This window comes from Natrix helvetica (genome assembly GCF_964273705.1).
Source record: "Natrix helvetica genome assembly, chromosome: 5".
Lineage (NCBI taxonomy): Eukaryota > Metazoa > Chordata > Lepidosauria > Squamata > Natricidae > Natrix > Natrix helvetica.
The window spans coordinates 4,035,215-4,179,393 of NC_138551.1; the positions used below are offsets into that span (position 1 = coordinate 4,035,215).

General features: G+C 46.0%; 1 protein-coding gene across 8 annotated transcripts; it reads right to left on the minus strand.

Annotated features, from left to right (window-relative positions):
* Positions 1-7,596: 7,596 nt before the first annotated feature.
* Positions 7,597-78,586, minus strand: NMUR1 (neuromedin U receptor 1). 8 transcript variants are annotated; one of them, XM_081956117.1, is made up of 6 exons: positions 78,501-78,586; positions 77,061-77,155; positions 73,823-73,871; positions 47,554-47,633; positions 16,181-17,159; positions 7,597-9,173 (listed from the first exon to the last, which is right to left on the minus strand). In XM_081956117.1, the coding sequence occupies exons 5-6, from the start codon at positions 17,037-17,039 to the stop codon at positions 8,716-8,718; spliced, it is 1,317 nt and encodes a 438-aa protein (XP_081812243.1). In that variant the 5' UTR covers positions 17,040-17,159; positions 47,554-47,633; positions 73,823-73,871; positions 77,061-77,155; positions 78,501-78,586; the 3' UTR covers positions 7,597-8,715. The 8 variants fall into 8 exon arrangements, 7 of the variants coding, with proteins under 7 accessions (XP_081812243.1, XP_081812245.1, XP_081812242.1 ...); XM_081956119.1 differs by lacking the exon at positions 47,554-47,633 and having other exon boundaries at positions 77,098-77,155; XM_081956116.1 differs by lacking the exon at positions 47,554-47,633.
* Positions 78,587-144,179: the final 65,593 nt, after the last annotated feature.

A 144,179-nucleotide genomic window follows, 5' to 3' on the forward strand; every position in this document is an offset into this window, starting at 1 on the left:
GCCATGTGATCCTGTCCACCATTAAACCATCTTTCTAAGCAGCCTCCATGTTTCCAGGTTCTGTCTGTCTGTCTTTCTTTCTTTCTTTCTTTCTTTCTTTCTTTTTTTTCTTTCTCCCTCTCCCCTTCTCTTTCTTTCTCCCCCCCCCCTCTCTATCTGCCTGCCTGCCTGCCATGTGGCCCTGTCCACCATTAAACCATCTTTCTAAACAGCCTCCATGTTTCCAGGGTCTTTTTTCCCCACTTGGAACTGAACTCAGAAGGACATTTCTTTCCCCCCCACCCCTTTCTTTCTCCCTCTATTTCTTTCTCCCTTTCTTTCTCCTCTCCCCTTCTCTCTCTCTCTTTCTCTGCCTGCCATGTGGCCCTGTCCACCATTAAACCATCTTTCCAAGCCGCCTCCATGTTTCCAGGGTCTTTTTTCTCCACTTGGAACTGAACCCAGAAGGACATTCTTTCTTCCTTCCTTCCTCCCTTCCTCCCTCTCTCTCTCTCTCTTTCTCCCTCTCTCTTTTTCTTTCTCCCTCTCCCCTTCTCTCTCTCTCTTTCTCTGCCTGCCATGTGGCCCTGTCCACCATTAAACCATCTTTCTAAGCAGCCTCCATGTTTCCAGGGTCTTTTTTCTCCACTTGGAACTGAACTCAGAAGAACCTTTCTTCCAACACCATTATTGTTGCTGTTGTTGTTGCTGTTGTTGTTGTTAGGATTGCAATCTCTTGAAGTGAGGAAATGAAAACACAGTGGTGGGATCATTCACAAAGCCGTTAGTTTTCTTTTGTTTTCTGGTGTGTGTGTGTGTGGTCAGATCACTGATTAGCTGCCTTGTGACGGCAAGCATCTTGTTATCTTAAAAAAAGAAATAGCTGGTGGGAATTCTCTTTGGTCCTTCTGGCAGCCCTCAAGATTGAAAACACCTGTTTAATCTTTTCGCAATTGTGCGCCTTTAGAAACAAGGAAGGAAGAATGCCCGGGCTTTTGCTACGAGGCTGCTTAAAACATTTGTGAAAAATCACCTTTTAAAAACGTTAGGACATGAGTGGATGGGAAATTGGATCATGCGGAAGCCTGTAGCTAGGCCATGCAAACCCCCCTCCCCTTTTCGGAGACAGATCAATCTCACAAGGTGTTGTAGGAAGTTCAAACCCACCCCAAAAATGAAATATTCTGAGAAATGTTGAAAAGGCAGAATATTATATTTTCCCTGGATCAGAAATTGAGAAATATGTTTTCAGGCAGACTCACTCTTCATAGCCCCCACCTTTGTCAGTGGGCCATTAAAAGGCCTGCGTCAGTCTATTCAACATAACAAAGATCTCCACCTTCAGCTCCAGGGTGATGGGATTAAGGCATGATAGCATTAGCCCTTTACCCATCTCACCACAGGGCACCTGGGAAGAAGCAATGTTCAATCAAACTTGGACTCAAAACAGCCTAGAGAGTTGCCCCTGCATGCCCCCATGGGTGTCTGACCCCCATGGGCATAAAACCAGGGGCTTTCAGCATCTTGGTCTCTTTTTTCTTCTTCACCCAACATCTGGAAGCAGGGGATCCCCCCTTTCTGTTCAGGAGCTCAAGCCATGTGGTCCTGTCCACCATTAAACCATCTTTCCAAGCAGCCTCCGTGTTTCCAGGGTCTTTCCCCCCCACTTGGAGCTGAACCCAGGAAGACGTTTCAAATTGGGAGGGGGATAGCTATCCATTTCACACACAGCCCCTTTTAGCCTGGTTGAAGATCAATCAATCAGAATAGCGCTGGAAGGGACCTTGGAGGTCTTCTAGTCCAACCCCCTGCTCAAGCAGGAAAACCTATGCCGTTTGAGACCAGTGGCTCTCCAGTCTCCAGGGATGGCACACCCACAACCTCTGAAGGCAAACTGTGGGTTAATTTAAACGACTAGGAAGTTTCTCCTTCATTCCAAGTTTCTTCTAGATCTTTTTTTTCCCCAGATTCCAGATCCACCATCACATCCTGGCTCTTGCGAAGGGGAGAAATTAAACAGGGGTCTCGTTTGGCGGCCTGCAAGCGTGGCTGCTATCCATCAGGACGGCAGAGAGGCAGCCTTGTGACTTCAACTGGAAAAACTTTGGTCAACATATTTATATGGGAAGCCATGAATGATGGTTTCTTAATCCCAAGCTCGGGGCCAAAGCGTGAATCACTTTGAGTGGTCAAGTTCCTGTCCAGCCAGGGAGGAGTTGACTCTATGGCCCCTGAAGGCAGAAAAAAGAAGCAATGGATGGATGGAGAGAAGCAACCTAGAACTAAGGAGGAAATTCCTGACAGTGAGAAGAATTAATCAGTGGGATGATTTACCACCAGAAGTTGTGAATGCCCCAACACTGGAAGTCTTTAAGAAGATGTTGGATAGCCATTTGTCTGTAATGGTACAGGGTTTCCTGCCTAGGCAGGGGGTTGGACTAGAAGACCTCGGAGGTCCCTTCCAACTCTGCCATTCTATTGTATTGTATGTCTAGTTTAATAGAAAGAAGGGCTAGGGGAGACATGATAGCACTTCCAATATCTCAGGGGTTGCCACAAAGAAGAGGGAGTTATTTTGTCTGTTTGTATACGAAAATCCCACAGGATCTTGACCAATATTATTAGTAGTATTATTATTGTTATTATTGTTATTATTAATCAGTGGAACAGCTTGCCACAAGAAGTTGTGAATGCTCCAACACTGGAAGTTTTTAAAAAGATGTTGGATAACCATTTGTCTGAAATGGTATGGAGTCTCCTGCCAGAGCAAGGGGTTGGACTAGAGGACTTTCAAGGTCCCTTCCAATCGTGTGATTCTGTGGTTCTGATAAGTAAGATATATGACAGACAGATGGATGGATTAATAATAATAATAATAATAATAATTTTATTTGATTAGCCGCAACCCTCTCCCGAAGGACTCGGGGCGGCGTACAATCAAGCAGATAAAAAATACACATAAGACAAACATATATACAAAAACAGAGACATATACATATGTGCATGGAGGAGGATGGACTTAAGTGAAAGACAGTTAAAAAACACAATTTAAAATCCCCTAATAAAATTACCAAATTAAAAAACCCATCAGGAGCGTTACTAAGTTATGGTCGAGCCAGGCCAGCTATTTGGAAAAGGTGGGTCTTGAGCTTGACACGGAAGGAGCGGATAGATGGATGGATGATAGATGGAAGGAAATGCTTGACTTCAGAAGTTGTAGGCAACCATTTGTCTGGTAGGGACTCCTACCTGAGCAGGGGGTTGGACTAGAAGACCTCCAAGGTCCCTTCCAACTCTGTTACTCTGCATCATGACTTATCCAGAGGGTCTCCCTTTGGAGTCATACATTTTGTAACGTAAAGGGATTGGAGGTGGGAAGGTGGACAAACAAGCAAGGAAGTGGAAAATGGTGATCAATCATCATCTCTCCTGCCAGAGACAAGCAAGTGTCAGGGAGTTGTAACAACATTTCTTAAGAATGGACAGGTTTAAGATGGGTGGACTACAACTCCCAGAACCCCCCAGGTGGCATACTGGCTGGGGAATTCTGGGAGTTGAAGTCCACCCATCTTAAAAGCTGCTTGGGGAAGTCTGGGAATTGATGCACACACACACACACACACACACACACACACACACACACACACATTGTAAACCTGGCTAAGGAATTTGTGGGAGTTGAAGTCCAAAACATGTAAAAATGGCTAACGTGGAAATAAATTCTACTGGAGGCTGGAAATACACAATGTTTTATTTATGAATCTTTCCCGGCAAGGAACCAAAAAATTATGGGACTCATTTCATCACCAAAATCCAGGAATGGCCGTTCTTCTCTTTTTGTGTATTCAAATGACATTGAAAAATGAAATAAAAGATGGCGGCTCATCCTTTAAAACAGATGAAGGCCGCAGTCCAAACTTTTAGATGTGGCTACAAAGTTAAATGCTAAATTGGTATACAGGTAGTCCTCAACTTGCAGCAGTTCATTTAGTGACCGTTCAAAGTTACAGCGTCACTGAAAAAAATTCAACTTACGGCCGATTTTCACCGTTATGACCTTTGCACCTCGCCCATGATCTCGAGGTGCTTAGCAACTGACTCATACTTATGACTGTCACAGTGTCCATGGGGGGGGTCACATGATCCCCCCCTTTTGTGACCTTCTGACAAGCCGAGTCAATGGGGAAGACAGATTCGCTTAAGAACCGTGTTACTAATAGTGGCAATGATTCAATTAGCAGCTGTCGTAAGGTCGTAAAATGGGGCAAAGCTCACCTAGTCAATGTCTCACTTTATGACAGAAATTTTGGGCTCAATTGTGGGCGTAAGTCGAGGACTACGTAACCTTAACTAAGTACCAGCAGGGTGTGGAGAGAGAAATGAGGTTTAATTTGAATAATGCGTTTAATCCTGCAATTACTTTGAGCCCCCCCAGATTTATTCCAAAAATAGAACAAAACACAGGTATTCCTCAATTATAATTCCTCAAATTATAACCATTCATTTAGTGGCCATTCGAACCGCACTGGAAAAAGGGACTTATGACCAGGATGACATGATTCACTTAGCGACGGCAGTGATACGCTTAAGAAACGTGTCCCAAAAAGGTCGTGAAATAAGGCATGCCCCAAACTGAACGGCTGCTTTGCTCCGCAACAGAGATTTCGGGCTCAGTCGCGGTCGTAAATCGAGGACTTCTTGGATGAAAGGTCCAGGCAAGGTGATGAAAAGCAAAATGGAGGAAAAAATGGGTTGTCTGTGTGTCTGGCTGTGTGAAATCTCAGGTGCCACTAAATAAAAACTTCTTTTTTAATGAAGATAAATTTTGCTTGAACCCGATTGCATTGAAATCACCTTGAGGCCATCTCAAAACACACCGGAGGCGCTAGATAATAAAATGTGCTTTATTACTTTTATTTATTGCCCGGCGAGCTGTGAATCAACCAGGCCAAGGTGAAGGAAGGCAAGAGGAAGATTTGCATTTTCTCTTGCTGGTTGGGAATGGCAAGGAGAACACCTGAGGAATACAGGGGGTCCTCGACTTACGACCACAGTTGAGCCCAAAATATTGAGACAGACGTTAAGTAAGTTTTACCCCATTTTACAACCTTTCTTGCCACCGTTGTTAAGCGAATCACTGCAGTTGTTTAGCAAAGGTAGTCCTCAAGTTAGGACCACAATTGAACCCAATTTTTTTTTGTTCCTAAGTGAGACATTTGTTAAGTGAATTTGCCCCATTTTACGAGCTTTCTTGCCACTGTTGTTAAGTGAATCACTGCAGTTGTTTAGTAGATAGTCCTCAACTTAGGATCACAATTGAGCACAAATTTTTTGTTGTTACTAAGTGAGACATTTGTTAAGGGAATTTGCCCCATTTTATGAGCTTTCTCGCCACCGTTGTTAAGCGAATCACTGCAGTTGTTTAGCAAAGGTAGTCCTCAAATTAGTACCACAATTGAACCCAATTATTTTTTGTTCCTAAGTGAGACATTTGTTAAGCGAATTTGCCCCATTTTACAAACTTTCTCACCACCATTGTTAAGCGAATCACTGCAGTTGTTTAGTAGATACTCCTCAACTTAGGATCACAATTGAGCCCAAATTTTTTGTTGTTGCTAAGTGAGACATTTGTTAAGGGAATTTGCCCCATTTAAATTAAATTAGTAACATGGTTGTTAAATGAATCTGGCTTCCCCATTGACTTTGCTTGCCTGAAGGCCACTGCAGTGGTCATAAATGTGAGTCAGTTGCCAAACATGTGAATTCTGATCACGTGACCGTGGGGGGAGGAGGGGTGCTATAGCGGTCGTGAGTGTGAAAAACTTTTTCCAGTGCCGTTGTACTTCAAACGGTCACTAAATGAACTGTTGTAAGTCAAGGACTACCTGTAATACGGTTGTTCAGTAAATCTGGCTTCCCCATTGATTTTGCTTGGCCGAAGGTCGCATAAGGGGATCACGTGACCCCCGTGGACACTGCAACCGTCATAAATATGAGTCCGTTGCCAAGCTACTGAATTTTGATCATGTGACCATGGGGAATGCTGCAATGGTCATAAGTGTGAAAAACGGTCATAAGTCGCTTTTTTCAGGGCTGTTGTAACTTTGAACAATCTGTTGTTAAAGCGAGGACCCCCGTAAAAGAAGAGCCACACAATTTTCACAAGAACGGTAATTTATTCTCGATGCCATGGCCGCCATCTTCTCTCACCTTGGAATCGTGAGCCAAAATATCAGGACTCATTGTCTTCAAAATGTTTACATTCCCTTCATCGTGTTCACGCATCACCTTTAATCCAGGCAAGGGTCTGTCAGTTGCATTCACACAATCCGCAGGGCGCGGATAAGTTAAAGCTAGATCGGCGTTGTTCCTAGCTACTGCATGATCTTGGTTTGTCGTTGGGGCGATTCCAGAAAATGACTTTTCCCTCCAGAAATTATGAGCGCTCCAGGGGTGGGTTTCAACCGGTACGGACTGGTACCGACTGGTACTGACCAATACGGCCGTACGGATGGTGAAATTTAGGGTGCCTTCCCGTACCCGTTGGTCAGGAGGCCCCGTACCGGAACACTCCCTCCCCTCGTTCGCTCTTTCACTCGCCCTGCCCATCTGCACCATGCTGTAAAAAGTTCTCAGAAGAAGAACGAGAAGAAGAAAGAACTGGTGAGTGGATGGGGTTGGGGGGGAGGATGTTGGGAAAGAGGGAAGAGGCAGAGGGGCTGCTAGAAGAGTGCGTGCTGTGCACAGGCTGTGAGTTTTTAAAACTGAGTGAATCCAGGAAGAGGGGCGAGGCAGAGGGGCTGGAAGTGTGTGCGTAAGGTGGTCAGTAATGTTGAAGACCAGCAAGGACAGCCAAATTTCCTCTGTAAGAAGCTGTTTTATTGTTTTGTGTACTTATTTTATTCTTACTTAAGTAGTAAGTGCACAAAAATAATAAATTTCCTTTTTTATAGCTTCTTTTTGTTGGTCATTCTTTGGGGCAAAGAATTCAGTGTCATCGACTTGGCCACTCCCACTCAGTCACATGACTGCCAAGCTACTCCCACCTGGTGAATGGCCCCTCCCAGAGGGAATAAAAGAGGAGCGACAGGGGAGTGGAGTTTGCAGGAGGCCATGAGTCCATTCCTGCATTCTTGCCAAGCATTGCGGCGTCTGAAAGATCTCGGCCTGGCCGCTCTCCAAGCCTGATAAAGGTTGGGAATTGGGAACTACCTGGAAAGACGGTGGGAGAGGAAAGACTTTGCTGGAGAGGAATTCACTGTCAATTAAATAAAAGGGGTTAATCGGGATGAGGACTCGGCTTCGTGCTGCTGGGGAAGCCTCGGTCAGAACAACCGGGGGGAGGGGAAGGGGGGGTGTTGGACTAGAAGACCTCTAAGCTCCCTTCTAGCTCTGTTAACCTCTACAGGTAGTCCTCGATTTATGACATTTTAAATTTTTATTACATTATAAGGTAATTATAAAATACAAAAGCAAGTAAGAGGACAGGGTGGGGGAAGGGAAAAAGGGGAAAGAAAAATGAGGAAGGATAGGGAAAGAAAAAGAAACATTTACTTCCGATTCCCTCTGTTACAATAGAATAAGGCAGGGGTGTCCAAACTTGAGAACTTTAAGACTTGTGGACTTCAACTCCCAGAATTCCCCAGCCAGCCATGCTGGCTGGGGAATTCTGGGAATTGAAGTCCACAAATCTTAAAGTTCCCAAGTTTGGACACCCCTGGAATAAGGCATTGACAACAAATCACAACTTTTTGTTTTAACATAATAGTGTGAACCAGTCATTTCTATAAAGATCTGCACTCTACAAGCCTCCTAAAGGCTATTCATGCCTCTTTTTTGGGGGGGGAAACGGGCCCATTTTCACGAAAAAATGGGCTGTTTTTGGGAGGTTTGCAGAGTGCAAAAAACTTTTATTTTTAAATTTGCCTCTTCAAAACCTTGGTGTGTCTTATACTCCGAAAAATACAGTCTATTCTTTTCTTTAAGCAAAGTGCTCAATTTTGCCATTTCAACCATCAGTTTCTGCAACCGTTCTTCCACAGTAGGGATGGAAGGTAGTCCTCGACTTATGACTACAATCAAGTCCAAAATGCCCGTTGCTCTCCTCTAAGCAAGACAGCTGTGAAGTGAGTTTTGCTCCATTTTACGACTTTTCTTGTCACGGTTGTTCAGTGAATCGCTGCAGTTGTTAAATTAGCAACCCGGTTGTTAAGTGAATCCGGCTTCTCCGTTGAATTCGTCTGTCAGCAGGTCACAATGATGGGGATGCCTTGACCCCAGAACGCTGCATCACATGTGAGCCAATTTGCAGGCATCTGAATTTTGCAAGCATCCGGTCGTAAGTATGGAAAACGGCCACGAGTCCCTTTTGTTCAGTGCTGTTGTAACTTTGAACGGTCACTAAATGAACTATTGTAAGTTGAGGGCTATCTCCAACACAGTAACAGAGTTGGAAGGGACCTTGGAGGTCTTCTAGTCCAACCCCTTACTCAAGCCAGAGACCCTCTACTTTTTCAGACACGTGGCTGTCCGAAAAGTTGCGAAAGATTGCTCACGGAACCCCACTGTCATAAATACGAGTCAGTTGCGAAGGGCCTGGATTTTGATCACGTGACCACAGGGGTGCGACCACAGTCGTAAGTGTGGAAAGCAGCCACGAGTCACTTTTTTCATTGCCGTTGTAACTTTGAACCAAGTGTTACAAGTTGAGGACTTGCTGTATTGCAGTCACAAGGTTCAGCTCCTTGCATGGAGGCTCTCAACGAGAACTGACCGGTTGGGAAAGCCCTCGAGAGAGAGAGACGGGTCCTCTCCTTCACCCACGTTCTCTCCCGCGGGGCCCCCCTCGTTGTCCTCCATGTCCGAGAGGGGAAGCCCGTGGCTTCCTGGGACATGCCCCAAAACGGTACTGCGCAAGGTGGTGCACATGCTGCTGGCCGAGCGTTTGCGGGACCTCCATCTCTGGGACCGCCTGTGGCACATCACATCCTTGAACATCTCGCGGAAGCGGCTGGACATCAGGTTGTAGAGGATGGGGTTGGCGGCTGAGCTCAGGTAGAAGAAGACGCCAGAGAGGATGTGGATGTACTGGAACATGCTCAGCATCTGGTCCGTCCAGTGAGTGACGAAGCTCCAGACCAGCCGGTCGGTGTGAAAGGGGGCCCAACAGATGCCAAACACGACCACCAGCATGACTGCGGGGGGGGGGGGGGAGGGGGAGAGAGAGAAGGATGGGAAAGTTAGGCATTGAGGATCCTGTGGATCGATTGGCTGATTGGAAAGAAGATCCTTAATTCTCGCCAATCAACAGAGCTTGGCTGCTGTCTTGCAGACATTTCATTACCCAACTAGATAACATCATCAGTGCCAGAAGGGAAGAGGGTTGATAACATTCTAGAGAGACTGAGTCTGAGCGAAATAGTCAAAGTGCTTAGTTACGGTCAAGGAGATAACAGGTCCTAATCCTCCCTCAGCCGCGGAAAAAGGTATTTTGGACTTTGTACCACTCCTCACTCGTTCTTAGTCCAACTTTCTTCACAGGGCTATCGTTAAGGGGAAAGTAGAAGGGAGCACAATCTACGCCCGTGATGGCGAACCTATGGCACGCCTTCCACAAGTGGCATGCCGGAGCCATTTGTCAGGGCACACGAGGCACTGCCCTGTCAGCTGGCCGGTGCGCATGGACTGGAGGTTTTTAAGAAGAGACTGGGCAGCCGTTTGTCTGAAATATCCTAGGACAGGAGTCCCAAATCCTTGTTCCTGTTGTGGCCCGCCAGTGGCCAACAGAGCTGGCGGCAGATTCAGACTGAGGAGGTTGGGGAGGAAGATGGGCCAGTCCTGGAGTCTGGGGAAGGCTCTGAGGAGGGATTTGTGTCGGAGGCAGAGAGGGGGCCAGGGCCGTATGCCAGTTATCAGCTGCCTTCAGAGTCGGACATCAGTGAGGCAGAAGAACAGCTGGAGCCTGTTCCCAGTGTGCGCATGTGCAGAGTGGCCAGATGAAGGGAAGAGCTACAGAACAGGGGTCAACTTGGGAGTAAGGCCACAGGGGGATGATGAATGTTCCCCCCCAGAGGAAATAAAAGGGGAGCGAAAGGGGAGTGGAGTTTGCAGGAGGCCATGAGTCCATTCCTGCATCCTTGCCAAGTATTGCGGTGTCTGAAAGATCTCGGCCTGGCCACTCTCCAAGCCTGATAAAGGTCGGGAATTGTGAACTATCTTGAGAGACTGTGGGAGAGGAAAGACTTGGCTGGAGAGGAATTCACTGTCAATTAAATAAAAGGGGTTTATCGGGACGAGGACTCGGCTTCGTGCTGCTGGAGAAGCCTCGGTCAGAACATTGGCTGGGAAAGTTGCAAATGGTTACTACAATTGCAAATCGGGTGACCCCAGGACGCTGCAACTGTAGTAAATGCATACAGGAGGATATTTGTAGCTTGGAGTTGAAATGGGGAGGGGGGATCCTTGGTACTCTCTGAGCTTGATTGTTTCCTTGCAGACGTTTCATTATCCAACTAGGCAACATCATCATTGCTCAAAGGAATGGAGTGTGTGGAGAGGAGGAGGAGGAGGAGGAGGAGGAGGAGGAGGAGGAGGAGGAGGAGGAGGAGGAGGAGGAGGAGGAGGAGGAGGAAGAAGAGGAGAAGGACTAGATGCTCTCTGAGCTTGGTAGCTTTCTTGCAGACATTTCTGCACGAACATCTAACACAGGGGTGTCCAAACTTGGGAACTTTAAGACTTGTGGACTTCAACTCCCAGAAGTTGAAGTCCACAAGTCTTAAAGTTCCCAAGTTTGGACACCCCTGATCTAACAGCAAAACAGAGTTGGAAGGGACCTTGGAGGTCTTCTAGTCCAACCCCCTGCCTAGGCAGGAAACCCTACACCATTTCAGACAAATGGTTATCCAATCTCTTCTTTAAAACCTCCAGTGTTGGAACCTTCACAACCTCAAAGACAAATTATCTGCACATCTGCATTTAAACATCCCCTTACTTTGGTTCATATTAACCTTGGGCTATTTTCCTCAGGTTGCTTATCTCTGTGTGTTGTGCAATATCTCAGGGGTTGCCCCAAAGAAGAGGGAGTCAAGCTATTCTCCAAGGCACCTGAGGGCAGGACAAGAAGCAATGGGTGGAAACTAATCAAGGAGAGAAGCAACTTAGAACTGAGGAGAAACTTCCTGACAGTTAGAACAATGAATCAGTGGAACAGAAGTTGCCTCCAGAAGTTGTGATTGCCCCAACACTGGAAGTCTTTAAGAAGATGTTGGATAGCCATTTGTCTGAAACGGTATAGGGTTTCCTGCCTAGGCAGGGGGTTGGACTAGAAGACCTCCAAGGCCCCTTCCAATTCTGTTATACTATTCTATTCTAATTCTATTCCTGATTTCTATTCTATTCTATTCTATTATTCTATTATTCTATTATTCTATTATTCTATTATTCTATTATTCTACTCTACTCTACTCTACTCTACTCTACTCTACTCTAAAGCCAATCTGTTGAAATTGCATTGGGCAATTTCAGAAAATAGGTCGATTGATGTCTTTTTTATATTTATTCATCCAATTTCAAAACCGCCTATCCATCTCATGGAGGGACACCAAAGGTTATTATACCTGGTAATTCAATTACAAAGTTCAGCTTGTTGTTTCATGCTCAGCCAGGATGTAGGCTGTGAAAATGTCAAGACGATTCGCAGCGTTGCATTTTCACATTTGCTAAGAGCCTCTGATTTTTCTTGCCTGATTGCAATATTTCCTTTTGTCGCCGTTCCTTTCCTCCTGTGGAGGGGAAAATCAATTGTAAGGGGCGAAAAATAATTCAAGGAGTGAGCAGTTCTGGACATGTACTTGAAGGGCTCTTCAAATCAGCCGCTTTGCTCTCCTGCGGAAATGTACGCTTCGCAGAATCACAGAGTGGGAAGGGACCTTGGAGGTCTTCTAGTCCAACCCCTGCTCAAACAGGAAACCCTAGACCGGAGGCCCCCAATCTTTGGGGTATCAGGGACCCATTCAGTAGAGAGAGGTTTTTCCACAGTCCTGCATTCCCACGGAAGGGGCTTCGCTTGTTAGCATGGCCCAGTTTTTGGCATATTGTGATCCAGTGCCACTCAATGCAACTGTTCTGACCGAGACTTCCCAAGAGCCCAAAGAAAACTCCTGGTCCCAACAAAAACCCCTTTTATTAATTGGCTGTGAATTCTGCTCATTCACACCCAGCAAAGTCTTTCAAGGGAGGATTTACAGTCACAGACCTTATCTGGCTTGGAGAGCTGCCAGGCTGAGATCTGCAGAACTTGGCAAGGAGCCTCAGAGTCAGGAACCAATGAAGCGAACGAATTGTCTCCTGCAAACTCCACTCCCCTTTCGCTCCTCTTTTATTTCCTCTGGGAGGGGCCATTCATCGTCCACCTGTGGCCTCACTCCCAAGTCAACCCCTGTTCTTTAGCTGTTTCCTTCGTCTGGCGACTCTGCGCATGGGAACAGGCTCCAGCTGCTTGTCTGCCCCACTGATGTCTGACTCCGAAGGCAGCTGATAACTGCCAGACGGCCCTGGCCCCCTCTCTGCCTCCGACCCAGAGCCCTCATCCGAGCCTTCCCCAGACTCCAGGACTGGCCCATCTTCCTCCCCAACCTCCTCACTGTCCGAATCTGCTGCCAGCTCTGTTGGCCACTGGCGGGCCACAACAGGAACAAGGATTTGGGACTCCTCTCCTAGGATATTTCAGACAAACGGCTGCCCAGTCTCTTCTTAAAAACCTCCAGTGTTGGAGCATCCATAATTTCTTGTGGCAAGTGGTTCCACTGGTAAATTATTCTTACTGTCAGGAAAGTTCTTATTTCTAGGTTGCTTTTCTCCTTGATCAGTTTCCATCCATTATTTCTTGTCCGGCCTTCAAGTACTTTAGGGAATAGGGTTTCCTGCCTGAGCAGGGGGTAGACTAGCAGACCTCCAAGGTCCCTTCCAACTCTATTATTCTATTCCTATTTCTTTGTAGCAACTCCTCCAATGCTGGAAGACTGCTATCTTGTCACCCCTAGTCCTTCTTTTCATTAAACTAGACGTACCCAATTTCTGCAACCGTTCTTCCTATGGTTTACCTTCCAGACCACTGCAGGTAGTCCTCGACTTACAACAGTTCATTTAGTGACCGTTCAAACTTACAACGGCGCTGAAAAAAAGTGACCATTTTTCACAGTCGCAACCTTTGCCGTATCCCCATGATCGTGTGATCAAAATTCAGATGCTTGGCAACTGATTCATACTTATGACCGCGTCCAGGGGGTCATGTGATCCCCTTTTGCGACCTTCTGACAAGCAGACTCAATGAGGAAGCAAGATTCACTTAACAACCGGGTTACTAACTTAACAACTGCAGTGATTCACTGAACCACTGTGGCAAGAAATGGAGCCCAACTCACTTAACAAATGTCTCACTCAGCAACATGAATTTGGGGCTCCATTGTGGTCGTAAATCGAGGACAACCTGCAATCCCCTTTGTTGCACTTCTCTGCACTTTGTCTAGCATTTCAACATCTTTTTTTACATCACAGCGACCGAATTTGGGTGCAGAATTGGATGCATTTAATTAATGGACATGTTTGCATGCCTCCGCAATCAGATTGATTCTTAGTGGCTTCACTTTGGAAATACAACACGAACGGACGCCGTATAAATGTTAAAATGGCGCTATAAAAATAGAAAGGGGATAAGTGTTTTGCGTGCATTTGCATGCATTTGCATTCACTAATACTTAGAGCAGTGAATATGGGCATTGAGGCATTGCATCAAATTGCTAATTAGTTCCGCCCTCTGATATTGTACACACAATTTCCTTCCTCCCTCCCTTTTTGTGGCTTGCTGAGGTTTTATTCTGCTCAGAATCCAGTTTTTGGCATGCTTTGGAACCGAATGAGCAGTAATATAAATAAACGGACATAAAATGTTTTATAGGTGGCCTCCCCCATCCGCGAGAATAGAAAAAATGTTTAGAAATGTTGCGCCAAATTGTTGGAAATGTGATTACGAATCAGGCACATACTACCCTATGTGGTGGCCGTGCCAAAGAGCAAAGAAATATTGGCTGATAGAGATAACCGAAGAGGGAATAGAATTCAAACCAGAACTATTTCTTTTGGGAATCATAAACATAACTAGGGGATAATCTACTTAATAATACATATTATTACGGCAGCAAGAATGATCTCTGCCCAAAACTGGAAACGCAGGGAAATTCCACAATAAGAGGAAGTAATTAAGAAAATTCTGACTTGTGCTGAAATGGATACATTGATGTTGGAATTGAAGAATAAAGACGAATCAGAATATTATAACATCTGGGAAAAATTTTATCAAAGGTTGGAACAAAAAAGGAAAGACCCCAAATAAGCAACGACTAATAGATGAAATACTGGGGGGAATTTTACTGGAGGGAAGTAGTCCTTCGCTTAAGTGACCATTCAAAGTTACAACGGCACTGAAAAAAGTGTTTTTTCACCCTTATGATCGTAGCAGCAACCCCCTGGTCATGGGATTTACATTCGGATCCTTGACAACTGATTCACATTTACGACGGTCGCAAACACACACACACCCGAGGGTCACACGAGCGAAGTCAAAGGGGAAGCCAGATTCGCTTAACGACCGTTTTACTAATTTTAACAACTGCACTGTTCCATGTAACAAATGTGGCAAGGAAAGTTGCAACAGGGGACTAACTCACTTAACGAATGTTTCGCTTAGCAACGTACATTTGGGGCTCAACTGTGGTCGTAACCCGAGAACGACCTCGATTTATGACCATGTTTGGGAGCAGAATTTCTATTGCTAAGGAATTCTTGGGTGAATGGCTAAGGGAATTGCGCTCAATTTTATAACTTTGTTCGGCACAGTTGTTGCAGTGAATCGCACGGTCGTTAAGCAAATCCAGCTTCCTCCATTGACTTGCCTGGCCAGAAGCCGGCTGGGAAGTTTGCAAACCGTGATCCTGTGTCGGGAAGACACAGCAACCGTCAGACATGTATGTGAGTTGCCAAGTGCCTGAATTTGGATCCCATGACTGTCAGGGTATCGCAACTATCATGAATGGCTGTAAGTCGAGGACTACCTGTAACCATGGGAAATCAGTCCCAATGGTGAGTTTGGGGATCTTGTTCCAGGGAAGTTTGGGGAAAAATCTCACCTAGAGCCCCAGAATTGGAAGAGATTACACAGATCATCTAATCCGGGGATGTCCCATTTTGGTAGAAGAGAATCTTTGTAGCTCGCGGTTGAACTGTGTTGCTCTTACCTTGGTTGACGTTTCACGACCCAGCTAGGTAATATCATCAGTGCTAGAAGGGAGTGAGGTTTCTACTGATGATGTCACCTAGTTGGGTCATGAAAGGCCTGCAAAACAACCCCCAAGCTCAGCTCAGAGAGCACCGTGCGCCCCAAGGTCATCGTTGTCATTGTCATCATCCTCCTCCTCTTCCCTTCTAGCAACTGATGAGGTTGCCTAGCAGGGCAATGAAATGTCTGCAAGAAGACCACCAAGCTCAGAGAGCACCAAGGAACCCACAGACCTCCTCCTTCTCCTTCTCACAAACCCTACTCCCTTCCAGCATTGAAGATGTTTGTTACCTAAAGGTCAAGGTTCCCCTTGCACACATGTGCTATTCGTTCCTGACTCTAGGGGGCTCTGCTCATCTCCGTTTCAAAGCCAAAGAGCCAGCACTGTCCGAAGACGTCTCCGTGGTCCTGTGACTCAACGCCGAAGGCGCACGGAACGCTGTTCCCTTCCCACCAAAGGTGGCTCCTATTTTTCTACCTGCATTTTTTACCTGCTTTTGAGCTGCTAGGTTGGCAGAAGCTGGGACAAGTCACGGGAGCTCACTCTTACGTGACGCTCGGGATTCGAACCACTGAACTGCCGAACCTTTTTGATCGACAAGCTCAGCGTCTTAGCTAGGTAACAAAACACCTGCAAGAATACTACCAAGTTCAAAGATCACCAAGCAACCCACAGTCCTCCTATTTGCAAATCCTACTCCCTTCTAGAACTGATGATGTTACCTAGCCAGGCCATGAAACGTCTGCAAGGAAACCACCAAGCCCCAAGTACATCTGTTTTACTTCTCTACGCCAACCCAAATTGGGAGCCCTCTCAGACGCCTAACTCTTTGAGTTGTAGATACTCGGGGCCTTTCCCCTTCAACTTACACAGCATATGAGTCACCTGTCTCCTCCGAGCTTTCTTCAGCCGGAGACGGACGCTGTGGTAGTCGGAGCGGCTTCCCGATTTGGCCTCCAGGGCCTCCAGCAGCTTCTCCTTCCTCAGCTGCAGGCCGATGAGCAGATAGAGGACGCTGATGACGGCCATGGGGACGAAGAAGAAGACGACGGTGGTCACCTGGATGAGGAGGTTGTAGACCAAGGGGGACTTCACCAGGGTGCAGGTATCCGAGTCGGGAACCACGCCCCATCCTGGCACGTAGAGGGTCTGTATCCCGTGGAGGCTGGTGTTGGGGATGGAACAGATAAGGGAGGTGACCCAAACCATCAAGATGACTTTCTGGGCATGGTTCTTGGTCACGACGTACTTGGCCTTGAGCGGGTGGACCACGGCGATATAACGCTCCACGCTGAGGGCCGTCACGTTGAGGATGGACGCGAAGCAGACGGCTTCAAAGAGCAGCGTCTTGAAGCAGCAGCCACCAGCTCCTAAGAGGAAGGGGTAGTTGCTCCACATCTCGTAGATCTCCAACGGCATGCCCAGGAGGAGCACCAGGAGGTCCGAGACGGCCAAGCTGAAGAGGTAATAGTTGGTGGGCGTCCGCATGAAGCGATGCCGGACGATGACCAGGCAGGTGATCATATTCCCCACGGCCCCCACCGCGAAAATCAGCAGGTAGGTGGTGCAGACGGGAACAAAGAAACCGGACCGGCGGGGACCCAGGTATCGGAGGCGCAGTTCCTCAGCCGTCATGTTCAGCAGCTCGCGGTTGAAGGCACTCGGTTTCCCCTCCAGCCTGCTGCTGTTGCACGCGTCTCCAGAAGCCACCGGGCCCAGCAGCTCCATGGGGGTGGGCTGTGTGTGTGTGTGGAGAATTGGAAGTCCAGTTGGAAGAGGATGGCGGTTGTTAAGGGAACCGTGCAGTCATTAAGCGAATTTGGGTGTCCCCCTCCACCTTGAGTCAGGCTGGAGAAAGAGAAGAGCAGTTAGAAAGCATCAGGGGTGGGGCGGGGGGGCAAGTCTGAAGGCCACGTTTTCAGAACATACGTAGGCAGGCAGTCCTTGAATTACAACTGGAATTGAGGGCAACATTTCTCTTAGCAATGGCAATAGATTTATATACTGCTTTGTAGTGCTTTTACAGCCCTCTCTAAGCGGTTTACAGAGTCAGCCTCTTGCCCCCCCAACAATCTGGGTCCTCATTTTATCGAGCTCAGAAGGACGGAAGGCGGAGTCAATTGTGAGCCGGGGGGGGGGGAATCGAACTTCCTAGCTGTGGGCAGAGTTAGCCTGCAACACTGCTTTCTAAACACTGTTCCACTACGGAGAGAAGGAAGGAAGGAAGGGAGGGAGGGAGGGAGGGAGGGAGGAGGGAAGGAAGGAAGGAAGGGCCATAGCCTTTAGACTTATATATCACTTCACAGTGCTTTTAGAGCCCTCTTTAAGCAGTTTACAGAGTCAGCCTCTTGCCCTCAACAATCTGAGTCCTCATTTTATCGAGCTCAGAAGGACGGAAGGCTGAGTCAATTGTGAGCCTGGTGAGAGTCGAACTTCCTAGCTGTGGGCAGAGTTATCCTGCAACACTGCATTCTAACCACTGTTCCACCATGGAGAGAAGGAAGGAAGGAAGGAAGGAAGGAAGGAAGGAAGGAAGGAAGGAAGGAAGGAAGGAAGGAAGATAGCACAGACTTATATACCACTTCAGTGCTTTTACAGCCCTCTCCAAGCTGTTTACAGAGTCAGCCTCTTGTCCCCCAACAATCCGGGTCCTCATTTTATCGACCTTGGAAAGACGCAAGGCTGGGTCAACCTTGAGCCTGGTGAGATTCGAACGGCCAAATTGCAGTCAGCCGGCAGTCAGCAGAAGTATCCTGCAGGGCTGCATTCTAAGCCTTCTCTTGCTTAAGGAAATATTTCTTAAGTGCCTCATTTTACGACTTTTCTGGCCACAGTTGTTAAGTGAATCACTGCAGTTGTCAAGTTAGTAACACGGTTGTTAAGTGAATCTGTCTTCCCCCTTGAGTTTGCTCGTCAGAAGGTCGCAAAAGGGGATCACACGACCCCGGGACACTGCCACTGTCATAAGTATGAGTTCAGTTGCCAAGTGTCCTAATTTTGATCACGGGGCTGCTGCAATAGTCGTAAGTGTGAAAGGTGGCCATAGGTCATTTTTTTCAGTGCCGTTGTAACTTTGAACAGTCACTAAATGAATTGTTGTAAGTCATTTTTTTTGCTTAGCAATGGAAATTTGGGGGGGGGTCAGTTGTGGTTGTTAGTCGAGGACTGTCTACGGCCAATTTCCTGTAACACTCGCAACGGTCCCCATTTTGCAAAGTAAAAAAGAATAAACATTCTTCTTTTTCTTCTGGCGTCATCGGATGTTGGCGATCCTATTTTTTATCAACAGTCAGGGGAAAAATTTCAGCCCCGCACGTTCCTTGCTTTTTCAAATTAAACAGAGCAATATCGAAGCGCTTGAGATGATCGGGGTATAATTTCTTTCGGGCATAAAATTTCCCTGCAGAAAAAAATGCCATCGCTTGCCATTGTTTCCTTGGCATTAAAAAGTGGACATGGGGTGCAGCCATTTTGACTAAAATATTAATTCATCCAATGAAAGGGGGAGAGGCGGAATTGCAAGCAGCTGCTTGTTAAAAGGAATACACCAGAAGTGAAATCCAACCGGTTCTGACAGGTTCTGGAGAAACGGTAGCGGAAATTTTGAGTAGTTCGCACACTTGGCAAATACCACCTCTGGCTGGCCCCAGAGTAGTGTGAGAATGGGGATTTTGCAGTATCCTTCCCCCTGGAGTGGGAAGGGAATGAGGATTTTGCAGTATGCTTCCCCTGGAGTGGGAAGGGAATGGGGATTTTGCAGTATCCTTCCCCCTGGAGTAGGGTGGGAATGGGGATTTTGCAGTATCCTTCCCCTGGAGTAGGGTGGGAATGGGGATTTTGCAGAATCCTTCCCCTGGAGTGGGAAGGGAATGGGGATTTTGCAGTATGCTTCCCCTGGAGTGGGGAGGGAATGGAGATTTTGCAGTATGCTTCCCCCTGGAGTGGGGAGGGAATGGAGATTTTGCAGTATCCTTCCCCCTGGAGTAGGGTGGGAATGGGGATTTTGCAGTATCCTTCCCCTGGAGTAGTGTGAGAATGGGGATTTTGCAGTATGCTTCCCCTGGAGTGGGGAGGGAATGGAGATTTTGCAGTATCCTTCCCCCTGGAGTGGGGAGGGAATGGAGATTTTGCAGTATCCTTCCCCCTGGAGTGGGGAGGGAATGGAGATTTTGCAGTATCCTTCCCCCTGGAGTGGGGAGGGAATGGGGATTTTGCAGTATCCTTCCCCTGGAGTAGGGTGGGAATGGGGATTTTGCAGTATCCTTCCCCTGGAGTGGGGAGGGAATGGAGATTTTGCAGTATCCTTCCCCTGGAGTGGGGAGGGAATGGAGATTTTGCAGTATCCTTCCCCCTGGAGTGGGGAGGGAATGGAGATTTTGCAGTATCCTTCCCCTGGAGTGGGGAGGGAATGGAGATTTTGCAGTATCCTTCCCCCTGGAGTGGGGAGGGAATGGGGATTTTGCAGTATTCTTCCCCTGGAGTGGGGAGGGAATGGAGATTTTGCAGTATCCTTCCCCTGGAGTGGGGAGGGAATGGAGATTTTGCAGTATCCTTCCCCTGGAGTGGGGAGGGAATGGAGATTTTGCAGTATCCTTCCCCCTGGAGTGGGGAGGGAAAGGGGATTTTGCAATATCCTTCCCCTGGAGTGGGGAGGGAAAGGGGATTTTGCAGTATTCTTCCCCTGGAGTGGGGAGGGAATGGAGATTTTGCAGTATCCTTCCCCCTGGAGTGGGGAGGGAAAGGGGATTTTGCAATATCCTTCCCCTGGAGTGGGGAGGGAAAGGGGATTTTGCAATATCCTTCCCCTGGAGTGGGGAGGGAAAGGGGATTTTGCAATATCCTTCCCCTGGAGTGGGGAGGGAACGGGGATTTTGCAGTATCCTTCCCCTGGAGTGGGGAGGGAAAGGGGATTTTGCAGTATCCTTCCCCTGGAGTAGGGTGGGAATGGGGATTTTGCAGTATCCTTCCCCCGGAGTAGGGTGGGAATGGGGATTTTGCAGTATCCTTCCCCTGGAGTGGGGAGGGAATGGGGATTTTGCAGTATCCTTCCCCCTGGAGTGGGGAGGGAAAGGGGATTTTGCAATATCCTTCCCCTGGAGTGGGGAGGGAAAGCGGATTTTGCAATATCCTTCCCCTGGAGTGGGGAGGGAATGGGGATTTTGCAGTATCCCTCCCCTGGAGTGGGGAGGGAAAGGGGATTTTGCAGTATCCTTCCCCTGGAATGGGGAGGGAATGGGGATTTTGCAGTATCCTTCCCCTGGAGTGGGGAGGGAAAGGGGATTTTGCAGTATCCTTCCCCTGGAGGGGGGAGGGAATGGAGATTTTGCAGTATCCTTCCCCTGGAGTAGGGTGGGAATGGGGATTTTGCAGTATCCTTCCCCTGGAGTGGGGAGGGAATGGAGATTTTGCAGTATCCTTCCCCTGGAGTGGGGAGGGAATGGAGATTTTGCAGTATCCTTCCCCCTGGAGTGGGGAGGGAATGGAGATTTTGCAGTATCCTTCCCCTGGAGTGGGGAGGGAATGGAGATTTTGCAGTATCCTTCCCCCTGGAGTGGGGAGGGAATGGGGATTTTGCAGTATCCTTCCCCCTGGAGTGGGGAGGGAATTGAGATTTTGCAGTATCCTTCCCCTGGAGGGGGGAGGGAATGGAGATTTTGCAGTATCCTTCCCTTGGAGTAGGGTGGGAATGGGGATTTTGCAGAATCCTTCCCCTGGAGTGGGAAGGGAATGGGGATTTTGCAGTATGCTTCCCCCTGGAGTGGGGAGGGAATGAGGATTTTGCAGTATCCTTCCCCTGCCACACCCACCAAGCCACACCCACAGAAACGGTAGTAAATTTGTTTGAATTTCACCACTGGAATACACATGAGCTTTAGATTTTAGCCAATTGGGAAATTGGGGAAAGAAGAGAAAATAAAAATTTAAAGTCGAGTAAGCACAGTTTTATTACCTGGGTGGTAATTATTTTGAAAAAGGTTGAAATTTACGATTTTTGGAGAAAAAGCACAGAAATGAATGAGATCCCTAAATAAACATAACATTATGCAATTTAATGAACGGTTATCATTTGCAATGAAACTTAACTCGGCGCCCTTAATTGCCACAGCAGGACACAACTAGGATTGTCGTGATTGAACAGCTGGTCAAAATTAGCAATTGTCCATCACTTTCCATTTCTTTGAAACTCTCATTTCTCCCAAATTAAGAACATGTTGTTGTCGGCCAGTGGTCAGTGGAGCTGGTAGCAGTATTGGGACAGTGAAACTGTCATAAATATGAGACAGTTGCCAAGAATATAAATTTTGATCACCTAGAGGATTCTGCAATGGGAATAGAATATAATGGTATAGAATAAATATTGGAATATAGAATAGGATAGGACAGGATAGGATAGAACAGAATAGAATAAATATTGGAATATAGGATAGGATGGGACAGGACAGAACAGAATAGAATAAATAAATCTGAAGGAACTAGCAGACGAGATCTCAGAACCACTGAATTATATCTTTCAGAGATCCTGGAACACCGGGGAACTACCAGAGGACTGGAAAAGAGCTGATGTGGTTCCCATCTTCAAAAAAGGGAAAAAAATAGATCCAGGAAACTACAGACCTATCAGCCTGACCTCAACACCAAGAAAGATTCTGGAAAAAATAATCAAGCAACGAATTAGCGAACACCTAGAAGCAAACAAAGTAATAGCCAAAAACCAACATGGATTTGTCAAAAACAGATCATGCTAGACTAATCTTATTGCATTCTTTGATAATGTGACAAAATTAGTGGACCAGAGGAATGCCGTCAATATAGTTTACTTGGACTTCAGTAAGGCTTTTGATAAGGTAGTAGACCATAACCTACTACTAGATAAAGTAGAAGAATGTGGGTTAGACAGCATCACCACCAGATGGATTCGTAACGGGCTGACCAACCGCACTCAACGTGTAGTCCTCAATGGAACTGCATCTACATGGAGGGAGGTATGTAGTGGAGTACCCCAAGGCTCTGTTTTGGGCCCAGTACTCTTCAACATCTTCATCAATGATTTGGATGAGGGAATAAATGGGGAACTCATCAAATTTGCAGATGACACCAAGCTGGCAGGAATAGCCAACACTCCAGAAGATAAGCTTAAGATACAGAAGGATCTTGACAAACTTGAACATTGGGCACTATCTAATAGAATGAAATTCAATGGTGAAAAGAGTAAGGTTCTACATTTAGGCAACAAAAACGGAATGCACAGGTACAGTATAGGTGATACCTTGCTCAGCAGTAGTAACTGTGAAAGGGATCTTGGAGTCCTAGTGGACAACCATTTAAATATGAGCCAGCCGTGGGCAGCAGCTGCCAAAAAACCCAACACAGTTCTAGGCTGCATCAACAGAGAGATAGAATCAAGATCACATGAAGTGTTAATACCACTTTATAAGGCCTTGGTAAGGCCACACTTGGAATACTGCATTCAGTTTTGGTCACCACGATGTATAAAAGATGTGGAGACTCTAGAAAGAGTGCAGAGAAGAGCAACAAAGATGATTAGGGGACTGGAGACTAAAACATAGGAAGAACGGTTGCAGGAACTGGGGATGTCTAGTTTAATAGAAAGAAGGACTAGGGGAGACATGATAGCAGTGTTCCAATATCTCAGGGGTTGTGACAAAGAAGAGGGAGTCAAATTATTTTCCAAGGCACCTGAGGGTAGAACAAGAAGCAATGGGTAGAAACTAATCAAGGAGAGAAGCAACTTACAACTAAGGAGAAATTTCCTGACAGTTAGAACAATGAATCAGTGGAACAGAAGTTGCCTCCAGAAATTGTGAATACCCCAACACTGGAAGTCTTTAAGAAGATGTTGGATAGCCATTTGTCTGAAACAGTATAGAGTTTCCTGCCTAGGCAGGGGGTTGGACTAGAAGACCTCCAAGGTCCCTTGCGACTCTGCTATTGTATTGTATTGTATTGTATTGTATTAAATATTGGAATATAGAATAAGATAGGATAGGATAGGATAGGATAGAACAGAATTGTATAAATATTGGATAGCATAGACTAGAATAGAACAGAATAGAATAGAATAAATATTAGAATATAGGATAGGATAGGATAGGATAGGATATGGAACAGAACAGAGTAGACTAGAGAATAGAATAGAAAATAGAAAGAAAACAGTATAGAATAGAACAGAATAGAACAGAATAGAGACTAGACTAGACTTCTTTATTGGCCAAGTGTGATTGAACATACAAGGAATTTGGTGCAGAAGCTCACAGTGTACATACAAGCAATAAGTGTGAAAAAAGGGTCAAAAGGAATCTTTTCAGTGGTGTTGTAATTTTGAATGGTCTCTAAATGAATGGTTGCAAGTTGAGCACTACCTATAAGACCGATGCTCTGAATCTCCATTTAGCACATTTTGGAGGCAAGGGGGAAAAAAACATTTATCTTTCTGATTTCATTTCCAAACCACCAGAGCTCATCTCCAGAGGGACCCAAACATGATTTACGCGATGTCATTTGTGCTCATTTATAATACGGCTGTTAATTTTCCAGCTGATATTTTTCATAACGGCTGAAATTGTCATTTGCATCCTTGTTTTCCTAGGTGGAGGATGCACATTTAAGCAAAAGCGTTAATTGCATCTTTGCACAATTGACGTCAATTGCACCCGTAACGTAAATCTGGATTGAACAGACTCTGGGATCAACAGATATTTCTCCTCTCCAACAACCTATTAAAATGATTTTAGTGCAACTGAACTGTCAGCTAACCATAGACGTGTACCATGAGGAGGGTCAAGGAGGTCAAGATGGCGCCCGTGCAATTAAAGCCCCATTTTTAAAAATATCCCCGAGTTTACCAGCAGAGCAAATCACAAAAAAGTTGAAATTAGATTAAGTTCAACCAGTTTGGGATGTTATGCATATCCAGTGAGTGTGCTGAACAGAATAAATAGAACAGAATGAGGAATAGAACAGAACAGAATGAGGAATATAATATAATATAATATAATATAATATAATATAATATAATATAATATAATATAATATAATATAATATAATATAATATATATAATATGATATGGAGTAGAATAGAATAGAATAGAATAAGGAATAGAATAAAATAAGGAATAGAATAGAATAGAATAGGAAAAGTGAGGAATAGAATAGAATAAGGAATAGAATGGAACAGAACAGAATGAGGAATATAATGTAATGTAATGTAATGTAATGTAATATAATATAATATAATATAATATAATATAATATAATAAATATAATATAATATAATATAATATAATATAATATAATGGAATAGAATAGAATGGAATGAGGAATAGAATAGAATAAAGAATAGAATAGAATAAGGAATAGAATAAAATAAGGAATAGAATAAAATAGGAGAATAGAATAGAACAGAACAGAATGAGGAATATAATGAATATAATATAATATACCGTAATATAATATAATATAATATAATATAATAAATATAATATAATATAATATGGAATAGAATAGAATAGAATGAGGAATAGAATGAGGAACAGAGTTGGAAGGGACCTTGGAGGTCTTCTAGTCCAACCCCTTATTCAGGCAGGCAGACCTTATGCCATTTCAGACAAATGGTTGTCCAATCTCTTCTTAAAAACTTCCAGTGTTGGAGAATCCACAGCTTCTGGAGGGAAGTTATTATCTGACATTAAAAAAAAAGTCCAGTGGCAATGCTTAAGCCAGCTCCTGTTCCAAAAAGGCAAATGGCTCTTCGTTAGTCTTCGTCTCGCCATTCTTTTTCTCAAAGTAACTTTTGAGGGAGAAAGCTTTGGCCAAGCACAGCTGATGCTTTTGAGGCTCCAGAGGTCCTTCAAGAGCAAGAAGGGCCTTTCTCCAGCCCCCTGGCTGCCCCAAAGGCCCCCGTTTTGGATGGAAAGAGTGCAGAGAAGAGCAACAAAGACGATGAGGGGACTGGAGGCTAAAACACAGGAAGGACGGTTGCAGGGCAGCTGGGCTTTGGACATTGTGGGCGCTTCATCATCACTGGAGGTTTTTAAGAAAAGACTGGACGCTTGTCTGAAATGGTATCAGATCTCCTGCTTGAGCAGGTCCGTGGACTAGAAGATCCCCAAGGTCCCTTCCAGCTCTATTCTGATTGCTTGATCGAACTGAGTAGGTCTAGCTCAGTGGTGTCCAAACTTGGGAACTTTAAGACTTGTGGACTTCAACTCCCAGAATTCCCCAGCCAGCCATGCTGGTTGGGGAATTCTGGGAGTTGAAGTCCACAAGTCTTAAAGTTCCCAAGTTTGGACACCACTGGTCTAGCTTAATGAAAAGAAGAGCTAGGGGGGACATGATAGCAGTCTTCCAATGTTGGAGGGGCTGCCACAAAGAGGAGGGAGGTCAACCTATTTTCCAAAGGGGGTTGGACTAGAAGACCTCTAGGGTCCCTTCCAACTTATTCTGTTTTCTTTTATCTTTTTCTTTTGTTCTTGTCAACCCCTGATCCTCCATTTTTTCCCCCTTCTCCTCCAGAGCATTTTGAGACCAGAAGAGGCCGCTTGGTGGAATGGCTCCATGCATCATTAAATACAAATAAAAACGAGGAATTGTTTTAAATACAAAGATCACGAAATGTCAGATGCAGGACGGAGCAAGGCAGCCCACAACCTGCCAGGATTAGTTTAAAGAAAGAAAAAAAGAGAGACAGAGAGAGAGACAGAGGAGGAGAGATACAAATCAGAAAGAGATTAAAAATGTGGGATTATCTGAAACTACTTTCTATTTCACAGCTGCTGCGCACTGAAGTGGGAACCAGAGATCGGTTTTAGCACTTTTTTTTTTAAAAAAAAGAGCAATTATGTTCCACATTTCACCACGGACTGCCAAAAAAGCCACCATCAATTAAGCATTTAAGAGGTTTTAAAAAGACCAAAAATTGTAAATCTACGATAACATGCAAAGAAGAAAGTTGGGGAATCTCCCAAGAGGCTACAGGCGAATTGTGTCGGAAACATGAAACTGCATTATATAGGATGTCCGTCAAATGCCCGCCGCTGGCCACAAATATTTACCAATATTCACAAGCAGCTTTGTTATCTCTATTTTTATCTATTTTATATTTATCTATGTTATATTTATCTATTTATATTTATCTATCTATCTTATCTTACCTCTGGGGTCAGCTAAGGAGATCGGCGTTCGTGGGCGAGAATATTTTTGGCTTTTCTGGATGGGAGTTTGCAGATAATTCCCTTAAAAAGGCTCCTTAGAATTAAATGCTTCAAGTGTGCACCCTGTTGCTCTCAGCAGGAAAACACATCTGGAACATCTTCAGAGATGCTGGCGATGTTTTGGACAAAATGGCCGTTGATGTTTCGAAACCCAACAACAGTTTGGTGAGGTCCCCCCTTTTTTTCCCCCAACTTAACCCTCTTCGATTGATGCTTTCTGTTGTGGAGCGCAGCCAGTAGGACTGCAATGAAATGTTGCAGAAAACCGGTGTCTGACTTTCTCTCGGTGTGTGTTGACTTTGACTCTGTCAAGTCAAATGTCCTTCCTGACTGGATTTACCACGTCACTGCAATTTTCTGTTCTGCTCCCCAAAATCAATACAATACAATACAATAGTAGAGTTGGAAGGGACCTTGGAGGTCTTCTAGTCCAACCCCCTGCCTAGGCAGGAAACCCTATACCGTTTCAGACAAATAGCTATCCAACATCTTCTTAAAGACTTCCAGTGTTTAATGAATTAATTCTACTGCTCCGTCATCCTTAGAATTTGGAAAAGGGAACAAGTGGGGGTTTTTTTTCCTTCCAAAATTTTGGGTGCAGGGAGAAAACCCCCTGCAAATCTGCATTATTATTATTTTTTTTTGCAGCCAGCTGGCTGATTTGAAGACTTGCTGCTTTTCCCTGCGCTGATTTGATTATTGGCATTTTGGATCGATGGGAGCCACTCCGAGGGTGGCAGGGAGAGAAAAATGGGAAATCATTTCAGACGGACAACCAACTAGCCAATTACTGTATATTGCATGCATTGATACAAGTAAATAAATGGGGCGAATTAAATACATTTCTGGAACCGTGTTCCCCACTCCTGCCTTCGCTCTTTCCTTTTTTCTTGTTTGCTTTTTAAGGAATCCCATACAGTAGTCCTCAACTTGCAGTATTGCAAATTTGATTGGTTTGTCGAAATACAAAATAGAAAGAAAAATTAAAACAAGGGGAAGAAGGTAGGGGAGGAAAAAGGAAAGAGGAAAAAGTGGAAGGTAAAAAGGGAAAGAAAGAAAGAAAGAAAGAAAGAAAGAAAGAAAGAAAGAAAGAAAGAAAGAAAGAGAAAAGCATTGACTTCTGACTCTTTTTAGCGCAATAGAATAAGCTAACAACATACAAGTTCAATTTTTTAGTTTTGCATAGGAATACTAGCCATTTCTAGGCAGTCCTCAACTTACGACCACAATTGAACTCCCAAATCTCTCTCGTTCAAGGAGACATCTGTTAAGTGTGTTTCGCCCCACTTTAAGACTTTTCTTGCTTCAGTTGTTAAATGAATCACTGCAGCCGATTCAGTGAGTGACCCGGTTGTTAAGTGAATCTGGCTCCCCCCTTGACTTTGCTGGTTAGAAGGTCGCAAAAGGGGATCACATGACCCCGGGACGCAGCCATAGTCATTAAGTATGAACCGAGTGGCCGAGCCTCCGAATTTTGATCCCCTGGCAGTGAGGCTACGGCAACGGTCGCAACTGTGAAAAACAGTCACAAGTCACTTTTTTCACTGGCGTTGTAACTTGGAATGGCTGGTAAACGAACAGTTGTTAAGTCGAGGAGCACCTGTGCCACAGCAGGCTGCAGGATTCAGTTTTCGCTTTTTTCTTTTCTTTCTCTCTTTTCTTTCCAACCATTTAAATGTGTCACATTCCACATTTTGAGTGCCCATTTGCAAATTTCCAGGAAGAAGAGAGAAAGAGAGAGAGATTGCGCCAAAGGCATAAATCCAGAGCCGCGAAGGAAGAGCAGAAAACGCCCTTCCGACCTACCGATTATTCCTGCAATTTTATAGCTGCTCTCTCGATCTAGCCTGCACCAAAGGAAATGAACTCTAGACATGCACGAAGGACTGCGGTCTGATCGTCTCACCTTTGCTCTGGGTAATCCTCTATTTGCAGCCTGCGCGAGGAGCAGTTTCTAAGCTCCCCATCCGTGCTACCTGGAAACACCCAGGAAATACAGCCAGGGAATTGACATCTTCAAACACCGCTGGACTACAGTTCCCATCCTCCCTGATTAAATATGATGGGCGCCTCATTTTTCCAAAGGCAGAATTGAGTCAGGAGAGAGGTTCCTTATGGTGGAGAAGTTTTTTCTGGGGGAGGGGGGGGGGTTTACAACTGAGGAACTGGGTGTTTTGCAAGAGGTCAAGAGTGCCACCTTATCCCACTAGCCTACCTCACAGGCTTGTCGTTAGAGGATTCGGTTCCCTCTTTAAAGAGACAAGAGAATGAATTGCAGCTGCTATTGGGGGGGGGGAATACCCCTTCCCTTCAGAAATTCAAATGTTAAGTCGTGCATTCTGGATTAGGGGGTGTGGACCCTCAGAAGCTCACAAAACAGAAGAGTAAGGGAACAACAGAGTAATAGAATAACGGAGTTGGAAGGACCTTGGAGGTCTTCTAGTCCAACCCCCTGCTAAAGCAGGAAACCCTATACCCTTCCAGACAAGTGGTTTGTCCAATCGTTTCTTCCACAGCTTCTGGTGGGGGACGAGGGGTCCTTAATGCTTTGCTGCAGATGTTTCATCAGCCAAACTAGGTAACATCACTAGCAATAATGATATTATATAGTTTGGGTCATGAAACGTCTGCAAGAAAATCACCGAGCTCAGGACTCCATAGTATTTCTCCCCTCCCCTCCTCCTTTCCACAAACTCCTCTCCCTTCTAGCACTGATGATGTTCCCTAGTTGGGTCATGAAACGTCTGCCAGAAAAAACACCAACCTCAGAGAGCACCCAGGACTCCACAGTCCTCCTCCTCTTCCTTGCAAACCCTCCTCCCTTTTAGCTCTGATGATGTTACCTAGTTGGGTCATGAAGCATCTCCAAAAAAACCAACAAGCTCAGAGACTACCAAGTCTTCCTCCTCCTCTCCCCCCTTCCTCCTCCTCCTCTCCACACACCCCACTCCGTTCTAGCACTGATAATGTTGTCTAGCTGGGTAATGAAACATCTGCAAGAAAAACATCAAGCTCAAAGAGCACCAAGTTCTCCTCTTCCTCCTCCTTCTCTCCACACACCCACTCCCTTCTAGCACTCATGATGTTACCTAGTTAGGTAATGAAACGTCTGCAAGAAAACCACCAATTTCAAAGAGCACCAAGGACCCAACAGTCCTCTTCCTCCTCCTCTATAAAACCCACTCCCTTCTAACACTGATGGTGTTCCCTAGTTGGGTCAAGAAACGTCTCCAAAAAACCCTCCAAGCTCAGACAGCCCCCCAGGACTCCCTCCCTCCGAGCTACTATTCTCCTTGATTGGTACCACTGGGGGAGGGGGGGAATCTCAGAAAGCGCCCAGCTGCCCAGCCCAGCGAGCGATCCAAACGTCCGGGCTGCAGCCCTTTGACGCAGGAGCCCCCCTGCAGCCACCCGACTGCGCATCGACGGGGCTTCTTTGGTCTCCCCGTCGCCCCACTCCGTCCCAGCCCCAAGATCTCTGCGGGATTCCCCACGATCCCGGATCTTGCGCGGACGCCTCCGCCTTGCAACCTTCTTGCGCCTCCTTTGCTGCAAGGCAAGCGCCGGATTGAGTCCATCCATTCTTTGCAGCCGTCCAAGGATGCGCCCTCCCCCCCCCCACGAAAGAGAGCTCCTTGCCTCTGTGCATGTGCAGAGTGCCGGATAGCTGGAGCCGCAGGGATCTCTCCAGGACGGCTGGCAGTCCCGGGACTCACCTGTCCGGATCCAGGTCAGGAAAGAGGAACCCCCGGCGCGATGCTTCGGCTTTGGACGGCTGCTGGACAGTCGGAGCCCCTGCAAAAGGGGGCTCCCTCGTTCCCTCGGCCGTCCTTGCCCGGCCGCGCGTCCGCCCGTCGAAAGCAGCGCTCGGACAGCCTGCGAGAGCCGGCTCGGGTCGCTCTTTTAAAGCGCCACCCTGCCGCGCCCCCTGCCGGCCGTTTCTCCCCCGCAGACCTGTCTCCCTTGGACCCTGCGGAGTCTGGGAGCTGGGGAACGCTCTGCACACGCTCAGAGGCACGCTTCCTCCTGGCCTTGGCTTGCCTCGCTCCTCGGAAGCTCCTAGCGGGACGCAGTTTCCCCGACCTGGCGCCCTCCAGTGGCACTTGGGGGTTTGCAGCCTCCGTCCGGATCGCGGGCAACCTACGCGTTGGAGCGCAGGTAACACCCCCCCCCCCTCCGGCAGGCTTGTGAGCGCCAGGTTGGGGAACTTTCGGGGGTACAGCAAGAGAAAATCTGAAGAGCGGGGAGCAGAGTTTCCTTCACTGGGGGGGGGGGAGTGTGTGTGTGTATACACACTATATCTAGCTATCTAATTCTATCTATCTATCTATCCATCCATCTATATCTAATTCATTCATTCTATCTATCAACCTATGTTTCTAATTCTATCTATCTATCTAATTCTATCTCTAATTCTATCTAATTCTATCTATCTAATTCTATCTATCCATCCATCTATCTATATCTAATTCTATATATCATCTATCTATCTATCATCTATCTATCTATCTATCTATCTATCTATCTATCTAATTCTATCCATCCATCCATCCATCCATCTCTAATTCTATCTATCTATCTATCTATCTATCTATATATCATCTATCTATCTATCTATCTATCTATCTATCTATCTATATCTAATTCTATCCATCCATCCATCCATCCATCCATCCATCCAGCTGTCTATCTCTAAATCAATCAATCAATCAATCAATCTATCTATCTATCTATCTATCTATCTATCTATCTATCTATCATCTAATTCTATCTATCTACCTATCTAATTCTATCTATCTATCTATCTATCTATCTATCTATCTATCTATCTATCATCTATCTATCCATCCATCTATCTCTATCTAATTCTATCTATCTATCTATCTATCTATCATCTATCTATCTATCTATCTATCTATCATCTATCTATCTATCTATCATCTATCTATCTATCTATCTATCTATCTATCTATCTAATTCTATCTATCTATCTATCAGGGGTGAAATTCAGCAGGTTCTGGAGGGGAACCTTTAATATAGATGTATAGATATATATACATGCTAGGGGGCGGTGCTCACCTCCGTTTCAAAGCCGAAGAGCCAGGGCTGTCCGAAGACGTCTCCGTGATCATGTGGCCGGCATGACTCAACACCGAAAGCGCACGGAACACTGTTACCCTCCCACCAAAGGTGGTTCCTATTTTTCTATTTGCATTTTTAACCTGCTTTAGAACTGCTAGGTTGTGTGTGTGTGTGTGTGTGTGTGTGTGTGTGTGTGTGTGTGTGTGTGTGTGTGTTGGAAGAAATGCCCATCTGGGTTCAGTTCCAAGTGGGGAAAAAGACCCTGGATTCATGGAAGTTGATTGGAAAGATGGTTTTAATGGTGGACAGGACCACGTCCCTTGAAGATGTTGGGTGAAGAAAAAATGGGGAGAGACGCTGAGATGGGTTTTATGCCTTTTCTGGGCTTTTGAGTTTGAGCTTGTATTCTGATTGGTTGTCAGACTCCCATGGGGCCATGCAGAGGCAACTCTGCAGGTTGTCCTGAGTCCCAAGCTTGGTTGACTCTTACTGGGTGATGATGTAAACTTCCCAGGGGCCATGTGGTGAGTTCTGTTGCTAGATGGGTAGAGGCTAATCCTACCTTTGTGGGATCTTGGGTGAGGGCGTTTGCTTATGAATAGAGCTATCTATGTCTTCATCTCTTAAGTGCGGGCATCTGGCATGGGCTACTGAGGAGGGTGGGGCCTATTAAGAGTAAGTCTGCTTCCTGCCTCTAAAAAAACAGGTTTCTCCATTTATCATCCAGGGAAGTATAATATTCTGCCTTTTTAATATTTCCTAGAATATGTCATTTTCCTAGAAGGATGGGTGCTAACTTCATACCTCTGTGTGTGTGTGTGTGTGTGTGTGTGTGTGTGTGTGTGTGTGTGTCTGTCTGTCTGTGTCAGGGGTGGGTTCCTGCTATTTCTAACCTCTTCTATAGAAGAGGTTCCACAAATCTACAGTGCCGTTTAGAACTGGTTCCAGCTCCCTCCCCCCCCTGCCCTTCCCCACATCAAGATGAAGAGCGAGAGGAGGAATTCTGGGAGTTGAAGTCCACAAGTCTTAAAGCTGTCAAGTTTGAACACCCCTGGGGTTTTTTTTCCTAAAGGGTTAGGGGTGCGAGGGTCTTGTAACTTGACAGCTTTAAGACTTGCACACTTCAATGCCAGAGTTCCTGAGCCAACATGACTGGAGGAGGAATTCTGAGAGCTGAAGTCCACAAGTCTTAAAGCTGTCAAGTTTGAACACCCCTGGGGGGTTTTTTCTAAAGGGTTAGGGGTGCGAGGGTCTTGTAACTTGACAGCTTTAAGACCTGCGTGCTTCAAATGCCAGAGTTTCTGAGCCAACATTTTGGTTGCTAAGCAAGAGCGTTGGTAAGTGAGTTTCACCACATTTTACAAGTTGGCCACGCCCACCCAGTCACATGACTGCCAAGCCACTCCCCACCCAGTCACATGGCTGGCAAGCTACTCCCACAAAGCAGGCCACACCTACAGAAGAGGTTCTAAAAAAATTTGAAACCCACCACTGGTGTGTTTATAAATAAAGCTGCCTTGTTTTACTAAGCCGTTGACACAATGCCAGCTTCCCCAACCAGGTGCCACAAGGGTGCAGTGTGTGTATGTGTGTTTGTGTATGTTTGTGTGTGTGTGTGTGTCATTCACATCCCTCCTGGCAATCCTGCGGAGGTTGCAAAACTCAGCATGTCTAGAGGGCACCAGGTTGGAGTAACTGCCCCCTTGTCCCGCATGGGATCCCAGGGGAACAATTCAAATCCAGGGAGAAGCGTGCCTCTGAGCGTGTGCTGAGCGCTTCTGAACTTGGGGGACTCAGCAGAAAGGGGGCAAAGGAACCAGACCCCCCCCCCAACCCATTGCACAGAAACGGAATCTGACATTGAGAGCAGTTCTCTAAAAAGGAGCCACTTGGACTGACACTTTGCCTCACTTATATTCACCGGTCTTAGGTAAAGTTTCCCCTCGCACATCTGTGCTAGCCGCTCCTGACTCTAGGGGGCGGTGCTCCTCTCTGTTTCAAAGCCGAAGAGCCAGCGCTGTCCGAAGACGTCTCCGTGGTCATGGAGCCAACATGACTCAATGCCGAAGGCGTGTGGAGCGCTGTTTCCTTCCCACCAAAGGTGGTCCCTATTTTTCTACCTGCATTTTTTACGTGCTTTTGAACTGCTGGGTTGGCAGAAGCTGGGACAAGTCACGGGAGCTCACTCTGTTACGCGGCGCTAGGGATTCGAACCATCAAACTGCCGACCTTTCTGATTGACAAGCTCAACGTCTGAGCCTCTGAGCCATCAATTATATATTTTCTTTCTCTCTTTCCAGTCCCACTTTGGGGAGAGGGTTCCATTCAGAGAGGCTTCAACCCCTCTTAACTCTCATTTATCAGCAGTTAAAGAAGCAATCGCCACAACAGGACTGTATTGACTCTTTATACAGGTAGTCCTCGACTTACAACTATTTGTTTAGTGACTGTTCAAAGTTACGACAGCACTGAAAAAAAGTGACTTACAACCATTTTTTTTCAACTTCAACTCCCAGAATCCCCCAGCAAGCAATGTTTCAGGTAGTTCTTGACTTACGACCACAATTGAGCCCAAAATTGTTACGTGAGACATTTGTTAATGGAGTTGTGCCTCGTTTTACGACTTTTCTTGTCACCATGATTAAGTGAATCATTGCAGCTGATAATATAGTAAGACTTTAATTGACTTTGTTAAAAATATTGAAATGGGTGATAGCATGACCTTGAGAAACAGCAACGGTCATAAGTATGAACCAGTTGGCAAGCGCCTGAATTTTGATCACAAGACCATGGGGAATGCAAAAAAGGTCGTAAGTGTGAAAAACGACCATAAGTCACTGTTTTCAGTGCCTTTGTAACTTTGAACGGTCACTAAATGAACTGTTGTAAGTCGAGGACTACCTTTATTTACAACCGTTACGGCCTCCCTTGGTCACATGATCAAAACTCAAACACTTGGCAACTGGTTCATATTTATGACGGTTTCAGTGTCCCAGGGTCACCTGATTTCCTTTTGCTGACCTTCCAACAAAGAAAGTCAATGGGGAAACCAGAGTCCCTTTATAACCATGTGACTAACTGAACACCTGCAGTGATTCACTTAACAACTGGGGCAAGAAAGGTTGTAAAATGGGGCAAAGCTCAGTGAACGATTGTATTGCTTAGCAATGGAAATTTTGAGCTCAATTGTGGTCGTAAGTCGAGGACTACCTGAAGCATCGCTGGCTGGGGAATTCTGCACACCAGAACTACTAGGCACAAAGACAGTTTTTCCCCGAATGCCATCACTCTGCTAAACAACTAATTCCCACATCACTGTCAAACTATTTACTAACACTGTATTACTATTATTATTCTCATCTTCCTATTACCTATCTCCTTTTACTTATGACTATAACCTTGTTGCTTGTATCTTTATAATGATTTATATTGTTTTATTTAGTTTCCTAGTATGATTTGATTGCTTATTTAGTATCCTATGACTATCACTAAGTGTTGTATCTTATCATTCTTGATGAATGTATTCAATTTTATTTTTCTTTACGTACACTGAGAGCATCTGCACCAAAGACAAATTCCTTGTGTGTTCAATCACACTTGGCCAATAAAGAATTCTATCCTATCCTATCCTATCCTATCCTATCCTATCCTATCCTATCCTATCCTATCCTATCCTATCCTATCCTATCCTATTCAAAGTTGTTGAAGTTGTGAAACACTGCTTTTGTGGTGATTAGCCTTTCTCGTGATTTGGATAATGGTTGGGTGTTGTTTTTTTTCTCGTTTGGGTATAAGAATAGATTGCTGTTACGGGAAAAAAAAATACCGTTTCCACTCCACTTAGCTCTCATTTATTTTACAGTTAACGCAGTAAAAAGTATTGCTGTAATATGATTATTCTGTTTTTTCATTCTCTTAAAATGGTCTCTTAAGTGAAACATGCACTAACAAAAATGTAACCATAAAAGTATATTTTAACTTCTGGGAAAAAAAATAATCTTTTATTTAGATCTTCATTGGATTCTGATTTGAATGAATGGTGCGTGGATTTAAGGACAGAACAGAAATAGATTCACTTAAAGACAGTACGATTCATTTAACAATGCAGTGATTCACTCAATGACTCTGTCAAAAAAATCATGAAATCAAGGGCACCTCACTTAACAACCACTGGGGTCGTAAGGTGAGGACTGCCTGTAGGCTAAATCACCCAGAGAAAAGAAACCAGAGATAAAGCAAAGTCAGCCTATGGAATGCATACAAATGATAGTTTGCAACTTCTCTGGAGTTTGTAGGAAGTTCTAAGAATTCGGTCTTTTTATGTCTTTTTAGTTGCCCACTTTTTGAAACATTTTTCCTTTAATTATATGTGGCTCTTCCTTTCCTAACTCCAAGCAGTCCTTGCTTTATGACCCCAACTGAGCCCAAAATTTACATCGCTAAGTGAGACATTTATGGAGTTTTGCCCCATTTTACAACCTTTCTCGCCACATTTGTTAAGTGAATCTGCAGTTCTTAAATGTGTAACCTGGTTATTAAGCGGATCTGGTTTTCCCCATTAACTTTGCTTCTTAGATGGACGCAAAAGGGGGAATCACGTGACCCCGGGACACCGCGACCGTCATAAATGTGAACCAGTTGCCATGCGTCTGAATTTTGATCACGTGACTATGGGGAACGTCGCAACGGCCGGTAAGTGTGAAAAACGGTGATAAGTCAGTGCTGTTGAAACTTCAAACGGCTACTAAACAAATTGTTGTAAGTCGAGCTACTCAAATCTTTGTCGAAATTTATTGATCCCTTCCTGATATTCTGATAATTTTCATGAATTGTGCTTAGCATGCTTTTCCTGGGACTAAATTTATTCATTTATAAATATTATAATATTTATAAATATAATATTTATCCTCAATTGCTGCTCCTGACCAAAGTAGCATTGGGTATTTTATCTGCTTCCTATTAGAACGACTTAGATACGGATCGTTATTGATTTCTTTTAAGGATTTGAGTGTGTGCATTTAGTATTTTTAATTAAGTTTAATCTGCTTTGGGGAGGGTTTTGTTCCGAACAGCAAGATAAAAAGATATTAAATGCTGATTACATATCAGGATTTTGCGAGTTAAGGAAGTTTGGGGCTGCAAAGTCTTTCTTCTACAGATTATATCATTCAGCTATTGTTTAAAACTCAATTAATTTTTTTTTAAAGACCAAAGTCTTCTTAGAACCGAGCCGGTAGTAAAACGCACATATCTGTAGAGCTTTTTTTTTAGCAGAAATCTGGAAATAGTTTGCCCCCGACCTCTCCAGGGGTGGATTTTTAATTTAGCAGTCAGTGTATGAGGGTTCATGACTTGGCAAAGACATGGTAACAAGGTCAGCCAATGAATAGGCACAGCAACTAAGTTAGCCAATGAGGGCTGTTGGGAAACTGAAAGAGTTGGAACCTGGGCGTGGCTTAGCTCTGTAGCTCTGAGTCTGTGCTGAGCTCTAAACTAGTCTGCTGCTCTGAACTGAAACTGAAACTGTTCTCTCCTCTGCCTGTGTTTTGCTTGTATTTGCTACCACGTAGGATGTGGTATTGTATATTTACTTCATGTGTTATATTATACATAAAGACAAATTAATGAATCCTGCTGAATCAGTTACCTGTGTGTGCTTTCTGAATTTGATTACTGCAACAAACTCTGATAAAGAGGCTATCCTAACCGTGTCAAAAAAAGGTCATAAAATCGGGGCAACTCATTTAACGACCGCCTTGAGCACGTAGGGTTCGCATCAAGTTGTCACATGGATGAATTTCTTCCTCCATCTATAACTGGAGAAGCGGTTTGTCAGGCGTGCGATTACACAAGTCCAGACAGGGAAGGACACACGTTTCTCCTGCAGGTGCGGTGATGGAAGAGGGAGGTTTAGTTTTTTTTTTTCAGGGATGGCTTGTGGAACCATGGATGTACTTTGTTAAATTATCCATGCCATGCCCAAAATAATCCCTGGGTGGCAAGAGAATTATTGACTTGGCCCGGCACGGCATGAGAATCAAAAGGAAGCTTGGAAAATGGAAACCACCAATTTTAGGCTCAGCACAGAGAAAAGTTGCCTTCGTCAGCTTATTAAAGGTCAGGTAGTGTGTTTAATGTAGCGAGAAGTCATTTAGTGCCCAAAGTGTGGTTAATTACCCAGGAATTTATGACAGACCCTCCCCAAGGGGAGAGAATCAATACAAAGAGGTTACTCGGGGCAGAAGAGTCTGGAGTTGGCAGAATACAGCGTAACAGTTGAAAGGGACCTTGGAGGTCTTCTAGTCTAACCCGGTGCTCTAGTAGGAGACCCATAACATTTCAGATAGATGGTTGTCCAATTTCTTCTTAAAAACCTCTGGTGTTCGAGCACCCACAATTTCTGAAGGCAAGCTGTTCCACTGGTTAATTATTCTCACTGTCAGGAAATTTCTCCTTAATTCCAGGTTGCTTCTCTCCTTGATTAGTTTCCATCCGTTTCTTCTTCTCCTGCCTTCAGGTGCTTTGGAGAATAGCTTGACTCCCTCTTTGTGACAACCCCTTAAATATTGGAAGATTGCTATCATGTCACTTCTAGTCCTTCTTTTCCTTAAATTACACATATCCAATTCCATCAACAATCCTCTTTGTTGCTCTCCTCTGCACCTTTTTAAAAAGAGTTTCAACTTCTTTTTTATATCATGGTGATCAAAACTGGATGCAGAATTGGATACATTTAATTGGTAGACATTATTTGTATGCTTCTGCAATCAAATTGATTCTTAGTGGTTTCGCTTTGAAAATACAAAAATACAAATGCAGAATACAAAATAACAGAGTTGGAAGGGACCTCGGAGGTCTTCTAGTCCAGCCCCCTGCTCAGGCAGGAAGCCCTACCATTTCAGACAAATGGTTGTCCAATCTCTTCTTAAAACCCTCCAGTGATGGAGCACCCATAATCCCTGGAGGTTCCACTGATTGATTGTTCTTGCCATTAGGAAAATTCTCCTTAATTCTAGGCTGGATCTGTCCTTGATATGAACGGCTGTTGTGTGTGTGGGTTCTAGCATAACTCTGGAATCCCTCGAGCAATTTCAACCAAACTTGGTACACAGATGACTTACCCTTTGGAAACAAATACTGTGGGGGTAAGACATCCCTAGCAGCCCTCGGGGTGTGTGTTCTGTTAAGATACAGACTGTTGTGCCTTCAAATGGCTTCTACTGTGCAGCGCAGTAGAGTTGCCATGGTAACAGCTTCACAGCGCTCCACAAGGAGGCTCCCTCTGGTAAGGGGGAAAATCCAACATTCGAAATTATGTTTGGTTCAGACATTTCACCCCTATAAATAAATACCTGGACAATGCCAGGTTATCAGCTAGTTTGTTATATAAATATTCCTTGAAACTCACTCACATTTATGACGGTTGCAGTGTCCCGGGTTCACATAATCCCCTTTTGCCACATTCTGGAAAGCAAAGTCAATGGGGAAGCCAGATTCACTTCACAACTACATAACTCACTTAGCAACTGCAGCAACTCACTTAACAACAGTGGCAAGAAAGGAGGTAAAATGAAGAAAAATTCACTTAACAAATATTTCCACTTAGCAACAAAAATCTTCGGCTCCATTTTGGTTGTCGGTCAAGGACCTACTAGCAGTAGTTGGTTGTCTTTGTTGGACACCTAGAAGCTAAATAGCATTCAGTCAGTTTAGTCCTTGGAGAGGAGACCACTGGGCAATCCCAAAACAGACTAGGTTGGGAATTTTAGCTATCCAGGAAGAAGACAATGCGAAACCATTTCTGTATTCTTGCTAAAAAAAAACTTCACATAGAAGGATCTGAGGTTACCTGAGATTCCCCTGAGCAAGGCTCAAAAAAGTCTTTTACTATGTGTCATTAGAGTAGTGTTTTTCAACCTTGGCAACTTTAAGATGTTGTTGTGGCCTGCCAGTGGTCAGTGGATCTGGCAGCAAATTCAGACAGTGAGAAGGTTGGGGAGGAAGATGGGCCAGTCCTGGAGTCTGGGGAAGGCTCGGATGAGGGCTCTGTGTCGGAGACAGAGAGGGGGCCAGGGCCATCTGGCAGTTATCAGCTGCCTTCAGAGTCAGACATCAGTGGGGCAGAAGAACAGCTGGAGCCTGTTCCCAGTGTGTGCATGCGCAGCTGCCAGGAAAAGAGAACAGCTAAGAAAAGGGGTCGACTTGGGAGTAAGGCCACAGGTGAAGGATAAATGGCCCCTCCCAGAGGAAATAAAAGAGGAGCGAAAGGGGAGTGGAGTTTGCAGGAGACAATTAGTTCACTTAATTGGTTCGTGACTCTCCAAGGCTCCTTGCCAAGTTTTGCAGATATCGGCCTGGCAGCTCTCCAAGCCAGAGAAGGTCTGTGACTGTAAATCCTCCCTCGAAAGACTTTGCTGGATGTAAATGAGCAGAATTCACAGGAAATTAATAAAAGGGTGGGGTTTATTTTTGTTGGGATCAGGAGTTTGCTTCCTGCTCTTCGGAAGCCTCGGTCAGAACAGATGTGGACTACAACTCTCAGAATTCCCCAGCTATCATGAGTCAAAAGCTAAATGTTAAAGTTGCCGAGGTGTGAAAATATTAATCTAAAGCAGGGGTCTCCAAACCTGGCAGCATAAAGACTTGTGGACATCAATTCCCAAAATCCCCCAGCTAGACATGATAAATGAAGAATTTACATCTTGTGCGTCCATTTTTTCCCATATTTCTCTGGAGAAAATCCACAATCTCAACTGATTTATTCCAGAAATTATTACATCCTTTCTCCTTTTCTCATTCTGAATTCACAACTGTTGATCCTTAGAGAAAACTGACATAGGCTGCAATGCTGCAAATGGCCAATAGATGACAAGAAAGGGTTTTCCTGTTTCTCTTTGCTGCCATCTAGTGGCTTTCAGCAATATTGCCGAGTATAGAACAGGAGATTGGACTAGAAAACCTCCAAAGTCCCTTCCAACTCTGTTATTCTGTTCTTCTTCTTCTTCTTCTTCTTCTTATTATTATTATTATAAAGCGGTCCTTATCTCATAGGACAAAAGGATAAAAATAAATTGGACGTATGGTTTAAACTTGGCAATTTAAAGACTTGTGGACTTCAACTCCCAGAATCCCACAGCCAGCCAATAGATAAATATTCTTAGTTAGATAGCATTATCTAACAATGGCTTGGTTGTGTCTCTTCCTACCATGTTGTGGTTAACTACCCCGTGTTTCCCCGAAAATAAGGCAGGGTCTTATTTTCTTTTGACCCCCACGAAATAACCTTATTTTCGGGGAGGTCTTATTATTTTTGAGGTGCAGGAGGCGGCGAGCGTAGTCAACTCACGGCTGCTGTTGTGTTGCAATATTTTCAGGAAGGGTTTATTTTAGGGGGAGGGCTTATTTTAGTGCTTGTGCACAAAAGCCCGATTGGGCTTATTATCCGGGGAGGTCTTATTTTCAGGGAAACAGGGTAGGTTTTTGCAACCCAAAACCCACAGCTCTTTGTGGGAGTTGAAGTCCCTACTGCTAGCAATGAAAATGTGGGTCTCTTTCAGCCCCCCCCCCCAAGGTGCTAAGATTTTGACACACAAGCACAAACACATACACACACACCTGTCCTCAACCAATCCACTTGTAGACTTTCAACAACTGCATTTACCCAGTAGGAAGCTAGAGTGAGGATTAAGTCAATAATCAATTTAAACCTCTTTGGGTGAATGGAGTAATACGACACATGCTGAATCTTACAACGGACTTCTGAAGCTTTGACTTAATGCTACAGGTTTACGGTTGCGCCAAGCCGCTTATGAAATACGACATTTCCCACTGTTATCTTGTTATTTGGTGACAGGTCTATATTTTCTCTTAATGGAGCCATTCTGATGTATCTTTCTGCTCTTTTTTCCACCTTGATGGCCTTTAATCTCACCCGATTTTTATCCAGATCTCTATTTACAGGTTATGTTCTTTCTTTTTTTCCATTTCAGACTACTGGACTCCAGCCAATAGTACACTATATACATCCCTGAGTCTTGCTTTCAAAATTGAATCCTCCCCCGCCACGACTTTTTTTAAAATTAGCTATTAACAGGCTGTGTTAGGCTTTAGTTGTCCCCAGTGCTCCATTGATACAAAAAAATTAGGAAATAATAAGGAAAGTTTGATGTGAGCAATATCCTTACGGCTGAAATGATATAGGGCCGGGATGGCAAACCTGTGGCACGCATGCCCTCGCCAGCGGCTCTTACCGTTTTCTGAGCGCATATGTGCGCCAGTCGCTGGTTTTAACGAGCGCTGGAGCACCGGAAAACGGCCTGAAAAATGCCCAGAAACCACACTGGTTTGAGGGGCATTTTCCAGATTGTTTTTGGACCAAAACTGGCCCTCTCTGTGGTCATGTGCGCCATCGCCAGCTGCTCTTCTGGCTTCCGGCGCATACATGTGCCCTGGCCAGTTGGGCTTCGAGCTTCTGGGGTTGCGGCGTGCAGCACATGTACATTCCAGTTGGGGACTTGGTGCTAAAAAGCTTCACCATCACTGGTACAAGGTTTCCTGCCTTAGGAGGGGGTTGAACTAGAAGATGTCCAAGGTCCCTTCCAACTCTGTTATTCTGCTATTCTAATATTTCTAAGCGCTCCATGAGATTGTTTTGCACTGATCTTTTCTTTCAAATATGTTTTTAAAGGTAGTCCTCAACTTACAACCATTTGTTTACTGATCGTTTGAAGTTACAACAGCAGGAAAAAAATGACTTATGACCGTTTTTGGCACTGATGATCGTTACAGCATGGTCATACGATCAAAATTCAGATGCTCGGAAATTGACTCATATTTATGACGCTTGCAGGGTCCCCGGCAGGGGTGGGTTCCTGCCAGTTCTAAGCTTTTCTATAGAAGAGGTTCCACATATCTACTGTGCCGTTTAGAACCGGTTCCAGCTCCCTCCCCCCGCCCGTCCGCACCACGCTTGCCCCGCCCACCGTTCACTGATTGGCTCGCTCACCAATCGCCCCGCCCGCCTCAAAGAGTCCTATCTAAACCTTAAAGTCTTAAAGCTGTCAAGTTTGAATACACCTGGGTTTTTTTCCCTAAAGGGTTAGGGGTGCGAGGGTCTTGTAACTTGCACACTTCAATGCCAGAGTTCCTGAGCCAACATGACTGGAGGAGGAATTCTGGGAGTTGAAGTCCACAGGCCTTAAAGCTGTCAGGTTTGAACACCCCTGAGAGTTTTGTTTCTAAAGGGTTAGGGGTGCGAGGGTCTTGTAACTTGACAGCTTTAAGACTTGCATGCTTCAAATGCCAGAGTTTCTGAGCCAATATTTTGGTTGCTAAGCAAGAGCGTTGTTAAGTGAGTTTCACCACATTTTACAAGTTGGTCATGCCCACCCAGTCACATGACTGCCAAGCCACTCCCACCCGGTCACCTGGCTGGCAAGCCACTTCCACAAAGCAGGCCACACCTATAGAAGAGGTTCTAAAATATTTTGAAACGCACCACTGGTCCCCGGGGTCACGTATTTCCCCCCCCCCTTTGCAACCTTCTGACAAATAAAGCTAACAGGGAAGCTAGATTCACTTAAGAACCATGTTACCTATCAACTGCAGTGATTCACTTAACAACCATGGCAAGAAAGGTGGTAAAATGGGGCGAAATTCAGTTAACAACCATCTCGCTTAGCAACATAAATTTGAGGCTCACTTGTGGTCGAGGACTACCTGTATCATTGGTTCGTTTAACGAACAGTGGAGTTTATTTAACAACCACTGCAAAAAAGGGTCGCAAAATTCAGGGCGGTTTTGTGGCGACTTGCTTAATGACCGCTGTGACACACAACTTACAGGGCTAAATTATGGTCATAAATTGAAGTCTATTTGTACTGACTGGGAAATGTGGATTAATTTTGTTCACTTCAATGATGTGGGATGTCTGCAGAGCGTGATCAAATAAAATCAGGATAATGGCTTCAACCAGACGATTGGAGATCGGCCTGTTTTTATTTCATCGCACCCGTATCCGGGGTAAATTCCATCCACCCCCCACCCCACCCGTAAAAGACAAACCGAAATATACTTGATCTAAAACTCAAGAGCTGCCTTGAACCATGAGATGGGCAGGAAATAAACATGATAACACCCCAGACTAAACAAAAGTGAACAAAAAGTCCAGAGTGTGGGTGTTGCAGTGCCTGGAGACTGCAGAATGGAAGAGAGAGAATTGGAGTGGAAAAAAATCACATAATGCAAAAACCTGCAAATAGAAGTAGAATAACTGTGTCAAAGGTGCTTTTTCAAAAGACAACTGGTTTTTGTTTTTGTTTTTTTTGCCCTTGGAAACGTTTCATTTCTCGTTCAAAAAGCTTCTTCGATTCTGAACTGAAGAAGCTTCTTGGAGAAGCGAAATGAATAGCTTTATTGGATATAGCTGGATACCCGTGCTTCGCAATGAAACTATGTGATCAGGCAATGCAGGAGAAATCCGGTTCACTCCGGTTCAATCCGTTGGCTGAGTGGTGGTCGGTGATGGAAACTCATAAGGGAATATCGCTCCTGCTGCCTTGAGTCCGGAAGCATTTCCATAGGTGGAAGGCGTAGACATTTTGGTGAGGTACCGATGTTTAGAACTGTAAGGAGCCCCAGACTGCTCCTGAGTGAAGGGAACATCTGCCAGTTTGAACTGAGGTAACGGAATGTGAGGCAAGTGGTAGCTGGAACAGTTCTTTTCAGGTGGGGAGGGGAAGTAGAATGTCTAACTCCTTAACATCAGAGTGTGTTAATATAAGGCAACTGGCAGTTGGAACAGAGTTCTTTTCAGGTGGGGAGGGGGAGTAGAACTCCTTAGCATCAGAACATGTTAATTACTGTATAAGACATGCTAATGATCTAATGGTCATTTCGAAAAATCCTTTCCTAGTGAGCACCTAGAAGCCAAGAGGAACATAACTCAAGTTTGTAGGCTTTATAGTTCTGGAGATTTTGTGATGATTGACTGGTATTTGGCTCTTATATATATAGATATCATATTGGCACAGATCTGGTGAAAACCGACTCAGAAGTTTCCCACGTTTTTCACCTAATTAAAAGTAAGTTTGTCATTTTCTCAGAACAGTCATATGGTCCAATCACAGCGCTGTCTGGTTGCCTGGTGACATTGCTCCTCCTTCCTCTGACCAGGTGTGAGAATGTCCTTGGTTCCCAAGGGAAAATCCCAGCTATCTAAATCCACCCCCTCCCTACCCCTTAGCTCCACTGAACATGCAACAATGAAGCCTCCAAAATGGCTTCGGTCAGGTCAGCTTCAGGGTTGACCCAGAGCACATGATGCAAAAGTGCATTGAGGCGTACGTGAAACCTACTTTTGGAAGGACTATTGATGGGATGCTGGATAGAAACACCTTATCTGCTCCAGCCTCGATTTTTCTCAGCTCATTATAAGAATCTCGCCAGAATTTAATGTCACCCGCCAGAGCCGTTGCCGTCATCCATCACAAACTAAGCGGCACACCTCAATTGTGCAGGGAAGGAATCAAGGTCATCTCATAATTCAGGTTAGAGTAGAACTAGACAAAATTGTCAGTATTTGTTATCCACTGCATTGGAGACTTCTTTTTTTAAAAAAAGGACTAAAACAAGACACAGGTAGTCCTTGACTTACAACAGTTCATTTAGTGACCAGTCGAAATTACAACGGCACTGAAAAAAGTGATTTATGGCCGTTTTTCACATTTACAACCGTTGTGGCATCCCTGTGGTCACGGGATCAAAACTCAGACCCTGGGGCAACTGGCTCGTATTTATGACGGTTGCACTGTCTTGGGGTCATCCCGTTTTGCGACCTTCTGACGAGCAAAGCCAATGGGGAAGCCAGATTCACTTAACAACCGGGTTACTAACTTAACAACTGCGGTGATTCACTAAATCACTGTGGCAAGAAAGGTCCTAAAATGGGGCAAAGTTCACTGAACCAATATCTCAGTTAGCAACAGAAGTGCTGGGCTCAACTGCGGTCATAAGTCGAGGACTACCTGCATTCATCCCATTTTGATGGACTGAAGGAGGTAGGGAGTCAGGATCAAGATGCATCAGAGCCATGAAAAACAAATCAACAGATAGGCATGTTCCAGATACAGGAAGTCCTCAACTTACAACAGTTCACTTAGTGACTGTTCAAAGTTACAACGGCAAAAGTGGAAAAAGTGACTTACAACAGTCTTTCACTGTTACGGCTTTCCCAGAATCCCCCTGGTCACGTGACCAAATTTCAGACACTTGGCAGCTACTTCATATTTATGATTGTTGCAGTGTCCTGGGGTTACGATATGATTCCCTTTTGCGACCTTCTGACAAGCAAAGCCAATGGGGAAGCTGGATTCATTTAACGACCGTGTGACAAACTTACTAACTGCAGTGATTCGCTTAACAACTGAGGCAAGAAAGGTCGTAAAATAGGGCAAAGTTCACTTAACAAATGTCTCACTTAACAACAGGAATGTTGGGCTCAACTGCAGTCGTAGGCCGAGGACTGCTTGTACATACAGTTCCTTCCCCACCGACACCACCCATAGAAATACAGGCAGTCCTCAACTTACAATCATGCGCTTATCGACTGTTAGAAGTTATAATGGCACTGAAAAAAGCGACTTACAACTGGTTCTCGCAGTTACGACTGTTGCAGCCTTCCCACCGTCACGTGATCAAAATTCAGGCGCTTGGCAACTGGGAGGTATTCGTGACAACCGCAGCACCCCGGGGTCACATGACTATCATTTGTGACCTTCCTAGCTGGCTTCTGACAAAACAAAGTCAGTGGGGGAGAGGGGAACAGGATTCACTTAACAGCCACATGATTCACTTAACGACTGCACTGTTTTGCTTAACAACAGATGGCAAGGAAGGTCATAAAACTGGGGTCGACTCACTCTGCTTAGCAAGGGAAATTGTGGCCCTGAGTGAGGATGTAAATTGAGGACTAGTTTGTATCAACTCCCTTTTGCTCGTTTTTCTTTTTGTCCCCAGTCTTGACGGAGATGTCCTGAACAGCCCCGGTCTTAAAAGCAACTCCCCCCGCCCCCCTTTTTTTAATCATCCAGAAAAGCTTCAGGTTTGTCATGCTTAAGTTTGGAGAGACCTCTGGTGACCGGGAGTGAGGCAACACAAAAGTTTATGTGCAAGAGAAAAATGGTCCTGACACCCATAAACACGAGAGGAGTCGGGGAGTCACAAGTGGCAGCAAAGAACACCCAATTGCCTTTTGCACAGAAGGACAGGTAATCCTCAGCTTACAACCATGATAGCATTTAGCAAAAGCACTAAGATTTATATTATATTGTATTATATTGTATTGTATTATATTGTATTATATTGTATTATATTGTAATATTATATTTATTATTAGATTAGATTTATATTAGATTAGGGGACTGGAGGCTAAAATATACGAAGAACAGTTACAGGAACTGGGTATGTCTAGTTTAATGAAAAGAAGGACTAGGGGAGACATGATAGCAGTGTTCCAATATCTCAGGGGTTGCCCCCCCAAAGAAGAGTGAGTCAAACTATTCTACAAAGCACCTGAGGGTAGAACAAGAAGCAATGGGTGGAAACTAATCAAGGAGAGAAGCAACTTAGAACTGAGGAGAAACTTCCTGACAGTTAGAACAATTAATCAGTGGAACAGAAGTTGCCTCCTGAAGTTGTGAATGCCCCAACACTGGAAGTCTTTAAGAAGATGCTGGATAGCCATTTGTCTGGAACGGTATAGGGTTTCCTGCCTAGGCAGGGGGTTGGACTAGAAGGCCTCCAAGGTCTCTTCCAACCTTTATTCTGTTCTGTTCTATATACTGCTTCACAGTGCTTTTATAGCCCTCTCTGAGTGGTTTGCAGAGTCAGCCTCTTGCCCCCCAACAATCTGGGTCCTCATTTTACTGACCTGCGATGGATGGAAAGCTGAGTCAACCTTGAGCCGGTCAGGATCGAACTCCTGGCTGTGGGCAGAGTCTGCTTGCAATGCTTCATAGGAAGGTAGGAAGGTAGGAAGGAAGGAAGGAAGGAAGGAAGGAAGGAAGGAAGGAAGGAAGGAAGGAAGGAAGGAAGGAATAGCATTTAGACTTACCGTATAGACCGCTTCACAGTGCTTTTACAGTCCTCTCTGAGCGGTTTACAGAGACAAGCCTCTTGTCCCACAACAATCTGGGTTCTCATTTTACTGACCTTGGAAGGATAGAAGGCTGAGTCAACCTTGAGCCTGGTGAGCCAATTCGAATTGCCAAATTGCAGGCAGCCGGCAGTCAGCAGAAGTAGCCTGCAGTACTGCACTCTAACCACTGTGCCACCGCGGCTCTTAACATGGTTGTAAGGCGTGATGGTCATAAAAACGGATTAGTGACATGTCTGATCTGATTTTAAGACATTTTTTGTGGTGGTTGTTAAGCAAGTGGCAGAGTTATAAACTGGCCACTCTAGTTGTTCCAGTTTTTGTCAACAAACTTTCAGATTTTGGCAGAACTGGTCCCATAAATAAACCACTGGTTCACTTAACTTAAAATTGAAGTAAGCATTAGTAAAATAGTAATGATCAGCATTCTAAAAAAAAAAAACCAACAATACAGGTAAGTCCTCAACTTATAACTGTGGTTGTAAGTTGAGGATTATCTATGTATTAAGGTGGAAAATCTCTTTCAAAGCTTTTTTCTGCAGAACATTTATGACTTCGATCCCATAAATAAGCAGAAGGATTTGTTTTAAGGTGGTGGAATTTAAAGGGTTACAATTGGAAAATCACAGCATCGTACAATTGCATTGGCAAACACAGTTAAAACACACCTCAAAGGTGAATATTATTAGGCAAAAGGTAGCACAATTGTTGTTAAGGGAATTATGAGCCGGTTGGTAGGTAGCTTATCTCCTTGCTAGCACAGCTGACTCCCACTCCAGCGAAAAAAATATTAGATATTTTCCCTAGGAGGAAATAAAATATCACTGCTTGTAACTTGCTGATAAAACAGACTGTTTTACAGGAGAAAAGAATTGGGCGACAGGATTATTTCTGCCTTCCCAGCCACCCGTTGAAGGTCAATCCGGGACCATACATCGTCTTTGTTTTAATTTTACGCCCCTTCCTCATTCATCTCTACTAGACATTGAAAGTCCGGATGTTTGGCATGGACCCCAGGCAGAAACTTTGCAACTCGCAGCCCATCCTCAATTTCAGAACTACCGCTAGCAGTTTAATTTAAACATTGCCAGTTGCTCAAGACACTGAACCAGGCTTGGCAGCTGCGTTCCCACAATCCACTGAATGTGTTGTGTGAATGCAGCAGGGGGCTCCGTCAAAGGTGCACTCACAAAAAGCCTGATGCATTTAATGTTGACTGCAGTGTTTCTCTTGGTGATTTTAAGATGGGTGGACTTCAACTCCCAGAAGTCCACACATCTTAAAACCAGAAAGGTGGAGAAACACCTGTATCAGGGTTCCAAGTAACACCCCCAAACAAAAGACGACTCCGAGGCTTGAAGTGCCTCAAAGTTCTGTTTTATTAGAGATGTCACGTTGGCACATCTGGGAAAATCTGAAAGCTTCCAGGTTTTCCCTACCCAAACGAATGTTCAAGTCCCTGCCCAGCATCCACATGTCAATCCCATGGCCTAATCAGGTACTGTCCCAACTAGAGATGGCTCCCAGTCACGCTGCTTCAGGTACAGGGCAAGCTGTCCTTGACTCTCTGAGAAAGGAATGTTATTATGAGTAAATATATATCTCCCATGCTCCATATAATCCCCCCTCCAATTTCCCCACAGCATTAAATGTGGCAGGCTGGAAGGCCCAAGGCAAAAGATGGCTTCCAGGCCTGACAATTGGCTTACTGCAAGGGTGTCCAAACTTGGGAACTTTAAGACTTGTGGACTTCAACTCCCAGAATTCCCCAGCCAGCCATGATGGCTGGGGAATTCTGGGAGTTGAAGTCCACAAGTCTTAAAGTTCCCAAGTTTGGACACCCCTGGCTTACTGGGTGCAAGGGAGCTCATAACTCCAAACATGCCCTTTTTTGTCTCACATTCATCGTGTAGATTCTTGCACAAGTTTTCGTTGGCACCTGACAGTCACATAGATAGCAAATACTACCAAAGGAGGCTTTAGTCAAATGCAGGCAGTCAAAGTACGACCGTAACTAAGCCCAACATTTCCATTGTGAAGTGAGACATTTGTTCAGTGGGTTTTGCGACCCGTTTTACCCCCTTTCTTGCCTCAGTTGTTAAGTGAATCACTGCAGTCGATGAATTAAGCCACCCGGTGGCTAAGCAAACCCGGCTTCCCCGTGGACATCGGAAGGTCACAAAAGAGGATCGGGTGACTTCAGGACGCAGCAACGTTCATAAATACGAACCGGTTGCCAAGCATTTGAATGTTGATCAGATGATCTTGGGGGAGGCTGCCTTACTAATGAGTTTTATTCGAACGTGACATCCATGCAGTTGGGTCCAACTTTTGGTGATTCTATGAGCCAGGTCTCCCCACATCTCCACCTCCACAGCAACCAAACCAGACAGACAGAGACTCCAGAGGATAAGTTAGGACTGCAGAAAAAAACAACTACAACCAGCCTGCTTTCCATTGAGGACCTGCATAGAGTGGGTCAAAAGGAGGGCAGAGAAATTATCTACAGACCCCTCACATCCTGGACAGAAATCGTTCCAACTTCTCCCCTCTGGAACAACCAGACACAAAGAAAGTTCTTTCCCCCATGCTATCACTTTGCTAAACAACTAATTCCCATAAATCACTGGCTATGCCCTGGGATGTCAAACTACCTACCGGTAGTAAGGCTGTATTAGTATTGTCCTTCTTATCTTTCCTATTATCTATTTCCTTAGCTTCTTATAACTATAAATTTGTTGTTCGTATCTCATGATTTATGTTGATTGCTTATTTAGTATCCTATGACTATCACTGAGTGTTGTATGTTATGATTTATGAAGATTGTATTTTATGGTTTATGATTTTATGATTACCGTTTGTTGCTTATCTGGGCTTATGCACTGGAGCCAAATTCTGTGCGTGTCCAATCACACTTGGCCAATAAAAGATTTCATTCTAATACAGAAGTTTTTTCTCCTGATCTTGTACTGCTTCTTCAAATTGTTTTCTGTTCTGGCTTGTGTCTGCTTTGATGGTGTCCAGCCACCCTGTTCTTCGGCTGCTCGGTTTGCTTTTACTACCAACTCTTCCCGAAATAATTGCGTTCTCCAGTGAATTTGCCAGCATGACATGGCCAAAATAAGTGAGACGCAGTTTTGATTTTCACTTCCAATGATGCGTCTGGCGTTATGTGCTCCAGGAATTGCTTGTTAGTCACTTTTGCTATCCAAGGAATACGCAGGGGCCTTCTCTAGCACCACAGCTCAAATGTGTCAATTTTTTTTCCTGTTTTGCTTTTTTAAGGTCCAACTTTCCCATCTACAGGTAGACCTCGACTTACAATTCATTTAGTGACCGTGTGAAATTAAAACAGAAAAAGTGACTGATGACCATTTCTCAGAGTTATGGCTGTTGCAGTGTCCCGGAGTCATGGGATCCCTCTTTGTGACCTTCTCAAGAGCCAAGTCAATGGGAAAGCCAGATTCACTTAACAATGGTATTACTAATTTAACAACTGCAGTGAGTCACTTAGCAAATGTGGCAAGAAAAGTTGTAAAATGGGGCAAAACTCAACCAATTTCTCACTTAACAACATATATTTTGGGCTCCATTGGGATCGTAAGTCTACTTACGTACCAGTATAGATACCTACAGGGAATACAATAGAGTGAACTGACTTACATTTGGTTGCCATTATTCCAAGAAGAGCAATGCAACAGGGACGTACATTGTCAGGGCTCCAAGTAACACCACCAGCAAAAGAAGACCCCGAGGCTTGAAGTTCCTCAAAGTTCCATTTTATTAGAGATGTCATATTGGCACATCTGGGAAAACCCGAATCAGAAAGCTTCCAGGTTTTCCCCACCCAAAATAAAGTTGAAGTCCCTGCCCAGCACTCACAAGTCCATCCCATGGCCCAGTCAGTCATTGCCACGAAGGAAGACTCCTCCCATCTGCATCCGTCCAGGTGCAGGGCAAGGTGTCCTTGACTCTCTGAGAAAGGCATGTTATTTAGACTATATATCTCTCATTCTCCATGTAATCCCCCACCCTCCCATTTTCCCACAGTAGAAAATGTGGCAGGCCTGAAATCCAAAAGGTAAAAGGTGGCTTCCATGTCTGACATGCATTTATTTCATTTTGCAAAGGGGGTTGAGAAATGCTTGAAAAAGTAGTAGTTTTGGACAGAATTCATGCATTTAAAAAAAACAGATCGAAGTTCTTTTTTTAATAAAAGAGATTGAAGTTCTTCTTAAGTTTTCTTTTTTTTTAAGGGAAGCTGGCTTGCCACAAAAAATAAGGAACTCCAGTATCATCTTTATTTACAATGGTGTTTCTCAATGCTAGGGACTTGGAGACATGGGGATTTCAACTCCCAGAATTCCCATGGATGGAGTCTTAAAAGTCCCCAGGGTTTAGAAATACTGATTTACACAAAAATGTTCTTAGCTGGAAAACATACAAATGACTTTTTAGTCAAGCATAATAGGATCTCTCATGTCAGTGTAATCAAATGATTTTAATAATAATAATTAATAATTTATTAAATTTCTAGACCGCCCCCTCTCCCTGGAGGGACTCGGGGCGGTGTACAGGAATAAATTTAAAAACATACAAACAATCATATACATAGCTAAAAATCAAATTAAACAACCCCTGTACGAATTTATAAAAATTAAAAACATTAAAAACAGACCCTAAAACCAATCCTAAAAATTTAGAAATAAAACTGAGGTGGGAAAGGTGGAATGAGGCCAAGCCGACTAGCTGGAATAGGTGGGTTTTAAGTTTCTGACGGAAGGAGCGAAGATCCGTAGTCATTCTAATGTCGGGGGAAGGTCATTCCAGAGGGTCGGGCCCATCACAGAGAAGGCCCTTCCCCTAGGCGTCACCCGCTGGCACAGCCTAGTGGACGGCACCCGGAGAAGTCCCTCTCTGTGTGAGCGAATCAGCCGAAGGGATGTATGGGGCAGGATACGATCCCGCAAATAACTAGGTCCTGTGCCATGGAGCGCATTAAAGATCATAATCAAAACCTTGAAACGCACCCGAAAAGCCACAGGCAGCCAGTGTAGCCCGTGCAGGAGAGGTGTTACGTGGGAGTAGCCAAAGACTCCCGAGACTGCCCGCGCGGCCGCATTCTGAACCAGCTGCAGCCTTCGGGTGCATCTCAAGGGGAGCCCCATGTAGAGAGCGTTACAGTAGTCTAGCCGGGACGTCACAAGCGCATGAGTGACTGTGCAAAGGGCGCTCCGGTCCAATAGGGGACGCAATTGGCGCACCAGGCGAACCTGGTGGAACGCCCCCCTGGCCACGGCTGTCACATGGTCATCCATGGACAGCCGGGTATCCAGAAGGACGCCCAAATTGCGTACCCGATCCACGGGGGCCAGACGTTCGCCCCCAATGGCCAGTGATGGAGTAAGCTGGTTGAACCGGGGCACCGGTAGCCACAGCCACTCAGTCTTGGACGGATTGAGCTTGAGTCTGTTACTTCCCATCCAGATCCGTACGGCTTCCAGACACCGGGACATCACTTCGATAGCATCGTTGGGGTGGTTTGGGGTAGAGATGTACAGCTGGGTATCATCCGCGTACAGATGGTAATCTACCCCAAACCCATGAATGATCTCGCCCAGCGGCTTCATATATGTATTGAACAGGAGAGGCGAGAGGACTGACCCTTGTGGCACCCCACAAGAGAGCGGCCTCGAGGTCGGCCTCTGCCCCCCTGCCAATACAAATTGCACTCGGCCAGAGAGGTAGGAGAACCACCGCAAAACAGTGCCCCTCACCCCCAACCCCTCCAATCGATGCAATAGGATACCACGGTCGATGGTATCGAAAGCCGCCAAGAGGTCTAATAGGACCAGGATGGAGGAGCAACCCCCATCTCTGGCCCTCCAGAGATCATCCACCAACGCGACCAATGCCGTCTCCGTGCTGTGGCCGGGCCGGAAACCGGACTGGAGCGGGTCCAGATAATCATTTTCCTCCAAGTGGCGCGGAAACTGTTGTGCCACCACACTCTCTACAACCTTCGCCAGAAAGCAAAGGTTGGAGACGGGACGGTAGTTGGCTAACAGAGCTGGGTCCAGGGAAGGCTTCTTGAGGAGGGACCTCACCACCGCCTCTTTCAGGGCGGCCGGCAGAAACCCTTCACTCAAGGAAGCGTTGACTAACTCCTGGAGCCAGCTTCGTGTGACCTCCCAGGATGCCAGTACAAGCCAGGAGGGACACGGGTCCAATAAACATGTGGTGGCTCGCAGTCGCCTACACAACCTGTCCATATCTTCGGAAGTAACAGAGTCAAACTCCTCCCAGAGTGGGACCTCATGACCCGCCCCCGACGTCCCTTCCAGACCACTAGTAGGGACCAACTTGCTTCGAATCTGAGCGATTTTGTCCTGCAGATACTCCCCAAATTCCTCTGCTCTGCCCTGCAGAGGAGCTTCCCGCGGCCTCTGTTGGAGGAGGGAGCGGGTCACCCCAAACAGGGCGGCAGGGCGGTTATCTGTGGACGCAATAAGAGTGGCACAATACTGACGCTTGGCCACTCTTAACGCCACAAGGTAAGTCCGTAAATGGGCTCTCACCTGAGTTCGGTCAGATTCGGAGCGTGATGATCTCCATCTGCTCTCTAGGCGTCTCTTGTGGCACTTCATCACCCTCAGCTCCTCGGTGAACCAAGGGGCCTGGGTGGTTCGCTGCCACAAGAGAGGCCGCAAAGGCGCCACCTGGTCCAAGGCCCCAGCGGCCGCACTATTCCATGCAGCCACTAGGTCCTCCGATCGGGTGTGGGTCAGGGCTACAGGAAATTTTAATTTAATAAGGGCCACATCATCTTGACTGGGGCCAGTGGTTTTCTTGATCCTCATGAGAAGGAATTGTCTTGTGGGAATCTCTCTGCAGCTAGCCAAGGTTCCTGGCTTATTTTCACAGGAAGAGGGCTGGGTTTTTTTGACTGATGAGCAATCAAAAAGCCAAGTTCAACTTCCTTTTTTCACATATGACCAAGTCTCGGCCTGCCCATTTGAAGGACTGTATTCCTCTTTTGATCTGAGTGCCCCAATGCAACAATGTGAACATCTAATACTGTATTTCTTGTAGGCATCATTGCATTCTTCTGTAATTATTGAGAAGCAGAGCCAGATCAGTCTGCGTTAGCCACAAATCACGAAGACGTCTGCTTTTGAACAGATTTGCTTGCCTAAAAAGCTGCTTCCAGACGCCTTCTGATTGTACGCTTCTGTAATTTAATTCCTTTCCTCTCTTCCAATTAACGGCTTCCTCTTCTCTTCTTATAGCCATTCTGTTAGGAGATGAATTTATCAATCAATCAGAATAGAGCTGGAAGGGACCTTGGAGCAGTGGTGAGATTCATTTTTTTAATGGCCGGAATTATTATTATTATTCAATTGTATCACAGCAGCCAGTTGTTTTGCTGGATTTGGCATTGATTACTAGTCGGGCCCCACCCAGGGGCCTAGGACGTCGTAACGTATTTTCGTAATATACGTGCGGATTCACGTATTATTATTATTATTTGCACTTTCCAGGACGATTTGTTTTGCATTTTTTGGCATCTTAAGAGCACCTTTGAGATCTCAACTCCATTTGAAGTGAAAAGGCACTTTTACTAAGTGATGCTGGTTGCAGGAGACTTATGATTCCGAAAATTGAATCTTAAAAAAGCAAAACAGGAAGAAAATTGACTCATTTGAGATGTGGTGCTGGAGAAGGCTCCTGCATATCCCTTGGATGGCAAAGGTGACTAACAAGCAAGTCCTGGGGCGTATAACACTCAACACGTTGCTGGAAGATAAAAACCATAAAACTTGAGTGTCACTTTCTTTGGCCATGTCATGTGGGGATGTTCACTGCAGAAATCTACGCCGATGGCAGCCACGGCATAGAAAAATTTCAAAAACTACTGCAAGATTAGAAGATGTGGGGAGACCTGGCTCAGAGAATCGCCAAGAGTCAGGCACGACTGAATGGATAACATCAACATCCTATAAATCAAGGACTATCCTGTATTGTTTCCCCTGCAGTTCTTCATTTTCACTTTTTTCGCCCCCACTTCTTTCCTTTTCCTCCAGGCATGTTTTTATATAATTCGTTTGTTTTATTCTGCTTGTAAGCTGGTTCAGTTGTATCTCTCAGCAGCGTGCATCCTCTCAATCTATAAATCAGTGTGTGATGCATTGGGCACGAACATCTACAGGATTATATCATATTGAAGCCGACGGAGATTTATGCTTAATCGTGCATTCAAAATTCATGTTTTTCTAAGCAGATGTTCACTGGATACTTCCTCTTCTGAATCTTTTTTTTTTCAGTATCCCCTCTTGGTTCCACTTGCCTGCTCATGTCACCTGACACAATAAATAAACTCATATACACACACACACATACACACTGTATATATATTCCCCTGAATCTTATTCATTTCCCCACATCTGCTCACATCACCAAACAGAATAGATATTTTATCTATTCCCCTGAATCTTTTTCGGTACCCCCACAATTCATCACCAGTTCTTCCGTTATCCCCTTCCCTGGAGTGGAACAAAAACAATTGGCTGACTTTGGGCCAGTCATTTTCTCTCAGCCTCAGGAAAGGCAAACTAACTTTGGAAATCTTGCCAAGAAAATGGCAGATACCAGGAACCAAGTGTGATTTGAAGGTGAAAAATAAACTCCAAATCCTGGGCAAGTTAGATAGTGTCTGTGGGCAGGGATGTTTTTCTGCACACCTGGTAGTTTCCACCAGCATCAATAGCACTCTTCAGATTGCTTGTGATCGCAGTCAAAAGAACCCACAGAGAAATAGAAGGCGCACAAGGGGATAGTAAATCATCTACGTTGTGTAATCAGAAGCAGAATTCCATAACTGGTGGCAAATGAGACTAGAAAAAAAAATCTAGAGATTTCTCACCCTGGGCAACTTTGAGAGAGGTGGACTGTGCTGGCTGGGGAATTCTGGGAGTTGAAATCCTCTCCTTTTAAAGTTCCTCATGTTGAGAAACACTTGAGTCTGTAGTTTTAATCCTCATAGCATCAAAGGTGGACTGTTACCTTAGAGCAGTGTTTCTCAAACTTTTTTTAACCATCGCCCCCTTAAGACACAATTTGATTTGCCACCGCCCCCTAAAGATTATTTAATTATATAATATACAAAATGTATTAAATTGCAAAATGTATTACATGTAAATAAATTTTTCACCGGTAGATCTATGAACATGATGTCATAGAAGTATTAGGAAATTCCATTGATAACTCTATGGCTTTTTCTTCATTCTCATCGATGAATCATAGAAAGGTGACTTTGCAAGCGCCTCCAGCTGCATGCAAATTTGCGAACGGCTTTGCAAGCGGATTGGAGGTTTATGTTACATTGCCAAAAGCAAGTGGTTGCATTTTTTACGTTTGCGTGTGGCTATGCAAGCAGTTGCAAGAAAAGACGTTTTATGTTACAGGAATGTTTGCAAGTGCTTGCTATATCCTAGTTTGCAAGCAGCTTAGCTTTTATGTTACGAGCCCCAGAAACAATAGGCCAGCTTTATGACTGAACTCTATTAATTTATAACAAGATATTGAAGCACGGATGTTGTAATCTTGTACATCGACTTATATGAAATATTTATTTAAATTCTATATCAATAACAATAGTTCTAACGGTTAGAACGACCATAGAGGTGGTCAAACACTCACCTTATCTTAGGATGGCTGATAGTACAATTAATTTGAAAATCCGTCGATTAACATCATCATCCCGGTGGAAAAAGCCATAGAGTTATCAATAGAATTTTACAATATTTCTATGGAAATCTATTCATAACTCTATGACTTTTTTCCACCGGGTATATGACTCAAATTTCTGAAAAATCCCAGTAAAAAAATATTCATAGAAATATCAATAGAATACCACAGAAATTTGATGAAATTCTATTCATAACTCTATAGTAGTAATTACTGGGCATCTCCAACGTCTGACACACAAATGACGATCTGTAACGTGATTGGCTGTTCAGACAGAAGGGAAGGACGTATCTGAAACTGGCATTTTCGCTCGTCGGATGTGCCAAGGATGCCTAAACTCTAAGGAAGAAGACCCAGCAACCCCAACAGCACAGCCATAGAAATTTAAATAGAATACCGTAGAAATTTGATCACCTTTCTATGAGATTCTATTGAAATTTCTATTCCTTGTGCTACTGGGGAAGCCTCCATTCCTGGCGCAGTGAAAGGAGGCTGACTCACACTGCGCGCGGCAAACACTAGACCCCCAGTAGCACAGCCATAGAAATTTGAATAGGATATCATAGAAATTTGATCAGCATTCTATGGGATTTTATTGAATTTTCTATTCCTTGCGCTACTGGGGACGCAATGTTAGACCCAAGACTGACTAAGGAAGTGCACATTCGCTCGTATGAAAGCCATGTTTCCAACAGCAACGATCGGTGTTGCAGGTTTGCCCACGTGCCGCGCGCAATGACTGCTGTGTGAGTCCGGCAGAACAAGTAATAAATAGAATTTGTTCAACGCCCCCTTCTGTACGTTCAACGCCCCCCATGTAAGGCGGAACTTCCTACCGCCCCCTTGCACTTCTTTAACGCCCCCCAAGGGGGCGGTACGGACCACTTTGAGAAACACTGCCTTAGAGGTTGTCTAGGCCAACTTCTATTCAGGGCAGGATCCCCAAATGCTCACCAACCCTCTTGAAGCCTTCCAGAAAAGAATAATTCACCACTTCAGGTTGCAGCCTGTTCCACTGGCTAGCCACGTCTGTACAGTGAGGAAGTTCTTCATAGTCTTGTAATTTTAATCCTTTGGTTCCTACCCATCAGGACAACAGATAGTAAGTCCTGTTCTTCTTTGAGTCAGATCTATCTATCTATCTATCTATCTATCTATCTATCTATCTATCTATCATCTATCTATCTATCTATCTATCTATCTATCTATCTATCTATCTATCTATCTAATTATCTATTTATCATCTATCTATCTATCATCTAATTATCTGTCTAATTCTATCTATCTATCATCTATCTATCTATCTATCTATCTAATTATCTATCTATCATCTATCCATCCATCCATCATCCATCCATCTATCCATCCATCCATCTATCTAGAATGGGAATAGCATAGGATAGGATAGAAATAGGTTTATTTGGCCGAATGTCTGGTGCAGAAGTTCTCAATGTACTGTACATACAAAGAACAGAGTAATACTATCAATAAAGGTGGTAGAGAAGATGAGAAGGATAATGATCATCTTAGATCTGTCTATCTATTTTAAAATGGTTATCTCATCTCTTTTTTGTGGAAGTGCAAAGTGGAAAACCTTCCATCAGGAATATGACATATGAATTTGGTTTGGGCTGTCCTGTCAAATGCACAGAATTGTCCGGGGACACCCCAAGAATTGTCTAAAAGTTTAATCAAAGTCAGAAAAAGTGCTACCTATCAGACTCCTGATTTTGGTGGGATATTAATTCACTTCTAACTTTCACTCCAGGCATCCCACATTAATTTGCAATGGCAACCAGAAAACATCACGTTGTGTGATGTTACAGGCAAGACACTGTATCTAATGAACAGTACAACAGATATGTTACTCCTGTTGGGGAAGCTGTGTTTTAAACAACGTAGGCCCAAAAATGAAGAGGTAACAGTCTATTAACAAGCCAGCTAGTGGTGAAGGCATCAGGCTAGAAACTGGGACAGAGTTGTAGTCCCACTTTAGGCATGAAATGTGGGGTGACTTTGAACCTTTCTCTCAGCCCAACCCACCTCACACGGTTATTGTGGAGAAAATAGGAGTAGATGCACACCACCTTGAATTATTTATTTTAAAAAATACAAGTAGGATTAAAAAAATTCTGAAACAATAAAAGAAAAAGACTGAATTATTTAGTGCATCGGCTCTCAAAAGGGAAGCAGCCTTCATCCCCTCTTGTGAAAGAGCACGATGTAATCAAAATATCTCATTCAGTCATTTGTCTTGAAAATAGTTAGCAGAGATCGTGGTGCATCTGCCAGAAATATTCATTTTTAGAGGACTGAAGGTGAGGGGGTCTTTATCTGTATTTCTTTATGTGCTTTGATGTTTCATCGGTATTTTCAAAGGATGCATTTGTTAATACTTTCTGGTCCAACCATAATTTTCAAAGACTCTTGAAAACTTGAAAACACTTCATGTTTCTTCCAGACTCTCTGTCTTACATCTGTTGTGAAATGAAAATTGCTGCAAATTTTATTCTGGGCTGAATTTTATTCCCAGGCTTCCAATGATGGTATAAAGATGATTTGAGAAGCTTCAGCCCAGGCAAATTTGCATCCCAGAGAACAGATCCAGAAGTCCTTTAAATAAAGATGAATATGAGATAATTCAATCTCTATTTGATGGACGGCGCCTTGCCAAGACTACTCGCCTTGGATTGGTTCACATCCCTGGGCATGGGGTGACCGGCATCCACCCGTCAAAGATGACAGCACTGACAAGGTGGTCAAGGAGTTCGCAGACGTGTTCAACGGGAGTTTGGGCAAGTATGCGGGGATGCCCATCTCTTTTAGCCTAGACCCCCGAATTGTCCCTATCCAGATGAAACCACAAAGGGTCCCTTTTACTCTCCGGCCCAAAATTGACAGTGGATTAGACAAGCTAATTAGCCAGGGGGTCTTGAAGCCAGTAGACCATGCAATGTGGGAGACTCCTATTAGTCACGCCAATAAAACCTGATGGCTCAGTCCGTATCTGCACTGACTACAAAAGTATGATCAACAAGGCGCTTCAGCAGAACACCTAGCCCCGTGGTTGCGAACCTGATATCCATGTCACAGGTAGTACACAGAGCTACGTCGCCTGACACACCACACGTCACCGATTCATCTTCCGGGTTAGTGCACACGCATCAGCCAGAAACCCAAACAATGGCTAGCTGATTGGCGTGTGCATGCGCGCAGAAACCAAAAGTTCATTCAGCTCTTATTACTGGTACCTCGTGTGCGAAGTGGAACTGTTGGCTGCTCTCTGAATCCTCGCTGTCTCAGCTTGCTGCTCCTGCCTCACCCGCTTGATTGTAAGTTGCCCAAATGAGATGGGCTAGCATGGGGGGGGAGGGAAGGGAAGCCTGGCTGGCTCTCACAGCCGCCATTGCTGTTTCTATGCCTGGGAGGGTGTTACTCCATGTGCTTGGATGAAAGCACTGATTTAAATTATCATGCAAGGCTAGCAGTAACTTTGCATTATACTGTTGGTAACATCATGAGAGAAGAGCTGGTGAAACTGGTGTCTTTGCTTGAAAGAACACAAGGGATAGATATGTACAATGCGTGATAGGAGGCTTTTTTGTCACAAGACGTAAGACCAGAAAAAGTGGTTTCAATTACTAGTGATGGAGCACCTTCTATGGTGGGGGCAACATCTGGTTTAATACAGTTGTTTGTTAAAGAAATAAAGCATAGTCATTCAGTTCCATTGTATTATACATCAAGAAGTTCTTTGTGCCAGGGAAAGCAGCAAAAAATTTAAAGATGTCCTCAAAGATGTCACAAAAATGATGAATTTCATCGTGGCTCGTGCTCTGAATTATCGACAGTTTAAAGCACTTCTTGAGGAGCTTCAGGCACAGTATAATTGTTTACCTACATACAATGATGTCTGGTGGCTGAGCAGAGGACGAGTCCTGGACAGATTTGTAGCCTGCTTGGATGAAATTAGGCTGTTTATGGATGAAAAAGGGCAGGAATATCCACAGCTCACTGATATGGCCTGGGTTATCAACCTTACGTTTTTTACAGATTTTACAGTACGCGTCAATGTACTGAACAAACAACAACAAGGTCTTGGGAAAACAGCAGAAAGGATGTTTTGTGATATCAAAACATTTGAGAGAAAACTGCAGGTTTTTGAAGGAGACCTTGAAAGTGGACAGCTGAAATATTTTCCAAATCTAAACATGCATTTAGAAAATTGTACAACATTTGCAGACAATCCTACAAGCCATCAGGAAATCTATAAGGAATTTTCTAGCATTGTAGCATCTGCAAAGGTAAATTTTGGTAACAGATTTTTTTACAGTTCCGTAAGATGGAGACAACCCTGTTTTCTTACTTACTTCTCCAGATAAAGCCAAATTTAAAGAACTTGATCTTTCCTGCTTACACTGGTTAGATTTAGGAAATCTGAAAATGGGGCTATTGGAATTTCAAAATGGTTCATGTGGAAAAATAAATTCTATGGTCTGCATGAAATACTTGAGAAGATAGAAAGGATGACAAAGGAAGGCAGAGTTAGTTCTGACAGTTACTGGTACTTCTGAAATTGAAATTCTTAAAGCGTGGAATTCTCTGCCAAATAATTTCAATTCAATGAAAGCACTTGGGATTACTTTCCTTACTTTGTTTGGATCATCTTATGCTTGTGAGCAGCCGTTTTCAGCTTTGAATTACATCCAGTCTGACACCAGAAACAGACTTACAGATGATCTGAGTGTGTCTTGTGTTGCTCTCAAGCTTACAAAGTATGAGCCAAGGTTAGAAAAAGGTTGAAGGAGTGGAGAGTCAGCCTGCCAGTGCTCAGACTGTACACCGCGCGCTGCATCGAATTGGTCTGCAGGGCTGTCGTCCCAGAAGGAAGTCTCTTCTAAAGATGATGCACAAGGAAGCCCGCAAATGGTTTTGCTGCAGACAAGCAGACTAAGAACATGGATTTCTGGAACCATGTCCTGTGGTCCAATGAGACCAAGATAAACTTATTTGGTTCAGATGGCGTCAAGCGTGTGTGGCAGCAACCAGGTGAAGAGTACAAAGACAAGTGTGTCTTGCCTACAGTCAAGCATGGAGGCGGGAATGTCATGGGATAAAATCACTGATAGCTGTGTTGCCAATGCACTACGAACAGGTTACATGGGCCCAACGTCCCATCAAAGAAAAGATAAGACTCCAACTAAAACTTCAGTGCTCCATGAAGCTAGATACTGGATTAGCCCTATCCATTATCTCCTCCAGGACTTTCGACCACATTTGCAAACGTAGCCGATGGATTGCGCAGCCTGAGCACCAGCCAAGGGGCCAGCAGGCTGCAACTGTTGCTGGACACCATCAGCCCCCATGTGCTTGCTGCCTCTTGTGTGCATGACACAGCGACACCCGGCTGGGCTAAGCTGGTCCCTCACCATTTCTAGGGCGGCTCCACAGGTGAGATATGGGCCTATTCAGCCCCTGGGCCTTATGTTTGATATGTCTGTTGTACATGAAAAAAATAAGACATTACTTGAAAAATAAGCCCTAATGCATCTTTTGGAGCAAAAATTAATGTAAGACGCAGTCTTATTTTGGGGGAAATATGGTAGAAAAGTCCACATGCGAATTTTGCTGGCCTTTAAGCAGTCTATAGTCCCTGGCATGCTTCTTAAAATGAAGCCTTTTCTGAGCTCAATCTTCCCAGTACATGTCTTCTGCTCAGAAACAGTCATTTCACTTCTGGATTGTTTTTCCCAAGAGGATACTAATCAGTTTAAAACCGAAGCCTAGCACTTCAAACCTAAATAATTCTGGGGATGTTTTTTCAGCAATGTCCTTGAGAAAGAAGAGAGCTGATCAACAAACTGTGAGGGAGCCTGCTAAGGCAAAAAACCTGATTGACTCGTTGGTTGCATTTCTGAATTTACAGCAAGCAAGGAGACATTATATAGACCAGAATCTGGTAGTGGTGAACCGATGGCACATGTGCCAGAGCGGGTACTCAGAGCACTCTCTGTGGGTATGCACACTGTCACCCCAGCACAGAGTTCGCCAGAATTAGTTACTAGAAAGCCGATGTCAGCGTCTATATAGCTTTGCTTGCTATCGGCTACCATAGTAATGGGGAGGGAGGGGGTTTCGGTATTTGGGAGGGGAATCGATCTCGGAACGAAGAGGGAGTTTTGGTCTCACCATCATTCAGCACATGCTAATGATCCTGTTTAGGTCTGGTCAAGGTCAACTGTCCCTGCATACCAGATGGATGAGGCCTCCTGAAGATGCACCCAACATGACAACCTTGGGGGCTGGAGATTGGACATTTAGCCTGGGGTTGTTGGGGGAGAGGGATTTGTGTAAACTTTCGATGTGTACAATTTTACACCTTTTAGCCTCAGATCTTGCTTTACTTGCGATGCTATCACTTCACTAAAAGTCTCTAAAACAATGGAGTTGGGGGTTTCCTTTCTTAAATTTGAAGGAGGCAGATCTGACAACCAGAAGGATGTGAAGCTGGGCTGCTCTCTCCCCCCTCTCCACGCGCGCCTGAGGACATTTCTCATATCACCAGCCCCTCTACCCAGCAACCCAATGAGAGTGCTTCCTCCTTCCCATCTGGGGTAAGGTGGGCAGCTCACATGAAGGTGCAGCACAAACAGCAGCCTGTTGAGTCTGTGGTAAAGGCCCTTGGAAGGTTCAGGCGGAGTTGAAGAGGAGCTAGGATGGAGGAGAGCATAGCTCACAGTGTGGCACAGCTGAAGGGGAGCAGAGCGCTCGTGCCACAGCGCGGGCTTTACAGCACCAGCCCTGCCTGTGCCGCCTGCCCTGCCTTGTTGCTTACACCTCCACTTCATCTTATTTATGCAAATTCCCCAAGAAGTAGGTCCAACGCATGGCTGAGCAGAGGCGAGACCTGGAGAGATTGGTACCCTGCTTGGATGAAATTAGGCTGTTTATGAATGAAAAAGGGCAGGAATATCCACAGCTCAGTAATGGCCTGGCTTACCAACCTCATGGTTTTTTTTTTACAGATTTTACAGTACACTTCAATGTACTGAACAAACAACAACAAGGTGTAGGGAAAACAGCAGAAAGGATGTTTTGAGATATCAAAACACTTGAGAGAAAACTGCAGGTTTTTGAATACCTTGAAAGTAGACAGCTGAAATATTTTCCAAATCTAAAAATGCATTTAGAAAATTGTACAACATTTGCAGACAATCCTACAAGGCATCAGGAAATCTATAAGGAATTTTCTAGCATTGTAGCAGCTGCAAAGGTGAATTTTAGTAACAGGTTTTTACAATTCTGTAAGATGGAGACAACTCTGTTTTCTAACTTCTCCAGATAAAGCCAAATTTAAAGAACTTGATCTTTCCTGCTTACACTGGTTAGATTTAGGAAATCTGAAAATGGGGCTATTGGAATTTCAAAATGGTTCATGTGGAAAAATAAATTCTATGGTCTGCATGAAATACTTGAGAAGATAGAAAGGATGACAAAGGAAGGCAGAGTTAGTTCTGACAGTTACTGGTACTTCTGAAAATATAATCCTTAAAGTGTGGAATTGTCTGCCAAATAATTTTAAGTCAATGAAAGCATTTAGGATTGCTTTCCTTACTTTGTTTGGATCATCTTATGCTTGTGAGCAGCTGTTTTCAGCTTTGAATTACATCTAATCTGACACTAGAAACAGACTAACAGATGACCTGAGTCCCTCTTGTATTGCTCTCAAATTTACAAAGTATGAGCCAAGTTTAGAAAAATGATCGGCGTGCATACAACAGCAAGTGTCACATTAATCAAAAGTATGCCAAAGGAAAACTTTTACCTTTCAATAAGAAGTTGTTTGTATAATTGAAAGCGCTATTGTTGTGGGTGGGGTGGGGGTGAGTGTTCAGAGAAAATACATTAATCACGTATGAATTGTTTGTTCTAAATGAAAATCTCATTATTCAGGTTAAATTGCCGTGTTGGCACTTTGCGATAAATAAGTGGGTTTGGGGTTGCAGTTTGGGCACTCGGTCTCTAAAACGTTCGCCATCATTGCTGTACAGCGAAAGCCATGAAGTCAAAGGAACTGCCTGCAGAGCTCAGAGACAGGATTACTGCAAGGCACAAATCTGCAGAAGGCTATAATAAACTTTCTGCTGCATTGAAAATCCCTAAGAGAATAGTGGCCTCCATAATTCTCAAATAAACGTTTGGCACAAAAGCTGGTTGCTCAGTAAAACTGAGCAATCAGGGGGAAAGGGCCTTAGTAAGAGAGGTGACCAATAACCTGATGGTCATTCTGACTGAGCTCCAGAGATCCTGGGTAGAGATGGCACAGAGTGCCAGGACAACCATCACTGCAGCCCTCCACAATCTGGGCTTTATGGCAGAGTGGCTAGATGGAAGCCTCTCCTCAGTGCAAAACACATGAAAGCCCGCTCGGAGTTTGCAAAAAAAACACCTGAAGGACTCACAAACCGCAATGAGCAAGAATCTCTGGTATGATGAAATCAAGATTGAACTGTTTGCTTTCAATTCTAAATTCTAACTGTTATGTCTGGAGGAAACCAGGCACCACTCATCACCTGTCCAATAATGTGGAACATGGTGGTAGCAACATCATGCTGTGTTTTTAGCAGCAAGGACTGTTGCTGAGTGGAGCAAGGTACAGGGATATCCTCAATGAAAGTCTGTTCTACAGTGCTCAGGAGCCCGACTGGGCTGAAGGTTCACTTTCTAACATGACAACGATCCTAAGCACACAGCCAAGACAAAACAGGAGTGGCTTAGGGACAACTCTGTGAATGTCCTAGAGTGGCCCAGCCAGAGTCCTCACTTGAACCCTACTGAACATCACTGGGGGGATCAGAAAATGGCTGTCCAATTTGACTGAGCTTGAGAGGATTTGCAAGGAAGAAGGGCAGAAAATCCCCCAACCCAGGTGTGCGAAGCTTGTCACATCATATTCCAAAGGACTCAAGGCTGTAATTGATGCCAAAGGTGCTTCAACAAAGAATTACGGTAAGTGAAGGGTCTGAATACTTATGGCAATGTGATATTGCCAGGTTTTTTTTCTTTTTGATAAATTTACACATTTTAAAAATTCTATATTCACTTTGTCATTATGGGGGTACTGAATGTAGATTAATGAGAAAAAAATGAATCTCAAAACCTGCAGAATCAGGCTGCAGCCTAACAAAATTGACAAAAGAGGATCTGAATGCTTTCTGAATGTATCTCGGTGAGAGATACAAAAAACTGAGAAAGGTGGTTATGTTCTCAAAGAAAAATTGAAGAGTTGTTGGAGAGATATAACATTAAAGATTGTAATACTGCTCCAACACCTATGAGTACAGATGTTCATAACAGTTTGGGTGAGGACAAAAGTGAAGCCTGTGGTCAAGAGATACACCAGTCAGCAATAGGGAGCCTGCTGTATCTGTCACAGTGATCCAGACCTGACATAGCTTGTGCAATAAGCATTTGGAGTCACTTTACTGCCACACCAACGCAATTGAACTGGATGGGTGTAAAAAGGATTCTCAGGTATTTGAAGGGAACTGTGAATTTGGGTCTTCAAATACAGATCTCTGAAGAATTAAAATTGAAATGCTATGTTGATAGTGATTATGCAAATGTCAGCGTTCCAAATATCATGCAGAATTAAATCTAAGGCAGAGCTAGCCTTAAAGTTCCAATTTAATAAGACAGACATGTTGGCACAAACTGTGGAATCCCAAATCTAAAAGCTTCCTGGGATTCCACCCAGTTGAAAGTTCATGATCTTACCCCACACCCATAAATCCATCACATGGTCCAATCTTCTTCGGCCACACTGGCATTTCCACCCATCTAGTTTAGGTCAGATGCAGAGGTGCGGAGACAAAAGATGACCTTGGGCTTCTAGAAAGGAATGACAACAAGGCATTCCACAATTCTATTCCTTACTATTCCCCCCTCCCAATTGCCCACTAATGAAACAGCATAGTAAAGAGAGAGAGAGAGTAAGTGTTGCAGGACAAAAATCCTAAAAGGAATGGAAGTGCAGGCCTGACAGCAAATGATGTAAAAACCAAAAAGTCTAATTCTGGGATTGTAGTATTGTTTGGAGGGGCTTTAGTTGGTTGGAAGTCCAGGAAGTAAACAACTGTCGCCATTTCTACTGCAGAGGCAGAATTTATTGGTTTGTCTGAACTCTGTTCAGAGGTAACCTTGTATGTACAGGTGTTACAGGATTCAAACGTAAAGGTAAATAAAGCTGTAACGGTGTATGAGGATAATGCTGCCTGCATTAAAATGGCAACAGGTGACAAAGTAAAGAATAGAAGCAAGCATGAGGATATTAAATATTGTAATGTCAGGGAAGCCATTAAAGTATATTAATCAGCTTGCTTCACTGTGCGTCGGAAGACAATCTGGCTGACATAATGACCAAGCCATTGGGTGGAGTGCACCATGGGAAGAATATTAAGTTAATTGGATTTATGTCTCTTCCAGTCATGAAGGGAGATGTGTCAGAAACCTAAGAAAGAAGTCTGGGTGTAGCTTGGCTGTATTAAGCTCTGAACTCTGAACTGGAACCAATCTCTCCTTCGCCTGTGTTTTTCCTGAAACTACTATGTTGGAAGAATCTGCTGTTGGTATTGTACAGTTATTCATGTGTTATTATCTATATAAAGAAGTTAATGAATCCTGCTGAATCAGTTATCTCTGCGTACTTTCTGGATTTGAATTTTTGCAACAAACTCTGACAAAGGGTCCATACGAAAAAAAGGTTGAGGGATTAATTACTTCAGAAACCTTCAAAAATATAAAATTTGTACAAAACATCGATTTGTTGGACTTCTTCAGGAAAGACTTTTAGAAAGCATCATAACAAATTTGAAGAAAAATTGAACATTTAAAAACAGGTAGCAAACATTGCAAAACACCACGAATAAATTACCATTTCTCAATTTTCTGGAGCCTGGCGTACTGGAATATTGAAGAAGCAGAAGAACAATTGCACACATTTAGTGACATTTTTAATTACAACATCAACAATTATATAGATTTTGTGCACAATGTTTTAAAAGATCCCAAGAAGTATGCAATTCCTGACAGTATTAAAAAAGCTAGATATTGTCAGAATTGCTATACATCCAGCAGAAGAAAAAAGGTTTTTTGAAAATGAAATATGTTCAGAGAGTAGAAGTTACTAACCATTTCTAATATAACCAACCTAATGACTATTAGTGTAATTGGCCTACTTACAAAATGGGACCCTATTTCTGCAGTGAAAAAATGGTTAAGAGCACATCATCACACAATGATCTTTGAGTGAGGTGGGTGCCAATGAAAGATCGATGTGGAAACATCTTAAAGTTAAAGACGACAAATAACACTTTTATGTAAGTATTTGTGTACCTCTTATTGTTTTGTGTAGTTCTTTTATTCTTACTTAAGTATTAAATGCACGAAACAATAAACTACCTTTTGGTATATCTTCTTTTTGTAGGTCATTAGAGCAAAGAAGCTGAACTGAATAAACTTACTGGTAAAGTGGCCACCACATTCTTGACTTACAAGGAGAGTATGGCTTAATACCGTGTTTCCCCGAAAATACGACATGTCCTGACAATAAGGACATGCCACATTTTTCTGGTGGGCAAAAATATAATCCCTCCCCCGCAAATAAGCCCCCTGGACACACACACCCCTCCGACCAGGCAGAGCGCCGCTTGCCAACCTAGCAGTATCCCGAAGGTGCCAAGCCGTGGAAACCCGGGGGTGGGGGAGGTGATTGCATTGCTTGGTGCCTTTGGGATACCGCTAGGTTGGTGAGCAGTGCTGTGCCCAGCTGAAGAGGGGGGTTGCTGGACGGCTGCTCTCTTGCGAGTGGGCTCCCAAAGAGCCAGGCACAGCAGCCACCCGGCAAACCCCCTTTCCAGCTGGGCACAGCACCATTCACTGACCTGATAGTGCCAAGCTGCGTGAGCACCTGTTCGCTGCAGCCTGGCTCTAGCGGCTTGGCGTCTTCGAATTGCCAGTGAATGGCGCTCTGCACGGCTGGAGAAGGGGTTTGCGCGAGAGCTTGTTCCGCTGTGGGCAGGCTGTCGGCAGAGCGTACAACCATAGAGCGTACGCCCAGAACGGCCACTGCCAGAAGACTTGGTTTGGAAGACACCAAAAAAGCCATACTGGGATGTGGCGGCGGCACCTTGGCTCTGCAGGGAGAGCTGGGCCAGGGCATCGTGAGGCTGGGAGGCGCGAGAGCGGAACAGCCGCTCACGCAACCCCCCTCTTCAGCCGTGCAGAGTGCCATTCACTGGCATTTTTAAAGCGCCAAGCCGCGGGAGCCGGGCAGCAGCGAACAGGCGCTCATGCAGCTTGGGGATATCCCTACGTCAGTGAATGGCACTGTGCCCGGCTGGAAAGGGGATTTGACGGCTGGCTGCTTGTGAGCGTGGTTGCTTCATGGCTGTTGTGTTGTGCTGCTGAGACAGCACAACACAGCCATTCGCCTAGGAGGATGTGCCCGGCTCTTTGGGAGCCCGCTCGCAAGAGAACAGCCGCCCGGCAACCCCAAAACAATAAACCCTCCCCTCATAATAAAGCCCAAGCCATATTTTGTGGGTAAAAAGAAAATAAGACCTTGTCTTTATTTTCGGGAAAACACGATAAGAAGCTGACGGAACATGCAAAGATCCAGGTCTATGGAGCCTGCATCCTGAGCACACTCCTGTACTGCTGTGTCCTGGACCCTTTACACACGGCAGGAGAGAAAATTGAACACCTTTCATACGCACTGTCTCCGACTTATTCCTGGCATCACCTGGCAAAACAAACTTCCAAATAGTGCAGTCTTGGAATGTGCTGGAATTTCTCGCATGTATACACTATTGAAACAGCGATGTCTACGCTGGCTTGGGAATGTCATGAGAATGGCTGATGGTCGGATCCCGAAAGATCTCCTGTATGGAGAATTAGTACAGGGAAAGCGCCCCAGAGGGAGACTACAGCTGCGATACAAAGGTATCTGCAAGAGGGATTTAAAGGCCTTGAGAATGGGCATTAACAGCAGGGAAACCTTGACCCCTGATCATTCAGCTTGGAGGCTAAAGATGCAGCATGGCCTTCTCCAATTCAAAGAGACACTTGTTCGGCAGGCTGAAGCAAAAAGGCATCCCTGAACCAGCGAAATTGGGGGGGCCAGGCATGGGACAGAATGTATCTGCCCCAGTATGGAAGGATTGACCTTTTTAGTCACACCAGATGCTGTTTTAGGACCTCTTTCCAGAGCACGATACCATAGTCTTTCGAGACTGAAGGATACCAATGATGATGAGGGCAAAGAACTGATGTTGAAGACAAATAATACTTTTATTGTTCTTTGTCTATTGTCAGCCCTTCATCTTCAACTTTAGCCCACAAAATTCAAACAAAGTCAAACAAGTTCACATTATGCCCTAGTTCTGAACATATGTGCACAGGCATCCCATATAATGGATAAATGTTAACTCAGTTTAGGATCATCTTGTCAATTGAGATGTTTGGCATATGTCTTGTGAACACCATCCCTAGGTTTGCAAAAGCTTACCCTTCTGTGTGCATTATTTTTAGGGGTGACATAGGATTGTTTTATTTTCTGCCACTAATAGCCAAATGATAAATGATTGGTGATACTCTGGCTCCCTCAAGTGGGACTATTTCCACAGTAGCTTGGGATATGGTTCCTGCAGCAATTTCAGCTTTTCCAATCCTCACGTGGCATTCACCAGAGGAAAAGAAGAACATTGAATTCAGTGAATTGTGTCTTCTAATCAGAGGGATCTTTAGATGAGAGGCAACCAGTCATGGAGTTATTTTCAATCACACTAAACATATCGGTACAGTTGTTCTGTATGTTGACCACTTCCATATGTTGACCACTTTCCTTCACTCCCTTGGGTAGTCAACTTTCAGAGGTTTTACTTATATACCAAATGTAAACTAAATGAATTACTAGAAGAAAAAGTAAAGGGTCTAGAGGAAATTCTAGCCACTGAAACTGAACCTACATTTTTTTTTTTACCAAAATCTTTTTGGAACTGATGTTGTATATGCTGACAGCAACAAGAATAACAAGGATTCTGGGAAATTATTCTCCAAAGGATTATCATAACCATTTTTCTTTTCCCTTCTGGGGACCAGGAATGTATTACTCTGACTTAAAGATTTGCACGTAGAGCCTTGTTTTCTCACAGGCAGGAAATGGGCATCAACTTTACGTGGCTTCAGTGCAAAATGAGATGCTTCTCTCAGGGGGATGACAAATACAGGTGAGCCGCTTCATCAACAGGGACAGCAAAACAAGAGACTCAAAACTAATAGTTTCAACTGCCAGTAAAAAGTATTTATTGAGCTGCTATTTAAAGGGGATCAAATAGTATGCCTGACGACCCGATGTTTAAACATCTTAATTGAAACAACAGTTCAGTATTGCCGAGCGTTAAGTATTGCATCAAACCCAGAGGCTATTGCTACTGTCAATCAAGGTAGCGCAACCTATCAGCGCCAAAGCCCATTGTATTTACCAATTTGTTTGTAATTGCAGAGACAATTACATCGGCAGAACTAATAGGTGCCTGGCTTTCAGAATGGAGGAGCACTTTCGAAATGGGTTCAGACATTACTGAGCAATCCAACAGAAAACCATGACCACAAAATGCCTTCTTCTGCTATCACGAGACATATACTAGCTACAGATCACCAAGTCAATTCAAACACTGTGTTCAAAGTTTTGCTGCACCAAAGGAATTCTCGTTTGCTGCGTTTTGCCATAGCTGTTGCCATCAATCGATTGAAGCCTCCTTTGTGTGTGCAGAAACAATTGTACATCAATCTACGCCTTCTGTGGGCGTAAGGTTTGTCATGGGCTGGTTTCCACATGTCACATGTTTAATTAACGCTCTTGCTAGAATCTATGTTCTATGCCACTTTTAACCATGTTATTGTAAGTTTGGTACTGACGAGTCAATGCGAAATGCTTGCATCTATTTGTTTTTTGACTGCATTGTTTAAATTATGAAAGGGGACTGTTTTAAAAATACAGGAAAGTTAAGATGTATAGTTCTGGTTTGCAATGCTGAGAACACCAGGATCCCATATTTCAGGGGTCACTGATCATGCCCTCAAATGACATGGAGTAATCTGTGGCATTTCCAATTTATATAAATTGATTGTGCATGGATGGAGCCATCTCCCAGCTTTGCTACATGCTTTAAAGTTGGATGGCTGACTCGCTGTCTGAGAATGATTTGGAGCAAAGAAATGGCATAAAGGGAAAAAGTTAAATATCCTTGCAGTCAGTTTTCCTAGATTTCTTTCATGTGTTCAGTCTGCCTTTTAGTGTTTACCCTGACAAATGACTTGCACAAATTGTTGGAGATGCTGTTTGAATGTTGCCTTAATTGTCCTTCACTGCAATATTTCTCAACCATGGCAACTTCAAGATGTGAGAACCAACTGCCAGAATTCTGCAGCGAACAGACTGGCTGGGGAATTTTAGGAGTTAAGAGTGCAAACATGCTGGCAGGTAATTCTGGGAAGCAATTTATACCCATGATTAATGGTTTATAATTTTTTTAAAAAAAAACATGATTGGCCACTAGATGTCAGCAGCTGCATTGCAGTTCAAAAGCACTCCCTTTATTTTTAAATAGTGATTTCAATCATCTTCAAATAGATTGCAGAAATTCACAAGGAAGACAATTGCTCATTCTCCAATCGGCTTTTTTCCAATCTAGCACCCTCTAGAGGGGCTGGGACTAGAAGGGTCAATTGCCCGCCTGATTGTGCCCTACAAGAGGAGTTTTTAAATTGTATTTGATGAGAACTTGATGGATTCCATAAGAAACTAAGAGAAAAAAAACCCTAAGTTCACTCAAGCATAGCCTATTTTCTAGCACTTGAGCTCTGCCTCTAATTCAAGCTTCCAGGGATTTTTATTTTTTTTAATATTTCTGCAGCCTGAAAAAGTCTGAAAACACCTGCCCTAGAATACCTAAGGGGAACTCTTAGGCATCAATGCCACAACTAGGAGCACCAGAAAGGCCTTGCCCATTTGTACCTATCAATCAATCAATCATTTGTAGCATAAATTGCATGAAAATCCTTGCTGGTTCATTACTTTTATATTTCAATGGTTTTGTTCATGAAACAGGGTGTGCTGTATGAAGAAAGCCATGGGACCTAGGAAGAGTTGGGATAATGAGTAAAATGGGACAAAATGAACAATTTCTGTGACTTATGGGGGCATTCTTTGGAAAGAAGGATATGCTCACATTACCATCTCTTTTCTGTGTGCTTTTCTTTTCCTATTGTGGATCTCTGGAGAACTGTAAGGAAGAGAGGATGGAGGGCAATTAGTTACTAGGAACAGGTTTTCCCCCCTCCCCCATTATAGATATGGATTCTAGACAGATCTTGCAACTCCTCTTATCAAAGGCCATTTAGACCATCTAGCAGGATGGGCCACATTTAAGCCTACTAACTAACTAGATTTTATCTAGATCTTGAAGGACTCAGATCTCAACACTGTAGTCTTCTCAGAAGGTGATACAGAGAGGTGGCCACATGCTTTTCAGAAATTTATAGATTTAGGGAGATCATGAAGTCCTTGTGCCTTGCTCTCATCAGTGCTTTCTCCAGGAAAGATTGTGTGGTCTCCCCTTGGACCTCCTTCCCAGACTTACGATGAAGTCATGGAAGGGATTATGTCCCAGAGGATTGTTTCCCTCCCACCCAGTTATGCATTAATGCAAATATCTGTACCTCAGTTGTATAGGATAAGGTGAAGGTTCATTCTCTGAGCTTGTGGGTTGGTTTCCAAACATTTTGAAAACGTAATAGGACAACACTGACACCAACATCTAAATTCCGCTGAAGATGTTACCTAGCTTGGTAACGAAACCAACCCACAAGCTTGGAGAACTAATCTTCATTCACCCTCATCAGTTATGCATCTTCACCTCTGGCTGACCAAGTGATGCAGGCCCAGTTGCATCCCATTCTGGCTAATACCAGAAGGGACACCAGGCAAAAGTTCTGAGACTCTTATCACTCAGCCAAGCTGCAACTATTGCCAGGGGGGCTACCCATCCATTCCAGGAATGAAGCAAAAAATTCACTTCCACAAAAATACCTAGAGAAAATTCCTTTCCACCTCCAAGAAAACCTGAGGCCACCCTAATTACCCTTCCATTAGTCAGTTTCACTGGATATTTAACACAATTGATATCGTGATCTGGAGAACCACAACACCTGTTCATACAGGTTTTTGTCCAAATAAATAAGCATATTAGATCTTGGTATCATCTATCAATTGCATTAAATACAGACTACCCAAAACAAATTGTGCTGGGCATCTCCAAGGAGAGGGGTGGCAAAAAGTCAATGTAGTGGTTGCAATTACATTATGCCTGTCATTAAGGGCGACTTCAACCACACAGGAGTGGCCACCATGCTGCCTTTTTCATTTTTTAATAATCTTTTATGCAAATTTTATATATTAATACTTCCTTAATACTGTATATTATAGTTTGTCATAACTGTAGGACTGTTTTGATCCCCTTAGACACTCTTCTTTTTAATCACTAACTTTTTAATCTTCTCAACTTTACACGTTTCTATTTTTCCAGCAACTGGAGCTCAAGGGATAGACTGGGACGGTGCAGCAGAAAAGGAGTTGGGACCAAGGGGTTTGAGGATTCTGCATAGTATATTAGTTTTTCCTAGTCCTGTACTTTTCTGGAGAGGAAGCTCTAATGTTGTTCCTGGAATCTGTTGAAGCCCCTTTCCCAGCTTAGGAGTCACGGCTCCAAATGCTCCCTACCTCCATTGGGACCATTTTGGCCTTTATTTCAACATCCACTCTAGTTCCTCCTTCAGACCTTGGTAATTTTCCAGCTTCTCATACTTAACATGATGCTGCTGTCACTTGGCTCTGCTGTATCCATGACCACCGTTGTCTTCTGGTTCTTGTCAATTACCATGATGTCTGGTTGATTAGTCAGTACTGCACGACCTTCTGGATTTGGAAGTCCCATGGGATCTTAAGTCTCCATAATTAGCGGTCTTTATAATTCTGTGGAATCTGCCATCTGAACTTCATAGGATCTAGTACACATATTCTTATACAAAATGCTCCGTCCTTGGTTGTGGAGCTCAGTGTATGCTGTTTCTGTCTACATCTTACACCCTGCCTAATACAGTAGACCCCTGCATCTATGGATTGGGACTCAGTGCTTGTTCTGGTGCTGCTACAATCGGTGCTTCAATGCTCTTTAGTCCCGCCCTTCCCTTTCACTGGCATAATTTTCTAATGTCAATCACTTCAGCTATCTGTCAATGTCCCATGCACCATCTTGTTCTTGCCATGGCAGTTCCTTTGCTTGATTTTCCTCATGGTCTGCTGCTGCCTCAAGCATTCTCTCCACAGCTCATCTTTGGGTGCCATCATAGTGATCTACTCCTGGATGTTCTGCGTTTCATCCAGCACAGTAGCTTTGACACCCCACCCTCTCTTTCCAGATGTAGTCTCTGGTTGTTGGCCTTGGGTGGAAACCTCCATACATTCTGAGGAGATTCTGAGTCTTCACATTGGTAGTTCCCATGTCCTTCATTGGTAGCTGATGACTGGCAGGGCACATGTGCTGTGTGGTTCTTGTTTTCCCAATTGAGCTGGCTCTTTAGGACCTTTCTGTTCCTTTGGTCATACTGAGATGTTCTTTCCCTTTGATGGACCTTTCACATCCTTTGTGAGTTACTTGATTATTAGCTCTTCCTTGCCTCTTCATTTATTTATTTATTTATTACTTGAACTTATTAGTCGCCCCCTCTCCCCACAGGGACTCGGGGCGACGTACAAAAGTATTATATAGCGTACAGAGGAGGTAAGAATAAATAAATAAGTTACAATACCTAAAAAAGTTAAAACCCCAGTGAAATTAACCCTTAAAAACTAAAATTACCAATTAAAAATGCCCTGGGCTGGAGAGGTTGTAGTATTATGCCAGGTCAGCTAGTCGAAACAGGTAGGTTTTCAGCTTCATACGGAAGGAGCGAAGGTCGGTTGTTGTCCTGATGTCTGGGGGGAGGTCATTCCAAAAGGTGGGGCCCACTACAGAGAAGGCCCTACTCCTGGGCGCTGCAGTTCCCATGCAACTGTGAGATACCAAGTTTCTTATGCAGGTAGTCCTCAACTTACAATTCGTTTAGTGGCCTTTCAAAATTACAACGGCACTGAAAAAGAAGTGACTTAAGACCATTTTCACACTTATGACTGTTGTAGCATCCCCACGGCCATGTGTTTACATTCAAATGCTTGACAAGCGAGTCACATTTATGACAGTTGCAATGTCCCAGACTTATGGGATTACCTTTTGCAACTTTCTGACAAGCAAAGTCAATGGGGAAACCAGATTTACTTAACAACCACATTACTAATTTAACTGCAGTAATTCACTTAGCAAATGTGGCAAAAAAAGTTGTAAAATGAGGCAGAACTCACTTAACAAACAACATACATTTTGGGCTCAATTGGGGTCTTAAGTTGAGAACTACCTTGATCTATCTGTACCATGTGGCCCACTGGTCTTTCCACCTCATCAATCTTTACTGCCTGCAAAAATATGATAAAGGGAATGTATATTTAATATTACATGTCTTAACAGCAGCAAGAATTGTATTTGCACAACACTGGAAAAATGAGGAAACACCTACAGAAAACATAATTTTAATAACACTAGACTATGCAGAAATGGATAGGTCGACATTAAAGATAAAGGATAAAGATCAGAATAGTTTTTAAAACCATTGTTTTATCAATGGTTAGACAATAGAGGTAGAAATTGGAAATTATGATTATGTATCAGTAAATGACCCAGATCACTGTTTACTAAACAATTATGTTTGTTAAAGAAAAATATATAAAGAAAATCTTTACTGCCTGCCACAGCTGGTGGCAGGTGTGGCCTTCATCTCCTTCCTTTCCTCTTCAGCCTACTATCCCAAAGGTGCTTTTTCAAGAGCTAACTGGACTTTCTTGCTTTTCTTTGAAGACATTTCGCTTCTCATCCAAGAAGCTTCTTCAGCTCTGGCTGGATGGTGGAGAATGGAAGGATCAGCCAGCCAGCTAGCCAGAGCTGAAGAAGCTTCTTGGATGAAAAGTGACACATCTTCAAAGAAAAACCATAAAGTCCAGTTACCTCCTGAAAAAGCACCTTTGGGACAACCGTGACCTGGATGACTGAGATTCTCTACAGACTTTTAGCTATACAATTTGGGATTGTATAGCTTGGAATGGGGTGGGAGTAGGAACGGATTTCCAAAGGAAAAATTGCAGACTACAGGAACCAGGAGCCCCATTCAGGTGACCCTGAGGACAGACAGGCCTCCAAGTAGCATCAAGGACTCTCCAAAAGGATTCAAATGACCAGCTGTCTGCAAGGAATATAAATCCTTCCATTCCCCACCACCCAGCTTCTTGGATGGGGAAGCAAAACGTCTTCAAAAGAAAAAAAAAAACAAAGTCCAGTTGCCTCCTGAAAAAGCACCTTTGGGACAACCATGATCTGGGTGACTGATAATCTCCAAACCTTCAGCTACAAAAATCTGCAGGCCCAAAACGGTCCTTGGCTTGCAGATTTTCTCACAGTTGGGGCCTTCCAAAGGATTGTCCCTCTGTGAGGAATAGGAGCAGTCCCCAATTTCGATATATAAATAAATTGTGCGGGCCACCCTGACGAAGGGCTTCCGAACCGACTCCGAGGAGCCAGATTCGGCTAGAGGCCAAACGCCCCGCTTTCTCGTTTTCCCGCGTCGTGTGAAGCGGCCAACAAGCCAACTCCAAGCACACACGTGCGTCTCCCCGGGCAGTCGGAGAGCTCTATCTCACTCTCTATTTTACCCTCCATTTTAGCTGCTGCCTCGAGGAAACGGCTCTGGCAGGGGGCAACGAAACCCACCAGGGACGTCTCTGGCTCGGCTGCAGCGATGGCTGAGGCGCCATTTCTGCTGGTTTGTTTCAGGCGGGAAAACGAGGCGGTTTTTTGCGCGCTGTTGCTGGGTGAAATCTGCCGTCGCGGACCAATGGGAGCCTTTATGGGTGACGTCATGCGCCCCCAATGGCTGTCTTTCCAAACCTTCCAGCCAATCCCACAGGGGAAGGCAATTCCCCTCAGAGAGAGGCCCCGGGAAGGGGGAAAGGGAAGATGGGTAGAATTTCAAAAGGAGCCGCCATTAAAGGACACCCCCCCTCCCCCAGCGCCTTTGTACCACGGCCTTAGCTGCTGTTGTTGTTTTTAACTCCCCCGGGCTGGAGTCATAAATAAAATCCCTGGCGCAGAGGCCACACCGGGAAACTGTGGGGAAGGCAGCCGGCGCGCGCAAACGCTTGCCACATTGACAACGGCTCCGCTTCAGGGCTGCTCCCCGCCAGGGTCCGTGGGCCGTGGGGTGTCTCTGCCCCTGTGTGGCCAGGGAAGGCCTTTGGTGGAGAGAAGGAAAACTCAGCAATTCCATCAATAAGGATTAGTAAATTGTCAACCTTGGTCCCTTGAAACTATGTGGACTTCAATTCCCAGAATTCCCCAGCCAGCTGCACTGGCTGGGGAATTCTGGGAATTGAAGTCCACAAGTTTTAGTTAGCCGAGGTTGAGAAGAGAGTAAGGATTAGGAATAAAACAGAACAGAATAGAATACAGTAAGGAATAGGAATTGAATAGAATAGAATTAGAACAATAGAATAGAATAGAAAGAATAGGATAGAATTCTTTATTGGCCAAGTGTAATTGGACACACAAGGAATTTGTTGCATATGCTCTCCATGTACATAAAGAAAAATAAAATAGAATACATTCATCAAGAATCACATGATACAACACTTAGTGATAGTCATAGGTTACTAATAAGCAATCAAATTATACTAGGAAACAAATGAAACACTGGTTTTCAAAGAAACTAGTTTACTCTAGTTTACAACAGCAAATGTGTGCAGGTTTCTTCAGAAGTAATTAGATGATCCCTTCTTCCCTTTGAAGATAATTAATCTCCAGTCATTGTCTATAATAATTATTCCACTAAAATAAAATATAAGATAAAATAAGATTTATTATAATGATTGTATTAACACATAAAATCCCTTTGAAATCTGGGAGTCTCTTCCAGATAGCTGGACTTCAACTCCCAGAATTCTCAGCAATGGTCTTGCCAGCTAGAGAATTCTGGGAGTTGAAGTCTACCTATCTTAAAAGTCGTTCAAGTTGAGAAATCCTGATCTAGGCAAATATACAGGTAGTACTTGACTTAACAACAATTCATTTAGTGACGGTAAAAGTTACAAAGTTACAACAGCATTTCAAAAAAGTGATTTAGGGCTGTGTTCACACAGGAGTGTTGCAGCATCCCCATAGTTACGTGATCCAAATTCAGACGCTTGGCAACTGATTCATATTTATGACGGTCGCAGTGTCCCAGGATCATCAACTCTTGCAACCTCCTGTCAAGCAAAGTCCATTGGGATCACTGCAGTGATTGATTTGGTTTTGCTTTTAACTTCTGGGCGACTTTCTGCAATACCTTGAATCTGTTTTATTCGATTCAACCATTTTCTACGTTCATCAAATTACCAAGAGAGCGCTGTTCCTATGCCTGGCCAACTACAGAAACCGTAATCAAGGTGGGCTTCCTGAGGAAATGCAGCTGCTAGATCAGAGTTGCCCAAAGTTGACCACTTTTGGGTGGATTTCAACTCCCAGAATTCTCCAGGCCGTGCATTGGCTAGGCGGGAATAGCAATAGCACTTACACTTATATACCGCTTCACAATGCTTTAAAGCCCTCTCTAAACAGTTTACAGAGTCAGCATATTGCCCCCCAACAACCTGAGTCCTAATCCTGGGAATTGAAGTCCATATATCTTACAGTTGCCAAATTTACAATACAATAGCAGAGTTGGAAGGGACCTTGGAGGTCTTCTAGTCCCACCCCCTGCTTAGGCAGGAAGCCCTATACAGCTTCAGACAAATGGCTATCCAACATCTTCTTAAAGACTTCCAGGGATGGAGCACCCACAACGTCTGGAGGCAAGTTGTTCCACTGGTTAATTGTTCTCACTGTTAGGAAGTTTTTCCTTAGTTCTAAGTTGCTTCTCTCCTTGATTAGTTTCCACCCATTGCTTCTTCTTCTACCCTCAGGTGCCTTGGAGAATAGCTTGACTCCCTCTTCTTTGGGGCAGCCCCTGAGATATTGGAAGACTGCTATCATGTCTTTGAGAAACACAATTTGAGAAACACGGTGCTAGATCTTATCCAGATCTCCTCCTCCTCCTCCTCCTCCTCCTCCTCCTCCTCCTCCTGCTGATGGAAGCAAAAATGTGGTGGGCCTCATAGAGTTCCCTCAAGCCATTATTTGAACCATCCTGGGTAGAAAAACATCTTTCCCTGCCTCTCTTAATGGTTTAGCTCAGACAGCCAACTGTGGTTAGTATATTCCTGCAGGCATCCATCATTCTTATCCCAGTTCCTGAATTAATGTCTTTTCTGGATCCACCCCATACCTAGCATCTATACCTAGGCCTTTATCTTCCCCTCTTAAAGATGCTGTGTGAACTGATCCAATGATGGTTGCCCTGTTTACTAAGAGGAGCGGAGAAAACCCCTTGAGAAACAAGTGGTGTTATTTCGAGAGAGTCCAGCAGATGGTGCTCTTGATTCACACACAGCACCCATCCATCTCCTGAGTTTCTGGCAGCCAGAGGGAAGGTGTGAGCTTGGCAACTGTCTGGATACTTGCCAGATCACTTGAAGCTTTGCTCCCGTGAAAGGCTCTCCTGGTCTCCAGGGGAAGGAGCTGCTGTTTTGTACACACACCAACTCTTTGTAAGGCAGCCGTTGCTAGGTGGAGTGTGGCAACAGCAGGAGGACAGCCCCACAAGAGCAGCAGAAAACACTACCCTGGCATTGGACCCACAAGCTGATGGTTGCATTCACACAACCCACAAAGCCCAGTAAAATTGCATTAACCCATTTCCAAGATTTGCATGAGATAGAGAACCTTACATTATTTCAACAGGCTGGATTTGCACAGCACACACTAAACCACCACAACCACCAAACAAAGATAAGCCAAGCATGTTGTGTGAACATGTCTCCTTAAGTCTTTTCCTGATGTGGTTAAGTGTGTTGATCAAACACAGCCCCAAAGTCAGCCTGGAGCTCAGAGGGTTCGAATCAAACATCGTTTTTGTTGTCAGCCAAATTTCCCCAATCATTGTAGTCTGACTGAGGCATCTCCCCTAGCATCAGGGCAGGGCAGGCCCTTTTGGAGTTTGCTCTAATATTATACTATAATATACTAATATTCTACAGGTAGTCCTCAACCTATGACCACAATTGAGCCTAAAATTTATGTTGCTAAGAGAGAAACTTGTGAAGTGAATTTTGTTCCATTTTCTTGCCACATTTGTTAAGTGAATCACAGGCGTTTTTAAAATAGTAACATGGTTGTTAAGTGAAACTGGTTTTGCCCTTGACTTGGCTTGCCGGAAGGTCACAAGAGAGAATCACATGGCCCCAGGACCCTGCAACCGTCATATATGTGAGCCAGTTGTCAAGTATCTGAATGTAAATCAGGTGACCATGGGGATGCTACAGTGATCATAAGTGTGAAAAAAGCCACTTTTTTCAGGGCTCTTCAAACGATCACTATGTGAATTGCTGTAAGTCAAGGACTACCTCTATAATATTATTAATAGAGAGGGAGAGCTGGCTGGGGAATTCTGGGAGTTGAAGTCTTCAGGTGACCAAGGTTGAGAAACACTGCATTAGAGGAAGCCAGCAAGGCTGAAACACCCCCAACTTATGTTTGACTCAGGACAATGGATTCTGAGTCATCATGACACCGGTTGCTGTTTTAAAAGTTAACTATTTTTAAAATATTCAAATTACAAGCGTTGAAAGTTGTATTAGTAGAGGGCTATTTTTCACCCATATATATATAGCTGTATAACAAGCTATATATTTCAACTAAAACAGAGTAGCTGCAGAGAGAAATAGGATAGGATAGGATAGGATAGGATAGGATAGGATAGGATAGGATAGAATAGAATAGAATAGAATAGATATTGGAGAATAGAATAGAATAGGAGAATAGAATAGAATAGAACAGAACAGAACAGAACATATTGGAACGAAGAATAGAATAGAATAGAATAGAACATATTGGAATGAAGAATAGAATAGAAATAGAATAGAACCGAACATATTGGAATGAAGAATAGAATAGAATAGAATAGAATAGAATAGAATTCTTTATTGGTCAGGTGTGGTTGTACACACAAGGAATTGGTCTTTGGTGCAGATGCTCTCCGTCTACTTAAAAAGTAAAGATACCTTCCTCACGAATCATCAGGTGCAACACTTAGTGATAGTCATAGGGTATAAATAAGCAATCAAATCATACGAGGGAACAATATCAATATAAATCGCAAGGATACGAGCAACAAAGTTACAGTCATACAGTCATAAGTGGGAGGAGATGAGTGACAGGAAGATGAGAAGACTAATAGTAATGGCAATGCAGACTTAGTGAATGGTTTGACAGTGTTGAGGAAATTAGTTGTTTAGCAGAGGGATGGCGCTCGGGAAAAAACTGTCCTTTGTGTCTAATTGTTCTGGAGTGCAGTGCTTTATCGCATCATTTTGAGGGTAGGAGTTGAAACAATTTATACAACAGAATACAATAGAATACGGGATGGAACAGAACAGAACAGAATAGAGGATGAGACGGAACAGAACAGAACAGGTGTCCCCAACCTTTAGGTTATGGACGGGCACCAGGCTGCAGCATGTTAGCAACTGGGCCCCACAAAGAAGCAAAGCCCCCGGATGAAGGCAGCCCACAAAACCACCCTCCACCCAGGTCTCTGGAAATGTCTTTCTCCACGGAACTGGTCCCTGCTGCCCGAAAGGTTGGCAGTGGTTGCTGGAATAGAATACGGAGGGCTTCTAGTCCAAGCCCCTGCCTAGTTCGGCCTTTACTAGAAAGGTGCACTGGTGGAATGCGTAAATAATTCAGTAACCGTTGTGCAAATGCAGCTGGAGTGTGACAGAAACATTCCCGCAAGGCCCGAGATGATTGCTGAATCTTGAATGTGGGAGATCATCAGTTTCCCCAGCAACAAACTGCAGGGAGCATGAAATGCACCGATAATCCAGAACCCTCACCACAAAAATATAGTAGGGCAAGATGATATTTAGTTAGCAGGAAGTTTCCACCAGATGGCAGTACGGAGCCAACTTTGGCATGGCATGCAAGAATCCGAAAACCCCTTTATAGTCCTCCATTCGTTTAGTGACCGTTGCTCAGAGTTACAACAGTACTAAAAAAAGGGGGCTTATGACCATTTTCCACACTTAGGACCATTGCGGCATCCCCGTGGTCATGTGATCAAAATTCAGATGCTTGGCAACTGACTCATGTTTATGACGGTTGCAGTGTCCCAAGGTCATGTGATCAGCTTCTGTGACCTTTTGACAAGTCGTCAATGGGGAAGCCGGATTCACTTAACAACCTGGTTGCTAACGTAGCAACTGCAGTGATTCACGTAACCCAGGGGTGTCCAAACTTGGGAAGTTTAAGACTTGTGGACTTCAACTCCTAGAATTCCCCAGCCAGGGAATTCTGGGAGTTGAAGTCCCAGAAACTCACTTAAAACCTTGTCTTGCTTAGCAGCAGAAATGTTGGACTCAATTGTGGTCATGTCACAATTTTACTTCAATAAGTCGCCTTTACTTCTTCTTCTTTTCCTTTTTAGCACAAAAGCCACCTTTTTCTTCCTCCACATTCTGGCTTTGTGCCTGAGCTCTCTCTTCTCCCCCCAAAAGCAGAATTGCTCTGGAAAGAAACCCACCAAGTGCTATGGATGTGTCCCTAGCTTCACTTGAAAGAAGAAAAGACTAGGTCAGTAGTTCAAATCCTAATTCTGCCCTGGCCTACCTGTCTGGGTTGTTGGAAGTATCGAATAAAAAAAAACCAAGGATCAACTTCCCTTCACAGTGTTTTTTTTTTTTTAATGTAGTAACGATTTATCATTTCATTTCATTTTATTTAGAAATGATTTATAATACCTTGGTAAGGCCACACTTGGAATCCGGCATCCAGTTTTGGTCGCTATGATATAGAAAAGATGTAGAGACTCTGGAAAGAGTGCAGAGAAGAGCAACAAAGAGGAGGAAGGGACTGGAGGATAAAACATAGGAGGAATGGTTGCAGGAACTGGGGATGTCTAGTTTAATGGAAAGAAGGACTAGGGGAGACATGATAGCAGTCTTCCAATATCTCAGTGGAGAGAGGAGTCAAACTGTTCTGGAGAGGACTTGAAGGCAGGACAAGAAGCAATGGGTGGAAACTAATCCAAGAGAGAAGCAACCTGGAATTAAGGAAAAATTCCTGACAGTTAGAACAATTAATCCGTGGAAACAGCTTCCCTCCAGATGTTGGGGCTGCTTCAACACTGGAGTTTTTTTTAGAAGAGATTGGATAACCATTTGTCTGAAATGGTTTAGGGTCTCCTGTTAGAGCAGGGGATTGTACTGGAAGACCTCCAAGGTCCCTTCCTACTCTGTTATATTCTGTTTTCTAAGTATTTAATTCTGCCCTGAAACTCTCTTGCCAGGGTGTCAGCCAGGAAGCAGAAAAGGGATTATCTCAGCATCCTGCTTGGAAATCTCCCTGGGTGCCCGGTGGGGCGGGGGGGGGGCACGACCAGAAGGCTCCAGACTCCACCCACCCACTCCCCAATGCAAAGAAAGGCTGAATAGCAACAGCCCTCTCTGGGGAGGGAGCCATTAGGGGTGCAGATGGATTTATGGGGGGGCTGGGCAAATGGCCAACAAAGCCCCCCCAGGCCTTCGCAAATGGCAGGGCCTCCCCCTCCTCCCTTCTTCCCCCTGGTTTTATAGGGCATCTGTGTCCTTTGAAGGCTTGCAGAAACAGAGGCAGTAAAATGTCACCATCTGGGCCATCAAATGCCCCAGAAAGACAGCCTTTGTTCCCATCCTCCCCCGGCTGCACAAAAGACCCCGTTTTGGGAAGCTCCACACCCCGCTAAATTCTAGAGGCATTGTTCTCCTTGGTATGACTCCACGCATTGTAGGGGGGGTGAGTTCTCAGGAGCAATTGGAAGGAGAAATGCCTCTGCACATGCGAAGGCTGCGCCTGCTTCCCCGGCAGCGAGAAACCCCCCACCCCACCCCCGAGTTTTGGGGGAGGCAGGAGAAACAGCTTTCCCAGCGTTCTGTCCTGCGAATGTTTTAGGCAGCAACTCTCAGGTGGGCCCAGGCAACTGTTTGGAATTCTGGGAGATGTAGTCCAGGGCATCTGGAGAGAGACCAGGTAGGATGGTCACTCTGCAACATATCAGGGGATGGTCAGGTTTGCAGACCAAAGGCACCTTTCCAGCACCACCTGGGATGACTCTGCATGGGGGGGGGGAGGTGTCCAGGGAGGCCCTATAATTGCCCTGGGATTGTTCAGGTGTGCACCACAATAAGGTCACCTGTCTTCTCCAAAGGGTCCGAGAATATCTCCGAAGGAAGTCTGTGTAATTTTCTGCAGTGGTTTTTATTCTTCCCAAGTGGAGAACATTTGGAAATAAATAAAGGTGAAGCAAAAAGGAAGGAAGGAAGGAAGGAAAGAAATGAAATGAAAAAATAAAAGGAAAGAGGGAAAGAGCTAGAAATGGAAAGAAAAGAAAGAAAAGAAGGGAGGGAGGAGGAAGAAAAGAAAGAAGGAAAAGAAAAAGAAGGGAAGTGGGAATGGAAAGAAAGAAAAGGGAAGAAAAGGGAAGCAGGAGGGAGAGAGGAAGGAAAGAATGGAAAGAAAAGGGAGGGAGGAGAAGGAAGGAAAGAAGGAAAAAGGGAGGAGGGAGGCAAGAATGGAAAAAAGTCAGGGAAGGAAGGAAGGAAAAGGGAAGAGGGGAGGGAGGAATGGAAAGAAAGAAAAGGAAGAAAAGAAGGAAGAAAAAAGGGAAGAGGAAGGCAAGATGAAAAGAAAAGGGAAGGAAGGAAAAGGGAAGCAGGAGGGAGAGAGGAAGGAAAGAATGGAAAGAAAAGGGAGGGAGGGAAGGAAGAAGAGGGAAAGGAGGAATGGAAAGAAATAAAAGGAAGAAAAGAAGGAAGGAAAACAGAAGAGGAAGGCAAGATGGAAAGAAAAGGGAAGGAAGGAAGGAAAAGAAAAAAAGGAAAGGGAGACAGAGGGAGAGAAAGAATTGTGATCCTTCAGCCAGGGACTGTAATGTCGTTGAGGGCCAGATCTGTTGCATCGAGAGAAGCCAACGAAAGAAAGACAACAGGGGCTCAGAAGCGAATTGGCTCTCATCAGATGCTACAGAGAAGAGGAAAGGCCAACTTCTGTTCTCCACTGCCTCCCTCTGGGAACAGCAATGGCGCAGCAGCCAAGACCACTCCCGAGGGCTCCTTTCTCAGCCCCCTGACCCAGAGCCGGCTCTCCCCTGAAGGAGTGGGGAAACTCCCACCGTTCCCCTTTTCCTGGTGGCACCAAGTTTTTTGCAGGCCTCGCCGAGTCTCTGCCACCGGTCTGAAACTTACCCAAAGTTGCCACGATATTCTAAAAAATGTGGAGATTCTAAAAAGAGCCCAGAGAAGAGCAAAAAGAGGATTAGGGGACTGGAGGCTAAAACATATGAGGAACAGTTGCAGGAACTGGGGATGTTTAGCTTAAGAGAAAGAAGGACTAGGGGAGACATGATAGCAGTCTTCCAATATCTCAGGGGTTGCCACAAAGAAGAGGGAGTCAAGCTATCCTCCAAGGCACCTGAGAGTAGAACAAGAAGCAATGGATGGAAACTAACCAAGGAGAGAAGCAACTTAGAACTGAGGAGAAACTTCCTGACAGTGAGAACAATTAATCAGTGGAACAGAAATTGCCTCCAGAAGTTGTGAATGCCCCAACACTGGAGGTTTTTAAGAAGAAATTTGTCTGAAATGGTATAGAATCTCCTGCTTGAGCAGGGGGCTGGACTAGAAGACCGCCAAGGTCCCACTCTGTTATTCTGTGAAGGATCCCAGCCAGGGCTCTCTCCCTTCCCTTCTGCACCCAAGGATGCTGGATCTAAGATAGCAAACAGTTGCCTGCTGCCTGCTGCACCGAGAAAGGAATTTCTCACAGCTAGTTGGCTGCGTATCCCGCGGGAAGGAATCTTGGCTTGCAAGGGGGAGATCTGTCAGCCCAATAACCACCCCCTCCTCTGGGACAAGAAACGACCTGCTCTTCCATTTCACGGAAGGGTAAGAATGGGAAAAATCCAAGGCCCGCTTTGCTACCTCCTGGCAGGTTATTGGTATGGTATTCCCAGCCTCCATTCCCACAACCTCCCTTATTCTGCTTGGATCCTAAACAAACCAGCTGCCCTGGGTTCAAAAGTTCCCATGAACAAGATTTATACTTACTTGGAGGCGGGCGGACTTCAACGCCCAAAATTCTGGGAGTTGAAGCCCACACATCTCAAAGGGGCCAAGCTGAAGTAACACTCAACTGCATGATCACTCCAATTTTTGTTGTTAGTTGCGAAGTTGTGTCCGTCCCATCGCAACCCCATGGACCACGTTCCTCCAGGCCTTCCTGTCCTCTGCCATCCTCTGGAGTCCATTCAAGCTCACGCCGACTGCTTCAGGGACTCCATCCAGCCACCTCCTTCTCTGCCATCCCCTCCTTCTTTTACCCTCCATCTTTCCCAGCATGAGGCTCTTCTCCAGGGAGTCCTTCCTTCTCTTTAGATGGCCAAAGTCTTTGAGTCTCCTCTTCAGGATCTGGCCTTCTAAAGAGCAGGGTTGGTCTCCTCTAGGACTGACCGGTTGGATGACCTTGCAGTCCAAGAGACTCGCAGAAGTCTTCTCCAGCCCCAGAGTTCAAAGGCCTCCATTCTTTGGCATTCAGCCATCCTTATGGTCCAACCTTCACAGCCATCCACTGCAAGTGGGAAAACCATCGCCTTGACCAGTGGTGGGCAACCTTTTTTTTCAACTGAGCCAAATCTCGCCAAAACCACGATTGAAATTTATTTGGAGAGCCGCATTTTTAAAACCGAAAATACATAGGATGGTACACTGTTTTTAGTTTCAATAAGTTTTTATTGAGAATATTCCGCATGCAAGTATCCACATAGGTGGGGAGGATACAAATAACACAACTAATAAAATAAAAACTTTAGAACGATATTATTTATCGATAACGTTAAATTCCGTAAAATTTGCCTTACAATGTAGAGAAAATTACATCCTGACAATGACTGACAAAGTCACAACCACTAATGTGAACATTGGCCTTGCATTTCCTTGGATAGTTTGAGTAAGTCAGGTTTGTATGTTGTTGCTTTTAATTTCATCTCCCTCTCCCACTTTCTTTCTTTTTTTCTTTTTCTTTCTCTCTCTCTCTCTCTGGCTCTTTGTCTCTCTCTCCCTCCCTCCCTCTCTGTCTCCCTCTGTCATTTTCTCTGGGTGTCTATCTGTCTGTCTCTCTCTCTCTGTATCTCTGTCTCTCTCTCCTCCTTCCCCCATCTCTGTCACTCTGTGTGTGTGTGTGTGTGTGTGTCTGTCTCTGTCTCTCCCTCTGTCTCTCTCCCCTCCCTCTCTCTCTGTCACTCTGTGTATGTGGGTGTGTCTGTCTCTCACTCATTCACTTAATCACTCACTCTCTGTGTCTCTCTCTCTCTGTCTGTCTATCTTTCTCTCCCTCCCTCCCCCTCTGTGTGTGTGTGTGTGTGTGTGTCTGTCAGTCTCTCTCTGATTCCCTCCCTCACTCCCTCTCTGTTCCTCTCTCTGTCTGTCTGTCTCATTCACACACACACACACACACACACACACACACACACACTGTGGTCACCTTGTTGAGTGTTCCAATCACATTTGAAATGTGATTGGAACACTCAACAAGGTGACCCCAGTGTGTGTGTGAGTGAGACAGACAGACAGAGAGAGGAACAGAGAGAGGGAGTGAGAGAGGGAATCAGAGAGAGACTGACAGAGACGAATCAGAGAGGTACTTTTAACTACCTGGCAGCGGCGTTTTGGCTTGGGGGGCTCCTCAGAACTTCCCAAGACTTCGGAGGGAAGTTTATAGCCCTCCCTCGGAACGCTTCGGAGGGAAGCTTCTTCAAAAGCCCTGGCGAGTGACAAGAAGTCTCCCAGGCTTTAATTTGCCGAGCTGTGCGCACGCGCCTGTTTTCCACGCCGTGGAGCAGCGGCGAGATTCTGCACGGCGAGCGATGATTCCGGGGGCCATCCGGGAAGATGAGGAACGCGAGGGGGGACCCTGCCCCCCCACTGATGGCCCCCGGAATCATCGCTTGCCGCCAAGAATCTCGCCGCTGCTCCACGCCGTGGAAAACAGGCGCGCGCGTACAGCTCGGCAAATTACAGCCTGGGAGACTTGTCTCGCCGGGGTTTTGCAGAAGCTTCCCTCCGAAGCCCGAGAGGAGGGAGGGAAGCGGGCGCCCGGCACACAGAAGAGCCAGATTAAAATGTTTAAAGAGCCGCATTTGGCTCACGAGCTGCGGCTTGCCGACCACTGGCCTTGACTATAGGCACTTTTGATTGGCAGGGTGATGTCTCTGCTTTTTAGTTGGCTGCCTAGATTTGCCATGGCTTTCCTCCCCAGGAGCAAGCCTCTTGATTTCTTGGCTGCATGTCTCCATCTGCGGTGATCTTGGAGCCCAGGAAAATAAAATCGGTCACTCCCTCCATTTCTTCCCAATCTATTGAGAGGGCCGGATGCCACTCCAATTTAGCTCCCCATAACTGGTGGGAGGAGGGAGGGGAGGAAGACTATCCTCAAAACAGCAGGATCCATCAAACCCAGTTTTCCTCCTCTCACTTTCACTTTCAGAGTCCCAAAGGTGCTTTTTTTTTCCCCAAGAGGCAACTGGATTTTCTGGTTTTCCTTTGAAGACCTTTTCGCTTCTCATCCAAGAGGTTTCTTTAGCTCTGACCGGATGGTGGGGAAGGGAACCATAAGCTGGATGACTGAGACTTGTTAGCTATCCAATTTGGGATGAAGACCCTTGGAAAGGAGGGATGGGTTTCCAGAGAAAAAAATGGCAGACGACAAGAACCATTTGCACCACTCAGGTGACCCTGAGGACACAGATAAAACCTCCAAGTGGCCTCAACGACCCTCTAAAAGGAGGCAAATGACCAGCTGTCTGCAAGGAATATAAATCCTTCCCTTCCCCACCATCCACTCAGAGCTGAAGAAGCTTCTTGGATGAGAAGCGAAACGTCTTCAAAAGAAAAAAACGGATAGTCCAGTTGCCTCTTGAAATAAAAGTGTTAGATACTTGTTCTAACTTCAGTGGTTTCCACCAAGGTCCTCTCTTCCGGTGGGAACAGAGGTTTAATCCTATTGGTCGAAGGGTCTGACAGATACCTATAAAAGAGCTGCTGTCAGACTCAACCTTCGCTGGATGGTTCTCACTTGTACTTTTAGTAAAGAGCTCTTGTTACCTTTAAGCCCGTGTGTGCCTCTCCATGACCCAATCTAGCAAAAAGCCCCTTTGGAAGAACCATGGGTGAGGAAGAATCTGCATAGGCATTGCCTTTCAGAGGTTGCCCTCGGCCATCCATTGGCTGCAGGGCCAGTTCCTGGCATTTTCCAGGGTGATTTTTGACTTTTTTGCATTTTCCGGGATTATTATTATTATTATTTGCATTTTCCAGAACTTTTTGATTGGGTTTTTTTTGCATTTTCTGGGATTATTATTATTATTATTTGCATTTTCCAGGACTTTTTATTTTGGCATTTTCTGGAATTATTATTATTATTATTATTATTTGCATTTTCCAGGACTTTTTTTTTTTTTTTTTTGCATTTTCCAGGACGACTTTTTTTGGGGGGGGGCACGTTTTTGCATCTTCCAGACTTAGACTTTCCTGGTGGTGCTCCATCCCAACCCTCCCCCAGCTAACAGAATTAAGAGGCGTGGCTCCGCATGCCCTACGAGGCTGGGGTTGGACCCCTCTCCCCCCTGTGCCCTGGGCAACTGCCCCCCCAAGCCCCTCTCACCCCCTCACCCTGGCATCTTCCAGGAGCGCCTGCAAACACAGCGCGCCAACAGTCCCGGTTTGCGTTCCCACGACTTCCCAGCGAGGTTGCTGGAAATTTGCGTGCTTTCCAAGCCCCGCGAGTTGGGGAAGGGGCGTGCAATCGGGACCCCGGCCCGGGAAGGCTCCTGCTCTTCCGCGGGCGCCCGGTTGGCGAGGCTGCCCGGGAGAGGGAGCGATCCAAGGGCGCTCTCCGTCATCCGGAGCCCGCCCAGCCCTCCCCGGCTCCTCGGGCCAGAGGATTGCCATAAAAGGTCCGGCCGAAGCAGCAGCATCTGCGGGCGGAGACTCCCGGCAACGACCGGCCCCTTCTCTCTCTCTCACCCTCCCCCCGGAGGGAGGGGAGCCCGGGGGCGGACATGCCAAGGGAAGGAGGGGAGGGCTGCCTGTGGTGCCCATCATCTCCTCCCTGGAGGCCGAGGCTGTTGGAGGACGTCAGTCTGGGCAAAGTCTACTCCGCTGTAGGCAAAGGACAGTCAAGAGTCCAATAAAGATGGAATATCTGGAGCTCAGGGTTGAAATCCCTGGTGCTCTCTGAGCTTGATAATGGTTTATCTTGCAGACGTTCCGTTGCCCAGCTAGGTAACATCATCAGTGGTGGAAGGGAGTGGGGTGTGCAGGGAGGAGGAGGAGGACTGTGGGAGACCTTGGTGCTCTTGATGGTTTTCCTGCAGACGTTTTGTGACCCAACTAGGGAACTTCATCAGCGTTTGAAGGGAGAGGGGTTTGCAGGGAGGAGGAGGAGGAGAGCGACTATGGAGCCTTGGTGCTGCCTGAGTTTGAATGTTTTCTTCCAGATGTTACAGTGTCCAGCTAGGTAACATCATCAGTGTTGGAAAAGAGAGGGGTTTGCAGAGGGAGGAGGAGGAAGAGGAGTACAACAATGAGTAGGGCAGGGGTGTCCAAACTTGGCAACTTTAAAGACTTGTGGACTTCAACTCCCAGAATTCCCCAGCCAGCTGGCTGGGGAATTCTGGGAGTTGAAGTCCACAAGTCTTAAAGTTGCCAAGTTTGGACACCCCTGGAGTAGGGAGTCCTTGGTGCCCTTTGAATTAAATTGCTTTCTTGCAGATGCTTCACTACCCAAGCCATCCACTAGCACTGCTGATGTTACCTACTTGGGTTAGTGAAACGTCTGTAAGAAAACCACCCAGCGCAGAGAGCACCAAGTACACCCAGGTTGCGTGCAGTTGGAGGGTCTCAGAGAATGGTACTTATGACTTCCCGCTGGGTGCAAACAATCCCTGGGATGAAGTTTGCAACCCCTCCATCTTTCAACTCTCTTCCTCTATCTCCAATAAATTATCCAGCCCACCCAGGGCTGATCACAAAGCCCGGGGATCAGAGCTCTTCAGAACTGGATGGGAGACCACTTGGAGATGCAAGGTCGGACGCCCAGATTCCAAACGGCACAGCAAACAACCGGAGGAATGTCTCCAGTTGTTTGCTGCGCTGTTTGGAATCTAGGAAGTTGTGTGTGTGTGTGTGTGTGTGTGTTGTGTCAAAGCATCCGGTGTGCCCAAATATGGGAGGGAACATACTGCTTCCCAACACTTAATAATTTCCTCGGCTCAGCTGATAAGGGGGGAGAGCTTGTGGCTTAGAGGCCAATACAACTGCCTAACATGTGAAAACAGTCAGGTTCAAATCCCAGTAAGGGTATGGCTAGCTGATGAGAGCTAAATAGCTTGAAATAGATCTACACTAGTCTCCCTTTATTTATTTAACAGCACAAATCAACACACACACACACACACACACATACACACACACAACTGTGAAATAAACCCAGATTTGGGCATCACTGTAAGATCCGATCTTTAAATCTAGCCTGATAGGTGCTGGACAGGAGACCACCAGGAAATCTCAGTTATCCTGGTTGTTGGTAGGAAGGTATTTTGCAGGTGTGGGGGTGAGGAGATGATTTTCCGTTCGTCGGCTCTCTCTTTTTGTGCCAGGGGGAAAATTCCCCAGATTTTCTTTTTAGTGCACAATATTGCAAAATAGGTTTTTTATTACCCTTTCGCTGTCGTCGTCCCCCCCCCCTCCTCTTTCTTCGCACTTTCCCAGCCGTTCCAACTGGGGAAATCGCTGAAAAGGAAAAAGTAGGTCAAATGCCAACATTTATTGGGTCAGCCTGGTTTGATATGCAAGCGTGACTCCTAAAAGAAGAGAAATCAGGCCGGGCGCATTTACAACTATGCGGGCACCGCCACGTGCGTGGGCCACTCCCTTCTCTTGCAAGCTCGTTTCAAAAAAAAAGAAAAGACTTTTATTTTCAAGCCAGGAAGGTCCCTAACTTTGCAAGAAGGGGAAGGAGCCAAATAAGTAAATAAAGAAATGCCTCAGATTTTTGTGCTGTATGTTTTTACTCGTTCGCAAGACATGAAACCTCAAATCACCAACTGCGCCTGGAACGGGGGTTCGGTTTGTGCCAGCTGGCAAAGAACAGAGGTCTTCAAACTTGGCGACTTTAAGACTTGTGGACTTCAATTTCAACCAATTTCGTTGTGTTTAAGTACAATGGCAATAAATATTATACGTACTTATACTTCAACTCCCAGAATTCTCCAGCCAGGATAGGAAGGAATCAAAAAATGGCTGCTTTAGACGGGTGGACTTCAGCTCCCAGAATTCCCCCGCCAGCTATGGGCCAATCACCAGGAAACGGTGAGTTCTAGTCCTGCCTTAGGCATGGAAGCCATTTAAGGGACTTTGGGCCAATCACCAATAGTCAGGGAGTTCTAGTCCCGCCTTATGCATAAAAACTGTCTAGATGACTTTGGTCCAATCACCAGGATAGGTGAGTTCTAGTTCTGCCTTAGGCATGGAAGCTGTAGGGTGACTTTGGTCCAATCACCAGGAGACTGTGAGTTCTAGTCCCGCATTAGGCATGGAAGCCATTTAGGGGACTTTGGGCCAATCACCAGGAGACTGTGAGTTCTAGTCCTGCCTTATGCTGGGTGACTTAGTTTAGGCCAATCACCAGGAGAGGGTGAGTTCTAGTCCCGCCTTAGGAATGAAAGCCGACTGGGTGACTTTGGGCCAATCACCCGGAGAGGGTGAGTTCTAGTCCCGCCTTAGGAATGAAAGCCGACTGGGAGACTTTGGGCCAATCGCCAGGGGACTGTGAGTTCTAGTCCAGCTTTAGGCACGAAATCCAGTTTGGTGACTTTGAACCGGTTGCTCCATCTCAGCCCAACTGACCTCACAGGGTTGTTGTTGTGGAGGGAAAATAAAGGAAGGCATATTAGCCATGTTCACTGCCTTGAGTTGTTTATGAAAATAATAAAGGTGGATATAAATTAAATTAAACAAATAAAATGTAATTATTAGGGAGATGTAGTTGCGTCTCCTAGAGGCATTATTGGTGTAAACCCAGTGTCCTCGTACAGGTAGTCCCTGACTTACGACGGTTCATTTAGTGACTGTTCAAAGTTACGATGGCACTGGGAGAAGTGACTTATGACCGTTTTTCATACTTACGACCGTTGCAGCATCCCTACGGTCACTGGGGACACAATTCAGATGTTTGGCAACTGTCTCGTATTTCGAATGGTCGCAGTGCGCAGGGGTCATTCATTTAAGAACCGAATCACTAACTTAACAGCTGCAGTGACTCACTTAACAACTGTGGCTAAGTGAAACCATTGTTGAATGACTTTTGTCCCATTTTATGACCTTTCTGGCCATGGTTGTTAACTGAATCACTGCAGTTGTTAAGTTAGGAACACGGTTGTTAAGTGAATCCAGCTTCCCCACTGACTTTGCTTCTCGTAAGATCACAAAAGATGATCACATGACCCCGGGACATTGCAATCGTCATAAATACGAATCAGACCTAAAGCAACCACCAGGAGACTGTGAATTCTAGTCCCGCCTTAGGCATGAAAGACAGCTGGGTGACTTTGGGCCAATCACTAGGAGAAGGTGAATTCTAGTCCCGCCTTAGGCATGAAAGACAGCTAAGTGACTTTGGGCCAATCACCAGGAGACGGTGAATTCTAGTCCCGCCTTAGGCATGAAAGACAGCTAAGTGACTTTGGGCCAATCACTAGGAGAGGGTGAATTCTAGTCCCGCCTTAGGCATGAAAGACAGCTGGGTGACTTTGGGCCAATCACCAGGAGACAGTGAATTCTAGTCCCGCCTTAGGCATGAAAGACAGCTGGGTGACTTTGACCCAGTGTCTCTCAGCCCAACCCACCTCGCAGGGTTGTTGTTTGTGGAGAAACAGGAAGAGGAAGCTATGCTGAGTATTTTCACCCCCTTTCTAAAAATACAGGTAGTCCTCACCTTACGACCACCGCTGAGACCAAGATTTCTGCGAAACGTTTGTCAGGTGAATATCGCCCCATTGTAGGACCTTTCTGGCCACGGTTGTTAAGTGAAACCATGCAGCTGCTAAATTAAGTAGCCTGGTTGTTAAGCAAATCTGACTTCCCCGTTGACTTTGATCGTCGCCGAAGCCGACAATCCCATAACCCCGGGACGCTGCAACCGTCGTAAGTGCACACCAGTTGCAAAAGTTTGGATCCTGCGACGATTGTGAAGTGTGAAAAATGGTCGTCCCCTTCCTTAAACCGTCACTAAATGAACTGTTGCAAGTCGAGGACTGCCTTCTAATAATGGCAGATATAAACAAGCCAACCCAGATGGGGAAAACCAACCTCTGGAAGGTAATTCCTTCCATCAGGACCCTTCTTTCCCTTCTCGGATGCATTAGGCCAGGGGTGTCCAAAGTTGGCAACTTTAAGACTTGTGGACTTCAACTCCCAGAATTCTGGGAGTTGAAGTCCACAAGTCTTAAAGTTGCCAACTTTGGACACCCCTGCATTAGGCTTCTCTCGCAGCAGCTGGATTTCCTCCTCCTCCTTTCTCAATTCCTCCGGCCTCCTCCTTCCCAGTCCCGCTGCGAACAATACGGGGCGGATTTCTTAAGCCGGATTCTCCATCCTTTTCTAAACCTCCGAGGACGCCTGGCTCCTCCTTCACCGCCAATTCTTCCCTGGAGGCCCGGTGCGTATTTTTCCATTACACCATCTTGGCCATCTTTTGTTTCTCTCGTGCAGCATGGAGAGGATGCCCTCGGCCGGCTCTTCGCATCCCACGTCGTCCCCAGAGCCCACCGTGCCTGTCAACGCCCGTCCCTTAACAACACAAGGAGGGACACAACTCTGGAACCCATCTTTATCCTCCCGCCCCTCCCCTGAAATAGTTTGAAAATCCACGGGGAAAACTCTTAAATGTCGCCCCCCCCACCTCCCCAGGATTATTCCTGGCTGCGGAAAAATACCCCCTCTTCCCTCCCTCTCTCCGTCCCTTCCCAATTGTCTGTGGGAAAAAGCTTCCTTGGGTTTTGTTTTGTTTTAAAAATATTTCCAGCCAAAATTCACTTTCTCTCGAATTGGAGAACCGAGCGAAGAGTGGCTCGCTTTGAAAAGGCGTTCCAAGATCTCTCCTTTCATCTTTCCGGTTAAAACCATTCCTGGATCCTAGCCATCCAAAGACCTAGCTTGTCTTCAGCGGCTTTTAATTCCTTTTTTCATGCCTTCTGGAAGTTTCTCCTATCTTGTTCTGGTGCGCCCTTGTATTTTTACAACTGCAGTCACGTTTTTGTGCAATTCTTAATTTGGATGTCCAGTTTTCCTAAAGGAAGTTTCAAGCCCCATCCTCCTCCTCCGAAATGCAAAATAATTGATTTTTTAACGCAATTCTTTGTGTTCTGAAAGAATAGGGTGGTATTTTTTCTGCCTAAGATGGGATTTTACAGCAAACCAATTTTTCTTAGAAAAATGCAACCATCCCAGTATCTCTTTTTCGTGCATTTCAACACTCCAGCCATCAAATGGCGGCATTCACACACAATTGCCTTGTTTGGATTCTGGAAATGGCCTATTTTCGGGGCAGTCCCGGTAAATGGGAATCCATAAACTGACCCCCCTCTGCTCTGCTTTTGCACAACAGGCCAAAGCGGAGAGGTTAAAAGTTGGTGAATTTTGACAAACGGTCCCTGTCTCTTCAGAACTATGACCCACAATTGGATTGGTGGCTGGATTTGACTGCTACGAATTAAACAAATATCAGCCAGCCAACATTTGGAGGACGGGGAGGAAATAAACAGGAAACCAAGATTAAAGATGACTAAAAATAAAGAAGAGAGACGTATTAGTCTATGTGGCTAATAAGAATAAGAATAATAATCAGCAGATGAAGTTTACTCCATCAAAGGCTGGAAAAAACGATTCACAACTCAAGAAAAATGTTATGCCTTTTACTAAACTATTACTGAAGTTATCCAGGAAAAGTACTATCTGACTTGATTTAAAGGGTGTAAAACCAAGGTCACATTTTCCGATCATTAAGTTTGTCACTAACGTTTTTAAAGAAAAGAGCGGACAACCATCTGTCTGAAAGGGTTTTCTGCTTTTGAGCTTGGGGTTAGACTAGAAGACCTCTAAGGTCCTTTCCAACTCTGCTATTCCATTAAGACGACAAATCTGGAGTGAGTCTCTCGCCAGCCCAATTGTTGAAAGCCTTCTCCGAAAACATGGCTCACCAGCCTGAACAGGCTATAAAAATCATTGCTCAAAGCTTTGGGCTCCATCAATCCACCATCAGACACAGTGGGGTTCTCCTTCCCAAGAGTCACTCAACCTCAGTCACCCCAAAATAAGGCGAGTGTAATTCTCCAGAAGTTCTCCCAAAAGGAAGTGCGGAGTCCAATCCGCATTTCTACGCTATCTTATGTTTCAATGTTCAGCATTGGTGAGTGAAAACACTTCGCAAATAGGTTTTATACTAAAAATGATAAAGTCTTAATGATGCTACCTTCGGTGGTTTCTTAGTTTGGGGCCAGCCTAGCTTTTCTCTTGTGGGGAATTGAACCCCACAAATTCTGCAGCACACAGGGCTGGAGATCAAAAGCAAATGTGTGTCACGCCAGGCAGTGGAAAACTCAGCAGGATTAATCCCCAGCGGTGGAAATATTTCACATTTAGCAAGGGTCAAGTCTATACATAGAGCAGGGGTCTCCAACCGTGGCCACTTTCAAGACTTGTGGACTCCACTCGGGGAGTTGAAGTCCACAACTCTGAAAGTTGCCAAGGTTCAAAACCCACCCACCTCCTACATAAAAAATTGCAAGCTTTTGTGGGACGGTCTTAAAAAAAAAGCCAGTTGTGCAAGACAACCCCCACCCCCCAAAAAAATTCCTCCAGGCTTGGCTGGAAGTTCAACAGGTGTAGAAAACTCTTGACACACTTTTTTTCCCCCCACGCCAGATAGAAAACGCTGGCTGGGTGCATTTTGGTAAAATTAACTGCACCGGATGCCATTTCCTCTGCAAGCCACTGAAACCAAGATGGGTTTCTATTATTAATCCAGGCTTAAAGGAGGCTCAGCTCCCTCTAGGTGACATCACTGCAAGGTTAAAGCAGCGTTTTAAAGGGCAGCTTCGGTTTCTCCATTTTGGGTGTAAAAAAACATAAGGATTGTTCCTCACTCTTTTTTCCCCAGCTAACCAGGCACAGCTGCTTACTCTGACGTGGCCCTTCTTGGTGAAATTTCCCAGGTTGAGCAAAATTTTCCAGCTAGATTTCCTGGGATCTGGGGATCTGCTGGGTGAAGGTTACATTTTTTTAAGAGGCACCTCTTTTTCAGGAACTGAGAAAAAAAGGTCGCAATGCAAGTTGTTTTCGTAAAGAAAGAATAGAAATGAGCTCTTCCCCTGGTTTGCCACATTCAGGTCTGACTCCCCCCCCCCCCAATTCGGCTGACATTTTAACAGCCTGACTCCCCATCCCCCCAAGAATGCACTCACACGCACGCACTCACACTTTCTGTGACATCACCAACCACCACTGGGTTTTTTTAGGAAGCCAAAACAATAAAAAGATGAAAAAAAATGGGGAAACGAGCATTTTATTAATTAAAGTCCAATGCAGCAGGTGGGGAAAGGGGGAACGAAGGGAGACAGAAGTGTGTAAGATTGAAATGGGGTGGGTGGGGGAGGGAGAGAGAATGAGGAATAAAAAGGCAGAGAAAGAGAGAAAAAGAAGAGAGAGAGAAAAACAGAAAGGGGAAGAGAGGGAGGGAGAAGGAGAATCAGAGAGAGAAAGTGAGAGAAAGGACAGAGAAATAAAGGGACAGAGAAATACTGTAGAATGAGAGAGAAAGGGGGAGAAAGAGAGGGAGGGAGGGAGAAACAGAAAGAGAGAGAAAAAGAGGGAGACAAAGAAAGAGGGAGAGGGAGAGAAATAGAGAGAGAGGTAGAGAGAGGAAGAAATAAAGAGACAGAAAGAGGAGAGAGAGAGAAAAGAAAAAGAAAAAGAGAGGGAGGAGAGAAGGAAGGAGAATTAAAGAGCAAAAAGAGAGAGGAAGAAAGAGAGAAATAAAGAGACAGAAAGAAGGAGGGAGAGAGAGATTGAAAGAAAAAGAGAGGGAGAAGGAGGTAGAAAGAGAATTAGAGAAGAGAGAGAGGAAGAAAAAGAGAAATAAAGACACAGGAAGAGGGAGAGAAAGAAAAAAAATGGAGGAGAGAAGGAGGGAGAAAGAGAATGAGAGAGAGAAAAGAGAGCGGAAGAAAAAGAGAAATAAAGAGACAGAAAGAGGGGGAGAGAGAGATTGAAAGAAAAAGAGGGAGGAGAGGAGGAGGAGAAAGAGAATTAGAGACAGAAAAGAAAGAGGGGAGGAAAAGATATGACAATTTTAGACTAAGGAAGACCGTCTTCACCCCCCCACCGCCTCCTTAAATGGAGCCGGAGACGGGGGGGGGGGGGGCGCAGGGGAATCCTACAAAAAACCAAAAAAAACCTCCATCCAGAGGCGGCCCTCAGTCGCGAGAGCAAGGATCCGGCGGGAGACAAAGGATCGCCCCGGGACGGACGGAGCCTCGCCCAGCAATACTCACCGGAGCGGAGACCATCCTGCCTCGGGGACCTTAGCGACGCAAAAGAGACGCGGGGAGATCCTGAGGCTGCGCTGGATCGGGCCAAAAATAGATAAAAGGGGCGAATTTCGGGGTTTTGAGCCTCGCTGGTCCGTCCGCCTTCGCCCCCTCCCCAAATTCCACGCAGGCAACCCCCCAATATCTCCCTGGTTTGGATCGGGACGAAGTGGCTCCTCGCTTCTTCCTCCAGCCTTGGGGCTCCGGGACTGGGGCGCTGCTCCTGCCGGACCTCGCCGAGCCGGACTCCGCCCGCAGCTCCGCTCCCGCAAGCCGCGGCCAAGCGCCTCCCGACGCCCCCTCCGCGCCCAGCGCCCCGCGGCGGGGGTTTTAAAGCCCCATCGCCGCCCCCACGCCCCCCACCCCGCGCCTCTTTGCAGCCCGGCTCGAGGGGGGACGGCGTGGGGAGCCCCCCGTGCACAGGCGCGCAGACCCCGCTTGGCGCAGCCGCTGCCGCGTTCGCGCAAACGGCCAAGCCCTCGGCTTGCAGGCTTTGCTTTCAACCGCTGGCAAGCCCAAACCCCAAACCAGATGCAGGGGTGTAGGTGGGGATCGCGCGCAAGGCTGCGCCTCTTTGAAGAACTTGTGGAAAAGATGCTGGTTCAAGAGAGGCAACGGGGCTTTTAAGAAGTGGGAAATGGGGGGGGGGAGGCGGAGGGGGGTGTTCGCTAGCTAATAGGATCGGTAGGATCCTTTGCCACCGCCGCTTTCTGGATCTGAAGTGGTCTGAAGTGGTGTAGGGTTTCCTGCCTAGGCAGGGGTTTGGACTAGAAGACCTCCAAGGTCCCTTCCAACTCTGTTATTCTACTCTATTCTATTCTATTCCATTTCATTCCATTCTATATTCCAATATTTATTCTATTCTATTCTCTCCTATTCTACTTTGATCTACTCTATTCTCTATTCTACTCTACTCTGCTCTACTCTACTGTATTCTACTGTCTATTCTATTCTATTCTACTCTACTCCACGGTACTGTACTGTCTATTCTATTCTATTCTCTCCTATTCTATTCTATTCTCTCCTATTCTACTCTGATCTACTCTAGTCCATTGTATTCTACTGTCTATTCTATTCTATTCTATTCTCTCCTATTCTATTCTATTCTCTCCTATTCTATTCTATTCTCTCCTATTCTATTCTCTCCTATTCTACTCTGATCTACTCTAGTCCATTGTATTCTACTGTCTATTCTATTCTATTCTATTCTCTCCTATTCTACTCTGATCTACTCTAGTCCATTGTATTCTACTGTCTATTCTCTCCTATTCTATTCTATTCTCTCCTATTCTATTCTCTCCTATTCTATTCTATTCTATTCTCTCCTATTCTATTCTATTCTATTCTACTCTGATCTACTCTAGTCCATTGTATTCTACTGTCTATTCTATTCTATTCTATTCTATTCTATTCTCTCCTATTCTATTCTATTCTCTCCTATTCTATTCTCTCCTATTCTACTCTGATCTACTCTAGTCCATTGTATTCTACTGTCTATTCTATTCTATTCTATTCTATTCTATTCTATTCTATTCTCTCCTATTCTACTCTGATCTACTCTAGTCCATTGTATTCTACTGTCTATTCTATTCTATTCTATTCTCTCCTATTCTATTCTATTCTCTCCTATTCTATTCTATTCTCTCCTATTCTATTCTATTCTATTCTCTCCTATTCTATTCTATTCTCTCCTATTCTATTCTCTCCTATTCTACTCTGATCTACTCTAGTCCATTGTATTCTACTGTCTATTCTATTCTATTCTATTCTATTCTCTCCTATTCTATTCTATTCTCTCCTATTCTATTCTATTCTCTCCTATTCTATTCTCTCCTATTCTACTCTGATCTACTCTAGTCCATTGTATTCTACTGTCTATTCTATTCTATTCTATTCTATTCTATTCTATTCTATTCTCTCCTATTCTACTCTGATCTACTCTAGTCCATTGTATTCTACTGTCTATTCTATTCTATTCTATTCTATTCTATTCTATTCTCTCCTATTCTATTCTATTCTATTCTCTCCTATTCTATTCTATTCTATTCTATTCTCTCTTATTCTAGTCTGATCTACTCTACTCTACCCTCTATTCTACTCTGCTCTACTCCACTGTACTGTTCTATTCTCTCCTATTCTCTGCCCCCTCCTTGCCCAACAACCCGATGCTCTCCAAAACCCATCATCCCCGACCCCCGATCCGCATAGAAGCGACTCGAGTCCGTGGAATGAAGCCTACCCGTTTGGGAAAACCCAGCAGCCTGAGCGCAGTCCGTCCCCCACCGCCTTGCGGACCCCGGGGTGGTCGGAGAGGGTGCGTGGATCACTCCCGGGGGACCCGAAGCCCACCCACCCAGGCCCGATCCCGTTTTAGGCACCAAAGAACGGCGGTCTGGGATGGAGGGATGGGGTCTGCTGGAAACACGCGAAGACCCGAGCCAGAAAGGGGTGGGGGAGAGCGTGCAAAATGCAGGGCCCTCCTCGCGTGTCAGTGACACTTTCTCCCACGCCGAAAGAGGTTTGGGTGGGGCATCGCCCCCGATTTCCCGAAAGCAGCTTTCCTCCTGCGCCCCAATTTCAAAGGGGAGAGAGACACTCTCCCCCCAATTTCCGTGGATGCCCTCGGGATCGCGCGCATCGCAGCCAAAGGAGGAGGGAAGAGCAGCGCCGTTTGTCTGTGCGTGTGCGTGTGTGTGTGTGTGATTGCTCTGACCCTCTTCCGCATCCCCCTCCCCCTCCCCGTCTCCATCCCAGCCATCCTTCTGCTGCTATTAATACCCGGCACGTTTCGGACGTGCAGAAGTCCGACGGCTGCTTTGCAGAGGGGGGGGGGCGCGTTGCGCAGCGCTTCTGCAGAGGGACGTTTCCGCCGCTGCGCAGGGCAGCCGAGGGGGGGGGGAGGGGGTCAGGTCGGCAGGCGCAGCGGCTGCGCTCCGGTAGGTAGCTAGGCGGCCCCCAAGCTGTCCTGCTGGACGGAAACACCTGGTCTGGTCTCTGTCAAAGTTTTGCATTCTGTCTTCTACTATCGGTAGTCCCCGACTTATGACTGTAAAGGTAAAGGTTCCCCTTGCACATGCACTATATTGCCAAAAGTATTCGCTCTCCTGCCTTTCCTCGCATAGGAACTGACTGTAAGTGACACCCCATTCCTAATCCATGGGGTTCAATAGGACGTCCCTCCACCCTTGGCAGCTATAACAGCTTCAACTCTTCTGGGAAGGCTGTCCACAAGGTTGAGGAGTGTGTTGATGGGAATTTTGGATCATTCTTCCAGAAGCGAAATTTGTGATGTTGGACGGACCACCGAAATTTTCTCGTGGACCATCAGTGGTCCATGGATCACCAGTTGGTGACCGCTGTTTTAGGGGGTGAGTTGATCCAGGGATTGCAGTTTAATTGGTGGAAATTCCTCTCCTGAGACCTGGCTGGCATCTGGAGTGACAGGAGGAGGAGGGCAGCCAGCCAGCTGAGTAATCCCTGACTCACCAACTCAGTGATGGGTTTTTCCCAGTTGTTGGGAAAAGTTCTCCCACCCACCTTCGCCTGTGAAATTCCAGTGCTTTACACAGCCTTTTCCACACACACACACCCCATTTAATCCTTTAGGGTTTCTGATATTCAGGGCTGGCCCTGAGCGGCTCTCATCCTGAGCCTCTTCCAAAACTGAGGGAGGCCTTTGTAGATACACAACAATATGATTGGAAAGGATCTTAGAGGTCTTCTAGTCCAACCCCCTGCTTGAGCAGGAGATCCTATACCAGGTGTTGGCAACTATGGCCCCTTTGCGACTTGTGGACTTCAACTCCCAGAATTCCTGAGCCAGCCGTGCGGTTATGACCCGTGGACTTCAACTCCCAGAATTCCTGAGCCACCCGTGCAGTTATGACCCATGGACTTCAACTCCCAGAATTCCTGAGCCAGCCGTGCGGTTATGACCCATGGACTTCAACTCCCAGAATTCCTGAGCCAGCCGTGCAGTTATGACCCATGGACTTCAACTCCCAGAATTCCTGAGCCAGCCGTGCAGTTATGACCCATGGACTTCAACTCCCAGAATTCCTGAGCCAGCCGTGCGGTTATGACCCGTGGACTTCAGCTGGCTCAGGAATTCTGGGAGTTGAAGTTCACAGATGATGAAGGGGACATAGTTGCCCACTCTTGCCCTATACCAGTGACGGAGAACCTTTTTTCCCGGGTGTCAAAAGCGCGTCCCCCCCCTGCCCCCCCACAACCCTCTGGAGGCGGGAAATGGCCCGTTTCTCAACTTCCAGTGGGCCCAGTACATCTGTTTTTCATCCTCCCCAGGCTTCAGGAGGCTTTTTGCTGAAGCCTGGGTAGGGGGGAAAACGGTCCAATGGGCCCACCAGAAGTTCACTTCCAAACTTCCGATGGACATTTTGGGCCCGTTTTTCGCCATCCACAGGCTCTGGGGGCTTTCCTGAAGCCTGGGAAGGGTGAAAATGTCCTCCTCTGCCCTCCGGAAGCCCCAAAATCAGCATGCGCACTGGAGTTGCCATAGAGCAACACCTCACGTGCCCTCAGATATGACTCTGCGTGCCACAGGTTCTCCATCACGGCCCTATACTATTCCAGACAAATGGCTGCCCAGTCTCTTCTTAAAAACCTCCAGTGTTGGGGCATTCACAACTTCTAGTGGCAAGCTGTTCCACTGATTAATTGTTCTCCTTAGTTCTAAGTTGCTTCTCTCCTTCATTAGTTTCCACCCATTGCTTCTTGTCCCACCCTCAGGTGCCTTGGGAGAATAGCTTGACTCCCTCTTCTTTGTGGCAACCCCTGAGATATTCAAGGATTGCTATCATCTCTACCATTGACTCTTTGCACATGAGGAAGCCATAAATTACAGGTCATCCTTGACTTACGAACGGTCGCTTAAGGACCATTCAAAGTTACAAGGGACCTCAAAAACGTACTCTAGGAGGATGGTGATTTTTAGGGTCCAACAGCACCATATGAGGTCGTATAAACTGCCTTTTGGGTGCTGAGCAACCAGACCATGTTTACGGCCATTGGCAGTGCCCTGTGGTCATGTGATCACAATTTATAAAGTTTTTGACGAAGTATAAAGTTTTTACTTCCAGTTTTGGGTAAAAATGCCCTGCAATGGACAATGGGTTTATTTAACGACTATTGGAAAAAGGATTGTAAAATTAAGCATGGTCCTGTGATGACCTGTTTAATGACTGTCTTTGCGGGCTCCATAACCGTCTTAAGTTGAGGACTATCTGTATCAGGGAGGTAAGGAATAATTAGAGAGTTTTCCTTCCCACAGTGTAAATGCAGGAAAGAATAAAGAGGAAAGAGATTAGAGAAAAGAAAGGAAAGGTAAGGAAAGGAAAGGGAAGGAAAGAAGGAAAAGAAAGGAAAAACCTGCTGTCTGGCATGTCATAAAAGTTAAACTTCACTGTTTGTGTTCATACAACACCCTTAAACTGGGTCAATTGGACAATCTTTGATTTGCGTAACATATAAAGATGGGCAAGGATTAATTAATTTGGCATTTCGTGATTGATGCATGGTTCGTTTATGGATCGGTGTATTCTGGGGATTCCAAAAACGGGTTAATTCGGGATGCAGGTTCAGAATGTTGTGTGAACGCACTCGTTGGTGGTATGCGGGGAGGGTTTCTTGGGAAAGACAACCAACCATTTCAGACCGTCCTAGTTCCCAAAGTGAGTTGTACTCTCTGTCTCTGCCAGGGATTTCTTTCAGATGTCTCTCTAATCTGGGATTAACACTGCAAGGAAGCCAAGAAACATGGCTTCCTATTTTGTACAAGAAAAGTTTTTTTTCCCAAGCACTCCCTGTTGCAAAGCAGAGACTCCCGCTCGGCTTCCTTCAAAACACAAAGCTTGACAAAACAGGAACAGGAATTGTTTACCCGAACGATGGAACTACTGTCACAACAGCAATTTTAAGGTTTTAAGAAGAGTTTGGGCAGATATTTGTCTGAAACGGCACAGGGGCTCCTGCTTGAGCATGGGGTTGGACTAGAGAACCTCCAAAGTCTCCTCCAACCGTTAAACTATTAAGCCTGCTATTCTTTTAAGTGGATTGCATGAATCAAGTGGATTTATTTAGTTAGTTTACTAGCTGGATACCCGTGCTCCGCTACGAAACTATGTGATCGGGCTCCTCTCCTCTCCCTCAGGCTTGCCCCACAGAGGCCACTCCCATCTTATCCCCTTCTCTCCCTCAGTCTAACTCCTGAGCATCAGAGCGTTTTTCAGGTGGGGAGGGAGAGTAGAATGTATAAACTGCCAGCCAGCAGGCAGGATGAGTCACGCGCTGGCCACGCCCATGCCCAAGTGGCAGTTGGAACAGAGTGCTTTTTCAGGTGGGGAGGGGGAGTAGAATGTGTAACGCCTTAGCATCAGAGCGTTTTTCAGGTGGGGAGGGGGAATAGAATGTCTAAACTGCCAGCCAGCAGGCTGGATGAGTCACACGCTGGCCACGCCCATGCCCAAGTGGCAGTTGGAACAGAGTGCTTTTTCAGGTGGGGAGGGGGAGTAGAACATCTAACTCCTTAGCATCAGAGCATGTTAATAATAATATAAGAAATACTAATGATCTGACGGTCATTTCGAAAAATCCTTTCTTAGCGAGCACCTAGAAGCCAAGAGGAACATATGTGCCAAATTTCAAGTTTGTAGGCTTTACGGTTCTGGACATTTCGGGATGATGCATGAGTGGTATTTCGCTTTTATATATATATCCCACCTTTATTATTTTTATAAATAACTCAAGGTGGCAAAGATGTCTAATATGTTTTTCCTCCTCGTATTTTTCCCATAACATCAACCCTTTGAGGTGGGTTGGACTGAGAGAGTCACTGGCCCAAGGTTACCCAGCCAGCTTTCTCATGCCTAAAGCAGAACTAGAACTCACAGTCACCTGGTAATTGGTCCAAAGTCACCCAGCCAAGCTTTTATACCTAAGGCAGGACTAGAACTCACAGTCACCTGGTAATTGGTCCAAAGTCACCCAGCCAAGCTTTTATACCTAAGGCAGGACTAGAACTCACAGTCACCTGGTAATTGGTCCAAAGTCACCCAGCCAAGCTTTTATACCTAAGGCAGGACTAGAACTCACAGTCACCTGGTAATTGGTCCAAAGTCACCCAGCCAAGCTTTTATACCTAAGGCAGGACTAGAACTCACAGTCACCTGGTAATTGGTCCAAAGTCACCCAGCCAAGCTTTTATACCTAAGGCAGGACTAGAACTCACAGTCACCTGGTAATTGGTCCAAAGTCACCCAGCCAAGCTTTTATACCTAAGGCAGGACTAGAACTCACAGTCACCTGGTAATTGGTCCAAAGTCACCCAGCCAAGCTTTTATACCTAAGGCAGGACTAGAACTCACAGTCACCTGGTAATTGGTCCAAAGTCACCCAGCCAAGCTTTTATACCTAAGGCAGGACCAGAACTCACAGTCACCTGGTAATTGGTCCAAAGTCACCCAGCCAAGCTTTTATACCTAAGGCAGGACCAGAACTCACAGTCACCTGGTAATTGGTCCAAAGTCACCCAGCCAAGCTTTTATACCTAAGGCAGGACTAGAACTCACAGTCACCTGGTAATTGGCCCAAAGTCACCCAGCCAAGCTTTTATACCTAAGGCAGGACTAGAACTCACAGTCACCTGGTAATTGGTCCAAAGTCACCCAGCCAAGCTTTTATACCTAAGGCAGGACTAGAACTCACAGTCACCTGGTAATTGGTCCAAAGTCACCCAGCCAAGCTTTTATACCTAAGGCAGGACTAGAACTCACCGTCTCCTAGTGATTGGCTCAAAGACCCCCAGCTGGCTTTTGTGGCTAAAGCGGGACTAGAACTCACCGTCTCCTAGTGATTGGTTCAAAGTCACTTAGCCCGGCTTTCACGCCTAAACTGGGGCTAGAACTTACCATCTCCTGGTTTCTGGGCTAATACTTTAACCACCAGACCAAAACTGCCTTTGAATTCATTCGTTTCCTGGCTTTGTCAAATCCTCTGATCCCTAAATTAAACAGATGGGCTGGGTTTGCATCCTGAGATAAAAACCACAGAGGGGAAAAGCACAAACCCCAATCTATCCAAGTTAGCATCTAGGTCTCAAAACAACCACAGATCCTTCAACTTTGGCAAACACACAGCTCCAAGTTAGCTCGTTTCCTTTTAGGAAAACCAGCCGGGGGGGATTTGAAAACCCCCTTCCCTCAATAATATTTATTTGGGGAGGGGCGGAGCCATGCCCAGGGCCTTTTTCCAGCTGGCAAAGTCCGACGAGGGCCGAGTTGGTACTGCCCGAAAAAGGGGAAACGCAACAAAGGAAGGTTTGATTGGAAACACACAAGCGGCTTTGTCTTTGCACCACCGGTTTCCTGACGCCACCGAAGACTTTGTGCCCAGAGAGGCTGCCTTGCACACAAGCGGGAGAGTGGGGGGGGGGAGTCAACCCCCAGGCCCCTCCCACCTGCCCTCTAACAGGGTGCCTTCCACCTTTTGCCAGGCTTCCTTTATTTAATGGAGGGGGGGGCTGCAGGGTGAGTTTTGCAGGAGAAAAGAACGACAACCCCACAACCTCCTTTGGCTCAGCTGCCAGCTGCCTCTTTGTTTCCTTCACACAATAGTTGGGATATTTTTAACTTGAATTGTTAAAATAGGAGCAGGAGCCTCCCCCCTAAAGGGGGGGGAGAAGGGGGGAAATCCACCCCCACCCCCCCCAGGGCACAATCACTCTGGAAACCATAAGGCTGGAGATGAAAGAAACATTTTGTCTCCTCTCTTTTTAAAGATCCTCCCTTTGACTCATCCAATTTCTCACTTTTTCCTGGCTTCTGTTCTCAATCCGCACCTCTTCCTTGTATATTTTATTTTTAATCTACGTTCCTAAGCGTTATTTCTGGCTTTCCAGCCTGAGATGGCAGGGCGGAGGGGAGCAGTACGTTCACACCAGGATCTTAACCCCAGTTAGGAAAAGGTCTAGTGGTTTTATTCACACTACCTGCCTGACCTGATTCAAGGAAAGCCAAGTCTTTGATGTAGCTACAGGCAGTCCTCAACTTAACGACTGCAATTGGGGCAGGATTTCCATTGCTCTGCAAGATGGTTATTGAAAGCAGGGGGTCTCCAACTTGGGCAAATTTAAGCCTGGAGGACTTCAACTCCCAGAATTCCCCAACCAGCAAAGCTTCAAACCTGGTGGACTTCAACTCCCAGAATTCCCCAGCCAGCAAAGCTTTGAGCCTAGAGGACTTCAACTCCCAGAGTTCCCTAGCCAGCAAAGCTTCAAGCCTGGTGGACTTCAACTCCCAGAATTCCCCAGCCAGCAAAGCTTCGAGCCTGGTGGACTTCAACTCCCAGAATTCCCTAGCCAGCAAAGCTTTGAGCCTGGTGGACTTCAACTCCCAGAATTCCCCAACCAGCAAAGCTTCAAACCTGGTGGACTTCAACTCCCAGAATTCCCCAGCCAGCAAAGCTTCGAGCCTGGAGGACTTCAACTCCCAGAATTCCCCAGCGAGCTTTGAATCAGATTTCCCTATTGACTTTGCTTATCAGAAGGTCGTAAAAGGGGAATCACCTGCAACTGTCATAAATACGAGTCAGTTGTCTGAATTTTGGCCACGTGAGCCTGGGGATGCCGCAATGGTCTTGCGTGAAAGACAGTCAGAAGTCACTTTTTTCAGTGCCACGGTAACTTAGAACGGTCACTAAATGAATTTTTGTAAGTTGAGGACTACCTGTAGATGCCTATCCCTGCTTTGGGGCTAAGCTGGGTTTGGCCTCTTTGTGGTGTAACCTGCTCGGCGCATAAAAGGCCTCGGATTAGCTGACGGTTGGGTGCATGCATGAAACAAAAGATGGTAATCGGGTTAAAATGCCAGCCAGCAGCTCCTGTCTCCCTCAACAGAGATTAAGGGTCACTTTAGTTAAACCTTAACCCAGCCTGATCTGGGCTCCCAATTTAGGACATGAAACCACCTCCGTACCAGCTCAACTTCCCTGCACCACACACACACACACTCACACCCACAAACACACACTCACACACCCACACAACCGAAAGGAAAACAGGAGCAGATGCTAAGAGGCGGAAACAGCCTGATGTGAAAGTGGGGAATGTCTAATGAAGAGCTTGAAGACTGCCCACAGATAGTAGATCCAGGATGGCGAGCCTATGGCACGCATGCCATAGATGACCTCCTCTGCAGGCACATGAGCCATCGCCCCAGCTCAGTTCCGCCGCGCATACACAAGGGCCCTCCTGCCGGTCAGCTGGTTTCTGGGTCTCTGCCACGCAGGCGCAGGGCTCAGCACATATGGGAGAGGCACGCATGCGCAGGGCGCATGTGAGAAATTATGTGCACAGGCCTTATTTTCGGGGAGGTCTTATTAGTTTTGAGGTGCAGGAGGCGGCAAGCGCAGTCAACTCATGGCTGCTGCCTCGTTGCACATTGCTGGACTGCCGCTCTTTTTGTGGTGGCCGTTAGCGGGACAGGAGGGGCGCAGTGGCTAAGGTTGGGGAGCAGCCACTCGGTAAGGGCGTGTGGGGTGCATGGCACATGTTCCCCCCTCCATTTCCCCCCCCCTCCGGCCTCGCCTACTCACCTCGTGTGTTTTGTGTGGCAAGCAGCCACAGGAAATGGCAGGGACCAGCTGCGCATGCGTTTAAATATTTTCGGGGAGGCTTATTTTTGGGGGGGAGGGCTTATTTTAGCACATGGGCACAAAAGCCCAATTGGGCTTATTATCCGGGGAGGTCTTGTTTTCAGGGAAACAGGGTAGTCCTCAAGTTACAATACAACACAACACAACACAACACAACACAACACAATACAACAATACAGTACAGTACAGTACAGTACAGTACAGTACAATACAATACAATACAATACAATACAATACAATACAATACAATAGCAGAGTTGGAAGGCACCTTGGAGGTCTTCTAGTCCAACCCCCTGCCTAGGCCGGAAACCCTGTACCGTTACGACCCTAATGGGTTCTGTCCATCAGGATCATAAATCCTGACGGTCGGTAAATCAGATCGCCCATGTGATCGACCCAATTTTAATGACTTCTTGGGCAGGGGTGGCTGAATAAATGCCGTGGTCATAATGCGAGTGCCATGGTCATTGAGTGAATCCATGGTTTCCTAGGAGACAGGTTTGTTGAAAACTGGAATCTAATGCTGGTTTTCAGCCAAACAATAATAAAAAGCTGTCAAGTGATTGCAGGATCCTGGAAACAGCCGTGTGTGTGTGTGTGTGTGTGTGTGTGTGTGTGTGTAGTGTTGAAACTGCAACAGGTTTATAAGTCACCCCCAGGTTAAAAAAAACAAAAAACCAGTAAAATTCCATTCCCTTTCATGATTTCTCTTTGTGTTTCTACACAAAAACTTACAACCACAACTGAAACCAAAACTTCCACTGCTAAGCAAGATAGTTCTTAAGTGAATTTTGCCTCATTTGATGATAGTTCTTGCCACAGTCATTAAGCGAATCACTGCAGTTATTCAGTTGACGTTCGTGGTTGTAAAGTGAACCTGGCTTCCCTCTTTGACTTTCCTTATCGGGAGGTCACAAAAGAGGGTCATGTGACCCCTGGAACATTGCAACCGTCATAAATATGAGCCAGTTGCTAAACGTCCGAGTTTTGCTGATGTGACCATGAGGATTCTGCAATGGTTGTAAGTATGAAAAATGGTCACAAGCCACTTTTTTCAGTGGGGTTGTCATTTTGAGTGGCCCCTCAGTGAACAGTTGTAAGTTGAGGACGGTCTTATAGGTAGTCCTCGAGTTACGACGACAATGGAGCCCACATGTTTACTTGTTAAGTGCAACATTTGTTTAGTGAGTTTGCCCCATTTTACGACCTTCCGTGCCACAGTTGTTAAGTGAATCACTGCTGTTATTAAGTTAGCAACCCGGTTGTTAAGTGAATCCGGCTTCCCCCATTGCTTGTCAGAAGGTCGCAAAAGGTGATCACGTCACCCAGTCATAAATGTGAAAAATGGCCATAAGCCACTTTTTTTAGCGCGGTTCTAACTTCAAACGGTTCCTAAACCAATGATTGTAAGTCAGGGACTAGCCGTAATTACTTTACGCCCACCTGTGTGGCCGCAAAGCACACCTTGCTCATCCTTTTATTCCCCCCCCCTCCTGAATAGTTTTGCAATCCTAAACATACCTTTCCTTTCCTGCGTGGGTGGAACTATTTGCATCCAGAGAAAACCTGAAATACGTCAATAGGCCTGTGGCAAGACTCTAAGTAAGAGATGAGAGCGTGTCCGTGGGATGGGAATCTTTCCACGTTCCCAAGAGGGAAAAATGAATTTGTCTCCTGCCACTTTAAAAAAAAAAAGTTTTCAGTTTTTACGTTTTTTTTTAAATGAGTTCACAAAGGAAGGGAATAAAATGTTGTTTTTTCAAACTTTGGCAACTTATTTATTTATTTATTTTTAAGTTTTTTACATTTTTGATTTTTTTTTTTTAGAAACTTATCAATGCATGAAAAGTTTGGCACCTTATACTTTCTAATAAAAATAAAACTAATAAAATTATTCATAGTTATTACATTCAACCAACATACATTTCAAAGAGTAATACATAATCATAATAAATTGCGGTCTGTCCTTATTCAATTATATCATATTTTCTCTTGTTATCACTCTTACTTTATGATATAAAAAGGTATTAACATTCCCCCTTTCTCTTATTTCTATTTCTTATTCTAACTTTTAGTTATGTCATCCTTTATTAAAAGACATTTTCCTTCTATCCTACCTAACTTCTACCCTGTTTCCCCAAAAATAAGACCTCCCTGGATAATAAGCTCAATTAGGCTTTTGAGTGCATGCACTAAGCCCTCCCCCCAAAATAAGCCCTCTCCGAAAATATTGCAACACGGCAGCAGCCATGAGGTGACTGTGAAGTTTCCAAAAGATGATCTAATTACGAGCTCGAGACAAAGTTCAAAAGAAATCCGTTCATTTATTAGGATCACCATTTTGACATGTTCTTCTGCGGAGCCGAAACTGATTTTCGCTTAATGACGTCTGAACTTTACCCCTGTATCGCCTCCCTTCTGTCTGTGTCATAAATCACATCCACCAACAAGGTGCTGCGGCAGGCTATGAGCGTGTGAATTACACACGCTAGCTGTAGAAATATGAGACTTGACTCTGGCCAAAGGTATGCATGGCATTCTCCTCTTTTTTCTCTCTTTTTTTTATGTCAACTTGATAATAGTCATGGAAACGCTTTACAAGTTGATATCCGGCTCCCCTCACTTCCTGAAAGCAACCTGTGTGAAACAAAAACAATTTGAGTACAGGTATATAATTTAGGGATGCGTCCCTCCCCCAGGCTTGCCTGGATTTTCTGCATGGAATTTTGCTATAAGGTGATCAGCCTGGATATTTCTACTTTTTACCCAAGATGCCTCTGATAAGGGGTATCCCTTCCACTTGATTAAGTATTGGAGTTGTCTCCTGTGCCACCTGAAATCAAGGACTCGTTGAACCTTATAATAGGTTTGGCCCCCTATGACCACAGGGCCCGGGGGCTCCCGGGGTAGTGGTCTTAGAATGGATCCGATCGCAGGTTTTAAGAAAGCCGGGTGTATCTTCTCCAGCAATTGAGGCAGTTTCAATTGCACTGTGACCGGGTTGATGATCTTTAAAAAAAGAGAAAAGGGAGGAGAATGCCATGCATACCTTTGGCCAGAGTCAGGTCTCATATTTCTACAGCTAGTGTGTGGAATTCGCACATTCATAGCCTGCCGCAGCACCTTGTTGGTGGATGTGATTTATGACACAGACGGAAGGGAGGGGATTCAGGGGTAAAGTTCAGACGCCAGTAAGCGGCAATCATTTTCTGCTCCGCAGAAGAAAATGCCAAAATGTTGATCCTAATAAAAGAATGGATTTCTTTTGAACTTTGTCTCGAGGCTCGTAAATTAATTAGGTCATCTTTTGGAAACTTCACAGACACCACACTCGCCGCCTCCCGCACCTCAAAAATAATACGACCCCCGCCCCCCCCCCCCAAAATAAGGCCAAGCGCTTATTTTGGGGGTCAAAAGAAAATAAGAACCTGTCTTATTTTTGGGGGAAACACGGTAGTCAAGTATATTTCCAATAGTAATATGTAATTATAGTAAATTGCAACCTGTCGTTATTCAATTATTCCATGTTTTGTCTTGTCATTGCTCTTATTTTATTATATAAAAATGAATACATTAACATTCCCCCTTTCTCTTATTTCTATCTCTTATTCTAACTTTTAGTTATCTTGCCCTTTATTAAAAGACGTTTTCTTTCTATCCTATCTAACGTCTAGCCATATCAGCTACCTAAAAAAGGAAAGGAGAGAAAGAGAGAGAGAGAGAATGAGAGAGAGAGAGAGAGAGAAGCAAATCAGAAAAATAACAATAAAGAGAAATTATTTATCCATGGAGGAGGAGGAGCTTCCGAGGCAGATGGCGGCTGTCGTGTGAGCTCCGCAAAATTGCGGAGGGGTTTTCCATCTGGGAGAGGTGCTGCCGACCCCTAATGCTACTCTGAGGGTCGTGCTTTGTCGACGACCACCCCCCGATTCTGCCCTGGCCAGGAGGGGCCGGGCAGGGCGTTTGGGGCGGTCAGCTGGCTAGCGAGAAGCTGAAACACCGAAGGACGCCGAGGACGCCGAACGCGCCAGCGCTTAGGCGGAGAATGGAATGGAGAATGGAATGGAGTGGAGAAGGAGAACGGAATGGAGTGGAGAAGGAGTTATGGAGTTATGGAATGGTTTGCTGGCTGTGGCTTCCCATCTGGCTAGTGAGAGCACCAGATGGGGAGCGTGGAGCGCGGAGCTGAGCGTGGAGCGTGGAGCGCGGAGCTGAGTGTGGAGTGTGGAGTGTGGAGCTGAGCTGAGTGTCAGGCGGCTAGAGAGGAACGGAGGAACGGAGAAGAATGGAGATACGAAGTGGGTCTCGTTTGGCTGTGGTTGCCCGTCTAGCTGGTGAGAGCGCCAGACGTGGAGCATGGAACGGATCATCTGGCACCAAACAGAGAACGGAGTGTGGGAGGCGTGAGGGAGAAGCGCGGAGAGGCTGGAGAGACAGGAAGATGATGAGAAAGATTGCAAGTATGTCGGTCTGTTGGTGTGCTGGCGTGTTGGCGTGTGGGCGTGCTAGCCGGGGCGTTGGCCAGAAACCTGGAGGACTGCCTCGTTGTGTGAGAGGCGAGAAGGGAGACGGAGGAAGATCTGAACGAAGCAGCTATAGGAGGGGTGAGCCGGTTAAAGTCTCTCAGAGCAGAGCAGACACAATTAAATGGCAAACCTAGAACCTAGGTTTGAATCCTTGATACTATTCTGATTGTGACCTTGGCGTTTGCTTTTAACATCTTTTTAAACATCTTTTAAATACCTGCTTTTTAACATCGTTTTAACATCTGCTTTGCCGGTTCCTACACCATCTTGAAACTCTCCTGAATGAAACCCGGGGAGGCGACTAGCCCATCAACTCACCCTTTTCATCTTGGGTCAGGAAAACCTTCTCGACAAACAAATGATTTTACATCTATTTCTTCAGCACCAGTTACCAACTAACTGTACCCCATGATTCCATTTCTATGTACACGAAGCCGGAATTACTGCGGCTGCGGGAATCCCCTTTCTCGCAGGTCTGGCCTTCAGCCCTTTCGAGGGCCCACCTTGAGGATGGGTTTATTAACCCTGAGAGGTGGAGGAAGCGCAAATTAAGGGGTTTTTTAGTAAAATATTTTTTAAGAATTTGTAGGGATCCTGGGGTTGGGGGGTGGGAGGAGGGGGGGGAACAGGTCAGGAGGGATGGTAGAGCCAGGCATCTAGGTGTGGTCGAAGGAGGAGGGAGCGGAGTGGGGGAGGAGAAGGAAGATAGCATTCCTGTGCAGGGCACTTTAATACCAACGGTCGTAGGGAGGGGCAGGTGCGAGGACAGTTTAAGAGCACGTAGTCGGTTGGGAGACCGGGGTTTTTGGTCATTCCCGGTCGTTTGTACCAACCCCTGCATACTAGGTGGTCAGGATCTACAGACCCAAGGCCTGAGACTGCTGTTATGCAATGCGAGGTCCGTTGTCAATAAGGCCCCCCTCATCCACGATCTAATTTTGGAGGGGGACCCGGACCTCGCCGGAATAACCGAGACCTGGTTGGGCCACGAGGGAGGTCTACCCCTTGTGGAAATGTGCCCTCCAGGTTATCGAGCATTTCACCAGCCTCGGGCCCAGGGAAGGGGCGGTGGGGTAGCAGTGATTATCCGGGAAGACTTAGAGCCGAGAGAGTTCACTGTGCCGCAGACATCCGGGTGTGAGTCCCTCGTCGTGAGATGGGGCCCAGGGAGGCAGTTGGGCCTGCTGATAGTATACCTGGCTCCTCGCTATACTTCAGCGGCCCTGCCCGAACTCCTTGAGCTGATCTCATCGGTGGCGGTTGAGACCCCCAAACTTTTAGTGATGGGGGATTTTAATCTGCCGTCGATGGGAGAAGCGTCTGAGGGGGTTCGGGAGTTCATGGCTTCCATGACAGCCATGGACCTGACCCAGTTAATTCAGGGCCCTACTCACGAGGGAGGCCACACCCTGGACCTTGTTTTTGTCTCTGGCCAGTGGACGAGTGATCTGGGAATAGGGGATCTAGACACTATTCCCCTGTCATGGTCGGATCACTCACTTCTCCGGCTGGACTTCCCTGGTGCCACCCCCCGCCGCGAGGAGGCGGAACTGGAAGGTATTAGATGGTTCCGCCCCAAGCGCCTGATGGAACCGGATAGGTTCCAGACGGAACTTGGGCCACCTACTGTGGACCTGACCCGCCCCCGAGTGGAGGACCTGGTAGACGCATGGAATAGTGCGACTACCGGGGCCCTAGACCGGGTGGCGCCTTTGCGGCCTCTCTTGCGGCGACGAACCACCCTGGCACCTTGGTTTACCGAGGAGCTAAGGGTGATGAAACGCCACAAGAGACGCCTAGAGAGTCGTTGGAGATCCTCCCGTTCCGAATTTGACCGAGCACAGGTACGAGCATATTTGAAGACGTACCTTGTGGCATTAAGAGCGGCCAAACGTCAACATTGTGCCGCTCTTATTGCGTCTGCAGATAACCGCCCTGCTGCCCTGTTTCGGGTGACCCGTTCCCTCTTGTTTGAGAGACCACGGGAAGCCCCATTACAGGGCAGAGCAGAGGAGTTTGGGAATTATCTACAGGATAAAGTCGCTCAAATCCGGATGGGATGGACCCCTTTCAGTGATTCAGTAGAGACGCCCGTTGCGAGTCTTGAGGGACCGCTTTGGGAGGAGTTCGACTCGGTTACCATCGAGGATTTGGACAGGTTGCGTGGACGTCTGCGACCTACCACATGTTTATTGGACCCGTGTCCCTCCTGGCTTGTACTGGCATCCTGGGAGGTTACGCGCGACTGGCTCCTGGGCCTGGTGAACGCCTCGCTGGGTGAGGGTTCTCTACCGGCCGCCTTGAAAGAGGCGGTGGTGAGGCCCCTGCTCAAGAAGCCTTCCCTGGACCCAACGGACCTAGTCAATTATCGTCCAGTCTCCAACCTTCCTTTTTTAGCGAAGGTTGTAGAGAGTGTGGTAGCACAGCAGTTCCCACGTCACCTGGAGGAAAATGATTATCTAGACCCGCGCCAGTCCGGCTTCCGACCCGGGCACAGCACAGAGACGGCCTTGGTCGCATTGGTTGATGATCTCTGGAGGGCCAGAGATAGGGGTTGTTCCTCTATCCTGGTCCTATTAGATCTCTCGGCGGCGTTCGATACCATCGACCATGGTATCCTGTTGCACCGGCTAGAGGGGCTGGGAGTCAGGGGCACCGTCTTACGGTGGTTTGGCTCCTACCTCTCTGATCGGACGCAACGTGTGTTGACAGGGGAGCAGAGTTCGACCCGGAGGCCACTCACATGTGGAGTGCCACAGGGATCGGTACTCTCGCCTCTCCTGTTCAACACATATATGAAACCGCTGGGCGAGATCATCCGTGGTTTTGGGGTGGGATATCATCTGTATGCTGATGATACTCAGCTATACATTTCCACCCCGAACCACCCCAATGAGGCCGTCGAAATGATGTCCCGGTGTCTGGAGGCCGTACGGGTCTGGATGGATGGCAACCGACTAAAACTCAACCCTTCCAAGACGGAGTGGCTGTGGCTTCCGGCCTCCCGGTTCAACCAGGTGTTTCCATCTCTGGCCATCGGGGGCGTCCAACTAGCCCCCATGGAACAGGTGCGCAATTTGGGCGTCCTCCTGGATGCCCGGCTGTCCATGGATAACCATGTAACAGCCGTGGCAAGGGGGGCGTTCCATCAGGTCCGCCTGATGCGCCAATTGCGCCCCTTATTGGACCGGGATGCCCTACGCACAGTCACCCATGCGCTAGTGACGTCTCGCCTGGATTACTGCAATGCTCTCTACATGGGGCTTCCCTTGAGATGCACTCGGAGACTACAGTTGGTCCAGAACGCGGCCGCGCGGGTGATTATGGGGAGGACTAGGTACTCCCCTGTAACACCTCTCCTGCGCGAGCTGCACTGGCTTCCTGTGGTCTACCGAGTGCGTTTCAAGGTTTTGATTATGATCTTTAAAGCGCTTCATGGCACAGGGCCTAGTTATATGCAGGATCGCATCCTGCCCCACACATCCCTACGACCAATTCGCTCACACAGAGAGGGACTTCTCCGGGTGCCGTCCGCCAAACAGTGCCGGGGGGCGACACCCAGGAGCAGAGCCTTCTCTGTGGTGGGCCCAGCCCTGTGGAATGACCTCCCCCGTGACATCAGGATTACTTCCGATCTCCGCTCCTTCCGTGTACAGCTGAAGACCCACCTCTTTCAATTATCTGGCCTGGCTCAATCGTAATTATTCTTATTCCTCCTAACTGTTTTTAAATTGTATTTTAAACGTTAAATCTTAATTTTATATCGGGTTTTTACAATTGGGGTATTTTAATGCGGGTCTTTTAACTGTCTATATGATGTAAATTGTTTACCTCCTCCGAGTCCGTGTTTGTGTATCTGTATGTATGTTCTGTATGTACGCCTATGTGTTTTATATATTTTCTGTGTTTTATATGCCCCATTGTACGCCGCCCCGAGTCCTACTTGGAAAGGGAGCGGCTAATAAATTCAAACTTATTATTATTATTATTACCCGCTTCAATACTTTAATTGCTATGCTTTTTTGAACTTGCCTCCCATATTCCTCTGTTGGATCTTTGTCTCTGTTTGTATCTATTTTTTGGCTGTTCAATCTAGGTCTTTCTCCCATCTCTACTCTCTTCCACTGCCTAGTTACCAAAATTTCTGCCCAGGCCCCGGTCACCCTTTCAAAAATATCTTTCTGTACCTTCAATTCTCTTTTCAACTCTCTTAATATATTTCCCCCCTGATTTAATTCATCAGTCTCCTGCCATTTTGAAAGGATGCTACCACGCCTTTACCATAATCAGTTAATAACCATATTTGATTAGATTATTTGGGAAAACTGGAACAGGACACCAGACAATACTTTTGCCTATGTTGCACAAAATTCATGCATTGGAATCAAGGAAGTAAAAATAATGTGGATGGTTGAGATACTGGATATTTAGGGAGGGAGATCAATTTTTCCATTAGTGATTTTTTCCAGCGCCATTGCCACTTTATGGAAATATTTAAATCTTTTCCTGTTTTCCAGGATGTGGCTATTACAGTACTGTAGCTCTCTAACTGGAACCTAATATGAAAACAATTGGTTCTTTGTATTTCAAGGTGTTGAAAAATTGGATTAGCAAAACGAAACAAAAAAACAAACCAGGAGGTCTATATCAGGGGTGTCCAAACTTGGGAACTTTAAGACTTGTGGACTTCAACTCCCAGAATTCCCCAGCCAGCAGAGCTGGGAGTTGAAGTCCACAAGTCTTAAAGTTGCCAAGTTTGGACACCCCTGGTCGATATGAATATTGTATATGCCGTTGATATAGTTTACTTGGACTTCAGTAAGGCTTTTGATAAGGTAGACCATAACCTACTACTAGATAAAGTAGAAGAATGTGGGTTAGACAGCATCACCACCAGATGGATTGGTAACTGGCTGACCAACCGCACTCAACGTGTAGTTCTCAATGGAACTGCATCTACATGGAGGGAAGTATGCAGTGGAGTACCCCAAGGCTCTGTTTTAGGCCCAGGACTCTTCAACATCTTCATCAATGATTTGGATGAGGGAATAAATGGGGAACTCATCAAATTTGCAGATGATACCAAGCTGGCAGGAATAGCCAACACTCCAGAAGATAGGCTTAAGATACAGAAGGATCTTGACAAACTTGAACATTGGGCACTATCTAATAAAATGAAATTCAATGGTGAAAAGAGTAAGGTTCTACATTTAGGCAACAAAAACGGAATGCACAGGTACAGTATAGGTGATACCATACTCAGTAGTAGTAACTGTGAAAGGGATCTTGGAGTCCTAGTGGACAACCATTTAAATATGAGCCAGCAGTGTGCAGCAGCTGCCAAAAAAGCCAACACAGTTCTAGGCTGCATCAACAGAGGGATAGAATCAAGATCACGTGAAGTGTTAATACCACTTTATAAAGCCTTGGTAAGGCCACACTTGGAATACTGCATTCAGTTCTGGTCGCCACGATGTAAAAAAGATGTGGAGACTCTAGAAAGAGTGCAGAGAAGAGCAACAAAGATGATTAGGGGACTGGAGACTAAAACATATGAAGAACGGTTGCAGGAACTGGGTATGTTTAGCTTAAGAGAAAGAAGGACTAGGGGAGACATGATAGCATTATTCCAATATCTCAGAGGTTGCCACAAAGAAGAGGGAGTCAAACTATTCTCCAAAGCACCTGAGGGTAGAACAAGAAGCAATGGGTGGAAACTAATCAAGGAGAGAAGCAATTTAGAACTGAGGAGGAATTTCCTGACAGTGAGAACAATTAATCAGTGGAACAGCTTGCCTCCAGAAGTTGTGAATGCCCCAACACTGGAAGTCTTTAAGAAGATGTTGGATAGCTATTTGTCTGAAACGGTATAGGGTTTCCTGCCTAGGCAGGGGGTTGGACTAGAAGACCTCCAAGGTCCCTTCCAACTCTACTATTGTATTGTATTGTATATAGAATTATTTTCCAGGCTTTGACTCTGTTTTTCAATCTTGGCAACTTTAAGATGTGTGGATTTTAACTGCCAGAATTCCCCAGGCAAAATGCTGGAATTGAAGTTTGTACATGCAGCCTGGGGAATTCTGGGAGTTGAAGTCCACACATGTTGGATGAGGGATTCTGGGAGTTGAAGTCCACACATACTGACTGAGGAATTCTGGGAGTTGAAAGCCATGGTTTTAAAGTTGTCAAGGTTGAGAAACACTGGCCTGGCAGCTATCCCCCAAAAAAGCCTTCACAACTTTGTAAAACTTTAACCAAGTTGGGGCCTGGTGATAGAGAAAGAAGCAGGAACTGAGAAGACAAGCTTGTAGTTGAATCTAGAAAACCCTACTTGGGTTGCAAATTCTTGTATGGCTCTAGAAAGCTCAGTTCCTGGGGCAGATTTCTGCAGTCTTCCTTTCAATGGGCATTGTCTTGATTTTGGAAGGAAAAGGGTTTTTTAAAGTCCTAAATTATAGGGAGCAGCAGCAGCATTGCGGGTTACAAGATCTGTCTGTCTATCTGTCTGCTTCTCCATCCATCCATTATCTATCCATCTATCCATCCATCCATCCTCCTATCATCTATCTATCTATCTATCTATCTATCTATCTATCTATCTATCTATCTATCATCTATCTATCTATCATCTATCTATCTATCTATCTATCTATCTATCTATCTATCTATCTATCTATTTCTTTCTATCTATCTATCTATCTATCTATCTATCTATCTATCTATCTATCTATCTATCTATCTATCTATCCATCCATCCATCCATCCATCCATCCATCCATCCATCCATCCATCCATCCATTTATCTGTCTGTCTGTCCGTCTGTCCGTCCATCCGCCTCCTGAAGCCTCTGGAGGGAGAAAAACGGCCCAATGGGCAATCTGGAAGTCTGCTCCTGAACTTCCGGTTTGCGTGTTAGGACATTTTTTGCCCTCCCCAGGCTCCCAGGCTCCTCTGGAGCCTGGGAGGGCGAAAAACGGACCTACCAGGCCCCCCGGAAGTCGGAAAATGGGCCTCTGGGGGTGGGCGGAGGAGGCCGTTTTTGCCCTCCCCAGGCTGCAAGAAAGCTGTGCGTGCATTCGCAGGGGGCATTAAATTATGGGGGTGAACATGCAAGCGTGTAGAGTCGCACGTGTGTATGTTTGGCACCCGAGATGAAAAAGATTTGCCATCACTATCCTATGGCATGTTTTTCACTTAAGAAATAAACATCCTCTTCAGTTGCTTGTCCAGAGTTTGTCTGTTTATGGAACTTTCCCCTGCTGTTTACTGAAGAAGAAGAAAACACCTCCGAATAACAGCTGGAAGGCCAAACAGGTTCAACTTACAGAGTTCTACTCCGAGCAGAGAAAAACTCTTTTCCAGCTGATCAGGGATCCTGTTTCTCCTTCAGGGGAAGAGATCCCGGAAGCTAATTTCAAAATCTTAGAAAGAATTTTCTTGCTCAAAACTGGACAAGCAGGTGGATCGAGCCACTTCCAGCTCCAACTTTCGGCTGAGTAATAGGGATGCAGTCACCCATTTTTTCCCCCTTCCTCAAGTCCTCCCGAATGCTTTCTTTTAAAAAGTTTTTATTATTTTATTTATACAATCATATTGTCTTTGCAGCACATTTTACATCTTTTATATATCCATTGTGCTTCCTTGATCAATACGTATATACAATACAATACAATAGCAGAGTTGGAAGGGACCTTGGAGGTCTTCTAGTCCAACCCCCTGCCTAGGTAGGAAACCTTATACCGTTTCAGACAAATGGCTATCCAACATCTTCTTAAAGACTTCCAGTGTTGGGGCATTCACAACTTCTGGAGGCAACTTCTGTTCCACTGATTAATAGTTCTAACTGTCAGGAAATTCCTCCTCAGTTGTAAGTGGCTTCTCTCCTTGATTAGTTTCCACCCATTGCTTCTTGTTCTACCCTCAGGTGCCTTGGAGAATAGCTTGACTCCCTCTTTGTGGCAACCCCTGAGATATTGGAAGACTGCTATCATGTCTCCCCTAGTCCTTCTTTCTATTAAACTAGACATCCCCAGTTCCTGCAACCGTTCTTCATATGTTTTAGTCTCCAGTCCCCTAATCCTCTTCTTGCTCTTCTCTGCACTCTTTCTAGGGTCTCCACATCTTTTCTACATCGTGGCGGCCAAAACTGAATGCAGGACTCCAAGTGTGGCCTTACCAAGGCATTATAAAGTGGCATTAACCCTTCACGTGATCTTGATTATATCCCTCTGTTGATGCAGCCTAGAACTGTGTTGGCTTTTTTGTTAGCTGCTGCACACGGCTGGCTCCTATTTAAATGGTTGTCCACTAGGACTCCAAGATCTCTCTCACAGTTACTACTACTGAGCCAGGTGCCACCTATACTGTACCTGTGCACTTCGTTTCATATATCTTATATAACTACATCCCTAGCTATATCCATATTTTATACCTCTCGTTTTGTACATACCACATACATTTGATCCTCTCATATTTCTTATTTCATCTGCAATCTATCTTGTATCTTCCCCTTTATTGATTCTGAGGTTTTGTAGTTTCTTGATCTTTCTTCTTCTCTTTGTTACTATCCTGTTGTTTTTTCCCCCCTCTAGCCAATTATACCATAAGTCCCATACTAAGTAGTACTCTGATTCCTCTTTGTCTTTTAGCTCTTTTGTGAGCTTGTCCCATTTCGGCTCACTCCAGTACTTTTTTTTTTTTTTAATCACGTTTTCTTCTGTTGGTGCAAGTTTGTTTTTCCAATTCTGTGCATATGAGATTCTTGCTGCCATGGTCATATGTAGAATCAGATATTTGATTTTCTTCTCATCCTTCCCCTTAATTATTCCTAAGAACAATAGTTCCGGTTTTAGTTCTATTTGATGTGCAGTAATCTCTTCAAGCCAATCTTTTATTTTTGTGCAATATTTTTTTGCGACCTCCCGAATGCTTAAACAGGCGGGCATTTGCATAGAGATAAAATTATCCTGCTGAAGGTTAAGGGGGAACTGTGTGATTTGCTGACTTCGGGTTGGCTTTGTCCAAGCCAATTGTTCTGACCCATTCCTTCCTTAAAAAGCAAGAAGCAGAGTCTTGCTCCCGACAAAACCTCTTTTATTTAGACGACTTTAGCATTCCTTTCGTTCACAGTCAGCAAGGCTTAGCAAAGACTCTTTCAAAGGAACATTTATCCACACGCACCTTATCTCGTTTAGGAGCGCTGCCAGATAACGACCGTGTTTCCCCCCAAATAAGACAGGGTCTTATTTTCTTTTGACCCCCCTCCCCCGCCAAAAAAAATATGGCCTGGGCTTTATTATCGGGGGGGGGGGGTTGTTATTGAAGAAGGCAGGATGAGAAGTCATAGTTGGAAGCTTAGCAAAGAGAGACCTAACCTAGAATTAAGAAGAAATGTCCTTTCGGTGAGAACAGTGAATCAACGGAAAAGTTTGCCTCCCAAAGTTGTACGTGCTCCATTGCGGGAGGTTTTCAATTATATTTTTAATTTTATTTAGTTTGTCAAACATGTACAAGGTGACAGGTATAAGTATAAACATGGACATGGACAAGGGGAATAGGTACAAATAAATGGGGACAGTAGGGCAGGGACGGAAGGCACGCTCCCTTTACGGACCTCTTAAGAAAGGGGTGAGGTCCACAGTAGAAAGTTTAAGGTTGGAGCTGTGGGGGTTTGAGGATGTAACAACGGAGTCAGGTAGAGCATTCCAGGTGTTGACGGCTTGGGAACCATTGACTGGATAACCCTTCAATTACAGACCATACAACTGGGATGGTATCTCCTGTTCATAAAGGGGGAGTAGAAGACTTTTGAGGTCTATTCCAACCAGAGGTGCGTTCCACATAATTTTTCCTCCGGTTTGCCATGCGCCAAAACTGTGAGGGTGCGCACACGCATGCTTGTTTCACTCACTTGCGCGCCTTCCACACATGCGTGCGGTGTTCTGCGCATTGGCTTTGCTCGCGCATGCGGCTTGCATGCATGCACATGGCTTAGAAAACGTGGCTAAATAGGACAGCATAGCGCTGGGACAGTCCGATTCTCCCGAACTGGTCTAAGCCGGCTGAAGACTACTACTGATTCCAACTCTATTATTCTATATTCTATGTACAATACAATACAATACAATACAATACAATAGCAGAGTTGGAAGGGACCTTGGAGGTCTTCTAGTCCAACCCCCTGCCTAGGCAGGAAACCCTATACCGTTTCAGACAAATGGCTATCCAACATCTTCTTAAAGACTTCCAGTGTTGGGGCATTCACAACTTCCGGAGGCAATTTCTGTTCCACTGATGAATTGTTCTCACTGTCAGGAAATTTCTCCTTAGTTCTAAGTTGCTTCTCTCCTTGATTAGTTTCCACCCATTGCTTCTTGTTCTGCCCTCAGGTGCCCTGGAGGATAGCTTGACTCCCTCTTCTTTGTGGCAACCCCTGAGATATTGGAAGACTGCTATCATGTCTCCCCTAGTCCTTCTTTCTATTAAACTAGACATACCCAGTTCCTGCAACCGTTCTTCGTATGTTTTAGCCTCCAGTCCCTTAATCATCTTTGTTGCTCTTCTCTGCACTCTTTCTAGAGTCTCCACATCTTTTCTACATCGTGGAGACTAGAACTGAATGCAAGATTCCAAGTGGGGCCTTACCAAGGCATTATAAAATGGTATTAACCCTTCATGTGATCTTGATTCTCTCCCTGTGTTGATGCAGCCTAGGACTGTGTTGGCTTTTTTGGCAGCTGCTGCACACGGCTGGCTCCTATTTAAATGGTTGTCCACTAGGACTCCAAGATCCCTTTCACAGTTACTACTATTGAGCCAGGTGCCACCTATACTGTACCTGTGCATTCCGTTTTTCTTGCCTAAATGTAGAACCTGACTCTTTTCACCCTTGAATTTCATTTTATTAAATGTCCAAAGATCCTCTTTGGTTCAGGTAGGTGGATGGGGGGGGGGGGCAGCAGCATCTCTTGTGGGGCCATTATGTTGCCATGCGCCAGGCCTGCCAGGGAGGCTGCAGCTGCTGAGGTCTGGCAGGCAAAGGGCTTTGTCAGTTGCTTCCTGTTTGCTCATGCAAATTCCCCAGGTGTTCCTGGGCAAGTCGGAGCATGGGCTGGGTGGAAAACTCCTTTAGCACATGTGCCTTAGCGGCTGCTGGCTTCCTGCTCAGTTTGCAGCATGGAAATATTCCTTCTGCCACAAGGGGCAAGACCCGAAAGTGGGAGGGAGGGAGGGGAAAGGGGAAAAGGGAAGAGACAATGGATGGATGATGGATGGAAGGAAGGAAGGAGGAAGGAAGGAGAGACCTGATCCAGAGGGAGGGAGGGAGGGAAAAGGGAAAAGACAATGGATGGATGATGGATGGATAGATGGATGGATGGATGGATGGATGGATGGGAGGGAGGGGGAGGGAGGGGAAGAGGGAGGGAAGGAAGGAGAGACCTGACCCAGAGGAAGAGAGGGAAGGAGGGAAAAGGGAAGAGACAATGGATGGATGGATGGATGGATGGATGGAAGGGAGAGAGGGAGGGGAAGAGGTAGGAAGGGAAGGAAGGAAAGAGAGACCTGACTCAGAGGGAGGGAGGGAGGGAAAAGGGAAGAGACAATGGATGGATAATGGATGGATGGATGGAAGGGAGGGAGGGGAAGAGGGAGGGAGGGAGGGAAAGAAGGAAGGAAGGAGATACCTGACCCAGAGGGAGGGAGGGAAAAGGGAAGACAATGGATGGATGGATGAATGGAAGGGAGAGAGGGAGGGGAAGAGGGAGGGAGGGAAGGAAGTAAGGAAGGAGAGACCTGACCCAGAGGGAGGGAGGGAGGGAGGGAAAAGGGAAGAGTCAATGGATGGATAAGGGATGGATGGATGGAAGAGACAATGGATGGAGGGAGGGGAAGAGGGAGGGAGGGAGGGAGGGAGGGAGGGAGGGAGGGAGGGAAGGGAGGGAGGAGAGACCTGACCCAGAGGAAGGGAGGGAGGGAGGGAGGGAAAAGGGAAGAGGCAATGAATGGATGATGATGGATGGATGCAGTGGTGAGTTGCAGAAGGTTGCAGAAGTTAGAACAGCGCAAAGCAAGCTCCAGGGAGAATTGGTTAATCAGCCTTGCAGTGTCCAGGGGTGAATGCTAAATCCGCCTCTTTTAACCCAGCACTCCAGATGTCTTGGGGCAAAAAATATCTAAATTTCCAAAGCACATCTGGCGGGCTCCATCTTGGGGAACCTGTAAGACCCCGTGCATTCATACATATGACTGGTTTAATTCAACATCTGGTCACTTAAAAGGTCTCACCACACACATGTGGTGGTGGTGATGGTGTAAGTCCCCAGACAGCCGCTTTTTATGACAGATAGTCCTCGACTTATGACTGTTGCTTAGCGACCATTCAAAGGCAGGATGAACCTCTAGAGAAAGAGGGAAGGGAGAAGGAGAGAGGGTAGGAAGGGGAAGAGGAAGAGTAGGAGTAGGTTAGAGATAAGGGAAGAAGGAAGGGGAAGGAGAGGAGGAAGGAAGAAAGGTAAGGAGGAAGGGAGAGAAAGAAGGAGAGAGGGTAGGAAGAGGAAGAGTAGGAGTAGGGGAGAGATAAGGAAGAAGGAAGGGGAAGGAGAGGAGGAAGGAAGAAAGGTAAGGAGGAAGGGAGAGAAAGAAGGAGAGAGGGTAGGAAGAGGAAGAGTAGGAGTAGGGGAGAGATAAGGAAGAAGGAAGGGGAAGGAGAGGAGGAAGGAGAGGAGGAAGGAAGAAAGGTAAGGAGGAAGGGAGAGAAAGAGAAGGAGAGAGGGTAGGAAGGGGAAGAGGAAGAGTAGGAGTAGGGGAGACATAAGGGAAGAAGGAAGGGGAAGGAGAGGAGGAAGGAAGCAGAGAAGGGAGGAAGGGAGAAAAGAAAGGGAAAAGAAGGTGGTGATACAACAGGCGGAAGGGACAGTAAACAAAGCAACCCAAATGGTATGTTATAACCCTGTAAATGGAGTGACAAATGTATAAGAACGACAAATGTAAAAAAAGAATAATAACGATGTGAATGTATACCTATAATTGTATATAGAGAACAAAAAATAAAAAAAAAAACTTTTCAGGAAAAAAAAGGCACAATTGTTATGATACGGATTCAAAGTTCCGACATCTGGCTTCCTGCAGTCATGTGAGCACATTTTGGGCGCTCAGCAGCTGGCCCATCGCAGCCTGGTGTGCTTCTGCTAAAGAAACCAGTGGAAGAGGAATGTCTAGGCCAAATGGGGGGTTCTGGGAGTTGGAGTCCACATTGCAGAGGCTGCACACCCCTGCCGTCAACCATCCCAAGCAACATCCAACAACTGGGCAGCCGGCGGGCATTCCTGGGGCATGCCAGTGCCTTTAGAAAAGACTCTGGGGATAAACGGAGCCTTTGCACGTGATGGCTGCTTTTATTTCTTTTTAAGAAGAAATTGGACAGCTGTTTGTCTGGTAGGGTCTCCTGCCTGAGCAAATGGGTTGGACTAGAAGACCTCCAAGGTCCCTTCCAACTCTGTTCTCTGTTTTTGCACTGCAGAATAGGTCTATAACTCTAAAGGAAGCCCAAGAAGGCTTATACACAAAGCATTGCAGGGGGTTGGACTAGAAGACCTCCAAGGATCCCTTCCAACTCCAATTATTCTGTTCTTTCCAGTCTCTGCCATGGGAGGCAGGAGGCAGGTGGCTGCAATTTTAATCCGGGAGCCAGAAGGCAGCAGGGCAGAGCCCGCTGGGCAGCCGGCAAATTCACAATCCATCTGTTGATTTCTCATCTCAAAGCCTTACGGTAGCCTGGAAACCGAGCCGTGGAAATCGGATCTCGGCCCCCCAGGGAACGGATTTCCTTTGCAACCGGGAAAAAAGTAGAATTTTCTTCTCAAACGAATGCAAAGAGGAGACGCCAAGAAAATGAAGTTTTAGTTCTCTCTCTCTCTCTCTCTCTCTCTCTCTCTCTCTCTCTCTCTCCCTCCCTCCCTCCCTCCCTCTCCCCCCCTCTCTCCCTCCCTTCATCTCCCCCTCCCTCCCTCTCCCTCTCTCCCTCCCTCTCTCTCTCCCTCCCTCCCTCTCCCTCCCTCTCTCTCTCCCTCTCCCCCTCCCTCTCCCCCCCTCTCTCCCCCTCCCTCTCTCTCCCCCTCTCCCTCTCTCTCCCCCTCTCCCTCCCCCTCTCCCTCCCCTCTCTCCCTCTCCCCCCTCTCCCTCTCTCCCCCTCCCTCTCTCTCTCCCCCTCTCCCTCCCTCTCTCTCTCTCTCTGGCTTGGATGAGTCTTTCTATCACCCACTGTCTCCTTCTTAGCATCCGTTGGCCCAGGATGCAGCCAGGGTGATTTCATTGCTTTTCACAGGTAGTCCTCGACTTACGACTATAATGGAGCTACCGCATGGGATTCACTTAGGTTTACCACCGGTTTGCAACGCTTGTGTCATGTGGCCTTCCGTGCATGCACTTTACGCATACATGCACGCAGCGTCGAAAACGAGGCTACATAGGACATTTTGGAGTTGGGGCGGGTGGGTGGCTTAGTTCGCCGCTACCGGTTCGGCTGAATTGGTCAAAACCGGCTGAATACAACCTCTGAATGGAGCCCAGAGTAGCTAAGAGGCAGTTGTGAATTCTGCCGCCTCCTCCTCCTCCTCTCTGCACACCCCACTCCCTTCTAGCACTGATGATGTTACCTAGTTGGCTAATGAAACATCTGCAAGAAAACCACTAAGCTCCAAGTACACCGATCCTTCATTTTAACCCTGAGCTATATTCTTTGATCGGCTTCTTTCTTTTCATACATGGGAGTTATTCCAGATGCTATTTTATTTCCAGATCTATTTCCAAAAACGAGGGGAGGTCAAGCTATTCTCCAAAGCACCTGAAGGCAGGAGACGAAGCAAAGGATGGAAATTAATCAGACAGAATTAAGGAGAAATCTCTTGACAGTTAGAACAATTAATTAGGGGAACGACTTGCCTCCAGAAGTTATGGATGTCCAGCACAGAAAGTTTTTAAGAAGATTGGATAGGCATTTGAATGAAATGGTATAGTTTTCTGCCTGAGCAGGGGTTTGGACTAGAAGACCTCCAAGGTCCCTTCCAACTATGTCATTCTGTTAAGCAGAGGCCCTATGCCAGGGGTGGGCAACTATGGCACCTTTTTAAACTGTGGATTTCAACTCCCAGAATTCCCGAGCCAGCATTTTCTTCTTGAAAACCTCCAGTGTTGGAGCATTCACAACTTCTAGTGGCAATTTGTTCCACTGGTAAATTGTTCCCACTCTCAGGAAATTCGCAGGGGTGAAATGCTACTGGGTCTGACCGGATCGGTAGGAAAAAAAATGCAAAAAACTTTAAGGTTCGCCCAAAGCACTAGTAAAAAAAATTTTTTTAAGGTGGGGGGAGGTTCCATGACAGACAGCTATATTGCGTGATGATTGAAAGCATTTTATTCCACTTTCTAAAGATTTTTTTTTACTACCAGTTCTAGCGAATGGGTAATAAAAAGTACTTTAAAAAGTGGAGGGGGGGAGTTGCTGCGTTTGTGCGGCACAACTGATTCTCCTGCAACCTTTTTTTTACATTTTTTAAAGCAATACAATACAATAGCAGAGTTGGGAGGGACCTTGGAGGTCTTCTAGTCCAACCCCCTGCCTAGGCAGGAAACCCTATACCGTTTCAGACAAATGGCTATCCAACATCTTCTTAAAGACTTCCAGTGTTGGGGCATTCACAACTTCTGGAGGCAACTTCTGTTCCACTGATTCATTGTTCTCACTGTCAGGAAATTTCTCCTTAGTTCTAAGTTGCTTCTCTCCTTGATTAGTTTCCACCCATTGCTTCTTGATCTGCCCTCAGGTGCCTTGGAGAATAGCTTGACTCCCTCTTCTTTGTGGCAACCCCTGAGATATTGGAAGACTGCTATCGTGTCTCCCCTAGTCCTTCTTTTCATTAAACTAGACATACCCAGTTCCTGCAACCGTTCTTCATATGTTTTAGTCTCCAGTCCCCTAATCCTCTTTGTTGCTCTTCTCTGCACTCTTTCTAGAGTCTCCACATCTTTTCTACATCGTGGTGACCAGAACTGAATGCCGTATTCCAAGTGTGGCCTTACCAAGGCCTTATAAAGTGGTATTAACACTTCACGTGATCTTGATTCTATCCCTCTGTTGATGCAGCCTAGAACTGTGTTGGGTTTTTTGGCAGCTGCTGCACACGGCTGTCTCCTATTTAAATGGTTGTCTACTAGGACTCCAAGATCCCTCTCCCAGTTACTACTATTGAACAAGGTACCACCTATACTGTACCTGTGCATTCCGTTTTTCTTGCCTAAATGTAGAACCTGACTCTTTTCACCATTGAATTTCATTTTATTGGATAGTGCCCAATGTTCAAGTTTGTCAAGATCCTTCTGTTTCTTAAGCCTATCTTCTGGATGGAAACTGACCAAGGAGAGATTCAATCTAGAAATAAGGAGCAATTTTCTGACCGTGAGAACAATCAACCCAGGGAAGAGAAGTTGCTTTCAGAAGTTGTGGGAGCTTCATCACTGGAGGCTTTCAAGAAGAGACTGGGCTGCCACTGGTCAGAAATGGCATAAGGCCGTAATGGGGGACCTATGGCATGCGTGCCAGAAGTGGCACACAGAGCTCTGTCTGTGGGCATGTGTTCCATCGCCAGGTGCTTTTCTGATTTCCGGCCAGCTGGCTGGTTCACGGGTGCCAGAGAATGGAAAACGGCCTGAAAATGGCCCAAAAACCAGGCCATTTTCCAAGCTATTTTCTGTGCCTTTTTCAGGTCGTTTTTTGGTGCTAGAAAATGGCCGGAAAAAGGCCAGAAAAGTGACCAAAAACCTTCGGGTTTTCAGCACTCTGGTGCACGCACATTCATGCGCGTTCTGATTTGGACACTTGGAACCGAAAAGATTCACCATTACTGGTCTCCTGCTTGAGCGAGGGGTTGGACTAGATGACCTACAAGGTCCCTTCCAACTCAGTGAATCTGTGAAATCACGGAAGAAAGCATCCCGAGGAAGGAAAGTCCTTGTGCTGGATTCTAGCCTTCCTGACTTCGGAGCTTCGCACCTGCCTGATATGCACAGAAGTCAGAAACCGGGCTAAACTGCGCTTCAAACTGGGAGTTTCTCATTCGGGCACAGCTGGTCCTCCTTGCAGCTCTTCCCATGCCCGGAAAGCCGCCTGCGCCTGGCTCGATCACGTCCTGATGCACTCTTTCCAAGCTGCCGAAAGTTGGTTTCGTCCGAAACAGAAGCTTCTTGTGTCCAGAGAACAAGGGTGGCTGTGTGTGGCAAGAAAAAGGCGTGGCCGCATACACACACCCGGGTGTGCAGGTATGCGCCTGCATGCTTGGGGCTGGGCCGCTCCCTCCAGGGACATTTCCTTGGGGCTGACTCAAAGGTGCTGGGAGTGGCATTGCCAAGGCAATGGGCTGGGGCCCCGCCCGGCCTTTCTTTCTTTGCTCTTCCACCCGCGTGTGCAAATCGTCCTCTCTTTCCACAGCTAAAAGTGCAGAGGAGGAAGTTTTCCCACTCTCTTCCTTCGCACCATTGTTGCCTGGCTCCTGAACAACACAAGGGCATGCTTCTAACTGTGGTTTGTCTGCTTTTCATTGCACTCTTTGTGTTTTGGATTGCAAAAAAACACTGTGTGGATTAGGGGTGTCCAACTGCTGTGGCCCGCCAGAGGCAGACTCAGATAGTGAGGAGGTTGGGGAGGAAGATGGGCCAGTCCTGGAGTCTGGGGAAGGCTCTGAGGAGGGCTCTGTGTCGGAGGCAGAGATGGGGCCAGGGCCGTCTGACAGTTATCAGCTGCCTTCAGAGTCAGAGATCAGTGAGGCAGAAGAACAGCTGGAGCCTGTTCCTGATGTGCGCATTCACAGAGCTTCCAGGAGAAGGGAACAGTTAAGGAACAAGGGACGACTTGGGAGTAAGGCCACAGGTGGATGATGAATGGCCCCTCCCATGAGAAATAAAAGAGGGGCGAAAGGGGAGTGGAGTTTGCAGGAGACAATTTGTTCCTTTGTTTCAGGAGTGTGAAGATCTGTCTGTGAATCTCAGAGACTCTGTGCCCAGTTTTTGCATGCACAGCACCTTATTTGGACAATATTTACATGGCAGCTTTCCAAGCTAGATAAGGTCTGTGGTCATAAATATTCCTTTGAAAGACTGTTTGCCAGGCCTTGCTGAAGGAGAATGAGAGGAATTTACATTCCTTTAATAAAGGGAGTTTGGTTGAGACCAGGACTCTGCCTTGGGCTTTTGGGGGAAGCCTAAGTCAGAAGACGGTATTCCTAACAGCTGCAGTGATTCCCTTAACAACTGTGGCAAGCAAGGTCATAACTTCACAACCGAGCAAGTGCGCCATCCACATTCTTAGCAAGTGACCTGGATAAGGTCCTTGGCCTGAAGACACTAATGCCAATCAAGTCAGCTTACTGTCCTCAGCAGTTTGCAAGTACTATTAGCCTCCTCCTTCCCACCACCAAGAGAGCATGCCAACTAGCTTATTTCAATTCGGTACAGAGCCAGAAGGGACCTTCGAGGTCTTCTAGTCCCACCCTCTACCAAGGCAAGAGAAGCTACACCATTCCAGACAAGTGGTTGCCCAGTCTCTTCTTAAAAAAATATTGAGATGTGGAGACTCTGGAAAGAGTGCAGAGAAGAGCAACAAAGAGGATTAGGGGACTGGAGACTAAAACATATGAAGAACGGTTGCAGGAACTGGGTATGTCTAGTTTAAGAGAAAGAAGGACCAGGGGAGACATGATAGCAGTCTTCCAATATCTCAGGGGTTGCCACAAAGAAGAGGGAGTCAAACTGTTCTCCAAAGCACCTGAGGGCAGGACAAGAAGCAATGGGTGGAAACTAATCAAGGAGAGAAGCCACTTAGAACTAAGGAGAAATTTCCTGACAGTGAGAACAATGAATTAATGGAACAGAAGTTGCCTCCAGAAGTTGTGAGAGCTTCATCCCTGGAAGCTTTTCAAGAAGAGACTGAACTGCCATTGGTCAGAAATGGTGTAGGGTCTCCAGCTTGGGCGGGGGGTTGGACTAGATGACCTACAAGGTCCCTTCCAACCCTGCTATTCTGTTATTCAGCTCTGGATTGTACAAAATCCAGTAACCCCCACCTTGTGGAAGCTGTAATTTGCAAAGAGCAGGCTTCCCAAACCTTTTCCTACATTACACAAAATCTCTTTCCAGAAATGTTCTTTTTACCGTTGATCAGAGAGACCTTAGTTCAAGGTCCCTATTGTGACTGGGTAAGAGGTTTGTTGTCGGTTAAAAACCGTCTGTGATGCAGCAGCTACAATCTCTGGAGGGAAGCCGTTCCACTGGTTTATTGTTTTCAGGAAATTCCTCCTCAGTCCCAGGTTGTTTCTCTCATTGATTCGTTTCTATCCATTTCCTTCCTTCCCTCCATCCCTCCCAGAATCATGGGAGTGCAAGGGACTCAGAGATCTTCTAGTCCAACCCCCTGCTCAAGCAGGAGACCCCCATACCATCTCAAACAAGTGGCCAATCTCTCCTTTAAAACCTCCAGGGATGGAGTGCCCACATCGTCTTGTGGCAAGCAGTTCCACTGGTTAATTGTTGTAAACTTTTAGTAAGTCGCTCCTTAATTCCAGGTTGCTTCCAGTGGTGACATTCTTTTTTTTTTTTTACTACCGGTTCTTTGGGCGTGGCTTGGTGGGTGGGTGGGTGGCTTGGTGGGCGTGGCTTGGTGGGCATGGCAGGGGCAGAATATTGCAAAATCTCCATTCCCACGCTACTCTGGGGCCAGCCAGAGGTGGCATTTGCCGGTTCTCCAAACTACTCAAAATTTTCGCTACCGGTTCTCCAGAACCTGTCAGAAGCTGCTAGATTTCACCCCTGGTTCCTTCTCTCCTTGATTAGTTTCCATCCATTGCTTCTTCTACCTGCCTTCAGGTTCTTTGGAGAATAGTAGCTTGACTCCCTCTTCTTTGGGGCAGCCCCTCAAAGATTGGACCACTGCTATCAAGTTACCCTTAGTCCTTGTTTCTCGATAAATACAATGCAATACAATAGCAGAGTTGGAAGGGACCTTGGAGGTCTTCTAGTCCAACCCCCTGCCTAGGCACGAAACCCTATACCGTTCCAGACAAATGGCTATCCAACATCTTCTTAACGACTTCCAGCATTGGGGCATTCACAACTTCTGGAGGCAACTTCTGTTCCACTGATTAATTGTTCTCACTGTCAGGAAGTTTCTCCTCAGTTCTAGGTTGCTTCTCTCCTTGATTAGTTTCCACCCATTGCTTCTTGTTCTACACTCAGGTGCCTTGGAGAATAGTTTGATTCCTTCTTTGGGGCGTCCCCTGAGATATTGGAAGGTTGGTATCCTGTCTCCCCTGGTCCTTCTTTTCATTAAACTAGCCATGCCCAGTTCCTGCAGCCGTTCTTCATAGGTTTTAGTCCCCTAATCCTCTTTCTTGCTCTTCTCTCCACTCTTTCCAGAGTCTCCACATCTTTTCTAGATCGTGGTGACCAAAACTGAATGCAGTATTCCAAGTGTGGCCTTACCAAGGCCTTATAAAGTGGTATTAACCCTTCACGTGATCTTGATTCTCTCCCTCTGTTGATGCAGCCTAGAACTGTGTTGGCTTTTTTGGCAGCTGCTGCACACGGCTGGATCCTATTTAAATGGTTGTCCACTAGAACTCCAAGATCCCTCTCACAGTTACTACTATTGAGCCAGGTGCCACCTATACTGTACCTGTGCATTCCGTTTCTCTTGCCTAAATGTAGAACCTGACTCTTTTCACCCTTGAATTTCATTCTAGCCCAAGGAGTCTGGATTAGCCCTATCCACACTCCTCTGTCAAGAGAAACTGGCTTTTGATGGAGACCCTCCCCCTCCTCCATGAGCAATGGGGAGCCGAGCCGAGAAAAGAGCCTCAGTCACCCACCCTTCCAGGATCCCGGGAGCTGAGCCCTTTACGTGTGCAGCCTGAAGGCAGCCAAGCTCAGGCTAAAAGCTATTTAATCAGCATAAGCTCAGAGGTTGGCAGTCAAATAATGACCTTGAGATGTATCGCCTGGATCTCGGCCAGACCGCATCCCCTCCCTCTTTGGTCTCCTGTACCACGATACCATTTTAATCTCTCCAGCTCTGCCCACCAACTGCAAACAAAAAACAAAAAAAAACACAACCCCCAAAACCCGACACTAACTTTGGAGAAGAATGCATGGGTACAAATGATAGCGGTTTGTATTTTTCCCGCCAGCTGCACGCTTTGCAGAATTACAGGAAGTCCTCGCCTTACGGCCACCGCGGAGTCCAAAAATGTCTGTGGCTAATGCAGTGGTGGGTTCCGGATCCCGTTCCAACCGGGACGTGCGCAGTGCGAGCATGCGTCTTAGCGCCTCCATGAGCCTCCGCGATGCCCCAGTTGATCAGCGGTGCATCGCGCTGGCGCTGTATTGCCCTGTGCGGAAGTGCTGAAGACTTAAAAGAACGATAAGGAGCTCGGGCATGTGGGTGGGCCCTCCAGAGCACCGTACTGGAACGGTATCCGGTGCTCCGGGCAGGCTCCGGTACGCCTGTACCGGGTCGTACCGCCTGCAACCCACCACTGGGCTAATGGGACATTTCTTGAGAGAACTTTGCTAAATTTTGCGACCTTTCTCGCCGCAGCTGTGGGACACCCACCCTCTTTTAAAGCTTGGTCCTGCCTGAAGATTGGAGCAAGGGAATAACCTATGCTGAGAATTTCTGCCTTGTTTGTATTTCATGGAATGGGTGAGGGTGTTGGGGCCCACCAGCGGACAGAGGAGCTGGCAGCAGATTCGGACAGTGAGGAGGTTGGGGAGGAAGATGGGCCAGTCCTGGAGTGTAGGGGAGGTTCTGAGGAGGGCTCTGTGTCGGAGGCAGAGAGGGGGCCAGAGCCATCCGACAGTTATCAGCTGCCTTTGGAGTCATAAATCTGTGAGGCAGAAGAACAGCTGGAGCCTGTTCCCAGTGTGCGCATGCGCAGAGCTGCCAGACGAAGGGAAGAGCTAAAGAACAGGGGTTGACTTGGGAGTAAGGCCACAGGTGGATGATGAGTGGCCTCTCCCAGAGGAAATAAAAGAGGAGCGAAAGGGGAGTGGAGTTTGCAGGAGACCATCAGTTCGCTTCATTGGTTCCTGACTCTCCGAGACTCCTTGCTTCTTGACAAGGAGTTTGCTTCATGCTCCCAGGAAGCCTCCGTCAGAACAGAGGGTTGGATTTGAGGACATCAAGAAAGTCAATGGATATAAAAAACATCACCAGGGGCGTTGACCACCCAGCTGTCGGTGCCATCTTGACTTTTTTGACTTCCTTTTGTGCAAACTCACCCTGCTGCTCCTTCTTGCTGTGTTCCAACCTTTCCAAGTGAGGCTTTTATGTAGTGGTTAAGGTGCTGGCCTAGAAAGCAGGAGACCGAGAGTTCTCGTCCTGCCTTAGGCATAAAATCCAATTGTGTGACTTTGGGCCAATCGCCAGGAGACAGTGAGTTCTAGTTACCCCTTAGGCAGGAAAGCTGACGGAGTGATATTGGGTCAATCACCAGGAGACGGTGAATTCTAGTCCCATCTCAGGCATGAAAGCAAGCCGGCTGACTTTGGGCCAATCCCCAAAGTCACCCAGTTCTAATCCCAGCTTAGGCACGAAAGCCAACTGGGTGACTTTGGGCCAGTTACCAAGAGAAGGTGAGTTCTAATCCCGCCTTAAGCAGGAAAGCCGGCTGGGTGACTTTGGGCCAATCCCCAGAAGACTCTGAGTTCTAGTCCTGCATTAGGCATGAAGGCATGTTTTAGAGAAAACAGGCGGAGTATTCGATATTTGGCGCAAATAATAAAGCTGGGATAAAAATCAGGTAAACAAACCAAATCAAAATAAATTGTCCCAGTTCTCCACCTTGCTGTGGTCTTTAAAAGATCTCCCTCCACCAAGGTCCTTTGGCCGGTGTAGACACAGGTCCGTGAGGTCAGCGGGCAGGACCGAGCGTGCCTAAAGGGAGTCTTGGCAAACACGGTTTCTTCCCCTCCACCCCAAGTGTCGGAGCGACCCAGCGTGGCCATTTGAGCCCATGATCAGAGACCACAGCAAGGCCCTTTTCGAAGCCGGCTCCTGCGCCCGGATACAGAAGCCAATCGCGCTGTTCCCATCAAGTTGCCGTAACGATCCCGGGCAGGCAGGCAGGCTTGGCAAGCAGCCCAGGCCCTCGACGCCCACACCGTCTGTCTTGCTTGCCGGTTGCAGATGATCAATATTGTGCTTCTCCTTGCGAATGTGGCGCATTGCAGGTTTCGGCTGGTGGAGAAGGAACGGGATGAGTCTGAACAGGCTGGGGAAAAGGCAGCTCTGGCAGGAAGACGGATTTGTGGGCTTAAGTGTTGTGTGTGTTATCGACGGACTCATATCCCATTCGGAGCAGGGGTGTCAAACTCGATTTCCTTGAGAGTCGCATCTGAGTTGTGTTTGACCTCGGGGGGAGGGGGGAATGGTGTGGGTGTTACCAGAGTGGGCATGGCCCCACTCGATGTCACTCATGTCGGGGGCGCCTGTGGGGGCCCAAGCCCTCCGCTAGACAAATCGGGCTGCTGAACTCCATTTTCGGCTGTGCAGGTCTCCTGCAAGCCTCTGCCAGCGAAAACGGAGCTGTGGGAGGGGCAGTGGGGTTCAGCCGGTTCGTACCAGTTTGGAAGAACCAATTGTTGCAAGGAGCGGGTGGCCCCGCCTACCCCACCCGCCTCCAAAGAGTTTCCGCGCGGCCCATCCCTCATGCCAGGTAAGTGCAGGGCCCGCACGGAGGCTATGGGAGGGCACAAAACGGGCATCCTGGAAGTGCGGAAATGGGCCCATTTCTGACTTCGGGAGGCTGGGGGAGGTCGTTTTCGCCCTCCTGGAGGCTCAGGGAAAGCCTCCGGAGCCTGGGGAGGGCGAAACCACCCCCCTGTGGTGCAGGAGGCAGAGTAGGCCACACCCACCATGGCCACGCCCACCCAGCAACAGGGCAGAGAACCGGTTGCTAACATTTTTCAGTCCCACCCCTGCACATGACCTCAGGGATGCTACAACGGTCGTAAGTCTGTAAAACGGTCATCCGTCCCTTTTTTCAACGGCGTTACAACTTTGAACGGTCACTAAATGAAGTCTTGTAAGTGGGGCACTACTTGTATAGCTAAAGACAAAGCGGCAGCCGCAATTGTGCTGGGTTTTCAATCGCACGGTTGTGGCTGCCTTTTAGTGGGATATTAGGTATGTTCGTCTCCTTACTTATAAAAATAAAATAAAAGCGGGATATAAATCAAGGAATAAAAACCTTCTCAGCCTCTTTGCTGCCACCCGGTGGTGGGACAGAGTTCAGCAACCCACATTTGATGGAATCCTTTTAGTGGACATGTCATATTGTACAGGCAGTCCTCGGCTTACAACAGTTCATTTAGTGACCGTTTTGACGTTACAACGGCGCTGGAAAAAGTGACTTGTGACCGTTCTTCACGCTTACAACCGATGCAGCATCTCCAATGGTCACGTGATCAAACATCAGACGCTCGGCAACTGGTTTGTATTTATGACGCGTCCTGGAATCCACTTTCGCGACATTCTGACGAGCAAAATCAATTGGAGAAGCCAGATTATTTAACAACTGGACCACCAAACACTTGACAGCTGCAGGGATCCATTTAACAACCGGACCCAGAATGGTCGCCAAATGGGGCAAAATTCACTTCACAGACACGTCTCACTTAACAACAGAAATGTGGGGGCTCGATTGCGGTCGTAAGTCGAGGCGTACCTGTAATCTGGCCTATCGGTCTCCTGGAAACGCAGCACCTTCAAAGAGCTGCTTGTGACCTGCAAAGCAACTCTGACAGCGCCACCTGCTACCCAGCGCATTCAGACAGACCTGTATAATTTTATAATTTTAGCATCCTTTGCCCCCCCCCGGTGAATTACATGCTAGAGCACGCATGACCGTCCCCACAGTGAGGCCCAGACCCACCCTCTCTTTGACTCCTCCCTTCCCCGAGAATCCCCCTGGCTCTAAACGGGAGGGAGGGATTAATTTTCCCAAGGGGGCTCCATGAGAAACTGGCACTTGTGCACGGCCAAACCAACGGAGCTATGAAGGTGCATAGGCACGCACACAGGGTAGGCACATATTGGGGATGTCTAGCTTAAGAGAAAGAAGGACCAGGGGAGACATGATAGCAGTCTTCCAATATCTCAGGGGTTGCCACAAAGAAGAAGGAGTCAAACTATTCTCCAAGGCACCTGAGGGTAGAACAAGAAGCAATGGGTGGAAACTAATCAAGTAGAGAAGCAACTTAGAACTTAGGAGAAATTTCCTGACAATGAGAACAATTAATCAGTGGAACAGAAATTGCCTCCAGAAGTTTCCCCAACACTGGAAGTCTTTAAGAAGATGTTGGATAGCCATTTGTCTAAAATGGTATAGGGTTTCCTGCCTAGGCAGGGGGTTAGACTAGAAGACCTCCAAGGTCCCTTCCAACTCTACTATTGTATTGTATTGTATAGCTAAATTGAAAGGGAAAACATGCAGCCAGCCATGCTGGGCTTGAGAAAGCGAACGCCGCTCAGTGTACTGAGAAAGGAATCTTGGTGAGTCTCCTGCTTGAGCAGGGGGTTGGACTAGAAGACCTCCAAGGTCCCTTTTCCCTGTTCTACTTTTAATTATAAGTGTACTGAGCCTGCAGGGTACCAGTTGCAACGGGATTCGGAATCCACTCTGGTCTGCTTTTGACACAGGGTGCCTTTATAACCTCATGGCATGAGGCTGGCGCATGCACTCTGCCATGTGTTATGCCCAGGAATCAAGCGGTTGAGAGCCGGCCGGTGACAGATCCCGGCAATCTGATTACAATCTGGGATCCATCCAGGTCAGGACCTGTTTTTCCTGCCTGGGGCTCAAGCTTAAGAGCAGGACCAGCCCTGCGATAATTAAGCCACGGTGAATGTTGAGTGTAAAAATTCACCTCGCTGTGCGCTCTCCCACCGCCGGGGCTGTGAAACCTGGCATTATCGTTAATTATCGCGCCAGCTCTGCCTTCCAGAAGGTCGCCATCACTTGGGCTGCTTCCTATCGGGGACAGCAGTGGGCATCACATTTAGAAAGGGCAAAGCGTGTCTGGTACGAAGGGACGGCTGGCGTCTGTATCCTTAGCCAAGCACTTAAGCTCTGTCTCTCTCTCTCTCCCTCTCCCCCGATCGGCTTACCCCTGGGAGGGAGCTGGCACCTTGCACCGGCCCCTGCCAAGATGCCACCATCCGCCCCTAGGGAAACACAGCTGTCGGGGTCCGTCCTGCCGGTGACTGGGCAGGAAGGGAGGTTTGGCATGGAAGGAGGTTGCAGGCTAAAGAAATAGGGGCATTTGTAGGGCTGGCTCAGATTTCGGCCAGAACCCCAGATAACAACCCTGGGGTTCCAAAGGCAGCATTCACACGACTTGGGGTTTTTTTTTGGGGGGGGGGGGGGGGCTGAATCTGGGCAAATGTGTGGATGAGACCAGTGTGCCAACATATTTGTGTTTGTGTGTGGGTTGTTGTTTTGCATTGTTGACCCATCAGTAATAACATTTGGGGGAGGGGGAGGATGAACCCACAGAGAAGATGGAAACACGGCATCCCTGAAAACGCCTTCCTGTCAGTTAGACTGGAGCTGAGAGGGACCTTAGAGGTCTTCTAGTCCAACCCCCTGCTCAAGCAGGAGACTCATGAGGGCAAACCAATGGCACATGTGCCAGAGGTGGCCGCAGAGCCCTCTGTGTGGACACCCACAGATGCTCCTTCTGATTTCCAGCATGCACATGAGCACCGGCCAGGGGTTCTTGGTGGGTGCCGGAGCACTGGAAAACAGCCGAAAAACAGCCCCAAATGGCCCTCAAAACTGCCTGAAAATTGTCCAAAAACAGCCAAAAAACAGGTAAGCGCTTGCTGGCCTTTGGGTTTCCCACACTCTGGTGCGCACACATGTACATTCCGGCTTGGGCACTCAGAGGTTTGCCATCACGGCCCTATAACATTTCAGATGAATGATTGTCCAATCTCTTCTTAAAAACTTCCCGTGTTGAAGCATCCGCAACTTCTAGTGGCAAGCAGTTCCACTGGCTAATTGTCCTCACTGTCAGGAAATTCCTCCTTAGTTCTAAGTTGCTTCTCTCCTTGATTAGTTTCCACCCATTGCTTCTTATACAATATAATACAATAGCAGAGTTGGAAGGGACCTTGGAGGTCTTCTAGTCCAACCCCCTGCCTAGGCAGGAAACCCTATACCGTTTCAGACAGATGGCTATCCAACATCTTCTTAAAGACTTCCAGTGTTGGGGCATTCACAACTTCTGGAGGCAATTTCTGTTCCACTGATTCATTGTTCTAACTGTCAGGAAATTTCTCCTCAGTTCTAAGTTGCTTCTCTCCTTGATTAGTTTCCACCCATTGCTTCTTGTTCTACCCTCAGGTGCTTTGGAAAATAACTACCCCGGCCTTAATTATTTGACATCAGGGTAAATTATATCAATAATTCCCTTTGCCTCCCTTTCCTGAGGCCACGCCCCTTTTGCGAGGCAGGTAAAAAGGGGCGTGGCTTTGAGTGGGCGAGCATGGCACGGCCGCCATTTTGATTCCTTTGGGGAAGGGCCTGCAATATCCATACGAAGAATCTGAGAATGTGGGGAATCTCGGGAAATATCTGCCTTGGTGCCCCACTTGCACTGCTGGCCCAGCCGGCCGCAATTCCTGGAAAAGATGTCCTTGCAAGCGGCTTGGCAATACAGTAGTCCTCAACATACGACCACAATGGAGGTCAACGTATCTGTGGCTAAGCAAGACAGCTGTTGAGTGAGATTGCCCCCATTTTACGAACTTGCCTGCCACTGTTGTTAAACGAACCGCTGCGGTTGTTAAGATAGCAGCGCGGTTGTTAAGTGAATATGGCTTCCCCGTGTTGACTTTGCTTGTCAGAAGGTTGCAAAAGGGGATCATGTGACCGTCGTAAGTATGAGTCAGTTGCCGAGCGTCTGAATTATGATCACGCGATGCCTGCAATAGTTGTGTGAAAAACGGTTTGGACTCACTTTTTTCAGTGCCGTAACTTCGAACGGTCACTAAACGAGCTACTGTAAGTCAAGGACAATCTGTAGACATGGGAAACACCTAAAAATTTGGAAGATCTCTCTACCTACAGAGCTGCACACGGGCCCCTCCCCTTAGCCAATCAGCCTTGGCAGAATCTGAACTGAGCTCCCCAGAGACCTTGTCAATTCCTGTTTTTCTTTCCACTTCTGGCCTCCAAACTTTAAGACTTGTGGGCTTCAACTCCCAGGACAGACAAACAATTGTTTGGCATGGTATAAGGCAGGGATGGCTAAGCTTTTTGTCGTGGCGTGCCGACAGGG

What these genes read in the sequence shown, in the direction of transcription:
- NMUR1 (XM_081956119.1), bottom strand. Translation starts at nt 17,039, where the DNA reads ATGGAGCTGCTGGGCCCGGTGGCTTCTGGAGACGCGTGCAACAGCAGC. An exon ending in ACAGGTGACTCATATGCTGT is followed by an intron (nt 9,174 to 16,180) that starts GTAAGTTGAAGG and finishes CCCCCCCCGCAG; the next exon opens with TCATGCTGGTGGTCGTGTTT.